Genomic DNA, 144179 nt, shown 5'->3' on the forward strand with positions numbered 1-144179 from the left:
AATTAAAAAAAAAAAAAAAAAAAAAATGGGGCAACTAAAAAATAAACCGGATTTTCACCATTATGTATTGCCCTACAACATAATTGAAATCATGGTTGATAAGATAAAAAGATTGAAAAGTAGGTTTTGTCTACATAATTTTTATGTGAACACATTAGTCAAAGTTATTCAGTCGAAAAAGATGAAAATTTATGGACATTACATTTCCAGAGACTGAAAATTATTACAGATGCATCACTTAAGCCAAAAGTAGGTCAATGCAGCTTTTGCTTGAATTGAGATAATACGAAAATTATATACCTGTCTACATAATATTTATTTGAACATATCCATCGACGTTATTGAAAGTTTAAGCACATAAATTAATTTTTTCAGAGCAACAGAATGGATATTTGACTTAAACATCTCATTTTATTAATCATGAAGTATGAGAATTCTTAATTTTAGAGTTGTAAGAGTTCGAATTCAGAACATATTTAAGAGTTATTTAAAAATTTGATCTTGTATCAAAACGGTGAATATATGTGAAAAGAGTTATTAATAAGAATTTCTTTAGAGATAAATAAATATTCATTATAGTTTATAAAACTATGGAGTAAATTTTAAATTTGTTTATTTTTTAATTTGCTATTATAATTGAAAAAGTTCATTTGAAGTCATCAAGATGGATTCCTTTCTTGTTACATTGAAACTCAAATACGAAAAGAAGAACATAAGAGGGGAGTAATTGAGTCAAATCCCATTTACGACAATTCTATCCTTCGAATCAGAACATTCAAAATACAATGAAGAATATATGGAGTTCTCAACACCAAACACAATCTTATCACTGAGGACCATGTAAGGGGCATAAATTTTCCTAAAAAAAAAAAAAATATGAAGAGCAGTATGCATTCTTTGAAAGACATCAATGATGACCAGAAATTCACTTCCGAGTTTCAGATATCGACTAGTTTGATTAATTTTCCCTATATTGAGAAGATTATGGACAAATATATAACGATATCAAACACACTTTTGTTCATTGTCCATTTTTGAAAAATTATATAAGATTTTATAATACTTAATTCTAAGGTACTGTAGATTTTGACATTGCTACTAAATCACAGAGGAGGACAACAAAACATCTTATCTCTGAGCAGAGCATGCTGAGGCGGTTGGAAAAAGCAAAGAAGATTCTAAGCTTTCTCAATGGCAACAAAAATTCTGACGAGTTTTGCTCTTTTCTGATAAAAAAAAATCACCGTTGACGCCATTGTGAATAAGCAGAGCAAACGCTACACGCGAACATCCGCAAAATGTCTGAACTTCTGTGAGACATGCCTTCAGAACAAAAAAATCAGCCGGAACCATTGTCTTGGCGTTGTGGAGTCTGTCCTTCCAATTTTGTGGAGATGAGGAATGGCTCAGAGATTAGGGTATGTGCTACTCCTCTAAGGAATGCCCAATTGCAAGAGTCTTCCATTGTGATGGAGTGTACCAAGCTCAAGTCTGACTACATAGTCAAGGTCCACAAGGGATTTAGGCCTCATATCGATGCAATTATTAGAGCTGAGGCTGGTCACATATAGAATAAAAGCTGTGCCAAGCACTATTTTCAGATGATTTGTAAAATAAATGTCATCGCAAAACCTCTTATTTAAATATTACTCTTGAAAAATTGAAAATAATAAAATGTGTACCACTAGGTAAGATCAACCCTATTTTTAATTAGCTAACATAGATTGCTAATATTTTTAAAAAAATCATTATTTTCATTTTTTATAATCTATATTACCAAAGCAAAGTTTTTATGTTTGTCTATTTGCTAGCAATCTTGATTGTCAGAAAATAATTCACTTTAACAACGAGCTCATATTAAAAAAGAAAAGAAGGGTAAAGTACATTCATGAAATTAAAAATATGCTGTCAGTGAAATTTAATGCAGTGTAACAACGAGCGTCTGTATGTAAAAGACACTTGGTGCGAGCTCTAGAAACTTAATGTACTCCCTGGCTCATCACATCATTTTTTTTCCTCTCAAAATCTTATAATTATTCTTTATTTTAAAGGAGATAGCTTATAAGTATTGAGTAATCATTAAGTTATCTACTTCATGAGTCCAGTTTTGTAAGACCTTTTATCTTTCACTAATTTTTTACATACAGTTTAGGTTTGTTACTGCTAAATATGATCTCCATTAGCCTTAATGATAGACTCCAACCTGGACCTAAAGACAGAATTGGACCATAACTTCCTAAGTAATTACTTCACCATATTGTCCCAAAAGTCATTTACATATGCTTTCAGGGCCTCGGTGTTGGGGTGCTGTTTTCACCCAGAAGACAAACTCCAACCGGTTTACGTCTGGTGAGTATGGTGGACACATTGTTTTGTCCAAAAAAAGCTATATTCTCCTGGAGAAAGGACTGGGTCACTTTGCCAGTATTTGTGGGTGCTCCATCCTGTTGGAGAACCACATTGTTGTTGGAGAAGCTGGCGTTTATTTATGGGCCAACTTGGATCTCCATTGGATGATATAGTCTGTGACTGCGAGCCTGTGCTCGTTTTGGGAACTAAATCAAGGGCATATTGAGGCCATTTGGTAAAACAATTTTATGGAACGATCACCTCCAGGCTTCCTTTCTAACAATTTTTCGGCTTCTAAACGTTTTTTGACGTTGTACACGGGCTTGGGGTCCACACTGTTCTGCTGGACAACGTCCTTTTTGTTCCTCCCACACAGAGCAAAGCGGCAATTATTACTTGATTCACTTGCTTCATAGCTGTGAAAGAACAAAATTAGAAAGATCAACACCCTAGACCTTTAGCTATAATCTCCAGTCTAAAGTTTTAAAATCAGTCAACACAACCTTGATATATTATAATTTAAAGTGATTAGGAAATAGTTTTGATACAACTGGTAAATTTATTCCCTTTCTATTAACTTTTGTAAGTACTGGTACTTTCTTATATCTTGCAACACTGAATAGGTGAATAGAAGTAAAAAATGACAGCTTACAAATGACATTTTTACAGATATGCATAGACATATGAAAAAAATAAAATAACAAAAAAAAATGCATTTGAAAAAACTCTCATTATATTCTAAATAAATCATTTTGTTAAAGGAGCCTTAGGTTGCCGAAGAATTAAATATTAAAATCAATTATACTTAATTGCCATACTAATTTATAATTGTTTTTCTCAATTATTTTTAAATCTTTAAATTCAATACAGTTTGCCATTATATTCCTGTTAATTATGCATCAAAGTAAAGAAGATCATTAGATAAAATATTATTTGAAAGTCAAAGATTCCATTCTATACACTATGGAAATTTTTTATATAAATAGGAACTATTTCTTTCTGAAGCATTAAGTATTAGTATAAGTATGTGTTCTTATTTGTTCGATCCAGTCTAGTCTTAGGACTGATTAAAAAAGTAATAAATACAGTTGAGTGACGTCATCATGGATCAAACTTTATAAGTTTTGAGGACTGATATGCAGGCCTGAACTGGACCGGACCGAGAGGGAAATAGATGGGATTGTAATCTTCAATCCTAAATAAGTGCCAACACAACAATAGCAGTCTAGCTCAGGTGTACAACATAAATAAATGAAAAATGGGTATTCCTCCTTAATTTTAAATTAAATAAAAATTCACAGAGCCCTCTATGTAAGTAATATATTATATATATATATCTACACATTGCACTCCAGGCACACGGAATTTGTGAATGATAACTGTGGGATCTCCAAACATGCTAAAAACCACTGCTGTCACTTCAAAGAACCCTTCATCAATGGGGTGTGCTGTGTAAGCTTGGTGCTTCACAAACCATACTTGAACCCTCTTCATTTCCTAATACTTTTTACAATTGCAACATCGACAGCTACTATCTATGCTCAACGGGGTTTCTGCAAATGGGAAAACTATCGACAGATCTTTAAATGTGTTTGTCCAAGAACATCGAAAAGGAGGATAGTTTAGTTCTTGCCTTGTTCTTTTCATTTCTACGAACTCAGGGCAAGAGTACATTAGCGTATATTATTGCTTTTGTTTTTTATAATGGGAATTACCTGCTTATCATTATTAATTATTCAAGAATTCCTCAAGAATGAAATAATAATGATAGAAGCTTTAGAAAACAGAAATACCTTGTTAGAATTAATAACTAAAAAAAGCCGCTTCCGCTTTGTAGGACATATTTTGAACACCTCTGGTAATACATTGATGTTAATTTTTAGATAATCAGTGCAGCTTCATATGATCAATTATAGGGGGAAAGGGGAAAAATAGACTAAAGGATGAACAGTTAAATATTGTTTCTGATTAAATATTTACTTTATTTTGTTTAGGCGCTCTAGCAGCTGAAAAACCACGAACGGTACTGATTGCTTATCAATCGCCATGCTCGATATACTCAAGGCTAATAGAAATAAAATGTTTGACCATCATGTAATCCGGCGTGCTATAATTCTTTTTTTTGATATACAGTACCGACTGCTAGACAATATATACAACTTTTGACGTCATAGAGTATAACAGCGGTATTCTAACAGTATCAGTCAAGGAGGGATATATATTGCTACTCTTAGTAACAGTTATACTCTATGACGTCACTATTAAAAAGCGTGTTGGAAATCAAACATCAGTCAAAAAAGCGATATTGTATTTCTATTAGTCCTAGGTATACTTTACTCAGCTGTAAATACCAAGTATTTTTTAACATAGAAGGATTTGTATAGAGGACAATAGGAACCATCTGATTATATGTGTTATTCTAGCATTTTCTAAACCTGTCATCATTATTATTTCATTCTTGAAAAAAAAGAAGAGTAAATATAAAATAATTATTAGTTCGTCAAAGAGGAAAAGTAGCTCTGAACATTTGTTGTGGAGATATAAGTGAAAGTTCCTGTTGGACTCGGAGTAACATTGAGGATCGACATTTCAGTAATTCCTACACACATATATCATTGCTAGGTACGGAGTGGGGTTTGTGCTTAGTTCCTTCATCTCATCACGCTAATTTTTGGGATTTTTTTTTTAACATACCGACGGATTATATCATTTCATCTATTTTCGTAACTCCCCAAGTAATCATTTGTATTACCTCTCATCTTGTTTCCCTAGCAGACGCACATTATACTTGCGTGTTTTCTCCTTAAGATTTTAATAGCATTGGAAATCAAAAATAATCATATATTCAGGGATGAATTACATAGAGCAGAGCCCTTGACAATTATAATATCATCATTGTAAATAGGAGTGATTCCTATCTATGTCCTTGCTATATATGAAGTAGGTGTTATGTTGTTGTCTTTCCTCCCTTATCATAACTGCATGAAGCTAATATATTAAAATGTAATCACATCTAAGATGTTCTTCACACGACGTTACCTCCCTAACACAAGAGTACCCATTGTATTTTGTTGTGAGCTCTCGATTCCCTCCTCTCCCTTGATACCTCATGGCTATTTCATAATTTATTCTTTTTGATATATAAACAAAGTGATTAGTTATAGAGTATATACCTAATCTCCGTTTCCGAAAGGACAGGAATACAATTTCTTGTTGAACCCTCGTCGTTTATATAATATACCATATATTGGTCATTTTATTATTTATATGAAGAAATTTTGGCTATCATACACAAATACAAATGTATAACTACCATTTTAATAAAATATTACTAAGCAATATTTTAATACAGTATCAAATAAAATACCATCTAGATTTTAATAATATGTAATTCATTTTAAAAATGGCGAAGAAATAGTATGACAGTGTTAGTCTGGAAGTATATGAGATAAATTACAATTGGTATGACTGGCTTATTTGGCTAACTACCAAATGATTTCAGACCTTTATTAGGTTTTTTTTCAGATGAAAGGCTGCATGATGCAATAAAAATAATGACGCGTTCTCATAACCATTTGTCTGTTTTCATTTTTGGTGTATTTTTTTTTATGTACTGAAAGGGCTAAGATTTAAGACTTTAATCATAAATGACATGGTTAAACTTTATGAGGATAATTATAATTACATCTTATGGACGTTTGTTGACAGGTGCCTGAAGTTTAATCGCTTTGATATCTTGTCTGAAGTGTATGAAAAATAAAATAAGAAACAACCCTCTTAATTGAATAAAAAAGTGAAGGTAGCCAGGAGAAGGTCTATTAAGACAATTTTATAAATTAAAAAAAAGTATGTAATTCTCTTTTATGAGATGAGAAAATAAATATTGGGCCTTATTTATTGTTCATTGTGCATAAATAATTTTTATTCTAAAGATCACTTACATTTGAGGTCCTTGAATGAAAATTAATTAAGGATTTCAATACAATAAATAATCTATTGGAATACAATCAAAATACATACATTGAATAAATTGAACATTGGTATTTTAATAACTAGCAATTTTTTCATGTTTCTTTACATAAATTTTTATTTAGAGGTTTCGAGAGTGATTGCTATTTTATACAAAAAAATGTAAAAACTAATAAAAAAAAAATATATCCAAATTTATAAATGTGGATAACTATTTGATAAAGTAATTAGTTATTGAGGATTTTGTAAAAGTCTTAAGAATTTAAAGAATAAATCCAATTTCAATTACTTGATTTCAACAAACTACAATAATTTAGAATTCCGTCAAGACACCAGATCTGATTAAACGAAGCTTAGTTCTCTATCATTAATATTCGTTGAGTCATTTGTGTTTAAAAAAATTTGTAACTTTACATTATGAAACTTAATTGGAAAAAAAAGTATATATATATATATATTAGAAATGGAAACATATTAATAAATTTAACAAAAAAAACACACAAAAAACAACAACTCAGAAGCTCAATTGCAAATATTTTAATTACAAAAAAAAATCATGTTCAACCATTTTTAGGAAATATGTATTTTCGGTTGCCAATGCATATTCCTCACTAATCCAGTTTATAAAAAAAATGTCAAAGAAAAATTTTAAAATCTCGCCTCTAGAATCAAACAACGCCCACACTCCTATGAATACACATGGTCTAAACATTTAAGAAAAGAACATAGGGGTTGAGAGTCAACTGGATTTTTATACATTTCGAGTTAAGGGACCAAAAGAAATAATCGGGATATTAAAATTACAAGGGGCTTTTTGGAAATATAAATTATGCCATTTGTGCAAAAACCCTTCCCTTAATGACATGGTAGGAACACATATTAAATCATCAACGTTTTAATTTTTCATCTTGTATGTCCATCAAGAAAATGCTTGACTTTGTTGGATAAATTTTTAATAACGAACTCAAGATGGGCCATGCTGAGGAAATGGAACGGAAAATAATTTTAAAATTGATTACGATGTGTAGAAGACAAATTTGCCCAAGGGATTTATAAGAGGAATGACCAACAAGTCGATTCGACTTATACAAATTGACGATAACTTCAAAATTCAATACGTAAGACAAATACATAGAAAGAGGGATTTGTTCAGAGAAACAGCTCACATTTACGAGATTTTTGGGGCTATGTCTAACAATTTGTTCGAGTTTCTAACATATTGGTTCCGATACAGGGTAATAACTAACACACTTACTATGGGGAATATTCATGGAAGTACTCCTGAAGATAGGGTTTGCTTTCTTTTGTAAATCTGTAAGGGAAACTGCAAATCATTTTTTGTCTGATTGCTGTGCCTCAGAAATATACAGAGATAGAATAGGGAAATACGAAAAATATAGAATAATTTTAACAACTAGCCATTTTGCTTTTCTTAATATTGGCCCCTACCAAAACAAATCAATTATTTTATTTCATAAGTTTCTATGGTTTTTGATAAATTTAAATGTACGAAAACCCCTTGCCGCTTGATATGCTCAAATATGTAGAAAATATCGGTTTGATTGGTTAATTTTGGAGGTGTTTTAAATTGTTTATTTTTTTGTATCAAGTGTTTATATTGTATTTACAAAAATTTAGTTAATTAGAATAAAGTTGTTGTACTTCTGTACAAAAAAAAAAAAAAATGGTTACAAAATATATACAAAAAAATATACATTCTGATCTAAGATATACCATTCCATATACTTTTGTTCCTCAAAAAGCCTTGATAAAAAACATGATTTAAAATAAATTTATAATAATTTTTTCATTTGATAAAAACAAATTTTTAATTTGGTATGTTATTAGTGGTGTTCAAAAAAGAAAGTCTATATCAAAATTATAGTAACGAAATTGAAAAAAACTAAAATTGTACGTAATTAGCTATTACAGTATCAAGAACATAAACAATATTCCCATTGTCAGCCCCTTGGCTTGCTTTTTTGCATTTATCGATGATAAACTGTCAAATATGGCGTGTTTTCTCTTTGCCTGTGTCAATCTTTTACGTGCTCAAACAATACTGAGTCACACTATTACAAAACTGCATTATAAGTTTTCTACTAAGAAATTTTATCTTTCGAATGTCATTTAGCGGAAATCGATCGCACTTATACACAAGAACCACATTACTAAATCCATCTATTGGAAAAATAATGAATGACTTTTTACTAAACCTAAGCAACACAATTTTTGAATTAGCAAAAGATAACTAGAAATTGTTATTTATTTACTTTATACTCCATACATATACACGTGTGTACAAAAATGAATATTTTTAATGTCATTTTTAATAATTTTTTGAAATTGTTTTTACTTTATTTCGCCCTTCTTGGAAATGTACCAATCGATTTCTAATTTCTTTTTTTCAAGGTTCCCTCTAAAACTGTTCTCTTAATCGAATTAAATATTAATCGATGATATTTTGATTCCAATCATCATTCTTCGAATTTAAAAATATTCTATATAAGGTAATATGTTTGCCATTTTATAATTAAATGCCCATGTATAATTCATTTTTAGACAATTATTGATTTTTTTTTAATGAAAGTTATAATTTTCTCAATCTGAACAATCATTATTTCAAATTCCGTAGATATTATAGTAAAATATAGATGTCCTGAAAATATTTCTAGTACATTTGCTTGAAACCCTTCAAATGGATGAATATTGACATCATGGAATATTAAACAGTTTTCTAAACAATATCAAAAAATGAATAATGTTATTTACAATCCTGAAAATGGTTACATGTAAGTAAAGGTATATATTCAGTGATGAAAATCCGGTGTATTTTTAGCTGACATGTTTTTTTTTTTGTAATTGGTAATCTGAAGAATGAATTTTCTTTTCCTTAGCAGTTGTCATTATTATTTAGAGTCACAGAGTATGTAGTGAACAGATTCAATTATATTCAAAACCTGATGGAACATTTGTGCGTGTACATAAAAGAAACCTGAATATTTGTGGCAGAGTTATAATTGTAAGTCCTTTTTGGACTCAACATAGAATTGGGCATCAACATATGAGTAGTTCTAGCACTTGCCCTTATTTGTATCCTTTTCTCCTTCCTCCCTTGCCATAGCTGAGTTTAGCTTATCTAATTAACCATCATGAGTATTACGTTATTCTTTCTCTCCCCCAAAACATTCCTTAAACTGTCAGGGTGACCATATTGAATTTCATTCTTTTTTTAACATTCCTATTCAACACTGGATTTTTATCATTATATATAATATATACTAGCAAAGGATGACCGACGTTACTCGGCCTCTGGAGGGAGCAGGAAATGGTATCCTGAATAAGTTGGCCCACACGTCATACTTTCTCTTTCTTTCCCCAAATTGGAGACAGCGACAGAGAATAGTTGAAATTCAACTCTTGCAACCTTTTAATAATAAGGAAATACATTTGATACGTCAAGCGTAGGAACGCGAAGTGAAGGGACGAATATAATTGGCTGAGGAAGAGGTGAGGCGCAAAGAATACATTGACGGACGAAAGGCATCTCGACTTTTCCGAGTTATTCGGTTAATTAGCACTTTGAAGGGTCGCAAAAATAGATGGAAGGTCTAATTGTGTGAGTACTTATAATATATGTATTATTATGATTTTTTTAAAAGTGTTATAAACTTATCATAATATACCAACGTATATACATAAAAAAATTGTCCTGATGAGAAGTCCATCTTTTATTTTTGACAAAAATTGCAAGATCGAAATTCGTAAAGAATTTCCAAACAAATATCCACATACTTTATTGTATTTACGAATACAATTTTCAACATTATGCTTATTGATTATAACTTTTTTCGATTTAAATTTAGAAAACGTAGTTATTCCTCTAGTTGTTTTTTGAGCAACCAGTCACTTTTTGATTTATAGGTCAACCCCCTATCTAGTTTCCTTGAGCTAAAAAAACCGGTTTTTGTGTTTTGGTTATAGAATAAGTCCCTCTTATATGACCCCCCCCCCCTACCTTAAAAAAATCTGAATAAGCATGATTAGGTTCAAGAGAGGCACCCATGCAAAATTTCAGCTTCCTAGGTTCAACTAAAGGACCCCCACACCCAGACAGACACATACTATATTTTATATATATATACGGAATACACCTGTTATTCAATTGTAAAACCTATTAAAGTAAGCTAATTCCTACTCTCGTTTTCACAAAAGACGAACCAAAAAGGTTTATTTCATTTCTTATACTATAAATTATTCTTTAAAATGTGATTTAAAGGCAGAATAATGGATGTATTTAATCATGATACCAAGTTAATAGGGTTTCTTCTTTTAAAAAGCTTTAAAAACATAGTATTTATCTATTGATCAAGTAAAAAAATTAATTAAAACCATTCATCATAGCATAACAAAGATTTCCGTTGTAATTAAATAAATAAAAAAGAATTTGGATTAGGCAAGGAAAGTAATTTATATTTTTGATAAATGCAACTTTTGTGTTGTAGTGAACTAAATGAACATGAACGAATAGTAAATACTATAGCTGTAATAAATATGGCTGCTTGTATTTTAATAAATAAAAAAATTAGGGAAAAATGAACGTGTTAAACCTGATAATTTGCAAAATGTTTGGGAAGGGAACAGCTTAGCTGTCATGACGTTTTATTAGAAGTAAACAACACATATTCAACTCAGTATATAGCAAGGACATATAGGCTTGAATTACTCCGATGTTCTCCTCCATTCTACTCTGGATTTATACTTATAACTACCGGGCAAACCTTCACTGTTAATCTCTGTTTTTCATGAGCAAACACTCTAGTTATTATTTTCTACTTAGATTATGCGTCTTTATGCACTAAATTATAATGGCAACCATTTTTGTTATTGGCGGGGGAAGAGGGCTGACTAGAGTGACTATGGATGACTCACTTTTAATTACTTCTATCCAAACAATTATTGGGGTCTGAGTAAAGAATAATATATAATTCCAAAGAACAAAATGATATGAAATACCGGTATGTAAAAATTAAAGAGAGCGAAACTATCTAGTGTTACCCTGATAGTTTAAGAAAATGCTTTAGAGGAGAACAGCTTAGATTTTGTGACGTTTAATTAGATTAGTAATGAGGATCTTGAGATGAGAGAAATCAACACAAACCCCACTCCTTATCATGCAATTTTATAAACATGAATTAAAGCGATATCCATCCCCAATTCTCCTCCAAGTCCAATAAAGACTAACACTTATAACTCCACAACAAATATGCCCTCTTCTCAAAACTAAAATAACAATGATAAATGGTTTGGAAAATAAAAGACACTGTTCAGGGTATAACAACAAAAAGACTTACACTCGTTCAATGTCATACTTTGTACAGCTTTAGTTAGGGATGTGAAAATTATCTAAATTGTAGTGAGTATAAATCAAAAAGAAAAATATAAGTAGACAACTTTGATACTACGTTAAAATTTTCAAAATAAGGAGAAATAATTAATAATTTGCACAAATATGTCGCAGATGACCAGCATGAAATGTATATTCATCTGGATTTCGACAATTTTCACATCCCTAACGATATTGAATATATCATATTAGAGGGGTAGAAGTTATGACGATCCATCAATCTAAAAAAACCAAAAATGTCATTGCACCCTGACAATTTGAATAGTTATTTTTTTCCATGTTCCTAAAATTGGTCAGATGGAGCCGCACTGATTAAAATAAGTAAACAGATAGAGCATTAAAGTTACTCCATCGGACCTACTAATTGTCTTTGAAGTCCATATATTAAGTATACTTCAGTCTCTAGGAGCGACCAAGACACCAACATATGCCCATTGAGTTGAAGAGAATAATTTCTCCCGAGCGCATTGTTCGTTGAGCTACGTCGTTCAATTTGAATAATATTTGAGAGAATAGCAGCTCAGCTGTCATGACGTTTTAAAAGATAAGCGGCGAGGAGCTATAAGAAAAAGAAACTTAACACAAATCCCACTCCATATCTATTAAGGAAATATACAGGAATGCCTAGGATGTCAATCCTCAATTCTATTCTGAGTTCAATAAGGACTTACATTTAAAACCCTCCAACTAATCCTCAGTGTTATTCTAATGGATGGTGTTATCCATGAATTTAATCTAAGTTATCATTTTATACCTACATTACACGCAACTTCCCCAAAATTGATGTGTAGGTATTTGATACCCAAAATTTGTTTAAAGCAACATTTATTGTTTTTATTTTAAATATTAAAATTTGATATATAAATAATAACAAATTATATTTTGTTGAGACCCCTAACTAACTTTCTTAATTTTACTTTTAAAAAATGATGTATTTTTTTTCATGTCTTGAACTCGTTCAAGTATTTTTTAGCATTTTAATTAATATATACAAGTGCAAAAAAGATGAAATAGTTGTGTAAGTATTATATATTTTAAGAATACTTTGACTTTTTATTATGCCATAAAATTCGTTTAATTTTTTAGTATAACGTTTCTCCTCAGTTCACTAACTATATTAAAAATAGGATGTTTCTAATTGAAGGTTAATATAGGTTGTTTTTTTTGTAGTTACTGACATAGGTAATTATAGTTGGTGACGGAATTTGAACTTACTTATTATGTTTTTTTTTTTCGTGGATTTGAGGTAGAGCAGAAATAAATCGACCCATTCCACAGCTGATATGTTTATCACATTCCTGATATAATATTTGTATTGCCTCGATAGAAATGAGTTTCCTAATAAGAAAATGAAGGAATGATCTTTTTTTGAGCTAAGAAGAAGGAATATTTTCAGTAAAATAAGACATGGAACTCCAGATATCTGAAATAAAGATACCAAATTTATTTTTCCCATATGAGAAAATTTTTCCTTTAATAAGGGTTGAATATAATATGTTTAACATTTCTACAATGTCAACCTACAAATTTCGCAAAAGAATTGTCTTCCTCAAATTTTTTATTAATAGTTTTAATATTAAAAATTAATTTGACAAACAATTTAATACTTAATTTTTAAAATTAAAAAAAAATTATAGACTAAAAATGCAAGTGACTATATATTACGTGTGTTGTTAAGATATTTCTTTGATTTTCTGTACAATTGTATTGCCTATTTTGATGACGTCGTCACAGAGGAGTCAATTGAGGATGAAATTCAAATTTATATAACTAATTGTATTTTAGAATTATCAGACAATTCTATTATTGTAAATTTTTACCCTCCTACGATTACGTTACTAAAATTAATTTTAAGAAAAATAATAAAGATTAAAAGTTGTTTTGAATATAAAAAAATGGTTTAGAACATACATTTTCAAATAAATATAGTAGAGCGAAGAAATTAATAATCTATTAAGAATAAATGGATATTATGCACTAAATATGAAATACTCATTTGAAAAACATAAACTAACAATAAGATCTTAATTTGTCATTTATTTTGAATATAATAAAAATAGAATTCAATTTAATTAACATAACCGAACATGATGCCTTGAATAAGATTCCTTTGCCTTTTGATTTTGACTCTTCTCTCAAGACATATATGTATATATATATATTAATACTAGGGAAATCAAGTTTTCTTAAGCATCGCCATTTTCATATACCATAAAATAGTGAGTAATACAGACCAATAACAAAATACAATATCTAATTTCTGTCGGGCAAGAATTTGAAATATTTCTTAACAAAAAAACAACAACAATATTTTATCCTACTTTTTAATAGAAAGATTGGATCATTAAATAATATACTCATAGTTAATAAGTTCCTAATTTAAATAATAACTTGTGCTCAACGATACACTATATTTAACCCATAACCCCCGATTACAACAATTTGGCTTTAAAATATTTTTATATCCCTAAATTGAATATAGATATAATTTAATATTAACTAATTTAATTATGACTCCTTGTGAAGATTATCTCAAAGAATCTAGACTTTTAATTTATATTTTTAAAATACCTTTTAACCTGGTACATGCAAATTATACAACACTCTCATTTTGCTTTTTTTATGTTTTTCTCGGGATTAACTAGGCATAGAATGAACTTGCCTTGGATTGAAAAGAGCGCGGTGAACTTCCTCGATGTCCCAAATTTGGGACATCGAGGAAAGGTTTCAAAATACAATGGAAATGGTTCTGAGAATATTAGTCTCCGTGATAGTTCTATCGAAAAATTGCCCACAATTATACATACTATAATTGATGTGATAGAGGGACTACACAAGGAGTACTAGAGAACAGGAGAGAGCACCTAAATAACCAGTATTTATAACTCGGGCCTATATTTTTTAAGGAGAGGAAGAATAAATAAAGAGGCGTACTACCTCACTAAAGATAAACCTTATATAATTTTTCAAACATACCTTTAAATTATAACAGTTTTGCAAATTTCAACTGAATTAATATTTGTATTACAACATGGAGGCAACAAAGAATTGACAGGGTGTAGGTAATTAATTTTTATATTAAATTATTAAGTCACGTTTTCCTCAGAAAAATCTGAATGAGATCCCATCCCCCATTTGGAGGAAGAATGAAATATGTTGACTCATGAGAAAAGACTTCTTGGTCTTCTTGCGTACAATCCCGATGTTGATCCTTAAAAATTAGTGAAATATTATGGATTCGAATTCTTCTTTGATATTGCAGAGTTGGTTTATTTCCTAATTTTGCAACACATATTATTGAATAATGATAACCACACAATTCTCAACGAACTTAATCAAACATTATAATAAATATAGAAAGAAAAACCAGAAATAGACAATGCTGTAATTTAGACCAGAGTTCGTAGATATGAAAAAAAAAAAAAAAAGGAAGAACTGCACTCTCTTCCTTTTAGATGTTCTTGGAAAAAACTCATTTAAAGGTATATCGATAGTTTTCCAATTTGAATATAGATAGCTGCTGTTGAAGCGCCAATGTAAAAAGTATTAGGAAATGAAGAGGGTTCAAGTATGGTTTGTGGTAAGTAGCAAGCTTATACAGCACAACCCCATTAATCTAGAGCATAGGGGATTCTATGAGGTTTTTTTGAAGTGGCAGCGGGGTTTTTAGTATGTTTTGGGATCCCACGGTTATCATACACAAATTCCATGTACCTGGAGTGCAATTTGGGAAATTGGGATTGTCATTTTATTTTTGTCCATCTTCAGATAGGAAAACTATTAATGGACAATTGGATGGGTTGGACCCATCTGGAGATGGGATAGATTAGTAGATGAATAACTATAAATGTAGCATAATTAGGGGCAATTTTCTGGAGTATATAAATAACGTTGTGTGATCAGCAAAGGTGTAATAAAGGTTGTCATGGAAAAATGGCGAGTGAAAAAATACTAAGGAAAAAAATGCCAAATTCTTTTAATAAATAATAACACTTCTTACATTCGAACCGCTTTCGTGTTTCTTTTATTTATCATTTATCTTAATATATATTATAAATCTAGATAATAGGTATTATATTAGCTTAAAATAATTTTGCCATTTTTTCACTTTGTCAATTTTCCTTTTTTTTTCTCATACGATTTTCCACTGCCCTTTTTTCCTTGACACTTGTTCCCTTGGCATTTTTTCCTCTGCTACTTTTTCTTAAAATTGTATAAAATATGTCATATAGATTAAGAGCGGCTTTTTCTAGTAGAGAATCTGAACAGGCTTTTTATTTTCCAAATCTGTTATAATTAGTATTCAATTCTTGAGGAGGAAAGATCTAATATCAAGTAATCACTAGTGCATGCATTCTTGGAAGACGGATAGTAACGATGAGTAGAATTGAGGATCGAGATAGGAGTGATTCCAGCCTATATGTCCTTAACTAACTACGGAGTGAGATTTGCAGCTAATATAATGCAAGGTCATGACAGCTAAGCTTCTCTCCTCCTAAACATTCTTCAAATTGTCAGGATTACCACGTTCATTTTCAGATACAAAAGAGAAAAAAAAGACAGCTGGCATGACATCTTTATTATGTACTAAAATGAAAATGACATGGGGGATGAACAATATCACGCAACCTCGATCCATTATTATTATTGCTCCCTTCCAATGTGCCTACAAGTATTTTATGTACAAGATATTATTATTCCATTTTAGTGCAAATAAATATATACCCATATGAAGTTATGTAGTATGGAAAGGGTTTATGTTTTATTTTAATAAATAATAAGCTGCACACATATATAATACATAAATCTAGTTCATATTACCTTAATCTCACCCTTTAAGGCACATTTTCATGATAAAATTACAGTATAAATATAATTTGTTATAATAACTAAGCCAGGGTATTTTAAATTTGAGAGTTTGAAATCCATTAGAAGTAATCAATCTTGAAAGTCTATCACTTCAAGTGCTCAAGAGTCATTCAAACATGCCCAATTACTACAATATATACAATAATTATGAATAGTTGTTTATTAATTAAGTAATAATTATACCTAATATTATTAAAAATCGTATATTTTTATTGAGTGTGTGCTTATTATATGATATAATTAAGTGTTTTTATCTTCTTCATTCTTTTTATTCGGCTCATAAAAAACAAACTTAATACTAGTAGTTATGTTATATAAAGCAAAGTGATGATAAAGACGTGAGCAACCAAATTCGTCATAATTCCTATTGGGCATAAAGGAATGATTTATATAATTGGGAACATGTTGATACAAATTATGTATATATTCGCTATTCCCTCCTTCTTCTCCTCAGAGCTCACGTGGTTACCTGTATTGTATCACAAAACCTTTCCTCCTAAAAGAAACAGAAAAAGACTCAAACTCATCTTGTACTTAGCCAATTAAGTCAATCATACCAACGGCTGTTGATCTCATATCCCAGACTATGTATGATATTAATATAATTTCTCCACAATTTTTAAAAATGAATTACATAATATTAAAATACTGCAGAGTGTTTTATTTGATAGTGTACAATAATATTGGTTAGTTATGTTTTATTAAAAGCGTAGCTGTACATTGGTATTTCTATATGATTGCCCAAATTTCTTAAAAAAACAAAATATAATAAGACCAATCAATACATATAAGAGTACATATATTGTATAAACAGGAGGTCCCGAATAACAATGTTTCAAAGACCGTGGATTTCGTATAACGCGGTGTTTTGATTTATTCTGACTTCCCCGTATAGTGATGTATTTTCCCCTCATTTCATGTTTTTTTTTTAATATTATGATAATATATTATAAAAAACTATATAATATTTTGGTAAACAATAATTTTTGTTGTTGTTGATGAGTTCTTTCAATATTATGTAATATATTGACATAATAAAAGTGTACAATTTTGCGTTGGGGGGAGTGTCTTGTAAGTATTTGATTTGATTCCTAGACTTATAAACTTTTGTTTATTACTTATCTTACAAACTTGCACTTACAAAAGGTTACTGATTTTTTCTTTTTTTGGATAAGCTCTGATTATTTAAATTTCTCAATAATGAAATGACCAGATTAAAAATCAAGTAAATATCCGATGAAGATTAGATTTTAAAATGTTTTTACAAGTACCTTGTCTGACATACATTATTATTTTAAATAATGAATATTACGTTTTATTGTCCTAACGTAATGACTACTATATGTATATACATGGACTTTTCAAACAGAAAAGTAAAGTGAACATCGTAGGGGACAATAGGAATGAAACATCTTCCTCAGTACTCATTAGTATTTTGAATTCTAAGGTGTGACATCAAAAAGATTGTTGCAGGAGAAACTATCGTGTTTTTCATAGGAAAAAAGAACAGACAATACAAGAATATACCGAATAATGTCTCCTTTCTTCTTGATGACTGTTTTGATTCTGTCAAGCATGCCTGCAACCGGATTCTCCAAGATTTTGGGATCTAGAGTTTGCCAGATAGTTTTGATTTGCTGTATGAGCTTCTCTTTGGATGTGCAAGTGGTTAGGCTTTTCCACTTCTCCTTCATAATTGCCCACATATTTTCAATCGGATTCAAGTCCAGACTGTTACCAGACCATTGATTTTCATCCAGAACATAGAAAGATACTCATAACACCATTTTTGAGTTGATTTGGAGGCATGTGATTGAACATTGTCTTGCATGAAATGGACTCCAACGGCAGGGCAAAATTTTTGCAGGTGCTAATTGTTCCGTCAGAGCTGTTGCGAGTGAGTGCGGGCCGAGCAAACTTTTCCAGAATCTCAGTTACTGTTGATCCTCTTGTTGGAGTCCACCACATGAAGCACACTGCCTCCCAGAGCCCCAAAATCCTCCCACACCATTATCTTCGGTGGATGCTTGACAACTGAGTCAGAGGGAATATCTTGCTTTTTCCTAGCCCAAACCCCATCATTTTGGGCTATTTTTTGTCCCAGTTATCTGGATGAAGCTCTCGTCCAACCAAACCACACGTTTCTAGTCCTCCACAGACAACAATTGTAAAGATCAACGTCTTTTTCTTCATCTGCTCTGGGAGCAAGGGGTTTGTATCCTTTTGATGTTAGTCGGTAGACTGAAATTTATTCCCAACACTTTTGGATAATACCTGTTTTGTAATTGACCAGATTGAAGAAAGACAATCGGGGATTGGTTTGTCTTCTTGACTTTCACCACGCTCATGAGTTTCCACCATCTCTCAACATACATCAAACTGACCCAAATTCCTCGGCAACCATCTTCTTGGAAATTTCACCGAGTAATATGGCCACGGCAGCCACCTTCATCTCGGATCTGGTAGACATTACTATTTCGGATGGGAAATTTTTCCCAATTTGTCACGTGCACTCAGGAATAATAAAATGCAACTTACTTTAATTTTTCAAATGATCTATTTATCAAAAAACATTCAAAACAAACAAGGAAAAGTATTCTATTAGGATCACTTTGTCTTAGTAGAATCACGCCAAGCAATATGGTAGAAAGAGTGAGAAATCGAAAATGACAATCTTTATGCGTAACACCTTATAATTTTAATACCCTCTTCACGGAAATAATATCAAGACTCGTTTCTTCTTGAGTTCTGATGCAGGTGAAATACAATGGCTAAAATATGTTGTGTGTCTGAATGTAGAACACGAGAATGAAGAGAAGGATCCAGGTGCTATTCTTGATGTATTCCCGATGTAGGAAGATCTTTGTCATGAATGGACTCAAGCCATCTCACGATCTAATTGAACACGAAGTCAATATGATAGAGTTCTCTTTATTCATTTCCATCCCTTTAATTATTAAATTACTTCTCAGGACACCAATACAAGGCGCAAACATTATTTCTACTCTCGACTCCAAGAAATCCTGAAACCCGATGAATTTAGAATATATATTCCCATCGGTCTATATCTAGGTAATTACACAACTTCTACATGGAACTTTAGAAACACTTATATTGCTTCATCTATTCAATTGAGGGGACGTACACATAAAATAAAGATATAAGTCAATTCATGCCTGCTTATATAACTCTATAGTCCTTTTTCAAATCTTAGCTCAAGAGTTCGGTTCTACCATTTCATATATTTTTTTCATCTCCTTAGGTTTACCAAAGTCTTCAAACGAAACTGCAAGAAAATTACGTTGGTCGAAATAAAGCACCTTCCAGGCAGTTTGTGGATACATTTGTGAAGCGTGTGCGCGAAAATGGTTTGTTAATGGATACAACAACGCGTTCCCGTGTTCGTCCAGTGCACTCAACCAAAAACATTGCTGCTGTTGCCGAAAGCGAAAAAATGAGAAAACGAGAAAGGAGCTGCCGTTACGGTTAATGGTGAGCGATATCGGGCCATGTTGGAAGATTTTTTGTTTCCCCAAATGGAAAAGGAAGACATCGACGACATTTGGTTCCAACAAGATGGTGCTACGTGCCACACAGCCAACGTTACAGTGGATGTTTTGTGCACTGTCTTCGACAGTCTCATCAAATGCCGAAACGACAACATCAAATAGCCACCTCGTAGCTGCGATTTGACTCCGTTGGAATTTTTTTTTGTGGGGAACCGTCAAGGATAAATGTTACACCAACCATCTGGAGACGATTTGAAACACAAAATTGGAGTTGCCATTGCAGCTATTGAAGCTCACACAATGGAAAATGTATTGAAAAATTGGGTCGACAGAATAGGCTACTGTAAGGCCACCCACGGCGGCCATATGAATGAAATGGTGTTTCATCATTAACCGGAATGTTGAGGTTTTCAAATGAAAAAAATTATTGAAAAATATCCATTTTCCTTTTTTTTATAGCAATATCAAAAAGAAAAAGTTTTGTGGGCCACTCTTTACAACCACTTCTCGGTAAAAAAGTGTTTGAAATGTCCTACGTTTGATGGTAAATAAATAATTGCAGAATTTATCCTTGTAAAAAAATTATATCATCTCGAGCAAACAAAACCAGTGAAGTATGTATACAAATTCAATGACGAAAGTTCTAAGCCCTCGTCCTATTGAAAAAAAAAAACACGTCAAGCTAGCAGATGCCTTGTTCCCTCAAAGTATCATTTATGGTCTGGAATTTTATGCAAAGAACGATTTCTCTGAATTCCAAACAATATTTCGGGTAAGGTAAAGAAGTTCAGATCTGAGAAGAAATAAGTTCTATGATATTAGTTTAGCTTTGAAATATATATTTAATAAATACTAACTGATTGTATTTTTTATCATTTATTAATAAGTGGTCCGTAGCTTTAGATCCATTTATAGAGTATTTTTCATAATTGCAACTAATTGAAATTTCAATTTATTAAAATGTAGATAAATGAGTGGTATTTGGAGGGGTTTATACTAATACGTAGCTTTATTAGTGGTCCCTCCAAATGTACAAGTTATATTTTGGTTGAAGTTCATGTATATATATTAGTCATTGTCTAACCCAAGGAGTACAAGAGAAAAGTAGAGCTCACCTAAATAGCAAGTATCCAAACTCAGGCCTAAATTTTCAACAAATGGATAGGGAGAATAAATAAAGAAGCCTAGTATTTGTAATTTAATAAAGATAAACCATGTAAATATAGCAGTTTTAATACCCTACTTTTAAATTAAAACAGTTATCCGGCTGGCCCACGTAATTATATATTTAAGTATTAAGTAAATAATAAGACAAATGAAAATGTAAAAAAAATAAATATTTATTCTATAATTTGGAGCCAAAAAATAATTTAGACATTGTATCACTGATTTTATATAACAAAGTACAATTTGATACTAAATTTTTGAATCACGTGTCTCCAAGAAAAGTGTACTAATTTCACTGAAATAACTAATAGATAATCGGGACTGTTATCGGATGCCCCTCTATTAAGAAATGTCTGACACCGGGATGAGGGAAATGCAAGGAGTAAGATTTAATATGCTCACTCTATCTTTCGAGTCACGACTCAGAATAGGTTTCCATTAGCTATTTGGAGGAGAAATGAAATATGTTGCTTCTGGTCTTCTTATCTACGTACACTCCTTAAAAATCGGTGAAATTTAAGGTATTCAATTTCTTCCTTGGTCTTCCAGAGTGGGATTATTTCCCCATTTTGCAACACATAATAATGATAATTATGTAACTCTCAATATATTCAATCGAAGGTGGGGCTTAATTTTTCAAATATGATAGTTGGGCCCATAACATTCTATCAAGTCGGGCTTTATTTTTTAATGGTTAGGCCCTGTCGGGTTTGATTTTTTTAACGATACCTCTGTTTGTTGATTTTTTTCAAAACGCTATAAATTCCTCCTGTAACTAATCTCCCACATACCCACAGTGGTTTTAGATGGTCTATAGTGTTAACCTATCTAGATAGTTGGGATCTGCAAGCCTTTCCGTTCAATTTGGACAATATCAATGATCATGTTATGACGACTGGGCTTAAAATACAAATTGTGTGGTTAGCCATTTCGAAGAAAGTAATCCATGTACAAAGTAATTGAAACTTGCACACACAAAATCAAATCTATAATTTCCCAATACATAAATAAAACTATATTTTAGCTTTTTTTTTCTGAAAAAAAGACGTAGTAATCTTCAGAAAAAGTAGTCAAAAAGTGACTCCTTATAGGCAATAAGAAAATGGACGCCGTTCATATTTGTTTATACGTTCATTGTTCATTTTTTTCTGTTCATCACTCAAATAATGAATTTATTATAAAATAGCCATGATGTATCAAGCGAGAGGAGGGAATCAAAAGCTGATAACAAAATACAATGAGTATTTTTGTGTTAGTGAGATAATACTCTGAGATGTCATCCTTCCATCTCTCAACCTTTCCTCCTCCTCAAAAAGAAGAGAATAAAAAAAGACTGGAAATCAGCTGCTGTCATTATTATTTAATTCTTGTTGGCAAACAATTTAAGCTTACATTAATAACCACCGCTCGTACTTAGAGGAAGAGTACCAGTGAGGATTTGCTTCTGAGTAAAGAAAGGATCTGTGTAACGAAAAAACTAAGTTTTATAATTATAAAGAGAAAAATGATTCTTGCGTTTGCTCTTTATTCTTTTTTGTTCATTATTTAAAGATTGTTGTTGTATTAAATGATTCTTAATTTATAGTCTGTTTTATATAGGATGATTTTGTATTGAGCAGCGAGGTGTTGTTTCGAAGGGAATTTCGTCCTAATACCAAACAACTATCTAAATCAACCTTTCAAATATAGTGACCCATTTCAATACAAGTCAAACAATCACAATTCATAAAATATTTTATATATACATTCATTTTTTGTAGAAGAAACTGCCATATATTCCGATTATTAATCATAGATTTTTTATTTGTGAAGTATCTAAATATTGAGTAAATTTTTAATCGTAGAAAAAAAAATCATCTGGTAGCTATGATGTTTAACGTCATTGATAAGACTTCTACAATGCTTCAAATGGAGTTGTTGATGCTTTTGATTCAATAATTTCCTCTCCTGAAACATATTTGACTTCCACCTAGAAGCTTTTAGCTTTTACCACCATTAACACGGTATTCCTACTATTTTTACTACTCTTACAAAAAGTCTAGCGAGTAGAGGAAAAATTGCCAAGATGCTGCCAATTTTGGCAAATCTAGTCTGCAATCGACTAATATGGCAATAGTGGTGAGATGAATAATAGTGGTGGTGCGACAAAAACCAATCATGTTCAATACTGGCTCAGACATTGCCTTGTGACTTAGGTAACTGTTACATATAGTGTCATAGTGAACTGCCTTAATATGTTTTTCACCGTGATATATATAATATTCACATTCATCTCAAAATCAATTAACGAGCCATGGAATTTTTGTAGGAACCATATTTGGGGTCGAGGCCTACAGGTTGGGAACCCTTGACCCAAGATAATATTCCTTTCAACACATGTCAAAAATTAAAAAGCAAATCTTATAATAGACGTAGTATTTATGTGAGGTAATTACAAGAAATCAACTTTTAAAAAATATATGAAAAGGAGAAAGAAGTTTTATATTTCTTGCTATTATTGTTTGATAAGAAAAGAAAAGGCTGTTCTTGCGAAACAAAATTGACCATTTTGAGATAGAAGTTCTATAAATCATATACAACCCCGTATTACTTAGAATCTGTAGTTTAATTTGAATGTATCTTTTTATGTATGTTTTTATATTTCAGAGGAGTTGCAGTTAGTCTCTTAAAGAAGACACAACATTAAATTAAATAATAAGTATAAACAAAGATTTTGTTGGATGAATTAGTTTCTTAGCCTGCTGATCTGAAATTATTATTATTATATTTTCAATCTTTCGACGACATTATTATATTAATATAGTATATTTTCACCATGAATTTCCCAATTTGTTCTTCATCTATTGACGATATATCTTATATGCGAACTTTGGAGCATGGAAACGTCAAACGTCCCTTGGATGTAGAAGAAGGGAGTAGAATTGAAAGGTATCTTGAAATATTTTTCATGTTCTCTAGGACCATTGGATCCATTAGGAAACAAAACTCATTGTTTTGATTGATTTGATTACAAATATGTTTCTTATCGCCGAATCGATTCCTTCTATTTCTCCATTGAGTCATGAAGCCTATGTATATGGACATTTTGGCGCTGGATAGAAGATGAAATAATGAAGTTCAAAATAATTGGATTAAGAGTTTGTCTCAAATTTTTTTTTCTTTGTCCATGGCAATGGGAAAATTCAGAGTTCTGGAACTTTACACTAATTATTTGAAAAATAGGTTAACACAAATACAACATAAGTTGATTGGAAATCCATCAAAGAACCCCTACAATCGAAAGACATTTTTATCTAATATTTTCAGTCTGTGTGATCTTCTAAAATTATTTTTGAAACTATTAAGAAAGGCTATTCAAAAATGGTGTGGAATCTCTCTTATATCATGAATTGCTACCTATAAGTGTTGTTCTACATCTTGAAATTCAATGTGATGATTGTGTGTAAGAGAGTTAGAATTAAATGGGAATTTTTCTACTTTTAACAATTAATTTTTTTACAAAGGCCAGAATAATACATTTTATAATCAAAACTCAGCATTCAATTTTGATTGTACAAATAACTTATCAACCTATTTTGATCTAGAACAAAGACTCTCACATGAATCTACAACTGATGTCTTTAGATCACGTGAAGAATGAAAGAATAATTTTTGTTCACGTGAAACATGTGATTTGCAAAGTAAGCATTGGAAGAAATTAATTTTAAGGAAATTGTAGCAATACGGAATGTTTTATTTTAGATGGAGGAATTAAAGTATATCTGACAAATTCTACAATTATTTTTTTCCTTGTTATGTTCGTTGTGATGTCAACAAAAAGGACGTCATTGTACATTTTAATGTTATTTAATATTTATCATATAAAATATTACATTTAGTTATTATTAATAATAAACCAAACATTAATTAATTTTTGTTTTGTTTTTTAAATTTATATGTAATCTTTGTTTTAATCGAAGAATATACCTATGCATAGATGTGAATCATATTTAATGAGTATTTAATCTAAGTCAGTTTATTTTTAAATCTAAAGGTGGTTAAACTTCAATTATGTTATCATACTAATTAAAATATGTAAATTGAGATAATCATTTCATAGATATATTTTCTAATAGTTCACGAGGTATAAATTTGTAAGTCTAAACCTAACGTGCAAACTATTTAATTAATATGATGACTCATGTTAAAGGTGTGTTTGATGGTCCGAAATACTTAACTAACTGATGTATCATTATCAGTAATAAACATCATCTTTTGCAAGCAAACATCAAGATTAAACAAAACTGGATTACAGTATAACTTAACTAAAAGTAGATCAGGATATATTGTATTATAATTTTTATTATGAAGTATAAAACCATTTATTCCAAAGTTTCAAATGAATAATTCTTGTTTCAGTAATAATGTGACATAGCAAGTCATTAAATTTTTATTTTAAAAACTAAAGCAATAGAACATAAAAAATAGATACTACACATCTCTATCTGTTAGTGTATAGGAGAGGGGGGGAGATAATTCACATACTGAACCTTCAAATTCTTCATTAGACAGATTCATATTGTTAACTCTATTAATAAGTTTTAAATATTCAATGAAAAGATAACACGAATAATATCAAGTAGTTGAACTCAGAGAGCAAAGTTTATATTTCTCTTGTAATATAATTTAGGATTGTTATAATATAAAAAGTTAAACATTTTAAATTCAATACGAATATTTACAAATGTTAAGTTGTATCCCTTTGATACATTATAGGAATTCTATTATTCTTATATGACAACTTTTTCTAAAAGTATAAATAGTGCACCATAATCTTGGGAGAGAAGACGCTCAGACGACGATTTACAGGATATCTTTGCAATTCGGAGTACAGATTATTTTTGTCGAAAGGATACAATCCTGGAAGAAACGGTAATACTGAGAAGCAAGAGTCCATATGAAATATCTTTGAACAACTTGGAAACAAAGGTCTATGGAATATGTCTTTGAAAGCGGAGCAGGGATTTTAATAGTTGGCTATTGAAAAGGGTTATTTTATTTTCCAAATCTGCTTTCATATTTATTTAATTATTGAGAAGGGAACAAAGTATAATGGAGAGTAATCAGAAGGGGTTGCTTGGGAGTTATAAGTGTGCTCCATGCTGAACTTGCAGTAGAATTGAGAATCTACATCGGATTAATTCCAGCATATAGGTATGTCTTGATATAAGGAATTCCTATCATATTTCTTAGCAGTTAATTTAATGAAACTCCATGAAAGCTAAGCTACTCTACAAATTGTCAGGGTTACCACGTTCATTTTCTTTTTCTTTTATTTTTACATACAGGCGGGCCATATATTTATGCATCACTTCTTTTATGTTTTATGTATGAATATGTAAAAAGAAATATATTAGCCGCTTAATTTTTTTTTACATATCATTAATGTGCATTCATATCAATAAACATCAGTGCCTATAAAAATTAATTGTATATAGTAATATATTGATGTGTTGACTGTGAGTAAACCTAATTAATACGATTTGAATAAATTACGCTATGTTTTAAGTTACTCAGTAGAATAAACTAGGAAACAAAAAAATAAATGAGAGGTTTTCAATATTTTTTTTAGAAATATGATTTTTTGTCAGTCGAGTTCCTTAGCGGGCAAAAAGTTTTAAGGTGAGTAATGAGTATTTAGGCGATTAACTAGTATATCTTGTAATTATTTTAATTTTTTAAACTCAAAAATAATGGAATAGCAAAATTAGGGTTGCGTCACTATACTAATTTGAACAGTAGCAAGTTGATATTAATAAACTAGCTTTTAAAAGCTCGGCTTACTTCGCTAGATATATGTTATTGTAGCATTTTAATATTAGTAGGGCTGCTATGAGAAAGCGGCATATCCACAGGATATTTGATGTTAGATAATAAAAAACAGATTTAAGGTTCACTCATATTAGAATACAAGTATTTCAAGAATTTTTTAATGTCCTTTCAAACAAAACAATCTCCAGTTATATTTATTTGTTGTATGAATGTAGAATTCTGCTTGCTTTGAAAATTATATTATTGAAAGGCTATTTTAAGTTTGTTTGTACACACATCTGTATGTAAAGACATTGAAATTTCCCAGAAAAATAATAAAATTCCTAGTATTTTAACAAAATAATACAAGAAACTACATCCTAGGAACCAAGGAAATAACTCTAAGACAGAAAAATCGTCGACAAAGAGACAAACGTTGCTTTAATAATATAGAAGATAACTACCCTAACACATCTTCACTTTTACTTTTCTTTTTCAATAGTGCACCCACTCGTAGTTACTTAATACCAGGATGCGAAGATGTATCCACAGGGGTCTTGGGGTTCAAGCGGTTCCGTTTCTTGAACCGCAAAAAAATATATATCATAAAAAATAAATTAGCTTTAATCAATAAGTCACTTTTCTGAGTTTTTTTTTGTGCATGGATGAAGTAGATCCGCAAGTGACAAAGTTTAAAGTGGGGGTCTGATAGGGAATTAGCCTAAAACTCCCCCACTACCCAATTACTGGTGAACACCATTAATACACAAGGCAGTTTTCAATGATTTTTTTACCTTGCCAATGGGATAGAGTTGTATCTGAGTTCCAAATAGCTAAAGGCTTCTTATGGATCTGGGAAAAGAGGTTTTAGGCACCAGACAGTGTAAATATTAGAGGGAAGGGGAGGGATAGGGAATGGATCCAGGTCCGCTACTAAGATTGTGAGGGCCCTATAATATATCTTATGCCAGGGGTTCTCAAGCTTTACTATGAAAAGCTCCCCCCCCCCTACACTAATACATTTCAAACTGAGGACTCCTTTTTACGAGTTTTCGGGGCCCCTTGGAACTTGGGGGTACTACGTACAGTGTGTATAAGGTAGCTGTAACCCTTTTTGTATGGAATATCATTTCTTGGGGCAGACTTTTCTAGTGACCCCCTTGTTTTAAGTCCTTGTTACCAAACTGATCATGTATTAAATAGAGCCGAGACCGATAAAGCTGCACCCAGACTAAGACAGATAAAACTGTTGAACCTGAACCGGGAACAAACTTCCTTGGATGTTTTCTCCTAAAGAATGAAAGAATAATGATAAAAGTTTGCGAAAATGAAAAAACAACAACACAACTCCCACCCTAAAAAGTGCTAAGAATTTACATCCGTAAATATATGTACTCACTTTTTATTTTATTTTTTTGATATAATGAACACATGTTAGTGTTAGGAATTACTTCCATGTTGATCTTATATACTACTCTGCGTCCAAAATTGACTTAGACTTTATAACTTCAGAAAAAATCCACCGAGTTACTTTTTTTCTTTCACACATTAGTGATTACTTTATACTTATTTGTTCAAGAATTTAAAAAAATAACAATTACAAATTTAGAATAAAAACCTAATTCAAGTAATAATTATAAAAAGCAACTCTTCCATCTTGCACTATCATATTATTTTAGTCTTGCACTTAGGAATAAATCTTCACTTCTTCACCTATTGAGTTACTTATTTTATTATATTATATACAAGATAATATATACGAAATGACTTTGTATAAAAGGTAACGCTACTTAATATACATAAATAAACGAGCAACTCCTCATGCCCTCTTAAGATTTTAAGGGAATATACATAAGGTTTTATATGACATTAAATCTTTTTCAAAAAAAAAACATATATATACGCAATTTAGAAATCAATATTAAATTTATTAGTTTTCTTTCTATTCCGGTCACTCCTCCTCAACATTTTATGTTCCATGTTTTCTTCTCCAGATTTGAGATTCTCGGACAATATCCCTGATTTGTTTAGCCTTAGGAACTTCGTTTTTCAAATCAATTAACGATTGTTCTTAATCAATATATATGATCTCCCATGATCTCGAATGTCTTTGGTCACGGTTTCAGTGTCCCATGTTTTGGAAATAGGGTTTTGTACCAATACATTGTTCCCAATCTTGAACTCTGGTGGATCACCGTTTGAATTCTCGGTAGATATTGTTTTCTTTCGTATCTCATAAACATTATTTGAATCAATTTTTTCATAAGCATGAGGTAGTGCTGGCAAATAACCACGTTGTCTTCTGTTGAACATGATTTGTGACTGACTAAATCCATCTCCTCTGGGTGTATTTCTCCAAGCAAATAATTCTGCTTCTATATTGGTCTTACCTGTTTTCTTGATGATTGACTTAACTGACTTGACTGCTTGTTCTTCTAAACCATTACTTTGAGGATTATGCGGTAAACTTGCCTCATGGATAATAATATATTTTTTTTACAGAATTTATCAAATTCATATCGATACTGTGATCTTCCATCACTACGAATATATTTTGGGAATTTAAACCAATGAAACCATGGCAATAGAGTTTTCGTAACAGCATCTGTAGACAACGAGTTTAATTTGGTTACAAAAGGAAAACCACTGAATCTATTAATCATTAGAAGATAGTGAACACCCCTATACTCAAAGAGATCGGAAGCTACATGTGACATTGCATATTCGGCCTCTGAATTAATGATTGGTTCATTTGGCTTACTTGGTAAAAACTTCTGACTGGAATCACATTTCTCTATCATGTTTTTGAAATCATGGTTGATATTTGGCTAAAAGTAGAGTTGTTGCACCGTCTTTCTTGTTTTCACAATGCCTGCATGAAGTATATGACCTGATTGTAAGATTCTTTCCCGCTCGGCTGAAGGAACAATAATACGATTGTTGTCATAAATGAGGAGTGTGTATTCATTATTATCAAATCTGGGATAACTGATCCCAGATTGACGATAGCTATTTTGCTGTGTGGTTGATGGGAAATTTCTTCATATCTGTTCCCGACATGAATGCCTGTAATATCATTTGATATTCACTGTCGTTTACTACTGCGTCAATCAATTGTTGCACACTAGGATATGTACAAATTTTGTTACATAACACTGTGTTATCCTCAAATTCTTCATCCGATTCCTCAGGTGGGTCAAATACCGGAGCTCTTGACTAAGCATCCGCTATCTCATGAAATTTACCTGGAATCCATTCCGATTCGAAGTTGTAATAAATTAATTCCTCCTTGAAACGTTGTAGGCGTTTATTTGGGATATCCATAACTGCTTTTTTGAACAAACCAACAAGTAGACGATGATCACTAAGAATAAAAAATGTAGGTGAACCGTATAAGTGATACTTACAACAAGCAACTGCCCATTGCACCGCCAAACACTCAAGTTCCACTGTAGAATATTTGGATTCCGTTGAAGTTAAGCTTGTTGATCCACATTGAATGTGTTTTAAGCAGTTGTCGTTATCTCGTTGTACTAGAGAAAATCATATTCCATTCAAACGTGAATCATTTGTTAACAATGGAGGATACAAGTAAGGATTAAAATAACCAGCAAATAGCCTTGAACTAAGCAAGGCTTTTTTTACTTGTTCAAAAGACTCTGCGTGGTCTTCTAGCCATAAAAATTTACCATCTTTCTTCAGCAATGATCTTAAATTAGTAGTTATGTGGGCCAAATCCGGTACAAAGTGTCCGAGTTGATTGATAAGCCCTATAAAAGATCTTAAACTTGATATATTTTTTGGTATTGGAAATTTACGTATAGCCTCGAGCCTGTCTTCGTTTGGTTTTACCCCTTCACCAGAAATGGAATAACCTACAAAGTTAACACATGGTCCATAAACAAATTTTTTTATAGAAATCTGTACATTTTTCTTTCTATATTCTATTAAAGTTTGACGTGTTCTTTGAAATAGAGTTTCTTCATAAGGTGCTTGAATAAGGATATGGTCAACTATCTTCTTAGCATCACATCCCTTTTCAATTATAGGATCAGAACAAGAATACCATTAATCCGAACTGGCATTTAAGCCCATAGGTGCGCGTATAAATCGAAATTTACCATCTGCTAAAAGAAACGTCGTGAGATTATTGCTTTCCTCCTCTAATGGGATTTGGAAATAGCCATGAACACAATCCATTTCAGCAAAAAATTTCGAATCAGGCTTGATACTCCCCATTATATCTTCACTTGTTGGAAATGGATGTATTGGACGTTTTACATATTTGTTAAGACGTGTGTAATCAACTACTAATCGGACTCCCTTGCTTCCTTTTTTGTTGACGAAAAATACAGGCATTATCCATTCAGTCGTGTTAGAAACTCTTTCAATAATATCATCTTGAATTAATTTATCGATAAGTGCCTTTGCTTGATCTTGTTGATGTATATTTATTGGACGTGCCGTCAAAATTTTGTGGGCTTTTATATGTTCAGAGTGATCCAATTCTCAATTTTCATAGTTGGTCCAGACATTGGTTTATCGTCTAGAGAGTCACTGAATATATCTTTGAATTCTTCCATGATTTTATCCATCTCTATATTTAAGCATTGCACTTTGTTCACTAAAACATTTGGAAACCCTTCCGTGATGACTGAGAATCTTTTCAAATCATCTATCCCTATGAGAAACTCTCTTTTCATAGACGATCTAGTTATAACATCAACCATAATACTTCTCCTACTTTAATGTGTAACTTCAAGTTGAGCAATTCCATCACCTCTCATAGCATAATTACTTGCATTGAACAACCGTTGATTTGTGGTAGTCGACCCTGTGTTGGCAATGCCATAATTTAAGGAAATTCATTTTCGCTTTTATAATCATAGGAAATTATACTCTTGCTCGACCCTGTGTCTGGCAATGCCATAATCTTCAAATGTTTCAAGCATCCTTTGAGACTAGATTGAACTTTCAATTCCATCCTTTTCAAAGACATCGATCCTTTGATCTGATTAATATAAATTTTTGCTGATGAATAACGTTCTGGACTGTTCACTCTTGAGGTATATCGATTTAGATTTGTCTTGGTAAGACAAAAGGAAGACAAATGTCCTGGTTTTCCACATTTGAAACATGTAGTTGATTCTCTACGAGGGCGATCTTTGATAGGACTAGTACTTCCATATCGCGTACATACCTTTCTTACATTTTATCCTTTTTCAAGAAGTTACTTTTCATCTTATTTAATGTATGAGATATAGGATTAATTGCCATTTTACATTTTGTCGCTGCCTTGTATACACGACCTGTGCGCTTGACTTCATTTCTTGTGGAATTCTCTAAACTTAGCAATTTTTTTCTTAGTTCCTTGTCTGTAGTCCCTGTAACGTAACAAAAACCTAGAGATCATCAACATTCATCTTAGATAGATTAGCCTGTGCTCCTTTTTATTCCAAGTTTACAAAAAAATCGGCCCATGATTGTTTAGATCCATGGGAATATTGAAAAAAATCTAATCTTCTTTGGAATGGACTGTACAGATGAAGAAATTCATCTTCGAAAACTTTTACTTTTGACCCATTCAGCTAATTCATTAGGACTTATTCTCGCTCTCAGACTAGCATCAATTTTCTTGTAGAAGTGAAAATGTTGAATATATGCAAAGGAAATTTATCAATTAAAATTTGAGTATAGTAACTCTTGAAACTTTTGACCCATTCTGGCTAATTCAAAGTTGGTTCCGCTAGTTGCTCATTCGAAGACCTAGTATCTAAAAGCTTCTCCAGCGTCTCTTGATATTTTTTATTATATTCCTCCAATGGGGTATTGTATTAATCTGTTTGATCTAGATCTATGTCCATCAATTCCACTTAATGATCCTTCAATGATTCATAGGCTTTTTGAAGACGAATCCTTGCTTCATCTAGGAATAATTTTCCTTCTGATGTTTTCCGTGATAATAGGGACTTACTTAAACTGTTTATGCTATTATCAGCTCTGGTTACTAGAGCTTTCTTACTAGGTGATTGCTCCCTTAAGTCATCACCTCGTCCAACTATTTTCACTGATCAATTTTTATAAATTAATATATACTTAATATTTTTTTATTAAAGTTTTTAAAGATTCTTAGCTGTAATTATCAGTAATTGCCGACTGCGCCATGATGTGTAATTAATTGCAGTGATTAGCTTCTTGCACTTAGGAATAATTCTTCACTTCTTCACCTATTAACTTACTTCTTTTATTACATTATATACAAGAATATATATACAAAATGACTTTGTGTAAAATGTAACGCAACTTAATATACATAAATAAACACGCTGAATACTACTTCTTCCCGATAATAAACACTGATATTATAGTAAAAATTTAAATAAGAAACACTGAAAACCCTTAAAAATGTCAAGATTTGTACAAATAATTTTATGTTTGTATCGATTAGGGACAACAAAAGTAGGATAATTAGAGAAAAATCATTCTTTTCAGTTTTATTTGATGGTCCACACTTTGAAACAAAGATTCAACAACGATGTACTAACATACTTTAATTACATACTAGCAAAAGGTTATCCGGCTTTGCTCATGCAAAGAAGGGAGTGACAATAACAATGTCAAAAATTTGACAAGAAAATTACAAAAACGGGTTAGGAATAATTTATACAGAAGTAGTTAATAGCAATTATTGGCTTTGTGAAGAGAAACCCAAACCTACGAAATTTTTCATTTCGGGACATTTCTTTTTAAAAATCGGTAATTGACGTTTGTTGAAAAAATAGATAAAAATATTTGAAAATATACTATTATGCCAGATATTTCACTTAAATTTTCATGTGTCAAATTTATATGCAAACCAATTTGCAGACTAATTTCTATAAACTTTTTTTATTCCACAAATCAAATAGTCCATTGATAATCTATTTTTTTTGTACCTGAAAAAAACAAAAACAAACAGTAATTTTCACCTTTTTTTTTTGTCCATGACTTTTTTTGATTTTGAATAAATTTAGAAAACTTTCTTATTCGTACAGTTATTTTTTGGGACGCCAGTCACTTTTTCAAGTATAACTCAACCCCCTCTCAACCGCCTAGTCTTCTTGAGTCATAAAAAGTAATTGTTATGTTTTGGGTATAGAATAAGCCCCCTTATATGCCTCCCCCGAAAATTGGCACCAGACAATATACCGAATGTATATTTTGCCAAAAGACAACTTTTGAACTAATATTTAGCCGAAAAACCATTAGGCATATTTGGCCGAAAAAGTAATTTTAATATAGTGATATATGCCATTGTATATTTCCATTCAATTTAAAATGTTAGTATGATAAATAGTATGAAACATGACACATATGTGTCGTATAGGGTAAATTAATTAGTTTCCTTTTGCAGCAATATATTTTTTTAGTAATTATACTCAGTAATGATCAACACAGTAGTATGTTGTTCGAATTTAGTTCGAATCTTTACAGTTATAGTACTTTAATGTATATTGGAAAATACTCATGGATTGACGTTCAAGAATAATATCAGGCAATGACAATGACTCTTCAATAGAGTTGGACCCAAGTATACGTAAAGGGAGCGGGGATCAAATTTTTGCCTACTTTAAACCTTGATAACTTGAAGACGACATTATCAAATAAAAAACCGGTTACCAAATAGGAAAGCTATTCTTGTCAGCTGACGATACGTAGTTCAGTTAGCATCATGCTGTCATCATATGAGGAGATAAAGAGCTATAAGTGGAACGAGTAGAGTTCGAGGTCCGCCGTAGTCATGGCATTGGTTAATAATGGAGGTGAAATCTCCAATTCAACGATTGCTTCAACCTTAGGAGTGAATTTACGGACTGTTCAGCTTATCCGTAAGAAGCTACAGGACACCTGAGATGTTGATGCCACCATAAAGAGGGTGCCCAAGGAGGAGGGCGCCGACAGGAAGGTCAGGGACACCGACTTTGTCGACAAGGTGAAGAAGATGGTTGAGGATGACCCTACCAGGTCCATGAAGGCCATGGCGAGGGATCTGGGCTGCCATGAGAAAACAATAAGGGACTGTGTATCTGAGGATTTAAGGTGCAGGAGCTACAAGATGCAGGTGGACCAGATCTTGACCCAGAAGGCAAATGACAACAGGCTGATGAAGTCAACAAAATTGTTCAACAAGCTCAAGCACCCAAAGCAGCCCGGAATGCTGTGGTTTTTCTCTGATGAAAATAATTTCTGTCAAGATCAGAAGGTCAACAAGCAGAACAACAGGTGGATAGCCACCTGCACCAGCCATGTGAGGAAGGTAATGAAGACCAAGTTCCCTGCAATGGTCATGGTGTTCGGGGTGGTCGGCAGTGAAGGTCATGTTATGCCTCCCATATGTCTGAAACGGGTCTAAAGGTCAATACAGAGGTCTACCTGGATGTTATGGAGAAGGTGGTTCTGCCCTGGATCCAAGGGGTGGCCGGAGATAGGCCCTGGGTGTGGCAACAGGACTCAGCACCCTGCCATGTGTCCAAAATCTCCATGCAGTGGTTTACCGAGAACTGTTATGGCGTCGTAACCAAGGATTTGTGGCCTCCTAACTCTCCCGACCTTAATCCTTTGGACTATTTTGTCTGGGGCTATGTCGAGAGACATACCAACAGACATCTCCATAGCACCAAGGCCAGCCTGATGGACTCCATCAAGGAGGTATTCGGCAACATGGACAATGAGATTGTCAGAAGAGCCTGCGGTCGGTTCAGAGGCCGTATTGAGGCCGTTATTGATGACACCGGTGATTATATCGAATGAATGGCTACTCTATACCTATATGATCGTCATAGTTTTAATTTCCAATAAAAAAGTTAAAAAATGTATATTTTGTGTTGTTTTTTGTAGGAAAATATTTTGGCGACAATTTGATCCCCACTCCCTGTATATATCGCTATTAACCACATTAGATTATTACATGAACTATCGAATACATTTTTTGGAGCTGTTTCTTCATCAATTAAATTTATATAGACTCGTCATCTATTTAATAAATAAATTAATTGATAGAATGAAACACAGACAAAAGAATTTACATTAATATTTATTTTACAAGTTAATGATGTTGGAGCCGAATTCTCCTTCTAAATTGGATTGAAATAATGTATAGAGTTGAAATATAAATTTCTTTGATAAATACCAATTAGACAAGTATTACAAACGAAGTTACATATTCAAATGTTATATTAGGTATCTAATTAGAAAAATAAAACTTGAAAGTTCGTTGAAGGAGTCTATAAGTCACTTTTTATGGTTCTCATAAATTGGCTTAAGATCTATTGGAGGTATGAATTCACAGTTCTAGATATACAACACTGAGGAGTCGAGTACCTTAAGCGACCACGTAATGCAGACTGTTTCTTTTTCTTTGTACAAAGCATAAAGTTTATGAAGAGACGAAGAGAATCGTTTCATCTTTCTTTTTCGATTCCAGATTGCTCCAACTGTGCTCAACCTTACAGTTTTCATCGCTTATTTCTCTCATTTCCTTGTACTCTTCTAAGACTCAATCTTTGAGGCCTTCCCGAATCTTCTCTAGGGTTTTACTCACTAAAGCCAACAGTCTCTTCTTCTAATAGATAATGGATCATAATGAAGTGAAAATCACTTCTCTTGCATGATATTATGGTTTTTGTGAGTCTATGAGTATATTCCAATATGAATAATCCCTCATTTCAAATGATATTTAATTGATAACGGAGAAGTGATTAGAACTGCTTCCATTCGAATTGATGTCATGTATGTATATTTAAAGTATGGAAACGGTAAAGATTCGTACTATATACGCACCACATACTACTGTGTTGTGCTTATATAAACAATCGTTAATGAATGTAATAATTAAAAATATTTTTTTTTTCTGCAAAAGAACAGTAATTATTTTAGTTATATTACATATATAGTATATGAACAATACCTATTTATAATACTATCATTTTAAATTGAATTAAAATATACACCATATTTATCAATAAATTAAATTCATTCTCCGGAAGATTTGTTTGGCAAATTGTCCTTTAACCAAATTTCATTGGCAAAAATGTTTTCGGTCAAAAGGTCGCTAGCGACATTTTTGATAGACAATGTAGTGGAAAAACTTTTATTTATGGGTTTCATTTTGAAATTCAATACTTCACTATAATTTCTTAACATAAATGAAATATGTTTTTAGTTTGTATTGTCATAAAATTTGGGTATTGAGGCCTTTAAATTGGCCAACATCATCACTAATGAGGCTATCCTTTTTATGAAACTTCCTTCTCTCACCCTTTTTTTGAATTGGTTTCAGAGCTCCTATTTTTTTAATGAGTTTTTAAGACAGATAATGACATAAAAAAACTATGAATGACTATTTGCGAATAAGTACTCTTACAAAATCTTATCCTTCAATATATCACAAATCTTGGGGGTAAAAACTACTGTTTAGTAATTAATATTACTTCTAATACTATATTTAAATTTAATTATACGACAAGCAATTACTAATGTGTGTAATATGCTGGTATTTTTATAATATTCCGAAGTATCGAACCTACTTGGACCCATCCCTAATTGAAAGCATGGTCAATGTTTAAAAGAGTAATATTCAATTATAATAATATTATTTAATACCAAGATACAATCTAGTATACCTAGCAATGAAACTATTACGTTCGTTCATTCCTGTTGGGTCCATGTATGCACAAAGAAATATTCTAGAAATAATAAATGTATTATAGTAATATCTCATTTAGAAACATGGTATAAGATAAATTATGTTTGGTCACAATTGTAAAGTTAAACTATTACAAAAAGTAAATATTAATTTGTCAAAGTAGGTGGTTTATTGTATATAACATATTACAACCGTAATATGTATGTTCTATGCTACATACAAACTCATTTCTCATGGGATATATGCACAATGTACATACACACAAATATACATATGTCATTCAGAATAGTTTTCCCCTGGTCACGTTTGAACCTCCTTCTTCAAAAGAGCCTCAAATCAATTGCTTACCAAAAAGGGGTTTGACCCATTTATGTAGATATATGTAAACATATATTCCCTCAAAAAATAAACAATGGTTCTATAGGAAAGTAAATGTTTACATTACACATATACATTTGTTAGAAAATATTTTGTTTGTCTCCAAAGGGCTCCTTCATATTAAATATGACAGATTAGAGTCATTTCCCCTTATTACCTAGCTATGAGTAGTGATGAAAATCGTGAGTACTTGGGGCATGTAAAAAAGATAGAAAATCAATATGGCCATGCTGGTAATTTGAAAAATGTTCTATGAGACATCAAGATGAGAAGTGAGGTAGATCGTGGGTCATTCTAAGCTCCCCCCATTGGTTTTGGAATTGGTATTCTGAAGAATGAATTTTATTTTGTATATCTATTGTCATTATTATTTAACTTCTGAGTAGTGAACTTCTTTTATTCTAGATTCAATTATGCTTAAAACCTGATTGAACATTCGTATGTACTCATAAAAGATTAAACATGCAGATTTGTTGAAGAGTTATAATTGTAAGTCCTTGTGGAACTCAGAGTAGGATTGACTAGGGGAGTTGCTAGCTTTCATCATTTGAGGAGAGGGACTTAGCCCCAAATATTATCAACACCTTTATATAATTATTCATATAAATAGGTTCATTTTATATATATATTAGCAATACAAGGTACATTGCCACCCTGCCAGTAATTTTAAAAGAAGAAATAATGAATTTATTAGAATTTTTTTCTTATGTTATTGTTCTATCTCAAAAATTGTGTTTTTTAGAAACTAAAGTTGCATTATTTCATTTCTTTAAATATTAGAAACTTACTTCTTTCATGGAATTTTTACCTGAGGAGGAGCTGTCTAATTTAATTTTTTACATTTATATCAATCATAGTAATTTCATTAAAAAAATTTACACTTTAATTCATATATATTATCAGCGGGAGCACAAACATCCAGAACTACGTGATGAAAATCATTTTTATTACGCGGTTAGTGAACTGAAAAAAAAAAAAAAATCTTCAAATACAACGTATTTAATTTCATTATTACGATATTGAACGGTTTTATTAATTACGTCAATTAAATTTTTTACATTTTTTATTGACTCTATCTATTTCCCATATGAAAATAACAATTAAAATACTAAAAATACTTGTATAAATATAAAACATTGAGAAAAAATAAACCCTTATTTTAAAGTAACCTTAACAATTGAGTTTGGTGTTTAAACAAGTTTTTATTTGTTATTCTTATAGTAAAAACATTAATTTTTTATTGTTGACAAATATTTTCTATGAAATTTTTATTTCTATATGCTAATTTTGGGAATAATATTAGCACCCATTTGTTTTTGATGAGGTTGCCTGTTGTATGTGATGTGATATCATGTATGAGTATCAACGTGTACATAAGAAGTACATGTAAAAATGTGATAAAATGTCAAATAAAGAGTTTACTCAGAGTACTGGAGGCGAATCTATTGATGTGATCGAAACATCACACTATACAAAATAATATCTACATCATTCATTTTTGTAGCTAACGTTGTACGCCTCAGTCCTCTCTTTGAAAAAAGAAGAATCCAAGGAATCGAAAGCAAAAGAGCTACTTTTATGCCAAATAGTTTATTAAGTTAACTATTGAACCTTGATTAAAAATGTCTAAAAATACGAATAAATCCTACCCAAGGCATTATTTAGATAAATAAAGAACGCCATATACCTTAATCAGTCCTATGTTTCAGGAGCATACTGAAAAGTAATGGCGATAAAATGGATATTAAAAAAATAAGAAACATTTTTATATATTTCAGGATGTATTATTTCCTAGTTAACTAAAGGAGAGTTTAAAAAGTCACATTATAGAATAATAAAATTTCAACATTGGTAAGTATATTACTGGTTTCTATACATTTTTGGACTTCAAATCAAACCTACACCTCGGTTTTCCAAGACCGTGTATGCACATACAATACATATACTTGAATATTTGTTGTACGTAATCCCAAGAAAGGCAATAAATTCGGTTATCAATAATATATTGGATTGGTTGGTTTAAAAAAAAAATATATATATAAACACTTTTGATATTATATTATGCATACTTTAATTCCTAAAGTACATTTTCATCCGCATATAGTTTATATTCACTTTACTTGCATAACCTTAATCAAACAAAAAGCTTTGTATTTAGAATAAGTTGAGAGCAAAAGTTCCAGAAAATTCCTTTGGAGGGAGCTATGTATGTAGTAATAGAAAAAATGACCTAAACGTCTGTTATATTTTTCTTATTGACATTTTGAGCAGTGTTTTATTTTCATTTTATTTTACAAAGCTGTTAAATTAACTGTTTAAGTTTTGATGAAAGAAATCTAAACATAAAGTAAGTTTGCTCAAGATAGACGGAGAGTAATATTGTGGATTTGTTGGGGATCCCTTCTTGAACTCAGAGTAGAATTGAAGAGCAACATTGGAGTAATTCTTGCCCTTGTCTTGTCCCTGTTTATTTCTTTCTTCCCCTCATACTACGTCACAGCTGATCTAATGAAATATTTACGCTCTTGTTCCTAGGTACGGAGTGTTATTTTTGATTATTTCCTTAATCTTACTTCGAACTTCATCAAAAGTGATGGCAACAGCAGTAGTAGAATTAAGAATTTAGATGGGAGTCATTCCTACCTAAATCATTCTTAAATACATAGTAGGATTTTGTTTTTTTCCTTAATCTAATCTAATAAAACTGCTCAGCTGCTCTTTTCTCAAACAGTTTTCAAATAGTCAGAGTTAAAATATCAACCAACTTTCAATGTCTTTTTTTACCATTTAGTAGGTCATATTATCTACTACTTTACGTTTGTACAGAATACAAACGTACGCAGGCTGAAGAGTTGTTTTGAAATTGCGTACTTCACAAGGAAACGAGGTTAGAAAATGCATATCAAATGCGAACATGGGGGAGGGTAGTAGGCAAAAAAAATCAAAACCTTCCGTACATTCTTTGTATATGGCCCCAAAGGAAATGCATGGAATACATATTCTACAAAGGGATTTTGAAATAAATACATTATTAATTAAAAAACTTAATTATGAACTATTTCTATTGTTCCTTAATTTTAATATCCAGTTACTTAAATAGTTATTTAGTTCTGAGGGAAAGAGGAACTTATAATATTCATATTAGGATAACGCTAGTAAACCCATGTCTTCACTATTTTTAATAATGATGAAAATCTGGTGTACAATGGACATGTTTGAAAAAAAAAAAAAAAACCGAAAATCAACATGGTAACCCTGGCATTTTGAAGAATGTTTTGGAGGAGAGTGGGAATAATTCTCTTGACGTTTCATTATATCAGATACAAACAGCTGTGACAAGAGAGGAAGGAGAAAAGGCCAAGGGCATTTTCTAGAATTACTCCGATGTCGACGACCAATTCTACTCTCACTCCAACAAGGACTTACAACTGGGCTCCACAACAAATCCTCAGCGTCAAGCTCCGTCTCTTATGAGCACGCACAAAAGTTCAATTAAGTTTTGAATATAGTGGAATCTGCTTTCGGAAAAGATGTTCACTACATACACACCAATAATGACAACTGTTAAGGAAGAAAATTCATTCCTCAGATTACCAATTACAAAAACAAGGGCCACCTATAAAATTGACAGGATTCACATCATTGATGATCAACATATCGTATCTGGGCTACCATAGAGAATTTTAGAGTGAAGGGGAAGATTTTTTTACGCCTTCTATTTATTTACCCAACCTATATATTCACGCAACATATTCATCCACATTATGCTGCCGCAACAATTTGAGAACGGGAAACATTACTTATTTTGAAGTAGGAAACTTCTGTAAGGGGGTTCTCCCCCACACAGTGGAGGGAAGGGAGTTTTAGATATGTACATTTGATATAAAAAATGGCTCTATAAATTAAACAATCTGACTTTTTCGTGCTTGAAAGTTTGGTCATTTCACAAATTTTCAAAAACAATAAATTTCAGTTATGAAGACAAATGTATTTTCCTTAAATATTAATTGATTTTTTAAACTTGTTTATGAATGAGTTCCTTTTGAATTGTACACAAAGTAAAATGTATGAAACACTGATAAATTAGCTCGTTTTCTTAAAAAGATTATAATTTTTTATTACTGAGGATTAGACTAGGGATTTTGGAGCAATTTTTTTGGCCAAACTGAGCTTTTTGAAATTAAAGAAAAATAAAGTTTTAAAAGAATAATTTAAAGTAACTTGCGTTTATATTTTTGATAATTTATTCATAAATTTAACAATATTATAAAGACATTAATATTTTGGGAAAAAATTCTTCTGTAAATTTTTGTCTTCGATCTGTATTTGTAGTTTTAAGCATAATAAAAGACTGTTCAACGTTCATATTAGTAATTTGAGCAAAATTTGAAGTTGCCGATATCTTCAGGAGGCATATTAGACGTATGTATCTCATTATCACGACCACTGATTATAAGTCCAAACTTTTTTATAAATTGAAAATCAGGACTTCTGTGATTGACGAAGGTTATTTTATTAACCTAATTTTTATTTTATCTGCTGCTAAGAATGTCTTAGTTAAATCTCCACAAATAATATCGAACTGTTCTTTTTTAAGGCTAATTCAATTAAGTTGAAGGTTGTTTTTGTGCTTGATGGTCAACAAATGTCTTTGTAGGTTGTATTTTTTGAGCTTCAATTCTTTTTTCACAAGAATTACACTATGTAGATTTCGAGTCTGCAGTGAGTGAAAAATAGAATCTTCATATTTTCATTAAAATCCCTAAACCAATTAATTCGTAGAGATTTGGACATTTTAAGTTAGAAGATTAAGTCATTTGAAAAATTAATACAAGTGCTATATAAAATTTATATAATTTTTTTAGGATACAAGTTAGGGAAAATTTGACGCAAAATTTTTCTCCTTTATTTTAAGTGGGAGTATTTTTGTGCAATGAATTTTGCACCAAATTTCCCCTTCTTCTCATTGGCTGTAATCGGAATCTTGCTTCTTCACATATTCATTTATGTATTTGTAAACTTGATTGCATCATACCACATTGTTTTCCCTCGAAAGTTAATAGAAATACATTCCTATTGCATTCTAATACATTTCCTTGGAGTTTTTTTTATTTATTGCTTTCCCGCTTAACGAAGGAAAGGTTTTGCATGTCCATTTTCCATCCAAAAATATCATCAAAGCTGTTGTGTAATCTAATTAGAATCCAATTTTTCTCTATTTATTTCTTACCAAAGAGCAATTTTCAAACAGTAAGCGTATAATGAGCAATTTTTCCAAAATAGTTTAAAATGATCAATTTTTTGTGTAATTGAGCGATCTCACACAAAATCTTAAGTCTACTGATGACATTCCAGTTAAAAAGTATATTTGAAAGTAACGAAATTTTAAATGGCTTTCCTTTATATACAGAAATAATTAATTATTACTATAAATAACACATATTTCTTTTTTATGACATATCAACTGACAAATAAAAAATATAATAAAAATAAAAAACAAATGAGTAAATTAAACTTATTTTTAAATATTACCTACAAATATACTTTTTTTCTATGAGTGATTTATTACATTTGCTTAGAAAAATAATGAAATAAAATATTATTTTTTGTAACAACATTATCAATAAATTGAAATTTAATCCAATTTTTATGATAAACAACAAATTGATAAAAGATCAAAGTTGAGCTTTTTTTCACACAAAAATTTGTTTTTTATTTTAAATTTTTAAGTAAAATTTTGTACGGGTAATTCTTTTTCAAATAATTTTGTTGTCCATAATTTTAGAAGAAATAGGTTAAAAACTGGATGCTTCAAGCATTCGCCTAAGTAAATTGTTATCTTTTTGACGGAGTTAAGTGGTAGAAGGTTAGTTGTCCTATTAATAACCCAGCGGTCAATAAGTCCTAGATAGGAAAACAACATTTTTTCTTGCGGAAATTCATTTTTATCCATCAATATAATCTCCTTTTAGGCTGACACAATCATTCAACATTTCTCTAGCTTTTCGATACCATGGGCGTAGAAAAATTTATCGAGACCTTCAAAATATGCTTAAGTTGTGGTCATCAGTAAAATTATAACTCCTCCACAAATCCTCAGGATTACTCTCCGTTTTTTATGAGCACACGCAAACCTTATTTCTAGTTTCAATTTTTGCTTCGATGCGTGCTGAACGTGGCTTCCCATTCCAAGGACGATTAGAAAAGTTGGATTACTTTATGTAGAGCGTAGTAGAGTCCAATATCTATGCAGCCTACCACCTCAATATTGATGCATTTAAGCCACCTGTGGTCAGGAAGTGGAACAATATGTGCAAGGCTAGAGTGAAATACGCGTGTGACAAGTTTAGGTAACGTATTGAGGCTTTTATTGCTGCCAAGGAAGGATTTTGTGAGAAAAATTGCAAAAGAAACAAGCAAAAAAATTATTTGTAGTAATTTAAAAAAAAAAATTAAATGCATAATTTTCTCTCAATACTTTTTTTTGTATGAAGATTTATTTTTGGCGCCGACATTTGGCCCACTCGTTATGTACAGACAGATTTTATAATTATAAAATGCCATATATTATACATATCCAAAGGTGCATAAAATATATCCCAGAAAGCAAGAGAGGCTTTTTCTAGTTGGGAATCTGAACAGGCTTTTCTATTTTCCAAAGCTTCTAAAACCATGATCTAATTCTTAAGAAGGGAATATTCAATTATAAAGTATTAACAAGTGCGTGTGTAGATGAAAGATGGAGTTGTGAGCGTAAGTGGAACGACTTAACTCTATGAACAAAGAGCTCGAGAGATATTATCAACTTGAAGTCAGTGTGCGTAGGTTCGATACTAGGTCGTTCTTAGAGAAGACAATATACTTAGTGTGTCACAGCTACTCTCCACCCAAACATTCCTCCAATTGTCAGAATTACCACTTTCATTTCGGATTATTTTATTTTTACTTACGGGAAGGACACAATTTATGCCTCACCTTACATATCCCAAAAATTTAGCTTTTTTTTTTTTTTCATGACCATTACTTTCCTTTAAATTTATTGAAAATTTGTTCATTTTTATTTAAGTCTATTTTTTTTGCAAGTTCTTGTTGGACTCAGGGTGGAATTGGGGATCGACATCGGAGTTATTCTTTCCAATCTTCTCGTATATTTCCTTCTCCCTTGTCACAGCTGATATTAGCTGGTCTCCTACAAAACATGTTTCCAATTGTCAGGGATACCATGCGGATTTTTCATTTCTATTTTTTTATCAAGGCCCTTATACACACGATTTTTTCACTATTAATAACTTTATTTCTTGATTTTGAAACATGATTTGATATTTTATGTACTACATATCTTCACGTAAATCTATTTATTAAAAAAATTATCCATTTTTCGTGTCTGTAATCCCTGAAATCCTATTTTTTTTCTATAGTTAGCTATAAATAAATTATTTACATAAATGGATATGAATATTAATTTTATTTTAATATACATTTTTATTTTAGGGTCGGAGTCACATAAAGGTATATATTTGCATAAATCAATTTTATTATAGATATAGAACAGTGAATAAATGATTCTGCAGAAAGGAGACCTGCAAATAATCTGGGTATCAAATTTGACAAAAATTTCATTTTGCTATTATATTAACTAAATCTCTATCAACTAGAAATAAAGTAATCTATAGATATGGCTTTCCCCAAATTACGTCTTCATCTTTATTCATTATTTTTAGTAAAAAATTGAGTTTTCTCTGTTTTAATGACTTGAAACTAGGTGATATAACTTATAAAAGAGAGTGAATAAAGAAAAACGTTATTAAAAGGCCTGAAAATTGAGTTGATAAACTTGAAAAAGTTGCACTAATTATAAAATAGAATATAGTTCTTCAAGAAATCCTCAGTGTTACTCTATGTTTTTCATAAAAACATTCAAACATAGTTACTCAATACATAGCTGTTCTCTCCTCAAGATTGAAATACTAATGGTAACAGCTTGAGGGATATTAAATAAATAGAAATGAGTCTACAAGTCAAACTTGATACAACATTACAATATCAAGTTAGATAAGTTCGTTTTTGTGGATGGGATTGATGTAGATAAATATTAGTTTTATTATTTTCACATTCTACAAAAATTCCATCCCTAGTATTTTTTTATTGAGGGTGTGTGAATGAGTGAACCTCCAATTTCCACTATTTTCTATATACTAATTTGCCTCACTACTGTATTTCCATGAGACTCCTCCATAATTTTTTCAGTTGACTTTAAAAACGAAGACTATATTCCGAATTAAACATAAAAAATATTTTCATTAACCTAGGGACAACATATACATTAAATTGATTCGAATTTTGTAAAGCTATTCTCATTCTTCTTTAATTCTTTAGGAGAGAACATCTAAGTAAAAAGTGTAACCACGAGTTTATGTGTTCATGACTGACATAGTGCAAAACAAAAGTCATTCTTTTGTGTCATTCCTAGTTAGACTCGAATCGATATTGGAGTAATTCCAGCTTATTTTATTGCTATGCACGGAGTGTCGTTTGTGTTTATACCCCTTATCTCATAGGTGATTGCAGGTAATTTAATTAAATTATAATGACAGCTATGTTGCTCTCCTCCAAAAAAAAAAATTATACAAGTCAGGGTGACCACCGTAATTTTTGGTTTCTTTTTTTAAAATATTATTTTCATCAATGTATATAAGAAGAATTTACTTTCGATGAAATTCTTAAAATATTTACCAGCTTTCTATTCCATCTTTTACTTAACTAATATACTTTCTCTATCTATATACTAATATAGTAAAGACGTGGTAACTCAAAATCATAAAACAAACAGTAAAAACGAATGCCCTTCAAGTTATACAACAAATCTCACTTCTAATATGTTCTTTCAAAATCAATAGAAACAGAAAACAAATATTTATGAATATTTGAGGAAAAATTGTTGCACTATGATCAAAGAATCTTATGAGCTGATTCTGAAAAAAAGTTAATAGAAGAAGTTTAAAGATCACAAACCTGCTAGCTTGATTTTTCCATGTCTCTATAAATCCATGTCCACATATCAAGATGTCATATTAACAGTTTATAATTCATTTGTCTCTAAAACAACAAGTTTTCATTCTTTAAGTTATTTGCGATGACTATCAAGATAATTTCTGTGAGAGTATTTTTTACTTTCATTCAAGCATATTGATCACTTTAATAGCTCTTTACAATCAAAATGGTATTTCTAAAACATCAACAACTTTTTAGTGAGCTGTTCATTAGTCACTTCTGATGCCTTACAATATCGATATTTAGAAAAAAAAAAATTAATTTCTGGTTACGTTGCAAATATTTTCGATTAGACAAATTAAAAAAAATTTACTTTTTTTTATTTTGATAGGTTTCCAGATTTTTCCCCATGCTTTAAGATATTAAAAATTCGAATATCATTTTTTTATGGATCTAAATATGTCTTATACCCTACCTCATTGGCCTCAAAGTTTTTCTAAAGATGTATTCTCTATGATTTTAGGTAGTTTTTGCACAGAAACTATAGATAAAACACACCATTGATTGCCAAAAAATAACCGTAAATTAAAATAAGATTTTTTTTGAATAATACTTTTATATATTTTATTATCAAGATTTCCCAGTACAATGAAGGCAAAGAGAAAAAGCTACGTACGCGCAATTCAGCACTAAAAATGTATACTACAATCTATCAATGTTATTTTCTCTTAAATTTACCCATTTTTAAGGGGGAAAAAGTATGTTCTAAAATTTATACACTTACTTTCAATGTCCTATTTTTCTAATAATAATTTTAAATCAGAATAATATACCTTTTATAATTACTTTCTTAAATATTTATAAATAAAAACGTAAGCTTTTCACAAAAAAGTGACAATTAATATGATATATTTATTTATTGAAGACATTTTTTTAAAACTTTAAAATTGTCACTTATTATATTCTACGGCTTGTAGGAGATACTCAATTGACTTGGGATCTTTATTAGTTATTAATAACACTTTGTCAGTCATCAATTTTATTCATCACTCTGCAAATGACATACCACTCGAATATTTTGTATATAATTTCTTGTTTTAATGTAGTTTTATTTCTTGAAAATGATAAAGCAGGAGCCAATCTGACCTTATATATATAATTCATAAAAAAGATGCAATTCTGTACCAATAACATTATTCGATTTAGTTTTTTCAGTTATAATCTAAAACATCTTCTAAAGCTGTCAAGTTTTTTTTTTTTTGTCAAATATAATTTCAGGGTTAACTTCCTCTTTTCATCATTATTTAAAACATTGCCGTATAGAGCGAACAGAACCACCTCCTGTGGCAAGTACCCCATGTGATTATGAAACTTCTACATGACGAATTTACTCTATTGTCAATTTTTCTAAATAATAACATGTCTTGTAAAATTTCGAGTAATTGACAGGAGCATCCACTACGAATATTGAAGTCATCCACAATGGCGTATAAAACAAAATAAGTAATGTGCTCACCTATCCAGCATTTTTTGAATTGTATCTTTATCATATTTCATTTCCTCACTAAATAAAAACATCTTTTTAGAGTATATATTTCTGCCCATCCATCTTGCTTGATAAATCACCCCTAGTTTCTTCCAGTGGAATCTCAAGGAGATTCCACTGAAATGTTAGTTAGTTCTGCCACTTCTTGGTTATTCACTCTTGGTCTGATTTCAAAAATTATATCTATCTTCGTTAAACGATTTGCTCTTTTTCCTTTCAGCCATATTCCTTAATTACTGAGACTTTTTGGATGTCCTTTATTCCAGTTACTCATTTGTCCTTGAAGTCTCTGAACCAAAAGTTTTTTACGTTAGTAAACAATTTTTTTTTTGCGCAGTTTTTGGAGAAAAAGTATATATAAAACACACCATCTGGGCTTTTGGTATGGCAAAATTCCTCTCTCCACATTTGTCTTAATTATGTACCTCTAAAATTTCTCTCATTTGTTCGATTATTTTGCAAAAAATTAATGCACTTCGATAGTTATATATAGATTTATAAGCAACGTGTCAAAAGACTAAAGACAAAAAAATAAAAAAAATCAAGAAATTCCCTTCAATATAAAATTTTTTATTAATGTAGAAGTTACTTTATTTTTTAATTTATTGTTTGTTTTGTAGCAGTGACAACTACTTCAAGTGTTGTATCCCATGATTCCTAAATTTTCTAACAATTCCTTGAGTTCAAAAGAATAAAAAATATGGACTGAAATTAATGTAAGAAACATTTTGGACCGTAGTACTAAAATTGTATACTCCTATTCATCGATATTTTTTCTCTTATATATTTAGCCTTTTTTTACTGAAAATATAATATTTCCGAAAGATTATACCCTTACTTCGATTCCTTATTTATGAGCAATTTTTCTAATGCCAATTTGAAAATCAGAAGGATATTCATTTTATAAATTTTCTGAGACTCTTAATAAAAACTTAAAAATCACAAAAGATTCATTATTTTTTATCCATCTATTGATGGAAGACATTTTTTTCAAACAATCAAATCATTGCTCATTATATTCTACGGCTTGAATGATAATTCAGTTGTAATTTAAAATAATGGTTTACCTTTTTCTAAAGCTGTCAGGTTTTTTTAGTCAGATATAATTTCAAGGCTATATTCCGCTTTGCTAATTTTAACAAACATCTTAATTATTTAGTTATCATACAGAAAAATCTCCATGGGGAGGGACCCCAAATCAATAAATTTTTGAAAAATTATGGGTATGAAAACAAAAACACTATTTTATTAATCCGAAATCATATAAAAAGCAGTCGACATTAATAAGGTTCTATAAAAACTAAAGTACTTCTTCTTTTCTAATATATTTAAATTTTAAAATAAGGAGAAATAATTAATAAAAATACGTATATCTCACTAATTACGGTCATATACTTTTTTTAAATCTATGTGTACGTGTATTTTAACATTTTTCACATCCCTATACATTTAACTTATTTATTTTCTTATCGTCAGAGCTGCCTGGTGCGGTTAAAAAAAAAGGATGCTTAATATAGTTTGTCTTTATGTATCTTGGGTCCTTTTAACCATAATTAAGTAGGCAATTTCTTTATACTATGCTGGAAATCCCTCAAATTCAACAACTCTGAATATAAACACTAATCCGAGACCTTCAATATGCTATTTTATAAAAAGAATGACCATAGATTCCTCTGCTGGAATTAACAACCAAGAACCTAACAATAACGATTACATAGATTAGTTTTCAATTACAAACAGTGTATTTATTTATTGAGTTCCTTCCCCATAAAACTTGTTTTATTTATATCCTCTCTTTCTTTCTTTATTTAATTCCAAAAGGAAATAAATGAGGTCCGAAAAAGTAAATAACTAAATGCATTTCAATTTATTATTGACACTGAATTATGTTAGCCCTTCTATAAGTATAAGAAATATTACAAAAGCAATAACCACAATAATTATTCTTATCTTACTGAGAGAGAAATAAAATCGATAAAATAGGAAGGAGTTTGTATTTTTATTTGATCTTTTGTCTTTTTTATACCTTCACTTAGGTATGTATTTTACAAACATACCCACGAGAGATAGATGACTTTATGGCACAAAGTCATTTTATTAATCATCCTCTGGAATTCATTTATGTACTCTTGATGCCATGAAATGAGGTTATGCTTTACTACACACGAGTATAATACATAGTAGAGATGAAGCGATCAACAAATTTTGACATCCCATCCTTAATGTTGAGGAAGAGTCCGAGCAGACGAAAAACCGTTCCATAGAACACTCTTTACTATATGATATCATCATAAGTATCTAATACTGACGTCATCATCAATCAATCTTCACCACTAGAGAACATATTTATATAGAACTAAAGGAGCTGAAATTCAGGCTAACAACTGAAAAAATATTATAATGAACGAATAATGAGAGCCGCTTTATAAAAGAAAAAAAAACCTTTATTCAGGTAGCCGGGACTCTTACGTTATAATATTATTTTCATCTATTAAAATTTGATACTTTACTCATTTGGTGTACTTAGATCCCAACGAGAGCTCTGTGGCACAAAGTATCTTTTATAACTTGTGTTATTTCACGTTAGTATGACATAATACTAATTATAAAGATTTTTTTTTGTTGTTATCGTTGACTTGTTGATTCTTATCAGTCCTCTACTATTTGGTCAATTGAGTAAAAATATTTTATTAAGCTGTGAACAATGAACACATCCCTACTATCAAATATAGAATAGTCCAGCTGTTGCTAATAATGGTATATCAAAATTGGCTAACTGCAAACATATTTAGGACCTCTTTTTTTTCATTTTTTGAAGTAAATGTTGAGAAATTCCATTAAAAATATGCATAGGAATTTCCAATATGCTATTTATATATAACTTTTAAATATTTTTCTTCGTATCTTTGACTGGTGATACAATAGTTTACAGACTGCAACCTCTATTCAACAATAAACACCATTTTTTTATATGGATTTTCTCCTAAACGGGAGCAGGTGTAATTATAGTTTCCTCTGTAAAATTCAGGAATTCATCCCGGATCCTGAACATCAGATCGGATTTAGTGTTGCTGGAGGATCTTTTGGCTTATATCACAACTGTAACCTACACAAAGTTGTCGATGGGGTTGAGCTCCAGTGAGCTTAGAGCCCAGACATTGAGTCCCACAAAGTAAGAAAATATTCTGGCAACCACGTAAACTTTTTCTTTCAGTGTGGCTTTGCTGTTGATTCATAATCAGTTTCTTTCTTACTCTCCAAATCAAGGACTTGACTAGGTTTCGCAAGTCTCCAATCTCAATATTGTCTTCTCGTTTGTTGGGGATCGTAAAAAGGAAACTCTGCCTTTTCCACGATTGTGGAATAATTGTTTCGTTTATCGATATCATTATTTTTTTTAACTGACACCGATCACTTCTAGCTAGCCACCAAAGCAACATACAACGTTCTTTCCGTGCATACGCGGCTGCCCGAGTAACTCAAAATTCGTTGTTAAAAAACTTGAATAATCTGAGATTCTTCTATTTTATTTTAATTTAATTCATTTGTAGCACCTACTTTTTGAAATAAATAAAATGTTTACGACTGAAGTTTTAATTTGATTTTTTCATATTCATATAATTGAAAGAGTATAAATTATATTAATAATATCTTGTAGCTTTATATTTGATTTAACTGAGCATTATATTCGATGCCTTTGTGATGATATAATGAAATGCATAAAATCATGGAAAATAAATACATTTATAGACTCAAACAAATATTTATATCGGATCCTTTGATTGAATTAAATACATTTATCTTATTTCCCATTATATTATTGAATGCATTTTCCTCCCAATTATACATACAAATAATTAATAAATGTAATTAATGAATTAAATATCCTTTAATTAATCCCTCGTTAAGCACTTTGGGTATGAATGAAATATTTAATGGGTCCAAACTTTATGACTTATGGGACCTAACATATTTTCAATTGCTTGGTTATGGTCATTGGCACTGGAACCACAGGGGCCATTGACCCCCACTTTTGAGGAATATTTATAATTATCACAATATAATAATGTAGTTTTGTCTAAAAACAAAAAAAAATGTCATAGTTTTTAACAAAAACAAATTTCAATTTGTCTAAAAAAAAAGAAGGCTATTTATTCAAATTGTATCTTTCCCCGAAATTATAAAATCAACAACCACTTTAAAAAGCTGGAGAGGCGTAGCTCAATGGATGACGCACTCGGAAACTCTATTGAACTTATCGTGCGTAGGTTCCATACTCACTCAATCTTAGAGTAGAAAATATCCATTATATATATTTAGGTATGTTAATTAAATAGAGGGTGCCACCACTCATTTTTCACTATGTAACTCTACCATATGATTAATTTTCAAACCGGAATGTTTGATTATTGAATAATAAAACTTATTTTATTTGAATACTGTATTTTGGCAAAGTTTCACAAAAGGTTATTATTATATTTATTGAGTTTTACGTTTACATGAAGATCGCAGCCACATCACTGACCGAAAAAATATTCAAATATGAAATTGTTCGAAAATAAATTCAAAATCCACCGCTGCTCTCAAAAAAAAAAACACTGCGGTTTGCTCAAAAAAGTTCAAAATCTACAGTCGTTCAAAAAAAATGAGTAATTAAATATCAAATATTAAATGTTTTGAAAAAAAAATTCAAATGTTGAATTTTCTCGTAAAAAGCATTCTTTATTTATTATTATTATTTTTTTCAGGGGGTATTTATCACCGGGAAGGCCTAATTTGCATCTCTACATATAGCATGTCGTACCTTTATTGTATCACACAGTCTTTAATACGAAAAGAAACAATAAAAATCAGTTTATAATTTAGCCCATTCTTCACATCTCTGGAATTTTACACTACTAAACAAAAGCTTACTTTTATTCAACCAATCAACGTTCAGAAAACTTACTAGGAGAAACGAAGCAGAAACTTCAAAAGCTAACTGATTCTAAATTTGTACACTAGAAATGGACACTTAGTCCAGTAACACCGAGTGAGAACATGTTTGTCTGATATTTTTTTATTTATTATGGAAAACTTTGAATTATGAAATTATATAACAAACTCCGCAGTTAATGGATTTAATGTCTTATAGTCGTATTGAAAATTCATTTTTACCATTACCACAGAAGCTTTTCAGAATACGAACGAATGCCACGGTCATAATGAGCAGACTTGAGAGAATATATTTATAATAAAACCCTTGTTATAATCATTTCCTTAAAAAAAATATCAGTTTTTAATTAGTCCATCGCCATTTCAATACATTAAGCGGCCATATCCAGTCATCAAATTTAAAATGTTTACATAATAGAAAACTTGATTAATACGGTCCCTGGCACTAAGCGATGGCTATTTCAGTTTCCCTGGCCTGACTGCCTACCACAAGTTTGACAGTATTTGCATGAAAGGGCACTTCCAAATAAAGCCCTGGTCATATTCAGCAAAACTTGTGAGTTTAAATTTTATATGATATGTTCCCTGAAATGGTACTAATCCCCCAGTTGAAAGAAAATTTCTGGAAATACAAATAATTATATTTACAGACAAAGAGTAACCAGGTCCAAGTCTCCATACATGTGAGTCCTTACAATATACGTTCTTAAATATAATAACAGCTTTTTGTGTTTAAGAGTGACTCAATCAGAACCATAAGAAAGTATATGATGAAGGTTGTACCAGGTTTTGATTCAGTGGTTCTATCGGTTCCGGTCTAGGTTCTTTTTTTATACCGTCTCAGTTTGGTAACAGGCACTTAAAACAAGAGGGGTCGATAGAAAATTTGGTAAGTATATTGCAGTGTCGGTTACGGTTATAGCGGTTCAAGAACCGGAACCGCTATAACCGTTCGAACAGCTAGATCGATAAATGCACAACCTTGTATATGATACAATCTCTGCAATAGTTAAAAAAAGAGTAATAAAATTAATATTCATTTCTCGTTGTGATGCATTCTTACATTTTTATTTGAATAAATTTTTACACAACCTATTAATTCTACTGCATTTATGTTGTTTTATACATTTATAAACATAATCAAATTTCGTAAGAAATTAAAATGACAAAGATTAATATTCATGTCAATGTATGATATAATTATATGAGTGAATATAATTCAGGAGACTTCTTATTAGCAGTCCTTAATAGGAACAATGTACCCATTACTAATGATGGGACGATTAATCGGAATTGACATCATAAATAGGAGAATCGGGTATTTTTTCTGGAATCGGGATTGGCACCGGGAAAATAATTTAATTTCCGATTCCAATTCATATTTATTACTTTTCTCAGTTGTGAAAAAAAATAGGACCCCCGATTAAGGAATTTTGTGCTTTTTATTAAAAAATTTAATGTTTGAAAAAATTTTCAAAAAATTTAATAAATAAATTTAATTTGATTTTTAAATTTCTGTTTTTTTATAACTTAATTTTATGTAAATAACTGTATTTTTGAAATGTTTCTTCAAAATTTAATACATCAATTTTTTTTAAACTTTATATTACATATATAATTTTAGAAAATTTTTTCGAGAAAAGGTAATAATTGAAATTAGATTTTTCAAAAAATCATTTTTGGATTTTTTTTTTAATCTAGATTTTTTTTTCGGGAATCGCCCATACCTGCTTAATAAGTTACATTCTAAGCTTGTTTAATTCACTCTAGACGTCAATTGACAAAAAAAGAAAGGAAAGTTTAAAAAAATAGGGTAGCTAGTAGTGATGGGACGATTAAAAAAAAAATCCGATGACAATGCAATTCTTATAAAAATTCCGGATGCCGATTCTTTAATATTTTAAATAATAGTTACAAAATACAATTTTGCTATCAGGGTGTTCACAGGATTATATTTTAAGGGGCTTGGTTTTTGGAAAAAATTCAAATATTAATTTCTTTTTTTCTTTAATTTAAAATATTAATTTTTTTGGAAAAAAATTTGAAAACTTCACAGCTGTTCTAAAAAAAATATTTTTTCTGAAAAAAAAATTTGAAAAATTAAATTTCTAATGTTAAATTTTTTTTCAGAAAAATTTCCCTAATACTTAGTTATTCACAGAAAATAAAAGTTTATGGAAAATAGTTTGAAAAATTAAATTAAATTGAAAAATATTAAATTTTTTAGAAAAAAGCAAAAATTCCTCTTTGTTTTATACTGAATTGTTAAGTATCGTTTTATTTATTGCAATTTTAAAACAAAAGCAATGGCTAAAAACACTAGATCTAAAACAAAGTTATGTTTACATGGCAATGCTATTATTGAATTGACTGGCAAGAAATTACCTTTGCTACAAATTGTTGTGACCGGTCTATCCCTACCGGTTTATATGTACAATGTACATACTCTTTGTGTTAAATTATATTCTTTGTAGTTACTTAGTTGCATATTAATAAAAAACCTTAATACATCTTTGCACTTACTAGGTACTACCCTTCCGTGGATTCCTGGTATTGAGAGAAATCTTTCTGTGAAGAAACATATAGTATCTGACAGAAATGACAAAGTAGTGGCCAGGCTATATAAATTGAGGCAAGATTTATCATCAAGTAGCCCCTTGAACAACTTGTAATAAGTCAACTATAAAGAGGATAATCATGTTGATGAAGAAAAAGAAAAACAGACAAAACAGAGAGGAAGAAAAACAATAATGACTCCTGAACTTGCAGTTACTCTCGATCGCACAAAAGTATCCGATAGAAAAGCTGTATTCATATTAAACAAAACAGCCTAACTGATGGGACAAAATATTAATGAACTTCCGAAAGGCCAAAGCTGAATCAATGAAGAATGACTTCCAAAGTAAATGCCCTCTCATTATTCATTGGGAAGGGGAAATGATTCCCAATCTCATAGGAAAGGAGAAGGTCGACCGACTGCCTATTTTGGTTCCAGGGAGAGGAATTTCGAAATTACTAGAAGTACATAAGCTTTCGTAAATATATATATTCGATGAGGATTAAAGAATGGAAAACACGTGTTCAAATTCAAGGCATGTGCTTTGACACAAGTTTGAATACGGCTAGGACTGCTGGAGCTTGTTTTCTTTTTAAAAAAATATATATATTTTGGAGTTAATAAACAGAACAGCCTTCCAGTCATCTTTTGTACCCACGTCTTCTCCTGATGTTCAAATTTTCAAACGATTTCAAGAAAAATGGTTATCCTTTAATACAGCAATGTATTCTACACGAATTGAAGATGGTGAAATTGCTAGTCTCGTAGAAGATGTGTGACAAAAGACGCTTGATTTTGCGAAGAAAAGTTTAGAAACAAATATTCCTGGAGACGATATATATATTCCTTAACTTAGTTATTATATTCTTACATTATGTGCAGAATCTAAAAGACAGGTAAAGGTAATGCAAAATTTGAGTAATGACACTCAAGAAATGCCGTTTTTTACCCTTGATAAATTAAAACACGAAAACTTGGAAGATTTTGGTACAAAGAGATCAAAGAAACTGTTTCGAAGTCTACACTTCCCAGATACATTTTTTGAGACTGATCCAAACTTATGGACTGATCAAGATGTTGTTAGTAATCTTGCTAAGTGTAAAATTGGTCTCATTAAAGAATATAGTTGTCCACTTACTTCTGATGAATTGCAGCTCCAATTCCTCCTCCAAGTACTCGAAAATCATTGAAGGTTATATCTGATACAGGGAAGAGACTCTATTAAATTATTAATTTAATAACAAATGTATTGTGGAATAGAAATTACAAGAACTGAATTACATTATATTAAAAAATTTGATTATATGAAATTAGAAAAATATTTGTTATGCTTATCTCATTTAATAAAACTATCCCATAATAGTTCATAACTACAACTACTACAAAGGTTGGGATAAATAAAATGAATTTAGCTTATGAAGTTTTTTAAAGAAAAAAGGTCGGGAAAAAGTCAAATTTATCCTAACAGAACTTGTTCTATCTACTTCAAGTAATAAATTCACCATATTTCATCATTTGGGACACATACATTGTAAATATGTATATCATTTCTTAAACAATCAGACAGATGTACATATAACAAAAAATGCAATTTATGGCAGTCTTCGCTCTTTTTGACCAATATTTTTAACTGCTAGTAAAAAGATAATAAACTATTTTTGATTCACGCTATATAATATTCTGTAGCAAACATCAAAACCTTATAGAAGGATGACTCAGCGACGAATCTCCTCCATTCCAACTGAGGTTTGGACGTGAGGTCTATAAAATCTTTATTTAAATGTTTGAGTGTAGTACATGTCCTCCTCCTAGTTAATATTGAGATCTCTTTAGGGCAAGGACGTATCTTTTATCAAATAGTATATTCTACCAACCTTCCTCACCCTTTAAGAGCCTTTACCCTACCGATGGTAGAGCTGTGGCTACATAAATCATTTGAGCAATGAATTTGTAGTTTTATAGGTCTACTCTCTTTTGCAAGTTAAATCCTTTCCATGCCTAACACCACTTATGGGGTTGAGAGTTTAGCTTTACATAGTTATATAAAGAAGATTGATTTATCTCCCATTCTATTCCCAAAATCTTTTAATTGAATCGAATATAGTCTAAATAATCTTCCAAATTCATCATTAATATTTATTGTTTTGAAAAGTTAAATAAAAATTATATATTTATAAAAAAATGAAATTTTTGTTAATATACTTCATAAAATAATCTGTATGTATCTATAATATTGCTAATGATTATTATTATCACAATTATGGATAACCATTTAGAAAAAAAAAAAAAAAAAAAGCGGCCTCTATGTTTTTAACATCGCTCATTATTACAAATAAAATGTTTTGTCAAATATTTCTTTTCTTTTTTGACGGTGGTAACTACTTTTTCAAATTATTTTATCTCTATTTCAACTATTGATTAAAAAGTATTTATTAATATTATAAAATATCTACTTTTAGTTGTATAATTTCTTCTTTTCTGCAAATGAAAATCCAATGAAAAATTGGATAGAAAAATACAATTCATGCGTGTGTCTTTGTTTATTTCAAAAACCTTGATTTTGTGTGTTGCAATGTCAAAAAAAAAAGTTCGAACCAGGGCAATAAAATTGATATTATAAACAATGTCAATATTTCCTTCATTGGGCCAAGATAACGATGACTATTGATGAAATCTCAAAACACTCAAGATGTCATAATGGTACAAATAGTTAAAAAAAAAACTATTGTTCAATATTTTACATATTTTCGTAACTTTTAAAATGGATTATTTGTCTTTTCAGCTTACCTAGTTTTAAGATATTTTTCTTTTTTTATAGAAGAGAAATAATGATATTAAAAGAAAATCACAAGCACTGATATATCGAGATGGCCAAATCTGTATTAACAAGGACTGCCAAACAGTATTCATTTCTTGGATCTACTAGTGTTCTCCTGAATATCTCCTCCTTCACAAGCAATAACAGCTTCGACACGCCGGCGAACCAATTTGCAGCTTTTGACGATGAAGGGTATGTCCATGGCATACCACACTATCATGATGAGAACTCGGTGCGAATCCAAATTTGGATGAGATTTTTTTTTAACTATTACACGCCTTAAAGGTATAGCCACCTCCCCCTAAATCAACGGAAACCCCAATTAAATGTGTCAACCCGTGTACCATATACCCCTAAGACTGGCATATATTTTCATATACTAAAATCACATCTTTTACAACAAAAATTTACAAGACCAAAACAATGCCTTAAAACTATTTATAAAAATAATAACACAGATTTAAACTTAATGGGTTCAATGTAGTGTATTTTTTTTTTTTTAGGCCGAGTCTTCCATATTTCCCTCCTTATATTCTCCTTATACACTCTACCCATAAATGAATTAGAGTTTCAATTGTATCTTCACACAATCTGCATGATGCATCTTCCACTATTGCCTTTAGATGCTTCCTTAAGGGAATATGGCCTGTAATTAAACCAACTATACTATTTATAGATGCTCTCCTGCTTATAAAAAGTTTCCATTCCGAAGTAGGCCCGTCCAAAAAGAATTTTGCTTGTCGGCACGTTGTGTCTTCTATGCATTCCTGTTCCCATGTTTTCCTTATGTAATTATTTATCTCGGACAAAACTGCACTTTTGGGAACTTCCACTTCCGATTTTTCTTGAATGGTTCTGCCATTCTTAGCAAGCGCATCTGCATATTAATTTCCTGTATAATCCCTATGACCTTTTATCCATGTTAATGTCACATCCCTTTTCAAACACTTTATTTCTTTTATCCCCCTAACCTATTGACCCATGAAGAAGCCTTTATTTTTAGCTATAGACCTAATAGCAGCTGAACTTTCCAGGAAAATTATGATAGGCATTTGAACGAACTTTTCCATACTATTGAGAGCACGTAATACCTCGTAAATGCACGTAAAGTACCCTCCTGTTCTACTTGAAAAACAGTATTGTAACATTTTAAGTTGCCACATCCTTCCATGACACAGGCATCTTAATAAGTTATACACCCGCCATATCCAACTTTGTCATCGATTTTTGAACCATTTGTATAACGTTGAGAAATTTTGAACTGATCGTTCCTCCTTGCTTTTCTATTTCAAATAAAAAATTTTCCTCAGTAACTTCCATTGGTGCTTTAAAGATATTTAAAATGGATTTCAACTCTTCTTGGATCGGCCAAGCACCTCCTTTGGTTTTATTTGTAGGGATCCAGGTTATACTAAAGTCTTTCTCTATTCTCCTACGGGTTGCTAGTGCTCGTCGTTTTATGCTTAGGTGTAAAGGTTCAACATTGAAACAAGCTTTCTATAGCTCTAGTTGGTGTAGATCTCATCACACTACAAAACAGTAGGCATGCTAATTTATTTATTCTTCTCAACCTTTCAATCTGGAACTCCTTCGTTATTCTACGCATTACCCATATTCTTGCTCCGTAAGTCAAAATCGATTCGACATAGGACTTACGTATTCATATAGCATATAGTGGTTTTAAACCCCACTACGTCCCAATCTTTTTACGGCACAGAATGAAGCTCTTTAAGCCTTTTTGATAATGGAATCCAAATGCACTTTCGAATTCAATTTTCTATCGATAACTTAACCGAGATACTTGTACTGGCTTACCCATTCAATAATTGTTCCGTTCATATGTAATATCGGTGTATTCACTTTAAAAGACCAAGTACATAACATTACTTTCGTTTTATTTTCACTAAACTTCAGACCAATTTCTTCCACAGTTTTTCTCATTTCATTCACCCTTTTTTGTATGATAGAACTCATAATTGAGATATCTATTCCAGTCATTGTCACTTCTTTATCATCCTGAAATCCAACTGTCAATATTAGAGTAGGCTAGGGTGGAATTATATACTGAATAGCACAGTTCCACACAAATGGGGAGTAAATGAGACTTTACATCCTTGCTGAGAACATTCAACTCTTTTTTTGTTTTTAAACATACATGTACCATTTGTTTGTACAATCATCAATGCCAAACTTAACAAGACAAAAGCTTCTTCTATAGCTTTAAAGGGAAGATTATCAAAAGCTCCTTCTATGTCAAAAACACTATTATGCCATGTTTTTACGAAGTACCGCGCTGTCAGCCTTATCTACTACTTTTCCTGTATCCAAATCTGTAGACTTTCCTTTTCGAAATCCGAATTGATATATCATAGAAACAATTAACTTCAAGTTACTCAATATGCCAATAAATTACTTTCTCAATTCCTTTTAATATGGTATTAGTTAGTGTGATTGGTCATTAGGTATAAAACTTACCCGAGCATTACTACAGATTTTTGGGACATACGAGAATCTAATTGATAATGTATACAACAAAACAATTCTCTCATAATAGTCATCTAGTAAATTTTGGAAAGTTCTATCTGGTCGAGCCTTTTTAAAACTTTTAAACGATTTGAAAACATCCCAAATCAAAGAAAAACTTATATCATTCGTCCATTTATCTTTGTCTCAATCTGGTTAGTTCTTCTGTCACCCATTGTGTAACTTGTTTATATTTTTTGGGCATTCATTTAGAGCTTCGACTAGTGAACTCGTTGTTTCAGTAGCTAGAAGTTATATTACCTTCACATATATCGTGTTTTCCAACCCAGTTGTAGCAACCTTTTTCAGTGGACGCAGCTTCATATTATATTCTTGCCATTTGATTGACCTTAGATTCCTGCATAATCTCTGTTTCAATTTGAAATGAGCGATGGCGATTCCATCGAGTGAAGAAAAATTAAGAGTAGTTGCGTAAAAAGATGGCGACGATTTTTACTAGATAACAATATGTCAAAAAGGATTCCCGATAGTAGAAATCCTATAAGAGGAATAAAAACCTCGTTTAAAAGGCCTCAAATAACACTATACACTACTTGTCAGTACTAGATGAATCAATTATAGATTCGGGATTCCAAATATTCACTTTTTCAATTATAAAAACAACTGTAACTTCACTTTTCAGATTTAATGAAGCACCATGAAAGACTACCACGTCTTCACTCCACAAAAAAAATACATATCCTATTTGGATGAGATATGCGGCACACATTCTCCTCCCAGACATCTCAAACTACAAGGTCCATGGGGTTGATATAAGATCAAGAGGAGGGTCACATGGACACAGGCCAAAATTTAGCCTTAATTGGTTCTTCTTGGCTGTGTTGGGCTTTAATGGATTTCTTAATGTAGTCCAGATGGAGATGTCAATGGTCTCTGTAGCCTTTTCAGTACTGACACTGGGGTAGAGGAGATCGCACAAGCGGCGCCTTTTTTGTTGTTGCTCCGACATTTTCATACTTAGCGACATGAGATAAAAACAAAGCTTGTTATTTTTGTTTCAGCTGTCTTGGGGTTGCGTAATTAAGCACCAAAGGATACAATCGTAATTTAATTATTCCACAAGTTTTAGGTACCCACCCTGTAATTCACTTTTTATATTTCCTGCGGTACAAGCAATCATGGGCACACCATATCAATCCGAAGGCAAAACAAATTTGAAATTTTGTAGAATAGTTGAATTAACGTTGAGTTTTTACTTATTACAAACATATGTAAGTTTCTCTAATGTAACTTAATTTAACTCATTCGTAGTTTCATTTTAGATATTATTGAGTAGTCTTGTAATTGAATTACTAAAGGAAATGGAATGGCCTGACATGATATGAGTAGGATGCAAAAAAAAAAAAAAAAAAAAAAAGAAGATAAATAACAAAATAAACGCAATATGAAATATTGGATAGGATAGCATTTGTATAAAAAATATTCCAAAAAATAGGGCAAATTGAATGACAAACCATTGAGTCCTTGGCCTATGATAATGGATTAATTTAAAAAAGTAACTAACAAAGCCATCACTATTTTCAGAAAATATCTCCATACTTTAAGTTTAAGGGGCAATTGGACAAGGTATATGTACAGGATGTCCACGATAAATTGGAACTATCTTAAAATTCAACCTGCTTGATAAAAATGGAATTTGGAGTGTATTTGTTAATATGAAAAAGTTAGACATGATATTAAACAATAAATTTATTCAACATGTCCTCCCTCAGCAGCCACCATCTTCTCCATCCTGCCCCTAAAGGATTTGCATGCCCTGAGGACTTCCATGGAATCGACAGCATTCCCTTCCCTCGTAATGGAGCCCGGGAACTTTGTGGTGAAGACCGCAGGGACCTCTTCTCTCTCCTTGGCAAGCCACCTGTCATTATGGACGTTGTACAGTCCAGTTCTTCTCGCCGGAGAAGAAGATTATTCTTCCTCCATGGCTCTTCAGGTCATTGAGGAGACACTTACCGTTGGTGAGCCTGGTGGCCTTCATGGATGCCGTGAGGATGAGTTGTTTGGCCATTCGGTATTACATGTACCCGAGGTCCTCATTCACTGCCTTGGAGACCAGCTGCTTGCTGACTCCACGGTTCTTAGCCAACCTGGACAAGGAAGTCCCCGACGAAACCTTGATGGACTTTCGGAGGCCTTCAACGAAGCAGAGGATGCGGATTCGGTCACTTCTCATGTTGTGGGCCGTGCAGGAGACCTTTCCCTCAACCTGCCAGGAATTGAAGACCCGGTACACCGTGTTTTTGGGGTAGTTAAGAAGCTTGTAGATAGCAGAGGGCTTGTGTCCCACGCGAGCCCATTCGAGGATAGCGTCTCTCCTTGCTTGTTTCATGATGACTATTGTTTGTTGTCAAAACAATTGTGGTGGAAGTTATAGTGTATTGTTCATAAAACCTTTTATATTAGTATGATTTAACCCCGAATATCCACATTATGGATCTGGATGAAGTTTAAAGTAGTTCCAATTTGTCGTGGACACCCTGTATAATGAATTCCATTAAAAAGATTACCGATGGTAGGAAATTCACAGCCCAAACTTAACTCTTAGTCTTACGCTGTAAAAACGTTGACCTTGAATGAACCAATAGATATCATGTAGTTGAGAGGAAAAATTATTGCAGTTGCGTCAAGATATATAGTCTTAGATTTGAAAATCACAAAGATTGTCCAATTGTCCTTTAAACTTAAATACATCGACGTTGGATATATCGGTGGATATTTTAAGGTATTTTTTAGAGAACGCTTTAAAGTAAATTGTCATTTTTAAATTGCATTATCAGGGTGTTTAATATGCTCAAAAATAGGTCAATCCTAGATATCCCTTTTATTTTGTGGGGGTATTTAATGTTTTTCTTTGTTGGAGGTATTTTTTATTAATTTTATAGAGATATAAACTTATAGAACGTTTTATTTTTAATTAATGAGTTATTCTTTTTACTGACTATTTTTTTAACGATTCTTAGAGTATTTTGTAACTAAAGAGGTTTTTGCTTTTGGGCACTAATTTTTAACTACAATGTTTATTCATATTTTTCATTTAAATGTGATGCCCCAATTTCTTATGATATATTTTTTTAAATTATATATTGTAAAATAAGGAGTGTAAATATATAGATTTGAATGAAACACTTTTTTTTAAACACCTTAACAATTTCATACTCTCGCAAATTGAGGTACAGTACCTAAGTATGTATTTACAATTTTTAGGGCCCTTATTTCAATCTATAAAAACCAATAACCAATAAATTGATACAATTGGATCAATTTGACATCTAAATCCTCTCTAGTACCTACAAATTATACCTATTATTGTTTATAACTAACTTAATAATTTATAGTATAAAATACATTTTTTCATGACATCATATTGTTCTAAAAAATGACCTTGACCTTAAGTGATCCATTTTTGTCACTACCTCTCTTTTTACAAATACATTATTAATAGAGTTGTTGGAAAACTTTGAAAGGAATTGTAGGTACTCTCAAGTCTTAACTGACTTCAAAAGTTTGTTATTATTCAATAACTCTTGTTCTTTATTTCAAAAATGTTGTTCTATTCAAAGATGCATTTGGTACACTATATAATTTTGCCCACACGTTATAATTTCTCTTTCAATCTCAAAATAATATGTAGTAATCAGGCTGAAGAAGTAGATGTGGGCTATGCGTGGTTTCACTCTAGAGACCAGATTCTAAAGTTTTCTTGGAAATACTGCCAGTGGCTATGATGCATTGAAGTAGTGAGGAACCTGCGTTTGCTGTCGAAATATATATTGCCAAAAAATGGTTTGACATAATATTTTATTAATTTTCAAGTTTTTATATGTGAGATTTATGAAAATCTGTTCATTGTTTCAATTTCTTAAATACAAAATACAAGATTTTTTCATTTCATTTTCATAATTTGAAACTTTCAAAATTCCACGGATAATAATGATACAGAGCTTATATTTAGTGATGAAAATCCAGTGTAGAATGAACATGTTTTAAAAAAAACAACCAAAAATCAACATGGTAACCCTTACAATTTGAAGAATGTTTTGGAGGAGAGAAAGAATGATGGTCATGCCATTTCATTAGATCAGCTACAGTTAACTGTGATAAGGGAAGAAGGAGAAAAGGATATACACAGGGACATTTACTAGAATTGTTCCGATGTCAATACCCAATTCCTTCTTTTATGATCACACACGAATGTTCGAACAGATTTTGAATATAACAGAATCTATTTAGGAAATGATGTTCACTACTAAGGAATTAAATAATAATGACAACTGCTGAGGAAAAGAAAATTTATTCTTAGACTACCAATTCCAAAAAAAGGGGAAACTAAAAAATATACTAGATTTGCATAACTGTTTATATTGGTTCCCTCAAAACTGGTAACATGCAAGAATTTTTAGTGAGTTTGATTTGTCCAAATTAGGGAATTGAAACCGGATTTATTCCCGAAAAATCAACATTTTTAAGAACATTGCAGAATTTCCAATGAACTAATCAACTAATTATCCACAACTATATATTAAATTCTGTATGAAATAACTATTCCTCTAAAGATTCTTTGTGAAAAGTTATTAAAAGAAAAACAAATAAAAAATTTAAAAAATCATCAGTTATGATTTTCTAAACTGCGTAAAAAAACAAAAACTTAAAACTTGTAATGTCACAATGAAACAAACAAAACCTTTTTGTTATAAAACTTTTTTATTGTATTTTGCAAAAAGTAAGTTATGTTGTTAGACTGAATGTGTATTGTATTATTTCATTCAGTCAATATATGTCCTTTTTTTTTTTTGAGCCGAACTTTGGATAATCAAGCATGTGTAAATTACTTTCATGAGAGGACTCCTTCTTCTTTCTTTTATAGAATATTCCATGAGTAATGGTATTAATGCCAATTTTATCACCAATGATAAGAATTACGTTTTTGATTTTACGTGAGATCGACTCTATGACAATAATAATATGGTTTTTTCATTCGATTCAAGTGGATCTTCCGTATTTTAGATCCATTGAAATACAGTCAAATCTGGATATAATAAAAATACACTTATCAAGGATGTCTGCAGTATTATATATACATTTGGGGGGGGGGTACATCCCCTTCAGCCCCATACCCTCCCACCATCTGGAAAGCCCTGCTTATAGTCAACTGTCTTTCATATATGTACGTGTTTTTACTAAATCAAATACTTTGCATAGAAGAAGCATGAAGTAAAAAATCCGTAGAATGTCAACTTTTTCTTCTCTGTTTTGGTATCAACCTCTTAGGAATGTATGAGAATGAAGAATTCCCATGAGTATATTTCCTTATTTATTATTCCTACAAATTGTAATCTGGAACCAACATTTTTTTTTTCTGTATACTTCTTTTTTAATTCAATCAATACAGATAAATATCATGGGTGCCACTCAAAAAAACATTTTCGCTCAAAGATAAGCTAAAAACCCTTTCTGATCTGACAAAAACAAAATCTGATCAAACACTGATTGCCTTGTAATGATGAGCTTCAAAATTATTTATCTACATAAGTATCCAAAAATGGTGGTTTTCCGGATTTAAGATAAATTTGGACACAGTCAACTTTTCATCTGAAAAATAGAATTTCCTTTATCCGGATTTATCTTTATGTTATGTATGTTTACGATTATGTGAGTAACAAAGTTAAGAATATGTAACAAGTTTCTTTTTTGTGGCCTACAATGCTTTGATAAAGCTTTGGGGTATCCCATTCTTTGTATATAAATGTTGAAGAGATAAACAAATCAATTTGAGCCAGGGAAGAAACTTTTGTTTTCATGACTCGTTCCCATTCTAATTTATGAGTCTGTATATTATATAATTTGTTTTTATGGAATAGATATGTTGAGAATACAAGGAAAAGTTAGAGATTTTTATTCAATTAGGGGATTCTAAAAAGCACGTTTCCTCTGGAAAAAGAATGAAAAAGATTCTGTATAATTGAATCTGATAATAAAATATAATAGAGTTATACAATCTATGAACATCCAAGAAATGACTCATGACTGTACTGGCCTTGATTTACATATAAAAATGACTGCATCATGTTTAATGAAAGTAACTGTTTCCTGTCAATTCACCTGAAAAAACGGAGTATTTTCTTAAATACTGTCCATTTACTTCAGATGAAAACTTTTTTTTTTTTTGTAAAAACATAAATTGAGTTTGTTAAAATTTGAAGAAAATTAAATTTATATTTATTTCAACAAAAATAATATTAAAATGTTCAAAATAACGTCAATTGAAGTAGATTGATATTTAGATCATGACCCTTTTTATAGTTCTTTAGGATATTGCAACCCAACTATTGGACTGATAAATATGAAAATTTATAATTACGTTCACATCACATTAAAGGGTGCAAAAAAGTTTAAATTTTTAATGACCATGGTCTGAGTAACCTTTTCACAGAAATTTACCTTTGTAATTCAATTTTAACACACAAAATCAGCAATAAATTCTAATTTCTCAATTCTAATTTCTTGATGATATATCAAGAAAATGAACAATTAGTTATTTTATTTATATTTACATATTTTAACATAAGATTTATTCAGTTACAATTATTAAATTGTATATGTAAATTTATTTTCAAACCAGTATATATTTATTGTTAATAATATTATACATAGAAATAATTTTTTATTGTAAGTTTTAGACAAATGTTTATTACTTTTGGTAATTATTTTCTTATTGGTATTAGGATAGATCCTTCGATGGTCTTCCACGACTTGTAGAAGTTGTGAATCGTTATTTGTTGGTAACCCGCTATATCCTGTGATGATAGGCACTCGTCTTTTAGCAAGATCATTACATAATTGGAGCGAATCAACTTTTTCCTATGCCTCTATTTAGTCTTCCCTATTCTTCCAAAGTCCTGGGTTAACTTCTGAAAACTATTAGGCAGCTCCAAAATTTCCTGAATTATTTGTTGACTTTTATTTTTAATCATTGCTAAAGTTTTTCGTTCTCCTGCACTTAACTTCGAGAGAGCTAATCAATTATCTTTTTGTAGCTAAACTTACTCTATCATCGAAGAAAGTGAGTCGAACAAGTTCTTCCGACAGATTCCATAAATATTTAGAAAATTTGCGAGAGGCGGATTTATAAATATGTCTATTAATTGAAGAATATTCGATTAACAACTTCATTAGATCGTTCAAAGGAGAATTGGAGGATTGAGATGCATTGACTCAAGTTTTGATTCATACTCTTACTGTGTTGAAAGCACAAGCATCACGTAATCCTCGTTCTTCTCTTCCAGTCAATTTGAATTATAATCTCAATATCCAAATCGTGACACTATATATCACTTTTGAAAGCCAACATACACGATGCATTTTTAAGCATTTTGTTCCTTATGTTCAAAAGTATGTCATTTTATAAGTGTTGAATTGAATCATTTTTTATTAAAAAAATACAATAGAATCATAGTTTATTAATCAAAACAACATTGAAATAACAGAATACGTGTTTACATGTCATATTATAGTGATATCTATGCTGTTTCTGTTATATGACCTTTTTTTAAAGTCCCTAGTGTTAGACTGTCCTTTAACAGTCATTATTTCAACTAATATTATAGTAAAGTACCTAAGTTTGAATTATTAGTTAAGTCAAACTTTAAGGAGGTATCTATTAGACAAAATAATTAGTCCGAGAGTATTATTACTATTTCTATATTTATGTACTTTCTTTTGACCTTATCCCATCTGATGGTTTTTTACAGTGGATGTTTATGATATTTATTTGAGGCTACCGTGACAGGCCTGTTGTCTTTCCATTTAACAAATGAAATATTTTCCATCAAAAAACTTCCTCCATATAGCCTCATTCCTTTTTCATCATGTTGACTTTTGACATCAATAGAGCTTTCTGTTACTTATCTTCTATTAGAGCGCCTGTAGCACCAAGCCCTATTTTTGTCAATTCTTTGAGAATGGAAATACTTGTAAATAGGTTATCAAAGACTAGATGTTGCCGAAGCCTGTAATTCTAACTGTTTGACCATTTTCATCACAACATTAGGACCACTGTCCGAGGTTCCTATCAACAATATTTGTAGGGATACTTGAAAATGGTTCAGCGTGTAATAGAGATCCGTCAGACCAGCAAGCAGCCCATACTTTAAATCCAAAACGTATTGCCTTCCCACAAATGAACTGCTTATATCCATGCTTTCCATAATAAGGTATCATAATTTCATCGATACTGCAATGTTCGGTTACTTTTTTTTGCTTACATACCTCGTTTAAATGTTGAAATAGAGGATGGACCTTATAAAATTGATCTTGACTTAGTTTCTTATTGTCTTCAAAATGCAAGACGCGCATAGTTTGCTCAAAACTGTTGCGCCTCATTGATTGAGCTATCAGATATTCACACAATCGTCTGATGTTTCCCAGTACATGCGTCTATATGGAAGTTTTTTATATCCTGAGGGGAGTAATATAATAAGAATTTTTTTTATATTTTCTTTTGTAATACATTCAGCTGAGAGACCCTTTTGAGCAGCATATATTTTACTCTGATAACAAATACTTTATATCCAGTCATCAATCCAAAATAATGAAAGGCATTGAACAGGACCTGTAATCACTGTATGTTCAAGGTGTCTTTCTTTATAATCAGGAATTTTGGGAGTAGATTTGTTTTTGAATTCCCTATTCTACGTTGGTATTTTGCCCCCTGACTAATGGCACATCACTTTTTCTTTGTTTCACTGTTGAGGTTGTTATTTTCAAAGTTTTCTTCCTTCTCATTTGTTAACAAAACTCGTAGAGGTAGGTGGTAAGGATTACATGTAACTTCATTATCCGACTCATCCGAGTCACAGTTTGTGAAAGCATATGGTTGTTCTTTTGGAGGTACAATTCTTATCATGTTGTGGGTTTCTGTGTGCACATCTTCTTCATTATCATTTCCGGATAAAATGTGTAAAATTTCTTCCTTAGGACACCTTTAGAGAAACAATAGAGAATATGTGCTATACTTAATAATTTTACCGATTTCGCGAGGGGAACTTATCAAAATAACTAAAGCTTAAGCTATGAAATTGAAATTTCATTTCGTGTATTTATAGACAAGTGGCAGGATGTTCTGCCACAAAAGTTTGATTTATCATCAGTCAAAAAATAAAAAAAATAAAAATTAAGCAATTTATTGATGTAGTCTCATTTTTATGGTATTCAAGAAAAGAAAAAACTATGTTATAAGATTTTTTTTTGTCTAAACAATGCTAATATATATTTATACCTATATTTACGACTCATATTAAATAAAAAATTAAAACTGCACTAGCTTGTGTGTTGAAATGAGGGGCAGAAAATCCTACCACTCGCCTTTAATGGGTTAAGGAGGTATCTATTAGACAAAATAATTAGTCTGAGAGCATGCCACAGAAGATTTCACCCCATAAGGTACAGAAGGTTTGAACCCCTGAAATTACTGATGTTACCTAAAACATTGATTTTTTTTTGTCGGCCAGACCCCCCTAAAAATAGCCTCTGGACGGATTTTTTTAACCATAAGCTACATGGAAAAAACTTGCACTAAGCTATAGTACTATGTCAGGACATCATAAAAAACCAAGACTTGCAAAAAAAGTCGGTCAGAAAATTATCGAAAAACTGTTAAATTTACATTTTTTTCAGCCCATAAATGTACATGGACACAACTTGTATCGATGTATAGTACTATGTCAAGCCATCATAAAAACCAAGACAAACAAAAAAATTCCCTCGGAAAAGGTTGGTCAGACCCCCATAATTTAAGATTATTTTGTCTTATTTTATATTTATTATCCTTATAAAAAAATTGGAGAAGATTGATTGAAGATTCAATAAATCTTTTTTATATAAGAAACTACGTCAAAATCAACGTCATCCCTACAATAAATTATAAATTTCACAAATTATTATTATAATTTAATTATCAATACAATAATATGGAACATAATTATATTTTGTAAATGTCTCAGTATTAAAAAGAGCCAACGAAACCGTGATTTTAAGCTTTTTTTAGGGATACCTCCCTCTAGTCAGAACACATTGTAATATAGTGGAAATGAATGTTTGGAAATAATATGACCGTATCCATATACACATCTTTAAAAAAATTTAGGGATAAGGAATTGTGAATTTCCACATCAACAGCAGAAGGCTTTCTTGTAAATATTTTTCTGGAAAGGTGGTGAAAGATAAAGATTATGGCTCTTTTGGATCAATTCCATGTTTTTTTCTGATTGCATTATAACTGAAAAAGTTAGGATGCTGGTGTCGAGGGTTTTGGATATATTGGAATTAAAAGAAAAAACATGGAGGTTCCTTTTAGGCCCACATTAGATGTGAAGAAAAGCGACCATCGGGGGGAACCTGCTCTGCAATTAAAAAAACTCGCTGAAATTGATGGGTGAGTCCGAGTCCCGAGTTAGACTTGAACTTCAAGACTGAGTCTCAAGTCGGATTTGAAATTCCAGATCAAGTCCAGAGTCTCAAGGGGATTTCAAATCTGACTACCGAATCTGGCAAGTCACATCTACAGGTACAGATAAAGTCCCCTCCGTCTAAAATGCAACATTATTTGAAATTGTTATATTAGAAAAAAAAAAAAAATCAAATTTAGCAAATTTGATTCATAAATACAATCAGGAGACATCTTATTTACTTTTCAAGTAATATATCCATCTTTTGCCTTAATGATCAGATCCAGCCTGCTGTGGAACTTTGTACTTTTTATAAACAACGGCTCTAGGTTGACTCAAGCAGTAAAGATGGCGCATAAAAAGAAGAATATAAAGTTTTGAACTTTACTTTTTTGAGAGAGTTCATAAAATATGGATTGAAGAAGTGGAAACGCCTCTAATATTTCAAGTTCATTTGTTTAAACGAGAAAGGGCCCACGGTCAGATTGACAGTAAGCCAATTCTTTGTAACTATAAAACTATTCTTCATTCAATAGTAGGTTATTGTTCACAGTTCAACAGTAGCAAAATTCGAACGTACTTAACAAACGTTCAGTACACTTATGTATAAGTTGGAAGAATAGTGGAAAAAGGGATTTAAAAATTTGGGGTGAATTTTGATACTGTGTGTTTTATATTGCTGCTCTGAATATTTCATAATGAGCTATTTTTTTACAAATTAAAATAGAAATGAGTTATGCTCATCGAATATTTATTTATAAACATATATAAATTCCCATTAGTAAATTCTTAAAGTAGATATTTAATTACAGTGAGAAATGCTGAAAGCTTAAAAGAAAAATAACAAAAAAATAAAACTTATTCCATATTTTCTTAGTTATAACTTTATCTTTATGAGCTCAGACACTTTATTTTATTTTGGTCTACATATATGACTTATATATTTTTTGTGTATATACATAATATATTTATAGAAGCATGATAATAATTTAAAGGATTAGGTTTCATCTGAAATATGAGAAGCAATTCATGGTTTTATATAAATATATCTATAATTTTTGAGACGAGAATTTATGTATACATGCTACATAGGTATATATCCAATTTTTAAAGCAACGTTTATTTGCTATTAAATTGCACAAAAAATGATTTGTTTTTTTTTAATTTCCTACAAAATTTTTGATTTAAGCTATTCCTTCCCATAAAAATGAGGACTTAAAATCACAAACTAGTAATGCCTAAGACTCCAAGGACTAGAAAAAACAAAATCATTCAAAGAGCATAAAATCCCATAACATTAAAATTTATGTCTGACGCATGTCATAGCAATATTTATTGCATCTTTCAACTAGTGCTGATTCTCGGTATTTATCTTGTTGATAGTTTCCTGTAATTCTAAAAAATTTGTGTTATCGATTCCAGGTAAATTTATTCCTATTTTATTCCTCTAATTTACTGAATGTAACATTAAGAGCGTGTTTAGCAAGGCATTAATGAAACTTAGGAAAGATTTTATTGCCTAACCAAATTATTTTAAATATATAGTGCAAACAAAAATTCATAAAAAAAATAAAACAATTCCTTCTTCAAACCGAGAATAACTGAGATGGATGGCAAAAAAAAATAGCTTCAGTGCTTCTTGACGCGGGAGTTCTTTCCTGATGATCCCGTTTGGCATCACAAAAACTTTTAGTATGAAGAAATGTTTAGAATCAAAATCTTTCATACATATAGATAATTAACTCGTTAAATGCCTAGATTAATACGTGACCATACTGTATCAGCTGAGTTATCGAAGTTAAATTATTTAGAATTTTAAAAATATCCTGCCTACATCAGTATTAAATGAATAGGTATATAATTTTGAAAAGACAAATAAATTCGGAGAGAAGGGGTTAATGACGAAATCTCCCACATTGTACCCTGCTCCAAGGATCTCATTACACAGATGAAAAAGCTGAAGGAAGACAAGATGAACCTTGAGAGTCATATGACGAACAAACTCAAAAGGGGTTTGAAGAAAACTTGGGAATTTATATGACTGGTCATTCTGGCCTCCTTCCTCTCTAGATTGCTGTCCTCTTGACTATGGGATCTGGGCACCATCGGGAAGAAGTAATTTGTCCCCTCCCATGTGAATGCTCTAAAAGTTGCCAAGGAGAAGGAGTAGACTGACATGTACAAGTAGACGTGCAAGGTTTTCAGGTCTAGGAACTAGTTCATGAATTAGGTATGAAGGGGTTACTTTGATAATTAATTATTTATATAAAGTCTCATTTTCTGACTATTTTTACTTTTTGAGAATCTTGATAAGTTCAGCATGGGATTTGCAAAGAGACACAGTATTTTTACATGTAAAGCCCATCTCCCAGACCAATAGTGTGTAGAAAAACAATTTAAAAGTTGATTCTTTTTTTCATCATCAATCATTCTGTTCAAGTTCAGTTTAATACATAATGTCTGACTTTTTGGATGTGAGTTAATCAATTAGTAGCAATGTTTGGGTGTATTTTACACAAAATAAAAAAACTCAACCAGGTAAATACAACTATTGTGGCAAAATTTTGAACTATTCCGACTAACTCAAATAATTGATCAAACAGGGGAATTGAATGAAGCTAAAGCCGTTGTGCATTTTAAAAGTTTTTTTGACAGTTATATCTACATCCCTCGAGTTGGAGCGTAGTTTTATATGTCTTTGAATCTAATTAACTAACAATTAGCTTTATAATTGATAAGAAGACGACCCTTTTCGTAATTTACTCTTGTTACAAACAAATTTTATAAATATATAATTGGCCAAGAATTTTTTAAATGTAATCTGAATGATCCATTCCCGTAAATCCTAAAAAGATAAATAATTTTGGAACCTTTTCTTCCAAAAGAGAATGAAAAAAAGTCTTGTTAGTTAGTCAAAGCCGATAATCAACCCAAGTGTTGATGCATCCTTTATTTAAAAGTAAGAATGTTCTTATTTTAGAAAAAGGAAAAATATAATTAATATGAAATAATAACACTTCATGATACCATTGCCACTAATGAGTAATACATTTGATAACAATATAAGTTTCCCATATATCTCACGTCAAATTCTTGTCCTTTGACGATTAATTATTAATTTCTTGGACCTTAATTTATGGAATTTGAATTTTCTTATCACCTTTATACTTTAAACTGTTTCATAAAAAGGAGAATCTATTTGCCAAACAGCACCTTACTTCTGTTGTTCAACCGAGCATAGTGTCTGTGAAGACTGAAGAGGTACTCCAAGACGTTTCTACGCCGTGAAAGAATTAATAAGATTATACAATGCATTCATCCTTACTTTCTTTGTCCTCCAATGGAACACTCGGTATATCCTAATTAATTAAGTACCTCAGATTCGATCTCTACATAGATCGTACGTGCCCATCATCATGATGTATTCAATAAACGATTTGGCTCTAGTCCAAATGCATTCCTTAGCCAAACAGTTTGTTATAACTTTTTCATGAAATGTTCAAACATTTATCAACATTTATAATATATATGTCAATTCTATTTTTTTTTTAACTTAAATATCTTTATAGATATTTTTAGATAGATATATGAATGTAAATATAATGGAAGATTTGAAAGTAAGTATATTCACAAATAAAATGATGGGTATTCATTGAAATTTATCATAGCAAGAGGAAGGGGAGGGGGGCTTATTTATGAATAAGAAGAAGTTTGAATTTTTCTTATTCTTTAACGAAAGGATTAGATTTTCTTCTTTTCCCTTTTTCATGAGAGCAAACTTTGCTTCCTCACTTTGCCTTTATATCATCTTTGATTGAGGTAAATAATAAATATATATAAATTTTTGGTTCCTCTATCAAAGTATTATTTATTACCAGTACGTTCAAACATTTTTGATAATATTATTAGAATTAAGGTTCTAGGTACATATATTCTGTATGGCATTTGACGTAAAAGGACGTATCCAGGGCTAATTTAAATTACATAGAAATGAGATGCAAGAACTATCAAAGTTATAAATATGAAGAATTACCTATGTGTTGTGGGTGGACACAAAAACATCAAACATAGAAATGTTTATCTAATTTTTTTATTTACAGTTTGCCACAACACAACTTGAATTTTTTATCATGTATGAGTGTCAAGATGTAGAAGTAGTAGTGGGATGGGTGTGGTGTCATCTAGAGGCAAGATTATAAAGTTTTCGTGGAAATAGAGTCAGTCGCTTTTATGCATTGGAGTAGTGAGGAATATGGGTTTGCTGTCGAAAATATATTTCCAAAAATTCTTTAGTATAATATTTCATAAAATAAAACTAATTGAAAATCAGGGGCGCCCACAGCATTATATACAGATACATATATTTGGGGAGGGGGGGGAGCATTAAATTAAATTTATAGGAAAAAAAATTAAAAAATCCAGAGTTATTTACACAAAAAATTCAAAAATTAAATTTCTAATATAACATTTTTTGAAACAAAAAAAAAATCGAATATAAAATTTTTTGGGAGAAAAATTAAAAGTTTCAAAAAAACATAGTTATTAACCGAAAATTAACTTTATATATAAACCTGTGAACTTAGGGCAAAAAGTTTTTTTTTAACTATAAAATATTAAAGAATTGGAATCGGGATTTTTTTTAAATGTTCCATCACTAGATTATAGCCTTTATTTAATATATACAACGTAATTTGGCCTACATAAATTCCTGAACTCCTTCATTGTGACGCTGAGTTTCTGCTGGTTGTAATTGTAATTTGAGTTGTTGTGAAAGATTCGTCCGAATTATTTGTTGTGGATGAAAAAATGTCAAAGAATACAATTATAATTCTTGTTCAATTTTAATAATAGTAATTATAGCCTACTTTGTTGTTAAACGCCCACATCTATACTAAAATATATAAATTAAAATCTTTTTATTAAATATTAAAACTATTTTAAATTTGTAAAAACATTCAAATAATAAAGTAAATATTGAATCTTTTAGCATCTGACTGCGAATTTCAACTGAGATCAAAATTGCAACTCTATTTTTTGTAAGCTGTTTATGTTTAAAATACTTATGTTCCGTATAAATTTTCAAAATGTTGACTGTTTGAAATCTAATTAGTTACAGGTGGACTATGAACAAACATATATTATTATCGAAGAATAATCCAATTGTAGAAAAAAATGCTTGACTATCAACAGATTTTGATTATTTTGTTCTTATTTTTTTTTAGAGGAACGTTAAAGAGATCAATAAAGATAATGTCATGATCCATTGTTTAAAATTATATTCAATTATATCAATACATTATCTTAACAAAAAAATAAAATCATAATGAATTATAATAAAATAGATTATCTTAGGAATCAAAATCTATACAACATATATTACATCCTTTCAAAACTATTTTAAGCGATAATAATTGAACTATTTTATAATCTAATAGGATTGGCACTAAAACGTGGAAGATTCAGTTAATTTTAAGTTTCTCATTAATAGAGGAAGGTTTAGTGATTACGTTTTGACATTCGGTTCAGAAAGTGGAAGGTCGATTTAAAAAGAGGATCCAGAGTTTCGGCCCTGCTTCAACAAAAAATTATTAACATCTTGATCCCATGCCATCATTAGTCAGAAAGCCCTTCCTCGCCAGATTGCAATGTGGGGCACATTGGCGAGGAAAACCAAATGTGTACTCACTGGAGGCCACCATAGTGCAGGCGTGGGATAACTTGTCCATGGAGTTTTTCATCAGCTCATGGGTGTCTTTTTGGCGATTTGTAAAGACTGTGATTGATGCGGAAGGTCCCAAATTGAGTAACCAAGTTTGCGAAGACCATATTTACAAGTTTTCCATTTTTTTTTTTTTTTTTTTTGTTAATTTTGAAAATAAAAAATATTTCAATATTTCCAAAGTAACCGCACGAGTCCACAATGTGCTATCCCATCCTGTACATAATTAGGAAACTATGGTATTTCTGTAACTATTTGTTAAACTATTCACAAAATTGGTTTACAATAAAAATTGACAGGAATGGCCTAAAATAAGCATGTTAAGTAATTAAGGAAATCTTTTATTAGTCTTTGTCTATTTCTCTGTAAATTAATTGCAAAAATGGTGTAAAGAGAAATTTGATTATTTTTTCCCTCCCCTTTCCTTGCCATTAACTTAAAATGTAAGGTACATAAAACATGGGCTGAAAAGTTCCTGGCTTAGCAATGAAAACCTTCTTTTTTTTTGTTAAAAAAATTGCATATCTTTATTTGATTTATGGAGCAGAGTCTGCATGACACTGTTCGATCCATTGCTCAGCTTGAACAGTAATTTTTCCCATCAAAAAGCAGTGTAAAATTAAAATACCAAATTGTTTTGATTTATTTTTTATTAAATAAAAAAAGTAGTACCCCACTTAACACAATTATTAACAAACTAAAGAAGATATTGTCACCAAATTTTGACCTTTGTTTTTTGAAGATTTGTTCTTACTGAAAATAAGGTGAATATAAAAATAGCACCATCTATATGTGAAGTCCGGAACTTTTCATCCAATGTGTTATAGTCGAGAGGAGGTTAATGCAGTTTCCAGACTCAACAAGGACTCCCTGATGCCAACTGAAAAGGCCAAGTGGGCAAAAATTCTAAGTACTTTGTGCGTATAGCTGCAAGTCAGTAAGTACTAAGTACGTGTCTCCCCTATGTTGTTAAAAAAAAGGCAATGATACTCAATGACATATAACTGGTCAATTGTAGGAGAATAGTAGACTTATAAAAAGGTTTTTCAGTTCATGTTCCAATACCAACAATAATTTGTTTGTACCTTTTTATGGGGCTCTAATTCAACATCAAATTGATATATTTCAAGTTGGATTAAAATAGGAACTAACTTGTTTGATTAGTTCTAGTATCATATTGGACTGTCATCTTAAGTACAAAAATATAAATCTACTTACTCTAATTCTAATATAATAGAAATATGATAAATATTTTGAGAAATTAGTTTACCTTTAGAATTTATTTTAAAGTTTCATTTTAATATGTACCCCATACGTCATATTTAAGTTAACACTTAAAGAAATGCTTGAGCTTTGATAGGAATTTTTATATGAAAGTGAGGCTGTGTTATATTCTAATAGTCATTAGCAATTTATAAATATTGACTGTATGATCAAAATGGATGCAAGAATAATTATGTTATGGGAATGCTCGTGCACCAGAAGACCCAACCAAGATTACCAATGAGCTTAGGATCAGCTGTAAGCCCGTATATGGCATTAAAAAGCGATTTGAAACCCAAGGAACAGTACTAAAAAGTCTGTAGAGGGTCAGAAACGAATAATAAGAACAAAGGCCATGATGATGCAATTCCAAAAATACCTTGTTTATTATCCAGTGAGGAAGATTAGGGATATGTCCAAGAAGATGAATGTTATAAAGTTTACGGAACGAAGTATCATTAAAAATTACTTGGTAGCAAAATCAAGAGCAAAAAGGAGAAAAACAACCCTCTCATTACGAGAGCCACAAAGGAAAAGAGGTTGTCAAGAATCAATCTTTTTTTTAATGTTTCTAAGAAAATCTCTCAACTAACCCCATTTTAATCCTTTGGACTATACCATATTGCCTAAGGTCAAAGGAGCTGCCTGTAACAAGCCTCATGGGTCTGTGAGCTATTTGGATCCGACATAAAGGCAGCATGGACTGAATTGTTAGAAGACTACATCTGTAAGGTTTCTGCTGCCTTCAGGAAGATAGTCGTTAAAAAATAAAAAACTGTTTTTTTATCTATTTTTTTACTTTATTTCTATAGTTTTTATCAACAAATGAAAAACTAGTACATTTATTGATACAAGCTCACAATACAGATGAAATTCTAGATAAATGGACGTTCATCGACGTCATTTTGTTTTATTTTTTCCCCATTTGTCTCATAAATCCTTCAAATTATATACTTGTGTGGATTTTAAATTCGAAACAAGTTTATACCTCAATATCTTAGCAACTCTGAGATGTATCTATGTTTATGAAAGTGTACTAATTAGATTCAACTAACAAAACGGTATAAGTAAGAATACAAAATCCTTGAGATGTGATCATTATTGTTTGCCTCAGTTATGTGATTATTGAGTTTACAAAGATGCCCAAATCTACTGTTTACAATGGTGCCAAGGCTTTCAAGGGGTCTGATGGGTTGGGAACACCTTTCAGGAAGACTCATGATTAGTCATGAAAGTCGTATGAATTTTTTAGCTGGCTTGTTTATTTGGAATTGGTAATTTGAAGAAGGAATTTTCTTTTCCTAAGCTGCTATCATTATAATTCAATACCTGAAGAGTGAGCTACCCTTCATAATACATTTAATTATATTGAAAACCTGACTGAATATTCGTGTGTGCTCATAAAAGACGGAAAGTAACCTTGAAAATTTATTGCAGCGTTATAATTGTGAGTTCTTGTTGGGATCAGAGTGGAATTGTGGATCGACATCGGAGTAATTCTTGCCAATGTCCATCTGCCCCTCCTCCTTTGTCACAGTTAATGCAGCTGATCTCCTTCAAAACTTTCAGGATTATCATTTTTACATGCATTATGCACATGATTTTCATCAATACTCAGGATTATGTGAGCAAAAAACACACTTCAGACATCCTGAAGGAAATGAAATGCGACCTCCTAGCTTGCCAGATCCGAACCCCCGTACTACTATGTGTGGGCTGGGCGTCTTGAGAGAGTCCAGTAAACGTGAACATAACACTATTGATTATTTAAGGGGTTTTATTCCCACGGCAGTAGCCAACATAGAAAAAAAAAAATGCCTCATCAAGACTTGTGCTAGGTTGGAGGCTGCGATTGAAGCACGAGACGGGTGATTTGAGTGATTGATTTCACTATGGAACCCGTCATGTAAGAGCAAGAAATATGTCAATTACTGAATTAATTTTGGGAAATGAATTGTATTATAGAATATTATTAATTTTTCCAGATTTAAAATTCCTACCCTCCATATTTTATACACTTACAATTTTTTAATACATAAATTTGTATTTTTGTTGGTAATTCTTTGGAAATAAACATGTTTAACGAAATTCATGGTAATTAATATGTTTATTTTATATTTAAAAAAAAAAAAAAATTCTCAAAAATAATTGTTAAGGTTAAAATTTGCATTATGAAAATGTGAGAAATAGTCATTTTTCTTGAATTTTCTAGTTAGATATCTTTAAAATATGAAACACAATGTGTTCGGGCCCATTTTTTACTCTGATGTACTGTTTTATATGGTAAACGGGGAAAAACCCGTTTTGTATTCCAGGTATCAAGAATTCCATGCATCACCTAACAAAAACATGGAAACATCTATCATAAAATATTTAATAAAAAAATTGATTATTGTATTTTTTTATGGAAACATTAAAAATAAATGATACTATCTCCTGAAAATGATCATTCCAACCGATAGCTATTTTGGGATGTGTCTGTGAATGATCCTAACTTAAAAAGAATATCACTAGAAACTAGAAGTGAGAATATTTGTACATATTTTTTCCTAACATAATATGTCTTCAATGCTCGATCTAAACTACAATTGGTCACAACAGATTTTCTCTATTTTAAACTAATGTTGATATAAACAGAAATAGCTTGTTATAAAAAAGTTTTACAATTGGAGCAGAAGCGTACTATTCAATATCTTATCATACAAAATAAAAATTTGCCCTACATAGCGTCTTGCATCATTGTTTATATGACAAGGAATGGCAGTAGAGCTCAAGTGCATCTTACTCCACTAATTTGTCTATTTACATTACTTCTATGTAGGTAAGCTATGGACAAAAAAAATAACATTATGTAATAACGTTTAACTTTTTTAGTCTGGGCCACAAATTGGTACAGTTATGTGCCACACGGAGGGAATGTTTTCATTATCTCTTCACAAATAGTACACATATGTTCCATTTCAATAAAGAGTAAATGAATTGGTTTGTTATATAATAAATTAGGCATATTAATGTTAAAAACATAATATTTTTTTAGATGTGCTAGAAAATAATTTGATCCTTCTAGGGTTAAGGATGAAAAATGCAATAAAATACGCTACGTGTGCAGAACTAATGGAAAATTACAACAGTAGACAAAAAAAAATCATATGCAATAATTTGGGATGTGGTTTAATTGAGAAATTTATAATTTAATTATATAAATATTTATGTTGCAACTTATGTTAAATGAATTTAATTTATTCAATTTTGAACACATTTCGATTTTATTTTAAATTATTGTTAAAAACAATGTATTTACAATAACGACTCAAACCCCCCTTAATTTTCATAAAATTGGCCTTTTTTCTATGACTTCGATGTAAAATCTCTTCGAATTAGGTGTATCTTCTAAGTTTATATGTTTGTTGCAAAAGTAGGTAATCCGAAGATGCATTATGTTTTAAGCCAAGTTAAAAATAATAACCTTGAGGTAAAGTTTCTTTCGCTTAATTTCAAAGTTTTATCTTTTGTTTTGTAAGTCATCTAAATTGCTGATAAAACATTATAAGTTTAAAAGATTCTCATCATAAGCTCCTTCAAAAATAACTTATTTTTTATAACTTGAAGGAAACTTTTTAAAAGGAAAAAATAGTGTAACGTTCGTGCAAAAATAGATAATATGTAGGTTTACAACCCATTATGACTTATTATGTAATATCACATATATAGGTATAATATCATTTTAAGTCAATAATGGCGTTATTGATATCACCACATATTTTAAAAAAATGGTGTAGTACTCGATATTGCTTGGAATCATGCAAGCACTACAAAATTCCTCCTCAGAACAATAGACAAACGACAAACTAGTCTATATTACTTTTATTATTATTTTTTATTACTTATTAATTAGTATTTCTGAAGACATGATGTAGGTTATTTAAAACATTCTGGAAAAAACATCTTTAGTGGAAATGAATCTAATAGAGGAGTCTTGTCTCTTATTTCAAAGAAAATCAAAAATGTTTCCTGTGTTAAAGAATTCTCCTACAAAAGCGATTGGCATAAAATTCGAATTTCTTTAAATGGGATGAGTATCAGTCTTATAAATGCCTATGGGCCGAATGAAAGGTCTACTTCTTTTTTTCAAGCAATTTTTAATAACCAAATAAAGGATTCAACTCCGTTCCTGCTAATTGGGGATTTAAATGCTGATATCAATAAATTTAATTCACACAATCCATACCTTACTGCTCTACAAAATATAATTCTTATGTTCAATCTTGTTGACATAACAAAAAAAATCAGTCCGGAAGAGGGCATTTCTTGGAGGAGAGGGAATCAGACTTCCAGAATTGACTTGACTTTGATTTCTCCCTTATTGACTCATATGGTTAAAAAACACTTTATAAAATTGAACCTCTGATCATAAATTTATCTGTATGTAATTACATAAACCTTATAAAATTTCTCAATTAAGTATACCAAAATGTTTGATTGAAGACGATGAATACAAAACGAAATTAAAAAAAGAATTGATAGGAGGTTTTAATGACAGCTTTTCATCCAACCAAGCAACTCAGAAGCTCACAAAAAATAACTCATGCTACGACTTCACGGTTTCTTTTGGAAAATAGGAAAGAAACAATGTTATACGCCAGTCAAGTGGATAATGTTCTCAATAATGGATCAACTTTTGCACGCACGTATTTTGTGGATTATCTTAATTTCTTTAGAACTGCAGAAATTGCTGAGGCCGAAATTACCGAAAAAATTGAGTTGGAAGGGTCTACTTATAGCAGAAGACTTAAGAAATTTTTTAAGAAAGACAGATTTTGTGCCCCGGTGTTAAAAAAATTATTCATGAAGGAAAAGTTATAAATAAACCTGTAGATGTGTTAGACTACTTTCATTCCCATTTCCAAAACATTGTTGGCACAAGAAGAGGCAACTTTCCAAAAAGAGATGTAATTTCCACTGTTCAAGGGAACTATATCCTCCCTGAAGATATTATATCTAACTTTATAGGAAAGTATTATAAGGATGATAAAGGCTGGGGTCCAGATGGAGTCTTGGGTAAAGTATATTCGAATTTTATCGATGAAGTTGTTCCGTATCTTTTAAAAATTGGACATTCTATGGAAAAGTTTGGACGGCTACCCAAATCACAAACAAAAGGAAGAATTGCATTTATTCCGAAAAAAGGAGATGTGACAAACTATAGCCATTGGAGACCAATTGCGGTTCTCAATTAATGATATAGGATTCTCTCTGGAGTATTGGCTAAATAGATGCAACCAATTCTCAGCAAAAAAAAAAATTGCAATTGAACAAAAAAAAAATTTTTTAAATAGGAAAATTTCCGATGTTTCACGCAATATTCAAGATGCAATTGACACAGTGGAAAGTAGGAAGAAGTTTGGAGCAATAATAGCAATAGACTTCTGCAAGGCTTTTGACTCTATTTCACATAGGCAAATTCTTAGATCTGTAAAAAAGTTACTTCCGAAACGTTTTTTTAATCCCGTTCGTACCCTACTATATAACGGCACTTCAACGATCTCATTGGATGGACTAGAAATCAAGCCAATCATCTTAGAAAAGAGCTGTCGTCAGGGATGTCCCTCGGCTCCATTTCTTTTCATAGCTGCAATCAAAGAGCTCGTTTTAGGTGTTACAAAGAGGTACAGAGGCCTTGGGATTAGGTTTGAGGGATCTCAGCATATTATTGATTTGTATGCAGATGATGTAACTTTAACTGTAGAAAAACAAGAAAAAAAAGGATTGGCTGTGAATATAAACAAGACCACTATTTTACCTTTGGTCTCCTGGAAGCCTGAAGAATATATTAATGTCGGAAGTTGCAAAGTTAGAAGAATGGTGGAAATTTTGGGTATCAAATGGAATAACAGTGGTATTCATGAAGATAACTGGAACGAAATTCGGACCTCCGTCAACAAAAGAATTTCTTTTTGGAAAAGATTCAACCTTCAAAAAAGAGTTGACTTTTATAAGAATTTGGTAATACCTTTAATTTTATATAAGACTATATCAAGACCGCAACTAGTTGAAAAAGCTATTTTAGAAGAGAGTTTATTTGTATGTTTTATAAGAATTATATCGAAGCCATGAAATACGTAAATTCCATATAGGTGTTGGAGTAGCCCAACTACCTCGTATTGTTCCGAAAATTACTCCAAAATGGATATTTCAAGAAATCCAGCAGTAGAATGGAGAAAAAATATAACAAACCGAGAACTGTACATTTGGCTTATGATGGGGACTAATCTGACCAACAATAGAACATGTTTGATCTCTCCAGTTTGAGACTCAGGTCAGACAATAATTTGGATGTTCATCCCTGATTTTAGAAATGACTCAACCATTGATATAATTCGGCAAAATATAAGTAAAAAGTTCTTTTTTAGGAATTTAAAGGACCCCTCAATTTTAGAAGGACGTGCAATCCCACGAGATATTTTAGCTGTTCATAATTTCAATTTGGAAGAATTACTCAACGATGGTAGAATAAGATTTCCACTTGTTAATTCTTCAAAATATTATTCAATGCCATGCCTGTGGCACATTAAGATGACCCCTAAATTATGATCCAGCTGTGAATGGACTCAGGGAGTCCATTCACAACATAGTAATCGTTTGGGATTATGGGTTGGAAAAGAAAAATTGTGTCTTCTCTGAGGGGAATAAATGATGATAAAAAAATTTACCGTGCAGTTACAAATCTCCACAGATTGTATTAAATATACTAAGGCCAGCAAGGACTGTGGAAAAATATATAATAACACACTTCATGCGTTTGTGGACTGCCCTGCCATCTATATCCTAAAATATTTGGGATCTATTAATCTAAAAGGGCTGACGAAGGGGGAAGAATAATATGCTAAAGGTCTTGTCCGTTTTGGAATTTCAAAGAAGAAGGGGGCAACTTCTGAGGTAACAAGGGCTCTGGGCTGTGCAATTCTTAATAGTAAAGCCCTCATCGCCAGCCGATTAACCAACTATCACCCTATTTGGGAGGATGAGTTGAGAGGTATCATCTTGGCAGCTTTAGCCCGCTATGTCTATCTCACAATGAAAATTCCTAAATCAGGATATGAGTCATGGAATTTTGCAGGAAGAAATCCGGTACCTTCCCTTCCATCACGGAATTATCGAAGTATTTTAAAAAGCGGTTAAAAATTTTTAGCAAATATTTATCATAATTTTTAGTTTGCATGATTACTGTTGTTTTTTTAAAGATTGATATTGAGTTGAAATTCTATCCCAGAGCATTAATTATAAACTATAATATTTGTTTATCTAATTTTTGACGCAATTGCTCCGGTTTATTTATATATATGTATGTTCTATATAATATATAAACCAAATAAAGAATGCTGAAAAAAAAAATGGTATTGTACATATATTATTTTTCAACGAATATTAGTTTTAATTGGTGTAAAATGTATCTTATTTGAAATTGTAGATTTTAATAGGGAAATGATTAAAAATATAGTCACGAAATTTAAAAAAGAAAATGAACTAAGGATGTACTTTAAAAAAAAATTCTCAAAATAATTTTATTAATCTATTTTCCCTCTTTAAGGATGACTATGTAAGAAATAAATGTTAGCCGTCTAAAAAAATTATATCTCTCCACCAATTATCATAAATATGTATCCATTTTAATAAGCACCAGTGCTACTAAAAATATATTGGTTATAAGTTATAACCAGACTATAGTAAAATATTGAGGTGTTGATTAAATAAACTGTTGAATTACACTTTTAACACGATTCAAATAAGTTAAACGAATTTTGTTGTTAATTTCTGCAATATAAATTATTAAAAAATTCTTACATAACAAGTTTAAATGATTCTTTAAAAAATAATATTTTTCGGAGTTACAAGTTTTTTAGTTAGGAAAAAGTATTAGATTGAGTAACAAGTATTCAAGCGATTAGCAAGTATTGAAGCAAGTAACAAGTGTTCAGGGGAGTAACGAGTATTCAAGACAGTAACAATTATAACTCGTAATTCCTCAAGTGATTTTTTTAGTAACTCGAAATTTTTTATACAGCAAAATTCAGCTTTCGGCACATCACTACAAGAATTACTTCGATATCGATCCTCAATTCTACTCTTAGTACAATAAAGACTTCGAAATTAATCTCCATCTTTTATTAGCACACACAGCTGATGTTTAATCAGGTTTTTAATATAATTGAATGTGGTAGGAAAGGATGTTTGTTACTTAAAATAATTAGATAATATTTTATAATAATAACTAGGGATAACAAAACTTCATTTTTCAGATTACCAATTCCAAAAAACAGGGCAGATACAAAAACCCAGACGATTTACAACACTCTACATTATTAACAATGAAAATCTGGAGGATTTTGACCATATTAAATAAAGAAACCGAAAATTAACCGGTAGATCTTTCAATTTGAAGAACATTTTAGAGAGCTTAGCTGTCGTGACGTTTCATTAGATCAGCTACAAACTGTAACAAGGGGGGTGATAGACGGGAATAAACAAGGATATTTGGCAAGAATTATTCTGATGTCGATCCTCAATTCTACTCCGAGTCCAACAGGGACTGACAATTATAACTCCACAACAAATCGTGTAGGTTACTCTCCGTCTTTTTTGAGCACACACAAATGTTCAATCAGGTTTGGAATATAATTGAATGTAGAAGGAAAGGAAGTTCCCTCTTCAAGAATAAAATAATAATTGTATAAACTTTGAAAAAGAAAATTCCCTTTTCCAGATTGCCAACTCCGAAAAAAAAATGGGTGATCTAAAAAATACATCCGATTTTCAATACTATCAAAAGCAATATCAGACACAGTCCCGCTTTTTCCTCACGCTCTCCAAAATCCCATCCCTAACAATGATTTAACTTGAGTGCAAAAGGAGTAACCATTTTAACATGGAACACACGTACGTCGTACGGATACATACATGCATATCTTCATATATTTTGAGTTATACAGCAGTATGGCTCAAGAAGACTATTGGAAAACTATATTATATACAACTTGACTCGTCTTAAGACTCATGTAGGTATACATATGTTTACCTATGTATGTACACATAATATACATATGTAAATACTTATGATGTATCAAAATACAAATAAATGGATACTGTAGAACATTTATGTCAAATGAAATAATATCTGAGTTCTGTCAGTATGTAAGAGATGTCAAACGTGACATGAAATGATAAAGTTGGTGGAACCCTGTCTAGTGCAAATTGAAAATAGAATGGGTACTCGGTAGAGCGTAATCCTCAGCCTAAAATCATTTTATCAAACATTTCTTCTGTATGTTATTACTAGAGTTGATTAGTTTATAGTACAAAACAACCTTTAAAAGTTAGAAAGGAAAAACAGTTGTTGCGCGCCTGCTCTTCCTTCTTTTTTGTACATAAATTAATTGGTCATTGTGATGTTAACTTCTCACTTTGAAGAGTACATTATTGCATATCTGGTATAAATTCTTTTTTGAATGTATAGATATATGTACATATATTCATTTAAATATAATTACAATATTTTCCCTGCGCTGATGGTATTCTGAATGTAGAAGGTTCTCCTCTTTAGATCAGTAGTTCTTACACCCCCTCAAAATCATTTTGTAGGCAGCTGATATTAACAAGTGTTTTAATTCAGGTGTACCATATGTTTTTTTCTCACCATCTCCTCCCACTCTTTTTCTTTTCTTTTTTTATTTCAAACTACTCAACTCTATTCATTTTTTAAAAGACTGGAATGTTGAACGTTTTTTAACCTGTCGTGTGACCTTTACATTTGAGCTTATACTTTATAAAAAATGCCTTTAATATACCTACAATATGACACTAATTGGAGTTATGGTCGATTATGCAATTTTGACGTTGTTGTGTGATTTGGACCACTCAAAATGTTAAAAATATTTCGAGTTTGAATATGAATTAAATTCTGGTCTGTAATCATCGATTATTTTTCTTTATGGGCAACCTCAAGTAAAATCAACCTCTTATTGATTATTTACAAAAAAATTAATAAATATTCAGATAAATACTGCTGAAATAGATCATTCAGAACCAAGTACTTTTTGTAATTAAAACCTTAATAATTATTCATATTAATTTCTTTTTTTTTTGTCGTAAAAATAATTGATAAATTAAACCATTATTCCTTTTCAAATAAAACCCTTAAACAATGGTGATTTTTTATTTTTAAATTACATTTTCTCAGGATTGAATAAATCACACATTATATATATAATAAATATTATAAGCCTAAATGAAATAAGTATAACATTTTGCAACGAATAAGCTAATTTGTATGTGAATTATTGATTTTTTTCATTTTCAAAAGTTGGATTATACCTGTAAAAAAAGTTGAAAATACTCAAAAAATTTTAATAGAAAATTAGCGCATCAACTACTACTAGACATTATTCAGAAATTCTAAATATATTTTGGTTGTTGACTTCTGAAGGTTAGGTAACGCTGTGAACATGATTCAAATATATACAGTCACATCTGGATGAAGGAGACTATTATTTTTAAGATGAAAAGACTATTTTCTTATGTCCCAAGTATATATATTAAAAAAATACTATTTTTGTAAATATGTAATTTTGAATTAATGTTTGATTAAATCCTTTTTTTGACTGGTCATGGTAAATTTCTAGTTTTAGCTTTCAGTAAAAGTGTTTTTTATTTAAGGAACACTCATGAAATGTATCCCTATTGATTGAAAAACAATGTTAAATGGTTTTAAAATGAAGGCTACAGAAAGAAAATGCTGGCGTCAGCTTACAACTTGTACGAATAAAAAAATTATCATGATAATTCTTCAATCTTTCGAATTTCTATGAATTTGATACTAAAAAAAACAAGAAATTTTTTACTTTAATTGTATTTTTACTTCCTCTATGCAAAGTATTTTTATGACTTAAACAATTGGTATCTGAGGGAACTTTTACACCTATCATATTTTTCTTATATCCTCACTTAACTGTATTTTATATTTATTATTTCAAAATATTACACCCTCCCCTTTCATTAGAACAAGTGACGTATTTGTTGGAAATCCAGATATGGGACCCCTAGTCTACACATATATTCATGATACATATTCAGTGTATCGTGTTGTATCGGTCCTAGAACCGCAGTCTGTTTTCTTAATCGGTAGGGTATTTTTAACCATTCATCAGCTTAGAGGACAGTTATTATTAGTTTAATCTTACAGTCCTAATTGTCCTTTTTTTTCTTCACTCCTAGCTAGGAATGAAGAAAATAAAAATGAATTAATGATAGCTAAAACTGTAGAGAAAATAAATCTATAGCTTCACATTGTCGACAATTGGCCTTCCAGACCCTGGTGCATCTTTGACATCAAAATTAATGGAGCAGAATCCACAAAACCAAAAGTGCACTGATTGTCAATTATAATATCAGCACCATAAACGCTATTCACATTTTTAGCCGAATGGATTATGTTTTTGCCTTGTTTAAAGAAAAACTTTAAAATATGGTGTGATTTTTCTTTGCTGATATCCATCTTTGACACGCACTCAAACAATCACATCACCGTCTAAAACATTTTAATAATACAACACTTTATGCAACAGCATTCAGCGCAAACTAATCCAATTTATACAATCCAAGATACAATTTACTTACTTAGAATTGATTTATTTTTATTCCACCTTTAATAATACTTAGGTTCTAGCGACACATTTCCTAATTTAAACTGTAGTGATCTCGTCCCTTTGAAAGAAGTTATGATAAAACTTAAACACCTGAAATGATAAGTAACAACGTCATTTCAGGTGTTGTAGTTACCTTAAAAAGAATAAGGATCGGTGCTAAGGCTCACAAAATTAATCAGAATGAAATGAGATGGAACTGATAGGATTGCAGTCCTTTTATTTTTTTAGACCCATCCAACACTATCAGCGTACATGTACAAAACTAAGGGACCTCTTTGTTGGAAACAAAATATGGCCACCCTAGTCTACAAATATATTCCTACTACCCTTAGTTACTAATATACATTGTATATCATATATAAATATAATGTGCACAAATACATACTATAAAAATTGTTTGATATTTAAACTATTTATATCACGTAGAAGGATATAATTGAGTCCTGCGCCATTGTAGGTACACAATATGCAACACCATTAAACACTTATCCCCTCTCGTTTATTTATGTCTCAGACTTTCATGTCTCAAAGTGCTTAAATATCTACGATCATAAAAGTAAATTAACTTAACAAGGCTTATGCAAAAAGCCGGAGTAGCTGAATTGTGTCTACATAGCATACACAATATTTACAAAGTCAGTGCTGAAAATTCGGATATTATTCACTCACTGCATACTACACACATTAAAAGGTTATATTTAGTTCATAATAATGAATGTAATTAAAATATTAAACTTCTGATTTATTGATCATGTAATGGAGAGGAGAAAAGGGTACTTGCATGTTTCTAGGAATAATATGTATATTTTTCATTATTCTCATTATTTACCTACATAATATTTGCTACATGCAATAAGTGGTTTAAATGAACTTAATCTTAGCTAGACATTAAATGTATATCAGAAAAAGAATCGATGACTCAATCGGGGAAAAAAGTAAAACAAAATGACGTCAATGGACTTGCTTGTATCTAGAATTCGATGAATGAATTAATTATTGACTCTCGATTGACCCACTTCTTGGTGATTGCGGATTTCAGAGACTCAACGCTGGGGGAAGATGTTCTATTGGACTCCAAAATACCTAAGCAGTTCCATGGATCAAGATGGGCCTGTTACTGGGCTAGAAGTTAGAAGGCCAAAATCGGACATATTCCAGGCACAAAACTCTTTGACTTTTATTTAGTCCACAGCATCCTGATTGTCTTTGCACACCTTTACCTTCATCCAGGACTGACCTGATGTTGTGAACTGTAGCCAAGGATACGCCAAAAATGTTTGCCGCCATTTTTAGACTCACTTGTGAAGAGCAGATGAAACACACGCTTTATTTTCTGTTCTTGCTCAGACATTTTCCTGTTCACATAAACTTCATGGGCATAGACAAAAAAATGAATATCGGAATTTTAAAATTATTTTATAATCCACCTCCTCAGATAAATATTAATTGATATATATTACTTCTAATTTTATTCTATGTTTTAGTTCTGCATCCTCTATTTGGTTAAAATTTAAGACAATTTATGATTTAAGATTTACAAAACTACTTTTAAATTAGGCTTAGAAAACGTGGAAGGTATGTATATAATAAGATGGCGATGATACATTTTTTTAATTTCTTCTTACGAAAGATGGGAAAAGGATTGAAGATCATTTTTTTTTTTTAGATTGGTCATGTAACTTTACAGCGGAAGAAATATGTAATTTGATTACCCATGTTAAAATCAATTATATGATTTAGTAAAAAAAAATAAAAACCGAGGGGACATACAAACGGTAAATGAAAAGATTAAATTCTTTATTTAAGTATATTTTTATGGATGCGAGGTTTTTAAACAACTTTACTTCTTTATAAAAAATATTTTGGCTATTCTTCAGTCTTTCAAAATATTTTGAGAAGAAAAAAAAAAGAAGTATACATAGAGGTACAGAGATAAAAGAAAATACGAGGAAATAAAAAAGTTTTACTTCATCATATTTTTGCAATTTAAAAAAGAAGAAGAGTTAGTAAAGTATTAAAAGGGCATATATTAGGACAAGGACAAACCGGTAAACCCACAGATTGGTACGAACTGCGGTACATCCTTTACGGTATGTGGTTTGGTACAGTATGATAGTAATTTTTTTTTTTTTTTTTTTTTTTTTAATAGAATGCCTGTAGTGTCTTATGTTTTTTTATATGTTATTCTAGAATAATTTATTTTCTGTACTAATATATTATTCTTAAGTATACTTAACTTATGAAAATTTTGCGATCATCATTATCATGTTCTAGTGTAACAACTAATCCCAAGACTTGTAACAATCGAAAAATATTTTTTTTCAAAGAAGATTATCAATCCATGATGAAGATGTATTCAAATTTGAGCCCAACAATTAGTAGAAAATACATTATAGTATAATTGATTTAAATTTCACGTCAAAAAGAAGAACTAATTCGAACCCTGAATTGAATCCTTGTCCTGTCTTCCTTATGCAGGAATTCTTTGGAATATCTGGGATCCAATTTTTTTTAATCCAAATATGTAGAGACATTAACATTTTCAGTCACTAAAATGAAGACTCTCACCAAAAAAAATTACGGCTATTAAGTATAACCTATATTTATAAAGGAAAATTTTTCATCTTTTTTAAAGTGAAAAATAGGTGCTTTTTATTCAGAGGATCATAGCTTCAAAACGAATAAATACATAAAGTTTAAAAGTATTGCATTGGATACCCCAGCTAGAAGAGATAGAAACAAAGAGAGAGAAAAAGGAAATATATATTATACTAATTTTCCTATTGGACAGTGTAATTATTCTTTCCTTCTAGAGGACAGAACACGTCATATGAATTGACATAAGTATTGATTAGTTACGAGTGAGTGTGCACATGAAAAATAGAGAGTGACACCGAAAATGTCTTGGTGAAATCTCTCTTGTCACAGCTGATTGTTGCTTATATAATGAAACGTCATGCGCATTATTGTTTCTCTTCTCAAAAACATTCTTCAAATTATTGATTTTTGGTTTTTTTTTTTAACATACCCATTCCACACTGGATTTTCACCTTTGTCTATATTTTTAAATATACTTTTATATTATTTTATTTATACCTCAAATAGAAGTCTGTGTCAAGCTATGATTTTTATCTATAATTAAAAAGTCAACAAACAAAAAATTTAACCATACAAGCCCCCCCCCCATATCTCTCTCGTAGATATCCAAATCAAATCGTGTACCGAGCACAAAATAATGCTATTTAGACAAAAACTTGATCTTAGATATTTAACTTGGGTGACTTTACCCTCTCCAATAAGGAAGCTTGGAGATTCAAATGTTGCTATCATCATTAGCATAATCTTGTAATTCTAGCTTGTACGTTTTCCAATTATGAATGTGTTGTGTCTTGACGAGGGAGAGGAGACACATACTTATTTATAGGTGGAGAGATCCAGGATGACCGAGAGACAAATGAAAAGAAGGAATGGCATAGAGGAAATAATACAATATTTATTAAAAAAACATCTATATTCTTTATAATACAAAAACCTACTCTAGTTAATACATAAAATACAAGACTATTTATGCAACGTAAAAGACAGTACTTTAATACATATATATATATATATACAAGGAATTAAGACGAGAAGAAGAAGAACAAGGGGAAGGAAATACATAACACCACACCCCCAAGCACCAAAATCCATGACGGTGTTTACACAGGTTCCGCTCTATGAATAGTAGCTTATTGATCCGCTCCATCCATATCCAGGCGCGGACAAACCATTCGATCTTGTATATAAAAATTTTATCTCCATAGACGTGCCGTGCTCTCAGCATGCGCACCGGAGAAAGGAGAACACTACTCCTCATAAAGGTTTTAGGGACAAGAGCACCCTGCTCGTCCCTGGAAGACATATTGATCACCCTTATAGAGGTTTTAGGGATACGAGCACCCTGCTCATCCCTGGGAGACGTATCGATCTTGCTCGATGTACCCTCATCCAACTTGGGATGATCCAGTGGAGATACCATTGCACATTCATTATCCAATTATGTGAACGGGAGAGTAGGAACAACAGAGAACCAAACCTTCATAGGATTAAATCCACTTTTAATTATGTGGTCCCTGACACGGACACACACTTCACTCCTTGTAAGTGACCACGGTTCTCTTCCTTCCTCCACGAGGCACAAACTGAGGCACAGTCCGTATTGCTCCGCCTTCCACAGACGAACGAGCGTTCTCCCTGTCGACGAAAAAGGGCTACCCAACTCCAGCAGGGCTAGCTTCGCCGACGATCCCACAGCAGGGAGGTCACGTGATCCTGATCCCATCCTCGTCGCCAATGTTGCGTCTTGACCGAGAGAAATGAGGTGAAGAAATCACGTGGAGGAATAAGACTACACTTATTTAAAGGAATCTCTGTATTCTTTATAATACAAAAACCTACTCTAATTAATACATAAAATACAAGATTATTTATACAAGGTAAAAGACAGTACTTTAATATATATATATATATACGGAATTAAGACGAGAAGAAGAAGAACAAGGAGGAAGGAAATACATTACAGTATCATATAAGTTACTAGATTTATAAAATTCATTTAGCAGATATATCTTAAATTCGGTGCTAAACTGTGCTATTTGGTTCGGATTTTATAATAAAGTTTACATTTCAAGGATATATAATTATTTATTGTACTAAAAGATGGCACCCCTTACTATTAATATTGTTGTATACTAGTAAATATAACTATTGAAGTAAACATTGCTAAAAATATATTTGTTAAAAGCTAATAAATATGGATTACACATCACAGTAGCTAATAGTCAGTATAAAATAATTAAAATAATATATTCTTTTGAAAGTCCTTGTTGACTCGGGGTAGAATTATAAATTGACATCGGAGTAATTCTAGCTGTATAAGAATAAGTCCATCTACGTAACGGCAGCTAAGCACCTCTCCTCTCAAATGTTCTTCAAATTTTTAGGATTAATTACTTTAATTTTCTTTTTTTTTTACATACTCAAGGTCTGACATACTTTATGCACCACTATACAACAGCATTTTTAACCCACCGTCTAAAATCCACATTTATTATTATTATTTAATTGATCAATTTTGATATTTTAGGTCTTTTTTAAAAAAAATTTAGGGCTCTTTTTTTATCTCAATTCGTCCAAAAAAAATCCTTCTAACATCATATTTCTACTCGTAACCTTTCTTAGGAGTAAAATAAGAAATATATATGAATTTCAATAAACCTTTGACAGTAACAGAGGGTTAAAAAATCATTTTTACGACATTTTGTCCAACATGCATATATTACATATTTGTTGTTAATTGTACCAACATACAAGGATTTAAAAAATGTTAATTTCTTATTCAAACAAAATTACGAGACAGTTTTAAGGTTTTTGCTCGTAAATTTGAGGATTTTGTATTTAACAGAAAAAAAAAGTAAATGCTTAAAAAAGAAATTGTGCATCTATTTGGGAGATTAAATACTGTTTACTTTTAACATCATATTTACATAAAAATAATATAAATTTAATTTATAAATGCCATAAAGTAGTATATGTACATCGATATATTTAAGACATTAAATATTGACATGGATTCTATCCGTGCTTAATATATAATAATGTTAATGGTATAGAATGATGCTATTTTGATGAGGTACACATACATACATGCATATAGATAAAATGTTTTAAAATATGCATACAGGCATTCTGCCTCTATCACTCTATGCATTGCACATAACTAGATCATGAACAGTTAATATATGTATATCTATTGTACACTGTACATTGTGCGAGGTAAAATCGTAGACTTGATTTTAAATCCATCTGGATTACTTTAAAGTGAATATTTTTAAATACTAGGTTGCGTTATTAAATCTAGGGACTATTCCAGTATATAAACAATTTAAAACTTTTCAAAAATGAGCAGTTGTCAGCTTCGAGGCGAAAATGCAAATGGTGTCTGATTTGCTCAAGGCCCAAGTGAGTGTCGGGGAGATCATGAAGGTCGTAAGTAGTTTTAGAGTATTGTTTCCAAGATTAAAAGTATTGTGGCTTTAGATCAAAACCTTGAGCGGGCCCCGTCAGCAGGAGACTGATGAAAATCGGGAAGTCTAGCAGCCTACAAAAGCTCTCGAGGTCAGGGATCGGACTGTAAGGATGTATTTTAAGGATTAACACACGATGACTTTAGCTACTAATTTCAAAAGCAACCAAGGCCAAATGGTTCAAGAGGGGCCCTAAATTGTTGACTTGGTTAAAGCATAACTGGTATCCTCCCCAGACTGGTCCCCCTAGACTATTCCATTTATGGCGTAGTCCAGAATAAAGTATATGCTACCTCTCATCTAAAGTTTGATGTTCTCAAGCCTTCATCAAGAAGTACTGAGGCGCCTTCAGGCCAGCTTGGGGGCCATGGTAGTAGCCAAAGGAAATAATTTTGAACAATAGAAACATATATCAATGACGAAGACTGTTGTACTCCTTATCATTCTTTCAAAAGTATAGCCTATTTGTTCCTTATCAAAAAGTCCACAATTTATATCGCACACTGTATATACAGGGTTGTGTATGCTGGCGATTATGTTATAAGGCAGATGTCTGATGGTGTCTCTTTTTTTGCGGCAGAAATGTTGTCGTATCATCAAACATTAGTGAAGTTTCTGGCATCAAGATTTAATTTACAAAGGAGGAACGGCGTTTCACCGTGACGATATTTTTTGTCCATAACATAGAAAATGTAAATCAGGAGGTCTCTAATTTGACTGTCTTCCCAATCCGGACCGTGCAAAATATTTATAAAGCTCTTGTGGAGACTGATGATCCCAGATCTATCATCAGCCACAAAAAAAATGAGTACTGCTATGCCTTCATTGGGAAGGAAATACAGCCCCCAAAGCAGTCTGAAGCATATTCTCTTAATTGAGGCTACATTGAATCTAAAAAAAATTGAAAATCTTATTGCATCATAGAATCTCTTATTGCATCCATCAAGGATACAATGCCCAACATACCAAGAAACTAACTTATCGACGCCTACTCCCCCTCCCGAGTCCGGATCCGGGCTATGATTGATGATAGAGGCAAATACTTTAAAGGTACAACTAAAACCATTTTTTAAGTATATCTGCCGAACAATGTAGCCTCTGTAAGAGTTTAAAGATTTTTGAATAATGCGTCTTTTTGATATTAACAACATAGGAAGCAATATTAATAAAGCAAAATTAGTCCGTCTCTCAATATGTATGTATGAATATATTTTCGTAGTACAGTCATTTTTTATTCATGAAATAACAATATACATTCTTATATAGTCAAATTAAGGAAATTTTGCAAGGGGTTTGTACATAGCCTTAATTGTATATACAGGGTGCACAGTATATAGTGCTCCCCTAAGTATATCATATATACGTTTTTGATCTAAGAAATAACATTGTAGTCCTGTGAATGAATACTGTAGGGATTTTTGCATGTATCATTGAACGTGTACTTAATATTAAAAAGAAAAAAACTGTATATTTTTATAGAGTTGTAGAAGAACAGTTTGTAAAAATAAGTGAAATCTCGCATGTGTTTTGGTCGACTCATATTTAATAAAAATCTATAAACCATTAAATGTGAGTTAAATACTCTTTTTTTAGTAACGAGCGTCTGTACCAAAGGCTCAACCAGGTAGCCTTATACACACTAAAGTACTCCCTAGCTAATCACATGATATTAATGTGTTATTTTTCTTTAACTTTTATTATTATTTGTCTGTCATTCTTGAGGAGAGATCATCCATGTATTGAGTAACTATGCGGGAGTGTGCTCATCAAAAACGATGAGAAACACTGAGGATATATTATGTAGTTATTTTCTATATTTTTAATGTAAGGTTTGTTGGTTCAATGATCCCTAATGACAGTTCCTACTGCCAATATTCCATATTTACAAAAGTAATTTATTATAATACTACTTTGCTTCCACTTATAATGATAACTAAATTGTTTTTCTCAACCTTTTTACTAAATAGAGACAAAATAAACTCCAAAATTAAGTAGATCTAACTACATCACTATTAGTCTATTATGTATAGTGAGGCTAATTGTTAGCAGCTTTTAGCTTCTTTTTTTGAGTTGGCAAATGGAAGAGCAGAGATGTATCATATATATTTTCAGAGGGTTATTTTTTATTTATTTTTACATAGCAGCGCAGCGAGTAAATTTATGCCTCACTTTCACTTTTTATTATATTTAGTAGAAAAGGAAGTTCACCCCTCAGCAATTAAATAATAATGATATTAACTCAGTCAAAGAGAATTCCCACTTCAGTTTGCCAACTCCAAAAAACAATAATCAGAATAGCTTTCGAAAATAAAAATAACATTCTTCAAATTACTAACTAACTAACTTATACACCTCTAATACTTGATATGTTTTTTGAAAATCGATTGAATATTTGTTTGTGCTCATAAAATCATAGAATAATCCTGTGGATTTATTGCACAGTTCTCATTGTAAATCCTTGTAAATTGGAATTGAGGATCGACATCGGAGTAAATGTTGCCTATGTACTTGTTTATTTCCTTCTTCCCCTCTTACCTCATTACAGCTGCTTGAAACTGAGCTAATTGAACGCCATGACAGCTAAGAACATTTTTCAAATTGTCAGGGGTTCCATGCTGATTTTTAGTTTCTTTTGTTTTATAAATGGATTATAAAATTATTTTTTAACATTTACTCATAAATACATAAATTCACCAATATTTGTCTCTAACGTGTAGGGCTCCATAGTGAAGTCAATCACTCTTACTATGCACCTGTAGCTTCAACCACATCCTAGCTCTTATCCTTTACCTAGCTCTGAACCTGGCACAGGCCTTGATTAGGAAGCCTTGTCCATATGGACACGGCCTTGAAGAATGGAAACCAACCCTCTTAAGAGTCGAAAGTATTATGTACACGTCTTTTTTACTATCTCTCCCAAGACCCCCCTCGACAAATACACATAGTAGTCCAAGGGGTTCAGATCCGGCGAGCTAGGATGCTACTTTTCCTTTGCGTTTCCTTTAGGAAGTCTAGAGTGGGTGTTTTGCTCTCAAAACGATCGTGAGTCTTTACTTTTAGGCGTTTTTGAACTATCAAACTCCTTGTAAGCATTGAGATCATCGTAAACCGTTGATTTGGGCAGTTTTGTAAACTCAATAATCTCCTTGGGCGTACTTCCGACTCAGAGACACTCAACAAAGGTGCCAGTGTTCGTATTCGGAGGACATCTAAGGATTTTGTATATTTTCTTATGGAATTTTGTAAATCAAATCTGATGAGTACGCTTTCATAAACTCAGATTTGAGGGTTGCCAAGATATTGTGGTTTAAACTTGTTCTGGATTTAAAATTCCCATCCTGTAGTAACTTTATTAGATATTTTATTTTTGATCTCACTTGTGAACCAAGCAATTGAGCAAATAGCTTTGTCATTGTACTCAGTTTCATTAGATGCCACTTTGTACTATCACAACTCCTCTTTACTATTTATTGAAAAAGCAATCTGTTTTTCTTTATTTTCATTCTGTCCTGCATTATCATTTCATAAAAAAATACCACACCATTATTCTTAAATGAACAAATACATTATATGAATATGATTAATCTCATTGCTCAAATAAAGAAAAACTAGGTCATGCCATAAAAGTTTATTTCTAAATCTTTGGCATATTTATACAATTTTTTTCATACATATTGTATAAACTATTGTCATAAAAGGATATATTATTTGTTTATAAAAAAGTTTTAGATAATACTTTAAGTGTTATAGGTTTACTTACTTGCTCATTAAAAAAACAATCACTAAGTAATTGATAGAGGATAAACAAAAAGCGCACACGTAATTAATTTAAATCCAGAAACATCAGTGAAAGAATTAATGCAATAGCTATACCTAATGTCTATATGCAGAAAGAATTAATCATTTAATTGAGTCTCATCTATGATTAAAATTCTTTTGGTAATTAAAAATCACTTTGATTTAATTAAAAGTCTATGATATATTAATGGCATTTATTTGTAAGTCTAATTTATTTTAAAGCCTATAATAAGACAATTGGCAGATTATTATGTGACAAAATAGAACAAAAATAAATCTATAAAACATACTTCTGGATGTCTCATCAACTTTCACTCTAAGAGGAAAAACGTTATAGCTTTTACAGCAAGGTGCAAGGTCTTTTCCTTGAGGATTCCCCGTTACAAAGACGTTAACCCCATCCCCCCGTCTTGAACACACACAATTTATGTAACTACTTCTAACAAATATGGTTGAACTGGCAATTTTCAACCGTTATGTCAATTTGAAAATAATGTTAAAGTGTGCTCCCACATCGGTCCGTTGTGTACACGGATAAGTGCATAGTATAGATACATATTATATATATATAATATAAATATACCAGTCCTAATATATCTATTAGGACTGGTACGGTAGCACAGTTCGGATCGGTACAGCCCTTACGATTCGTTACGTTGTTACCATCCATATAAATAAACACATATTAAGTATTTTGATAATATAAAATTTTGTTTATGATTTTTAACCGAAACCTGTAGAGCTCAATACGACAACACACCATGCTCCGGGTGAAAAAAAAAATAGATCGTCGCCTAGTATATAAAACCTTCAATAGGAGAAATATTCAGTGATACCTATGAATCTGAGTTAAAATAAATAGAAAAATAGACAATGACTTTCAACATAAAAAATAAATCCAAGTTGACAAAACCCAGTAGCATGGTAGAGGGGTAATTTAGATAAATTTCCCAAGGTTTCCATCTTAAAGAAAATCGTCTATAGAAAAGAAATTATTTAAGAGTAAAATATCGACAAAACTTTAAAAACTACAATAATTATATTTGGTTCTAGATAATTTTGTCCCTAACATTTTTGCCCCGTACATTTTTTCCGTTGGTAACTTTTCCTCGAGGACATTTTGTCGCATGAAAACTTCCTCATCTTTTTATATTTTTCTATTGTCAGTTCGAACTTTACAATTGTACTTCAATCAGGTTAATTTTATAACTAAGGGAGAAGAAGGAGAAAAGGAAAATAGTGAAGAAATAATTAATAATAAAAAAGTAATCTGTAATCTTGTACTGTTTATACTTTATTATTTATAAGGAAAAGGAGTAAGGAATCACGGATCTGAAATGATGAGTGGATTTCGAAAGTACTCATTGACTTGTGGCATGTTAATTCTTGTGATTGAGCTTTGTAATACCCCATTTTTAAGGGATTACATAAATAATATTTATGGGAGATTATGTTTATTTGTACAAAAGTTAAGTAGAATACAACCCACTTTTCCTATTAGATTATGGAACGTTTATGAGCGAACGATAAGTGGAAAGAACATAACAAACAATAGCATTGATGGGTTTGACAATGTATTACAAAGCTCAATAACAAGCATGCACTCAAATTTATGGAACGTAATAAATTGTTTAAAAAAAGAAGAGGCAATTGCCAAAAAGAAAAAAAGGAAATATTGAAAGAGGGGATGTCACCTTTAGAAAAAAAAATTACGAAGATATAAGTGAAAGACTCCAACAACAAGTATTAAATTACAATGCAATCGAAAAATTAAAATATGTGAGAAGCATTACCTGGAATCTCCATACATTTACCTTCAGCTATGTATTATGTATTTTATGTGTCTTTTTATTTTAATAATTAATTAAAACAATGTATATTATCTTTATTATTGAAAATGATTGATACATAATCATCTTATTAAAATATTTAATTTATACGAATTATAAGTAATGACTTAAGAATATATATATATGAAAAAATAGACATAAGACAAACTATTGGCTTCTCCAGTTCACCATTATATTTAATTGTTTCAATGACCATTATACTGTACCGAACCCCGTACTATAAAGGATGTTAGGCGGCTTGTAGGTAACTCTGGGCTGAGTGTACGTTCCCAGCCCTAATAACTATATATATACTTAGAGGTGTACACTGTACACGCACGATATACATATGTGGTAACCTTCTTAACAAAGATACAATACATTTTTTCTGATTTTTTGATTTATTTTTAACATGGTCTCCCTGTAACTCCAGACAGTTTTGCTAAGGAAAACTGCTATCTCTGTAGCCCGTCCAAATACAACTTGGCGCTTTTAGCTGCAAGTCAAAAGACACTGTTTCTTTTTGGCTCAACTACTCCCAGCTGGATTGGATTAGAGGCGTCATATTTTAACGCAACAAATCTGTATGTTTCTGATATTGTTTTAATCTACGTAAAGATTACACTTTCAAACACTTATATTTAATGACAGCTGGATACTTGATTTTGTCCATTTTCACTCAACACTCACATCATCTCACTCAAACAACTGCTACATAACAACTGCGCGTCTAAAATGCCTGAAATTTTTGTGAGGAATTGTCCACAGATACTGGATAGATGTGACTAGTTTTTATTTACGAGTGCAGCTATCTTCATGTTGACATTAGTAACTTTTCCGAGCACCCTCATTTATATATATACATTAGACGTGTACACTGTACATTCTACACAACCGATGGATGTGTTAACCCTCCCTTTAGGGAAAATGTTTTGAAAATTGAATCCATAGGTTTAAAGTTTGTGAAAAGGTGATTTTTTCATTTTATTTGATGATTCCAGACACCATTGGATCTGGATGGAAATATGATACTGATGTGGTTAGGTGATAGCCCTTGATGTCAACAAAAAGTGGATTCTAAGTTATTACAAAACTTGTAATAAGAATTTTTCTTATTTTAGGTAAATTTTGTATGTTAACAGATTTTATATAGTTTTTTTTTTGCTTTGTGGTATATTTATTATTACTGGACATGTTTTTGAGAGAGGGATAATTATGAAGTAAAATAATTTACTTATGATATATTTTTTACATGATCCTTCCTCCTTCAATTGTTTTTTATTTGTCAAGTTGTGCCTTGTATTGCATCACGCAACCATTCCTTCGAAGAAACAGAAATAAATTTCCAAAATCAGTTCGTAGTTAACCAATTTCTCCCAAGTATGGAATTATTAATTATTCAATAAATGTGGAGAATTGTAAAAAGCTAAACATCCAAGTTCAACTTTTCAACAATCAGAGAGAGCACTGAGTAGGAGAAAAGAAGTAGACACGTCGACAAAATAATATCTAAGTTTTAGTGTAAGTGAAGTTGTGTTGAACATATGATTTGATAACCTCTATAAAATAAAATAAATATTATGTGAGTTTTGAAAAGTGACGTACTCTGTTCATAATATTAATTAATTACACGGATCACAACATACTTGATTCAATGTTATGTTTTGAATTCAAAGCATAAATAACTTTGCTCTCTGCAGGTAAAGACATAATTTTTATACAATCATTTTAATCCCATAAATTAGCCATACAAGTATTATGTGCCGTATAAAAAAATGGAATTGAATAAATTATATTTTTTGTACTTGGATTTAAATTATAATTAAAATTGTCACAGCAAATGGATTTAATTTATTTAATGTATTACATAATCACATTGTAGTCCTGCAGATACTATGGATAAAATTATAATGCTCATTATTCAATAATAATACCTATAGACATTGTATTATGAACTACATAATATTATAAAAAGCACAAAAATAGTTATGAATGCATTGTTTGTGATTGATCCTGTTGCTTGCTTGCTTTATGAAACAATAAATAGCATGCAGACAAGAGTTGTTCAAATAAAAGTATGTAAACCAAATTGGCCTGACATGTGATAATTTATGTATGTGCAAGTGTTTCATTTGAAGCTAATTACACCTTAAAAAATAAATACGTACATATAAAATAGAGAGTGTTTGAAAGGACACACTCCAATTAGTTTGTTAATAAATCACACACTATGTTTATAAAGTTTTAAAAGTTCATGACTGATTGTAAAGGATTATAAATATATATAGAGTGAGGACCCAAAACATATTTTTAATTATAAGGTTTCATTAAGCACCCAAATGACGACAACTGAAACAAAAAAATAAACAAGTTTTGTTTGTTTATCGCGTCTCGATATGTATCTGTCTATATAAAAAAAATCGTTTATGTCGGAGCAACAACAAAAAAGGCAACTATTTTGTAGTTTCCTCCGTACTGGTGTCAGTGCTGAGGAGGCTGCAGAGACTGTTGCCATCTCCATCCAGACTGTCAACAAAAAAAAAGTCAATTACAGTTCCATAAAGTCAAAAAGAACCAACACTTCTGCAGCGCCAAAATTGATGACTTTTGGCCTAACTCCATGTTGCCCTCCTAAGCCCTTACTTCTGCCCCCTTGACTTTTTTATCTGGTGTGTCTTTGAGAGAAATGTCTGCCATACCCCTTATCCAAATTTGAATTTCCTGCAAGCTCCCACCATCATTGAGTAGTACGCCATGGATAACTTATTCATGCTATTGTAAGTTATGGGTTCCCAGTATGTATACTCGTATATAATTAAATTTTTGAGTTATTTTACTTTGTGCTAGCTTCAAATTCTTTTACTTATTTTCCTCTTATCAGTTTTCTGAACGTTGATTGGTTGAAATTGAATTAACTCTTGTTCAGCCATGAACAATTTTAGTCAATATTTAAATAGTATTTATATAGTTGGACAGTGATAACTTTCTGATACAAAAATATACCGTGTATTTGGTTGTTAACAGTCGATGTGTGTGCTTGTTTTCCCATTATCAATGTTTTAAGCGTTTACAAAATAAGTTTTAATTTGATCTCGTTAATTACTTAATGATTTAATAGTTGGAAAAAATTGGCTATCTACTAATTGATTTTGGATATTTTTCTGTTTCTGTTAGTAGAATCAATTAACGGCGTCATGGATGAGAGACCATATTATAGAAAAATAAAATTAAGGCTATAGTTATCAATGTATATCCAACATGGGTGGATTTCTCAACCCATTTCATAATAATAAAATTAAAGTCTATAGATATATCAAATAAATATGGTAAATCTTATATTCATGTAATTAAATTCGGAATTTCTCCACTTCTTTATTTTTATTCAATATTGTTTTTGTCCTGACACACGACGTGCAATATTTTTGTTGTATCTTTCATGGACTACCTCTTTTCCATCAGATTTAATACTTCCTGTAGTACCCCCCTCCATTTTTTGGAGTAATTAGGTGTCGACAAACAAATAATTATTTTCTGAATAATATGAAAATGATAACTCCTTAATTTCCGATTTCCATGGATACACTCAAATATAGCTACTCAATACGTAGATGTGTCTCCTCAAGAATAAAGGAATAATAATACCTACATAATAACATTAGATATATATTTTTTTTTAATGTGATGTGATGAGTAAAGATGGAAATCCTGGAGTTGATGTATTTTTAAGCATAGATACCATGACAGAAGAGGCCAGAAGTAACTATCCCAGACCTTGATGTGAAAGAAGATATTCACAATAAAGGATTGTCAAAAATGATTTTCTCAATTGACACAAAAATATACCAGGTCGTTAGAAAGTCTTGGAACGAAATGAACGTTGAACAATTGATTATACTTAGCGGCTTTCACTGAAATTCTTGAGAATTTTTATTTATTAAAACTTGTTTATTACTCAATAGAGATCATTATTTTTGAATTTCAACGTCTTTGCCCTCGACTACACACTCACTGCGACCCTGCAACGCATTACACACGTTGACAACGTAGTGCTTCGACATTGATTGCCACTCTTTCTCAACCGATTACTTTAGGAACTCAATACTGGTGTGATGTTGTCTACAATCCTTGCTTTCAATTCGCCACAAGATGCTCTAATACAGGTTAGGGGTCTGCGTTGGCCAGAATTCCTTCGGTTAGAACTTCATTTTTTTGGCCATCCAATCCTGTACGATTTTTTACGTATGTGGGGGAGCCCCATCCTGTTGAAAGCAATAATTGGCTTTCTTTGATCTCTTTGTGACGTTGCATACCTCGGAAACATTTTTGTTTGCTAAATCAACAAGTAATCCTTGGTAGTCAAACTGTATCCAACAGGGAACCAAATTGGCTTCATTTTGTCACATTCCGATGAAACAATGCCAACCATCATTACTGAGACCGGATGTTTGGTGATGGGCACTTCTCGGAGGTTATAGTTGACCGTGCCGAAGCATACGACCCAACCATTTTTGCCAATTGTACAGGCTTGTAAATGTCTTATCGTCCGAGAAGAACAAAATTCGGTTTCTGTGGATACCTAAAGTCATTGTAAAGCTTTTTGTACCGATAAAATTGTAATTGTTCTTGTAGTGTAAGCAATGGTCGTTCAGTATGTCCGAAAGACTTGCTACCAGCTTTTTTTACGGGATTGAACACCGTGGAACAGCTCACCGATAGCTTCTTTGCCAAGTCCGTCATTAGTATCTTCGGATTTTTCAAAAAAACTTTTTTTTACCGTTTCAGGCTTTTATTTGATCGGCCTTCCACTTATATGACAATTACTGATGTCTTAACCATTGCTTAGCTTAACCCTGACCCTCTAGATGGTGGGTTTGCAGACATTAAGGGTCTTTACAATATCAGAATTGCTAAATCTGGCGCGGACTAAACGAGCCACTTCTTGCCTTTTTTAAATTATTTTCGTTAGTATTTATGTTAGAGGCTTGGTAAGTACTTCGTTCAAAGGGTAAAAAATCAGTTGTTCTTTTTTGTTCACACAATTTTTGCATAAAATTAACCAAAACATCTCAAAATGCAATTAATGTTATGTTCCAAAACTTTTTGACGGCCAGTTAATATGTACTTCCCTCTTCTTTTCTTTTTTAATGTAATCATTCATAAAAATTACTCCTTTTCTGATATACAAATAAATAGAAAGTCAGACTATCTTTTACTTATATATATATATATATATATATTAATTATAACTAGCTAATAATAAATTTTTTTAGTATTAAAAATGGCAACATGGAAATGAAATCGTCTTCTATTCTATGATTAAATTATGTTTCCATATTTTTAAATAAGGGGACATTCCGTATAAAAAAGAAAATCCTACGCTAAAATTGATTTACAGGGTGTAAAATTATAAATCTGGAACAACTTTAGATCTCAATACCTTGGCAATTGAGATATCTATATTTATGAAAGTGGGGTCATCAGATTCAACTGACAGACTGTATAAAAATAATACAAAATCCAAGTGAACACTATGCTGCCATTATTGTTTGTCTCCGTGCTGGGCACATGCCAAAGGAGATTAGTGAATTTATTAAGCTGCCCAAATTAACTATTTACGCTCTTGCCAAGGTTTTCAAGGTGTCTGATAGGTCGGGAAAACTTGCAAGGAAGGGACATGATCGTTTTATGTGCAAAAAACGCACTCAGACTTCTTGATGGCTCCACAGGACACGATTGAAGACGACCCCAGCATCTACATTGAGCCTGGATGACAAGATGAACTTGGATCCACACAGCTCCAGGCCTACCGTTTACTCTGGCATGAGGTGCCAGAGAGACGTTTTGAAGTTTAGGCAGATACTGTCAGTGGCTATGAAGGTCAAAATAGTTGAGGCAAGTTCAAAGGTCTTGATCTCTCTGAAGCATGGATCAGATGGTAGGATTCGGTACTTCTCCAACAAGAAGATTTTTTCTGTGAATGCCAAAGTCAACAGAAGGAATGAAAGCTAGACTGCTTTTACCTTGAGATAAATTTTTATATAAATTATCCTTAAATTTGTAGGATTTAAAATACCCACTCTGTATTTACTAGACTAATGAATAATTACTTATAAGTTCCTCAATCATTATTATTTTCTTCAAAGAATGACTGAACGTTGAATGAATTGTATCTTCATAACCCATGATGAGTTGTTTATTTTAAATTAAAGTAATATCCACTTAAATGTGAACTATATTTTTGCATTATCTTTTTGTACAATATTTCATTAATTTACTTTTAATATACAGGCTGTTTTTTACCCATAAAATAGTTTATTTTTGGCGCTAAAATCAAAAACCTTGCACGAAGATTTACACCAAGAACTTTGTTTTATTGAATGAGAATGAACTCATTTCTTCTAATATATCAATATCTACTAATATCAGATAAAGTGAGGGAACTAAGAAAGAATGTCGTGAAGTGTTAATCCAAAGATTATTGAAAATACTTTTGGAACAGCTTTATCCCTAGGATTAATCTATAAAGCAATTGGAGGGTTCAATGACACTGCATCTAATGAGGATCGTCCAAAAAAACTGAAACCTTGACATGGAACTCTTGAAAAAAATTAAAAACGATATTTGTCGGAATTTCTAGGAACCCAAAACAATCCGCTTCTAAAGTTGTATCTGAAAATTGAATATATGGTAGAAAAGTTCGCCAAATCATCCAAGAGGACGTTAAATGAAGTTTTTGAAGTTACACTATCGTTATTTCTAAAATGCTATTACTCTTTTTGCCTAGAACGATGCAATATTTTGTTTAAAAATATCACATAAGTCACAGGTATTCTCTTCTCAGATGAGAAGAATTTGATTTTGACGCTAAATTTAACAGCTAAAATGATAGAATGATTGGCAGGAAAGTCCCATTTGAAGATAAAACTAATTTTGTGAAATAAATAACAATTTCGATAAAATTATTACCTTTTTTCAATTTGTTACTCTTTCGTCTTTCATGTATCGTTGATTGTTTTGAAAAAGTAAGTAAAGTTAATGTTTGATGGAAATTAAATATACAACAATAGTACAGGAAATTGAATTGTTTACGTCCGGAATCCTCAAAGACTTTGAAGCAATGTTAAAGTTTATTGAAATATTAGCAAACTTTCTTGTAAACAGAGGGTTTTCCTGTTCAAAACATATTCAAAAGTCAAAGGAACACTCGTGCTTAGAAAACTTCATTATTTTTATTACTTTTCATTGATATTTAAAATAAAATATAAATATCAAGTTCAGGATATTATGCAAATCCAAATATATTTCTTACTGTCGCGAATCCATAGTTTGTCAGTGCTTATGAAGGCTTCTATTTGGTACTAGATTGGTCTTAAAATGAAAAACTATAGAAAATTGATCGAATTCAAACTATAGAAAATTGATCAAATTCAAACTATAGAAAATTGATCGAATTCAAACTATAGAAAATTGATCGAATTCAAACTATAGAAAATTGATCGAATTCAAACTATAGAAAATTGATCGAATTCAAACTATAGAAAATTGATCGAATTCAAACTAAATAATATATTCTCTGTACCAAAATATAAACAATTTATACGAGAGCAAGCTGAAAAGTTCTTGGCCTGACAATGAAATACTTCAGCTTTCATCTAAAAAAAAATGATTAAATTTTTCTTCATAATTTCCCTTGACTTCCACACCATGTTTCCAGTGCCTCTATAACATCAGTAGTCGTTCCCAGAAGTGAGAGTCTGGAAGGTTGTGCAAATATCGATGTACCTCTTCATTTGATACAAAACAGTTCCTAGATACTCCTTTTTAGGTTTGTGAACAGATAATAGGGGTGATGCCCGAGCAAATCATACCAAAAATCCCCTAGTTTTCCGATTGCTATAACACTCTTGTGTACAGGGGCGTTGTCCTGGTGAAAGATGTGTTTGTTTGTTTTTTCATTTTCTTTAAACAAGGCATCTAATAGTTCTGCATTTTTCGAGATAATCAATCAGCAGGATTCCTTTTGCATCACAAAACACGCTCACTATGACCCTTCCAGCAGATGATCACGTTGAAATTCACCTGCTTACTTTTTAATGGAAGGAGCAGAGTTCCTATCAATTTTTGACAGCTTCGGATCCGTTTCGGTAGGGGTTAATCCATTCAAAACGAAGAATTTTATAACTGCACGATATTTAACTTTATCTACATATTTTAACATGAAATACGAGAGATGTTTAGTGGAACAGTTTGTGTAAGCAAATAACTTGAAACTTGTCATAAAAAGGTATGTACCTCGCACCCAACAGGAAATATAATTTTTGCCCGATTGCACCTGTGTTAGACTGATGATTTTTTACCTTACCAGTGTATACTTATTACAGAAGCACAAAGTTTTAAAACTTCAGGAGGATGAAGGTGGGAACTCAATCACCTCTCCATAAGGTACATTAGTTTATAACCAGGATCTGGAGTTACATTTTGATAATACAATGCCTTTTTAAAGGTATATACCATTAGTTCTAAATTCTCAAGTCGAATATCACTTAGTTCTATATAAAACTGTCAAAACTAAAAAGTAAAGAAAGTTTCACTTTCTAACAATAAAAATGATATTGAAAAAAAAAAATGAAAGAAAAAAAAGGACACTAATTCGTTGCTTATATTATTTTGCATGATTTTTCCTCCCTCTGTACACTTCATCAAAGTTTGATCAATAATACAATTATATTTTTGGTCACGAGGGAATGTCCAAAGTAGTTTCTTCAAATACAAACATTTTCTGGAAACAACTGCAGAAAAAATTGGCTGAAAGAAGAAAGAAACTACAATTTTTGTGGTCTTTTAAAATTGATTCTTTGAATTGTAGTTCTTTGAGTGTATAATTAACCGAAAAGTTTATCTAAAGATAATTATTAATGGACCTTTCATGCCTCATTAAACAAAATATCACGAAACTGATCATAAAATCAATTAACCAAAAAACAATAAAGTTTTTTATTTATGTGAAGCATACTTAAGACTATTTTTGTTAAATGAGGTGCTTAGATTTATAATAATAAGTAATTATTTATAAAAAAAAAGTAATGTGTAACATTTTATGAGATATACTCAAATTAGAAACGCAAACGCGGTTATGACATACCAATAAAAAGTAAAACTTTAAATAGGTTCAGAAAACAACTTCGAAAAGGTTTCTACTGTCAAGACGGCGGTATAATTGGAACTAATCATTCGAACTAAAATATTTTATCTCCTTTTGTTTAGGAGAGGGACAATATGCAGGGTTTGATCAGTCCTGGATTGAAAAAAAGTACATTTTTCATTTTAAGACTAATTCGGTAATAAACCCAGCATTTATATACTAGTACAACTTATCACATTCCAAATTTTAAAAGTCTGATATACCCAACTAATTAATCCATTGCCAGTTTGGGAAGGGAGATAGGGGACACTTGTCCCAGGTTCCACGCTTTAATATAAAGAATAGAAGCCTCGTACAAAATTATTTTCTCTAAAGAAATGAGATTTGAAATTAAATTTAAATTTAAAGAAAAAAAAATCATTAATCTATGAGATAGGTTAACCGTAAAATCGGGTTTGAATATATTTTTTTTATGAAATCCATAGTCAATAGTCTTACGCATACCTTATGCACTCTCAATGTTTTTCATTCTCAAGGGCGAGTAACCTCTAATTAAACCATTAAAACAATATAACCAAACACAAATCTTAGCTTAAGGAGATACATGGTCGGTTAATTCACTTAGACGTAGTGATGAAACGGCTCAAAAAAAAATCTTATGCAGATTCTTGTAAAAATTCCCAATGCCGATTCTGATTCTTTAATATTTTACATAGTAGTTAAAAATACCAGTCCACAGGATTATACTTTAGGAGGGGGGAAGGGGGTACTTGGTTTTTGGAATTTTTATCCCAAAAAATTTGAAAAATTAAATCCCAAATACAATTTGAAATATTTTTTTTTAATCCTCAACTATTCACGAACAATTAATTTTTTTATAAAACAAATTGCTATTCTCAAAAAATTACATTTTTCTCTAATTCCGATTAATCGTCTCATCACTAGTTAAAAGGGTGAACTTTTGGAGGTAACATAGTTAGTTATGGAGTAATATTCAACACTCCAAGTGGACAAAAAGTTGTCCCGTCAATCACAACCTTGGACAAATATCAATCACTTGATCACTGTTTCGTACCTTTACTCTCCAAATTTAAATTGTACCTCTTCGATAACTTTTTCAATTCATGAATTAGACCAATGAAAATATTTATTAGACAACTTTCTTTTTACGGAGAGTATCTGATTTCCAAAGGTTCTATAATATTTATTGCATACATGGTATTATCCACCCATGTGTGTCAGTAAAAGATAAGATAAACCATAAAATCCTCAAATGGCCTACGCATTTGAGGAATGAATCAGCAATAAATAATTTGATTTCCTCCCTTTGTTAAGTTTTTGAGAGCTCTTTGTTTCATATGGATATTTCTCCATCCTCTCTTCGAATCCATTAACTGTTTGATGAATACAAATGTATACACGATACATCCCTAATAGATGTAATGGAATAAATTACATATTACACACAATCTCCATCCCCATTAGCAGATAACGGATTTTAGTATGACCGTAAATAATTTAATACATCTACACCATGATGTAGATACCATTGATAAAAGAAAATAAAACTTGTATATCTATATTTTGTTTTTGCCCCAGTCCTTCTACTTAATGGTTAATGACTAATGGTAATACCTCAAACTAGGTCATGTCTGACCATAGATACCTATGTACTGTATATATTAATAACTAGTAGTAGTACATCTCACTGTCTGGAGTAATTAGGCGTCGACGAACAGACGAACTTTGCTGTAATAATATAACTCCCCAAGAAATATCTCCGTTCTTCATGAGCAAATCCATTACTCATTCCTTAGATGTTCTCTCTTCAAGCATGAAAAAATTATAATAGCAGCTTGAAATTTTTTACTTGACATGATGTGATAAGGATAGAAGTGTTCATTGTCTCTAGAACGATCACTGGCTGCACTTTACCTATTTTCTTAACTCGATTTGATTTGATTTTTTTTCTAAAGTTATGTGCTATCAAACTTCTAATTTGGAATAAAGCAGATATTTCTATTTGTATTTCGGCGAATGAAGATTTGTTTATATAGCAAAAATAAATTTGATTTCAGACCGTTTCTTTTACAATCCATGTGATTTTCTTACAAAAAAAATTCAAATGTGAACATGAATTCGGATGGGAGGTGCGGCTGAAATGTTTCTTCAGGACGCCTCAAACTGCTAAGTTGAGATCAGGGCTTGAGGAGGCCATTTAGAGTTAGGCCAGAAGTAATCGGATGGTAAAAAGATGTTACAGGCAGTCTCTGGAACCTTCTCCACAACGACACCAGTGCTGTTGGGAACGCAATTGCGTTGCCTTTTTTATTGTTACTCGGACCTTATTTTTATACTCAGAGTCATGGAATAAAACAGAACTTGTTTATTTTTATTTTAGCTCTCCTTTGTTACGTAATCAAACCTTTTTGTTATAATTATTAATAATAACTTTTATTATTTGACGTTAAATAACGGGGATAAAAGTGTAATTAAATACTATTGTATGTTTTGGGACCCCAGTCTATAGATGAAAATCAAAGCCTTTAACAATTGATAAAAAAATTGCAATATTTGAAAGGATCATTAATATACGTAAAGTATGCCGATTTCCAAAAAAAGAAAATGTATGAAATGTGCCGTGTCAATAAAAACCATTACGAGAATGTGGCTGGATCTTAAGAGCCTCTAAAGAAAGAGGAGACAGACGATAGAAAAGAAACAACATATATCTTAATTATGCTCACTAATTGACACACCCTCAAAAAAATTACATCCCTAAAAATGACTCAAGTTAAATGATGAACATAGTTCACTTAGACAATTTTAAGTATTGAAGGTGATCGATCATCTATGTTTTTGATTGATATTTTCGTGGCTTTATGCTTTACGGTCTCTTTAGTTGAATATACCAACGAGGCGAAAAAAACAATTTGAAAGTTGTTAAAAGTTGTGTTTTATTACTATTATTTTGCTTATTGTTGAATAAATTTAATACTTATAAATTTGTGTGCTTTTGCTTATTAAATTTTGCATTATTTTTCTACGTAATGCTACTCAGGAATAAAGCATTCTATTCATGTAAAATATAGAATACATACTCTGGAAGCTTGGGGACCCAAATAACATCAAAATAATTTATCTTTACTTTGGTAGTATCTAAAAATATTATTTTGTGAATAAAGTGAACTATAATAAGATGTATCCTTTTCTACAAGTTACAAGTTGTACATAACATACCTATTTCTATCTTCATCTACTTTCCATTCCTTCCTATTATCTAAAAAGTTTGGGTTTAATCCAGATGAATAATAGAGGCATTACGGCGAATTAACAGACGTATATGAGAAGTTGAAATAATGAAAACTATCAACCCTCTGATGATCACCCCTTACATCAAAATTTGTAAAAAGTGAGGAAGTTATTCTGTGAAATCTCTATTAAAAAAAACGTGCTTCACAATTTTTCATCTAAATAATATCTCAAGAATGACTAAAGTCTTTTGAATGAATATTAGCATTCTAGGTAATGCTACTGAAAAACACTTACAAATTTATTTTCATAAGTATTCAGAGGCAATTTCTTAAGGTTTCTCATAAGGCAGAAAAGATCACTGGATTTTTGTAGTGAGGATGATGTAACTCGGGTATAAGCAGACTTCAAGATAGAGAAGTGGTTGTTTCATACTCCCATCTACGTCAGCTCCGAGATATTTGTCCATTGTATCAACCAAAGTAAATAGACCAACCTTCTCTTCAGTTATGATAGGTTTTTATTTGTTCCACCAGCCATTATAATATTGGCAATTTCTTTATCTAGTATTCTTTATTTTTTAAGTTTGTTTTGTTTCAAATCCCATACTAGCATAATTTTGGGTATTCTCCCGCCTTTTTTAGTTAGCTTTCCGTAGTTCCTAAAAGACCAAAACGATATTTTCTCAATTAAATCTGTTGATCTGACCTTCACTTTGGATGAGGATGCACAGCTCAGTTGCTTAGTTTCTTAAATGAACACCATGATGCGTTCTGTACTCAAGCTATGTATATATATAGGAACTTCTACCAAGCGCTCTTTCTACTTCAGACCATTACTTTGTGATAACAAAATTGAGGTTAAGAGTATAATGAAAATTGCAGCAAAGGTGGACAGGGTTGTGTTTAGAGTTTCAACAATTGCTACCATTTCATCCACATTGAAGTTGTGAGCAGTCTGATCTGTGAAGACAAATTCAAGTTTCTCAGATAGTAATTTGACTAATCTCATATAATAGCTAAATATACATAATACGTTGCAAATGCGTCCTGATAGAAGAGGACACGCGGGGTTGTAACTCCCCCCTATAAAAATTTAATCCTGAAGACACCCTTGGGTTGAGAGATGAAAATATATCAAAAGGAAAGTTTAAACCCAGAAATCAAATGTAATTAATAGAGGATTGGGGAGATTTAAAACTTTGGTGGGTATGTAAAGAGGTTTAATGTAGATCGATAACAAAATAAACTTTTGAAATCCCAAGACCTCATGACATATTTTAAGGCGAGACCCGGATTTCAAAATATATATTTTTTTTTTAGTAATAATCCCACTCTCCTACTCTGAGCAACCATTTTGTTCCCATTTTGTGACAAAAATATCAACAAAATCCATGGAAGAGATTCATAGAGTGACTATTGATGAATTAGCTTTAGCAAAAAACGGCACCAGGGTTATTGTCAACTCAACAGGGTACCCCGAAACAATTCTTCGATGTTGATATGACAGAACGAGTCGGAAAACGTCACCAGGAGGCCCCAAAAGGCCTAAAGTGGCAAGAAGAGGATTTTTGGCCTGCCTGCCGTGGTCAATTTGGGGTGAATCAAACCAGCTCATGTCGAAACTGGCAAGGATCCTTAATATAGTTACTTATAAAATACAAATGCTTTTTGGTAATGAGGTACCACTAGAGTTGGACAACCTTCCAAAGTGGTAAAAATACGAAAAAAATCCCTTCTTATGATAAAAGTAATCTAGGTTATTAAAAAAAAAAATCAAATATTTCATAGTATCATTTAACTTTTGTAAATACCAAAAGTATTGGACACTTGTTCCAGTGTTTTTTTCTTACAAGTCCTTAAAGACCGAATGAGATCAAAATCATTATGGTTAAGGCATGCCTTATTACACAAAGAAATTCATAAGAAGTTCATAAAGCCATTTGTCAACTATTTGTCATATTTTTATTGAAACACAAATATTCATTATGTTTAAATAGTTAAATGTATGTCTATATCTAAAAAAGAGGCCTGTGATAGGGCTTCATATTGTAGTTAAATATTTTAATGAAAACTATGATTTATAAATTTCACATGTCTGATTTTTCTATATAGGTATATATTTGACTATTTAAATCTAATAAATACTCCTTCTTTTTCATAAAAATATGATAAATGGTCAACAAATAACATTTTAAAATTATGTTATGGCATTGTGATAATTTCTCAGTTCTTCTACTCCAATTGAACCTTTGGTAACAGGTTTCAAGTGTTATATGGTATAACTATTGAATAGGAAAACAATAAAATGCTAGATAAATTAGTTTAGTCAGAAATCAGAAATGTGTTAAGGCGAAAAACTGTCGTAATTATAAATGTAATCTAAGCTATTAAAAAAGTTCAAATTTTGATTTTAAAGCCAAAAAATATTATTTTTTATCTTTTGAAGAGATCAAAAATGATTGAACATGTGTTTCGGTGTTTTAGCATTAAAAACCGATAAGATTACCAGCATTATTTTATTAAAATGAGTGCTCGTACAACCACCTACCAAGTAGTTTTGTTCGAAAGGGAGGGTGTAAAAAATAAAATAATTTGTTACAAAATAACTGTCTGAATGCACAAAAAAGATAATTGTAGTCAATTTTAATCGATAAAATGTAATCAAAAATATTACATAATATTTTGAAGGACAAACATGAAATTTAAGAAATTGAGTTTTGATGTAACATCGTGTTAATAACTTGGTTCTCATAAGAGAGTAGAATGAAGAAGGGTAGATAAGATGATACAGTTTTATAGTACAAAGCTTGATATATAACATATACATATAATGTAGCCTGAGTACCATAACAAAAAACTTATCCTTTTATTAAGCTCTATTCATAAGTTCGTCCTTAATGTCTTGATGAATAATTTAGCAGATAAAATGCTCAATAAATCGACATGTCAATTGTCAAATGTCGATATTAAAGATCTGACTTATAACAAGCAAATGACTATGTTGACTGTCAATTTTACCCTCTGCCTTTGATAAGATACAAAATACGGGACCAATAAACGAGAATGATTTAAAAAAATCATTATTACTTAAAATTATTGATAATATTATTTTGTTAGATGTATAAAAAAATAATTTAAAACAATTATAATCATGACTAAAGATGTGATTTGTATACAAGTGCTGGGAGAAGGTTGGAACGAGACATATGAAATTAATAAATTAAGACTTTTGTTAATATCAGCTGCCTGTTATATGATTTTGAGGGGAGGAAATGAATTACTTATATAAAAAGGAGAACCTGTTGCATTTAAAATAACATTAGTAATGGGAAAATGTAATAATTATATTTAATTTATATAATTTTTTTTTATCATACATTTTAAAAACAATATACACCTAAAAAAAAGCGAGAATTCTTCTTTTAGAAAGAAGTTGTTAACACGACTTATAAAATATTGAAAAAAAAGAAAAAAAGAGAAGAAAGAGCTCACACAACAACTATTTTTTTTTTTTTTTAATCTCTCTACTTAGTTTTTTCTTGAAACAGATCCTTCTTTTTCCTTAGCATACGCTCAAACATTTATGTATTGACTCACTTTAAGCTCAAGTTGATATTTGCAAAACCTATGCGATAGTAATAATAGTCCGGTGCTTGATTGATTAAAAAAAAGACTACTGTAAAAAAAAAAAATATACATATATACTAAAAGGACCTGAATTGTCCCGTACCCCATTCACGATAAAACTGACTCTGGTCTCAGTTATATTTCTTACCCTTATCTAAACTGGGAAATGTAAAGGATCCTACAATAGTTAAGGCTAGTCCTGCTCAAAACAGTATAACTATAAAATGTGAATAAGTGACAAATAATATACAATGCAGCGTAGTTGGATTAGAATAGACTAACATAATGGAAAATAATAAAGAATGACTGGTTTTTGAGAAATAAGTACCTAAGAAGTTGGGCAACCTTCCAAAGCGCTGAGGGTACGAAAAAAACCTATCATCATAAAAGAAATCTAGACTAGTAAAAAAATCATTTTTTTAACGTTAAAGCAAAATAAATGATAATCAGTAATTGTTGATTATATTGTAAGAATTCATTTTTGTTTGCAATAAAACATTTTATTATATTTCTTAACGTTTGTAGAGAGCAAAAAAATATGAACACCGGTCTTTATACCCTCAATCTTTATACTTGGATATTCTCTCTACAAGAATTAAAAAATAATTATAACAGCTTTGGAAAATAAAAATAAACTTATTCAGATTGCCAACTAGAAAAATTCTCTCCCGCGTTCTAGGGTATATTTAATATATACATATATATTCTCTCTAATGACTAATTAATTGCAATGTTATTCTTCCTTCGAAATATGAAGTAAGATCTACTACTTAAATGATTGACTGATAATTGACAGAGAACCACGTTGTCAGTCAATTTTTCCCCTGCTTCTGCTCGAATATAACATAATTAAGTTAAGTATATATTTATCCTAACACATATAGTTAATTTAAATATCTTAAAATTATTAATATTCGTTTTTTATATCAAATAAATTCATGTACAACTTTTTTTTATGTGAAGGGCTTCTTTAATATTTCAAATTATTTTATTTTTTTCTCACCTGTTAGAATGTCTAAGAGAAAATGTAAAACGAATATAGCCTCTTAATTATTTAGACAAGAAAAATTAAAGAATTATTCGGTTGTTTTTTCTTAGTTACTTTGAAGTAATCTGTATTTATTTATTTTTTTAATTTCATTGAAGCATCATCGACCAACAAATAGTTATGGATTGCAAATTAGATATGGAGTTTAATCCTACTGAACCATGGATTTAGCGTACCGTCCTAGTCCTAATGAATACTAAATCTTACAAATATTGCCTGCAAGCACTGTGGAGCAAAGAAAATCAAAATGTTGCAAATCCAGAAATAAAAAATCCCACCTTTAAACAACCTAAAATTAAATATCTCTATGGTACCCAGTATAGAAGTGTCTTAAAGAAGAATCGGGAATATAACAACGGACGTGATTTAGCCAAATTCAGAATAGTGATAAAAATAAAAAGTCCGGATAACGATGACTTGATACCCATTTTCAACTTTACGAGAAAAAGTGGATCACTTCATAGGCTCAATTAAGTCAAAGCTTGGAAACAATCATGCGTACAGTCTGAAATAATATTAAAGAGTAAAACTCATGAGCCTTCCTCTATCGTGGTCTATTTAAAAGTATGCAGAGTTTATAATCCCCCCCCCCCCCACCCCACTCACACAATGAGTCCTGAATCGTACATATATACAAGTAATAGTAATATTTATTTACATGTATGTATGAAATACATCAATCCTTTTCTCTCGAAAGATGATGCCATATATGGTATAGGAAACATGATTCCTTTCTTGGGGTTCTTTCTCAATTCCATTTTATTAATAACATTTTCCGATTCTTCGTCAATATTTTTATCCCTCTCTTCGTTACAAAATAAACGTCAAACTTCCTGTTTCTTCCATAGATTCTTCCATTATCTTTCCAATATTATTGCACTTTTTTGGAAAGGAACTTTGAGTTTGTAGATTTTCCCAACTTTTGTATTGGTACATTATTTGAGTGTCTATCATAGTCATAAATGAAAAATAAATATGGTATGTTTTTTGTATTTGCTACCTGAATATATACCAATAGTAGGGGTTTGCGTTTATTTCCTTCCTCTCAAGGCTACTTGCATATGATTTCATTCAACGTCATGACAGTGAATATACTCTCTTTCCGAATACTCTTCAAATTTGTCATAGTTACTACGTTAGTTTTGGTTATTTTTTTTTTTTTTAAATACCGTCGGATAATATCGTTTTCATCTAGGATAATAATATTCTTTTTATTTAATTAATTTCGCGTGTAATGATTGTATTGTATTGTTTTAACAGTTTTTCCATAGCATAATGGAGTGTTATGATATGGGTTCTTAAATTTTCCCCTTAAATAACTTGATTTGGTGAATATCCACACTGACATGGCTTATTCTGGTTTTCTAAAAAACTGTTACGAAATTCGTCGGAGTTGATTGTTTGAGTGCCGCACTTATCAAGTAAACTCTTTATATTTATCACAGCTTATTTTGCCAACCACGGATTTGATGATAGTATGAACTCCACGGTGACCAAAAAAATCCATTTTTTGTAAAAATCCTTGAAATTTCTTACAAGTATAAACCCTCCTCTGATACGATCTTCAATATTAATTATATTTCTTCTGAGCACTCGTTAATCTCCAGTTATATTTTCCAAAATTATAACAAGGTAACAGAAACCTTGATTCTAATAATTAACAAATAATTTTGGGAGCACTTTATGACAGTATTTGACAACGAAAGCAATTTTTTTTTTTTGCATCGAAGTGCTTGCATGTTGAAACTGTAACAACACATTTGGGTTTAGCTAGTCTAGTACGAAGACGGTACCAGAAGCAACTGGCCTTACTAAGAGATTGCAGTGGTTGTCTTAAGAAATCACTGTATTGATAATTAGACAATCTATAAGGCCTATGTCTTAAGTTTGAAGGGCCAAATTGCTTAATATTTGTGTGGTAACCATCAAGAGTGAACATTATCAGTGACTTTGTAGAAATAAAGAAAAAGGGTGATCGTTATGCGATAAAATATTTTTATTTAAACGGCCTTAGTCCAACTTATATAAAAGCTGAGCTGGATTCTACTCTGTGTAAGTCCGTTTCTTTGATTAGGAAAGTAAAATTTGGGTAACTGAGTTTGAACGAGGTCCTTCGACCTGCCATGACGAACATCACAGTGACAGAACAAATAAAATAACGACTCCAGAGATTGTGAAGAAAATCCACAAAGTGGCACAGGTGGATCGTCGCTGAGCAGGCTAGCAGACTTTGTAAGCATTTCCAAAAGTGCGGTAAATTGAATTTCATCTGAAAATTTGAGCATGAAAAAGCGTCGTTTGCTTCAACTCAAGAAAAAACAGTGTTGTGAGGAAGTTACAATAGAGTGCTTTGCAAAGTTTCACAGCAACAAATCAGAATTTTATTAAAACATAATGTTTTTTTTAAATAACTTTATAGAGCTTAAAAGAGATTATGTTAAGAAAAATCTTTTTTTCTTTCAATGTTTTATGTTTTCTTTGTCGGTTCGGGTACTTCTGGGACTGGCGCTGCAATATTCAAAAAAAGATGACATTTTTTTGGTACAAACAAAAATTCATCATCCTCGAGAAATTAATCTCAATTATTAAAAAAATTTTTTTTTTTTTTTTTTTTTTTAAAGTCAAGGTAAAGATCAAAATGGAGTTTATTTTATAATATTTTCTCGTATCTTTTTACCTATGTAGAAAGCAAAACATTATTGGATACTCTTTTCAGCGTTTTGACATTAAAGACAAATAAGTTTATTGACCATAATTTCCGTGTGTTCAACTAGAATATGCTTTCGTGAGGAGGGGAGAAGAAAAATATATTGATTACATTCATTCATTTATTCATTTTATTTAGCTGATAAGTAGTCAATTAATTTACTCATTAATACAAACTGAGAAGTTATTATCCTTATCCCCACTCAAATTTGACCAGTTTGTAAAGGACCCTGCAATAGTTAAGGTCGGCCATGTTCAAAACAGTATAACTATAAAACTATAAATGTGATTCAATGTTTTTATTTGATCGAACTCTGCCCGACCATTATAAAAGATGAATTGTGTGAGTCTGCTCCTTCGTTTACGAACGTAAAATTTTAACTAGCTGAGTTTAAACGAGGCTCTAGGAGCTGTTTAGAAAAACATCGCAGGGGTTGACGAATTGAGGTGAAGACTTTAGAAGTTATGATACAAATCTGCAAAGCGAAGCTGGTGAATTGTGGATTAAAACTGCGAAAAATGGATAATGCGAATGAATCAATTGTTTGGATCACAAATATAAATAATAATTCATATTTTTTTAGAAAACAAATAAGATGCACGGTATTGCAATTGGGTTAAGCTAGGATGCACAATGGATAAAATAAGTCCCTTACTTATTTTCTAAGTTTTTCCAATGAAGAAGAAAAGAACACTCTTTAATTTTAATGATAAGTTTACTCTAATAGTGGGAGACATAATATGAACTAAAAAAAAGTGTTTGGAGGAAGAAAGATGTTGAGTATAACCCCAAGAAAACCCTTCCCAGCAACAATCACGGGAGGTGGTTGAAAACTTATGTTTTGAGGGTGTGTCTAAGGAGAAAGGACGACTTCACTACATCGAAGGGAGCATGGAACGATTCATGTACTCTGGAAATCTTGGGTGACAACCTCCCTCAGGACAATGTACTTCCAGCACGATAATAGCACAAAACATGCGGCTAAAGTAACAAAGGAGTTGCTCAAGAAGGAACACAATAAGATAAAGAGTGGCCTACTCACTCTCCTGACCTCAATCTCATATCAAATCTTTCTCAGTGGGAAAACTTACATACTTAAATACTTATTTCCTTCGCTGTACATTTACATAAGTTTATCTGAGTAAATGATGCATTTCGCCATATTATTGAGCACTACTTTGGAACAACAATCAATCAAAGGTGCAAATTTCTCTCTCTTTTTTTAATCTATATTTATGCTTATTCATTCTTCAAGTTCTTTTTCAACTTTACAATATACCTACTCTATTTTTATCAATTATTGTGAAATAAAGTAAAACGCTTATTGAAAAAGATAAATTGCTCTAGATATTTTAAAATGTCAATAAATATTGATAATTGAGTTGTATATATTTTTTTTAATTAGTTTACGAACGAAAAAAAGTAATGATTCCATCGATATCGGAAGAAATGGCATTGTTTTCATAATGATGACTAAAAAATGTCATCATAAGTAGTGTTCTCTGAGGTGCTTTTCAATGTGAATCTTCTTCCTTTTTTTATACCTTTATTGTAACACCTAACCTTTCCATTAATAAGGGAAAAAACCCTCCAAATTAACAAATATTTATCCAAATAAATCAATCATACCAATTACTATTTATATCTTAAGTAATTCCATACTGCCATTGTCATATTATTTATCCACAATTTTTAAAATGAATTATATATACTAGCTAAGGATTACCCGACGTTGCTCAAAGTAAGGCGGAAGAGAAAAGTCACATTGAAAATGATCATATTAATTAAGAAAGTTAAAAAAATATTCAGAAAATGATTCTATATACATACCAATAAGTATAATATGAATGTTTCGTTGTTGTCGAAAAAGATCCTGATATTTCTAATTCTCTTGGATTCTTCCCACTATATCAATCCGGTTAAGTAAGGTAACCTACAAACTCTTATCATCGCAACTCCCCCCGAAAAAAACCCAACTCATTATTAACTCAAAAATTATTCCCTCTTGTAACACCTTAGTATTATTATTATGAATATTAAAAAATAATGTGTTATAAACTTCAAATAACATACCAACATATATGCATTTAAAAAATTGTCTAAATGAGAAGTACATTTTTTATTTACTTTTAAAATGTTAAAATTCAAATTCGCGAAAAAAATTACAAAAAACTTTTTGGCACTTATTTTTGCAAAAAAAATAGCATTTATTGGAATTGTAAAAGAAACACAAACCGACCAATATTTTTTGGGTACATGCAGAAACAAAAAAAGTTATGAAGAATAATGTTGTTGAAGAAATAACCCTCGATAACTGGTTCATTTTTGTAAATATTGCAAAAATGATACAGAAATTGAAAATAATGCCATCAGTTGATAATTATAATTTTATATCCAAAATGTAACGTATTGGGGCATTTCTTTAAAAAAAATGAAAATTGATGTAAATGGAAAAAAAAGGGGAAAAAATGAAAAATTATCCAGAAAAGGAGAGATATTTCAGTTGATAATTATAATTTTATATTTTATATTTCTTTAAAAAAATGAAAATTGATGTAAATGAAAAAAGGGGAAAAATGAAAAATTAGTTAAACATCAATTTTTATATGGCAAATTTATATGCAAACCAATCTCCAGACAAATTTCTACAATCTTTATTTTATTTACCAATCCCATATTCCATTGGAAGTTTATTTGTTGCGCCTGAAATAAACGAAATTGTAATTTTCACAGATTTCTTTTTTTGTCCATAACTTTTTTAATTTTGAATAAATTTAGAGAACGTAATTATTCTTATAATTTTTGTTTGTAACACCATCTCTTTTTGATAAATAACTCAAAGCCCTATTTATTCTACTTGAGTTCCAAAAAATTAGTTTTTATGTTTTGAGTATAGCATAAGCCCTCTTATGTATATGACTCCTTCAAAAATCGACACCCACGTCTTAGCTTGTTCAAGCTCAAAAGAGGGACCCATGCAAAATTTAAGGCTCTTAGGTTAAACGGGTTGGGAACATGTAAAAGATATGTACACACACACACTTTTATATAAATACAGATACGAGTATATATAGGTATTTGATAATATTAAAACCCTTCAAAGTATTTTATTCGATGCTGTATTAGAATATTGCCTAGTAATATTTTGTTAAAAGCGTAGCTATACATTTCTATATGATAGGCAAAATTTATTCATAGAAATAACAAGATGGTCAATATATATATACGAGGAAGGATGAACAAGACTTTGGATTTCTGTATTTTAATAAATAAGCAGATTTTATTTGTATGAATGTTTCTATGTACTGCGAACAGTCATTTTTGAGTGTATCCAAGGACTTTATAGATACTTGATATAAAAAATAACAATACAATCGAGGGTGCACGTCATATTAAGAAAAAAAAGATGGGAGTATATATATAGAATTTCAAAAAAAAAAGCTAGAGATGGGTACATTTTGTATCTAGACTTGCTAATCGACTTGAACTTGGAACCAGTTACTTTTAAAGACCCTATACTAAAATTAAAATTATGGGCTTGAAATGAGCTCAATAGAAATCTACAGAATAGATCTGAACTCCATAAAAATATTCAAAGAAATATTTCTGACTTGTCTTGAACTTGGAATATGAGCACAGTAGGGACGGAGAATAAAAGTTAATTCTTCTTCATTTGAAAAAGAATCAAATTAAAGTGAAGGGGTGCAACCTATAATCTCAATGTGACTTGAAAATGTAGACATTAATAATTTAGACACTACTTGTGAAGTAAGTTCATCTTATCCTTTTATGTAAGGTCTTTATTGTCTTTCTGCATTTTGTAGACACAAATATAGGTATTATGCCCTTTAAAATCCGTAATTGGTATTTTATATGCTTAGGTACAAATATCTAAATCTACAATAATCAATAGAGTATAATTAAGGAATGACTTTATAAAAGTGCTACAATTTTAATTTAAAGAAGGAGTCTACAAAAGTAATTTTTCAAAATTGAATCAATACTATAACATGTAAGCCATAATTACTCATCCAAATATATCATGTGTTGCTTTTTAACGATTAAACTATTGATAAATTAAATGATTAATATAATATTGAAAATGAATTTTAGAAGGGTATAACATACATGTGTTTATACATATAAATGTATTGTAATACTCATTAAGGTTTAACCAAAAGAAGTACAAGATATCGACTGATCAAATTGCTTATAAAATTATTGGGGTTTTTTAAATTATAACTGATGCTTCTTTCACGTCGAACTTTTTAATTCATTCACTGATATTGGAATGGTTAACGATGTTTGCCACCACTATCAACTCTTGACTATTAAGGTTAGAGAGAAGAGAGGGGGGGGGAGAAAGGGAAACTTCTTTGAAAAAAAGTGCCCTACTTTATCACCCAACCTTTCACACCTCGACTATTTGTCGACACCTCACAAAAATGTAGGAAATTTCAAATTTTTATTTTATTTTAGATTTTCCATGCATTAATGCTACTTTATCCTTTTCGTAGTAATAGTTCATTATAACCCCACAAAATCATTAACTGGGAGCTGATGTAAACAAATGTCTTAATTAATTTCAAATATTTTTCGAAAAAAAAATAAAAAAGTATAATAATTTTCTACGATATTTCTTATCACCTTATCTTTTGATGAATTTACTAAAAAATTAACCAATAAAAGTACAATTAATAATGTTTATGTTCAAGTATATTTTGTTTATTAACAAAGGGGTTTCATTGATCCTGTATCGCTTTTTGAACTCGAGATATTTGCCTTTTTTAGAGGGGGAGGGGGTGAAAAATGATTAAAAAACGACACTCTTTTCATTAGACGTTTATAAGTTATTCATCCTTTATAGTGATAAGGAATATCATAGAAAATTATTCTATATTTTATTTTTTTAAAGTTCTATTAAAAAATGTATCTTTAAAGATTTTTGTTTGATTTTTTATTTCTTGAGTTATCTTATATTTTATGGGTATGTATAAGCAAACAGACAACAAAATTATAGTATCGTATAAGATTTCAATATTTTATAATTACCCCATAATACATAAATAATCCTATATCTGAAGTATTTAAACTCCAAGCTCTCCTTGAACGGATCCCTTCATAGTTTCAATTCTTGAATCTATTCAATTGTTATATATGGATTGATAAGATTCTCCACCCAAGGAAGGATCGACTCTACTCTTTGGAGGCTGAGCTAGGTTTGGTTTTCTTCTTCGAATAAAGTTTCAATCTGCCATAATTCCCGTAGATATTGTCATTCGATCAACTCTTCTTGAGTACAAAATATCTTGGATCCCTTCTTTTGTCCTAATTCTTAGAGAACATGGAAGTATTTCTGTCTTTAACCAATTCAGATAGATCCAAGCATATGAAAAGCACATCTAAATTAAAAATGTGTTGCTCCATTTATCCAATTGTTTCTATGTATTAATTTTGATATGGTTCAACATTAAAATAATAACTAATATATCATATTCATGCTGTGATAATCCTGAGTAAACATATTTATTTTATCAGAAATTGATAGATGTAACTTGTATGATTATTTAAATCCTCTTTAGCGACTTTTTTTAATTTTTGAATTTTGATGTAAGTATATTTGATCTAAATTAGTTGAAAATTATGCATTTTTTAAACATCCATACGCCAAAAATAACGATCGAAATTTCTTATTTAATGATATATATTTTATTCATAAAACAAATTTTTACGGCCCTTTAAAATTTTTATTGTATTTAAGATCATCAAAACACACCATGATAAAAAATACAAGATTGTATTTCTCTGTAATTGAAAGGTAAAGTTAGAGTTAAATAAACGAAACAGTTTTATAAATACCAAACTTTTAAAATACAATACAGTTAAGGGAAATCTTTGAGGACCTAAAACCTTCCCATACAGTTAGCCTCAGCCATAAGTAACTAAATTAACCAAATTAGATAATTACATAAGTTTTGAATAACTTTTTTTAGAGCCGTTTCTGTCGTCATTAAGTACATATGTATTTATATTTTTTCAATAAATAAATTAATTGATGGAATTCAACATTGACAAAAAAGTTTACATTAAAATTTGTTTTACAAGTTAATGAAGTTGGAGCCAAACTCTCATTCTAAATTGAAATAAATGAATATATAGAGTTGTAATATTCATATTCTTTGATACATATCCCTGAAGACCATTATTATTTATTACAAACGTATTCAAATGTAATATTATCATAATAGAAAATAATTCGCCTAAAAATTCGTTGAAAGATAGTCACTTATTATGGTTCTCATAACTTGGCTTGATACATTTGATCCATTGGAAGTATGAATTCACAGTTCTAAATAAACAACTTCAAGAATTTGAGTCCTTTAGTAACTACGTAATGCAGTATGTATCGTTCTCTTTAGACAAGAAAGAAGGTTTATGATTCTATTGCAATTTCAGATTGCTCCGACTGTACTGAGCTTTACAGTTTTTTTCGCACTCTCCAAAGACTCGACCTTTGACTACCTGCCCGAATCCTCTTAGTGGTTTGTCGCTCCACATCCAACCACCTCTTCTTCTGACACTTCCTGGATCATAAAAAGTGGAAATCGCTGCTCTTGCCTAGTATTATCCAAATGCTTGTCCGTGAATCCAAGAGTCTTGTCGAATATGAATAATGTATCATGTCTAATGATATTAAAATTATTGACGGATGATTAAGTGATTAGCACTTCAGTCATTGGAACCACTTTTGTGTTTGTTATTTTTCTTTTTTCTTAAGATGTATTATTATATTGGTGATAGGTATTATTATATCAGTTTTAAAGAATCTGACCATTTTTCCCGCTTAGACTCTTTTCCTTTTTTTTCTCTAACCATTTTCCCACTGTCATTTTTTCCTAAAATCGCAAAATCAGTTATCTGACACATTTTTCTAGAATAATTGTATAGAATAGCTTTTCAAGACCACCCAAAAAAATTATATTTTTCTTTAATAAATATAATTAATAAGACAAAAATAATATCTATACACATTTTCAAAGGATTGTTTTATGGTTATTATAATAGCCCATAATTATAATCTTCATTATAGTCTTAATATTGGAAAATAAAACTATAGCGATATATAGTTAATTTGGACAGAAATAATTTTAATGATCAATTATTTATAAATGAAGTTACATGATATATTTCAATCCATAGTTCGTTACGAACCGCAGTAGACCCTTCAGGGCACAAGGTTCAGTACCTTCTATTAGTAAAATGTTTTATTGTAATAGAATTAATGTAGTTTTTCAAGTTTTTTTTTTTTTGATATTTTATTCTTTAACAATTTATGTACTATACAAATAAGCCAGTAGTATTTTTGATGGCGCTGACAATATTTTTGCTATTGTCCGTTGTCATTGTTATTGTGAAATTTGGTCTCTTTAATTTCTATTCTTCTATGACTTCTTTAAAAAACGAAGAAATATTTTCATTAGAATGGCTTTCACGTAGAGGTCTTGTCTGCAAAAATGAGGATTTTAACTGCCAACTCGGAGTAATATAATGTGCAGTGAGAGTAAATAGCTCTTACTTACTCTAGAGGCCCATCCATTGAGGGGCATAACACATTATTGAGAGCTTCTGTGGCTTCGTCATTTAGGAATCTTGGTATTAATAAAAAGTTTTTTGACGGTATATTTTATATTATGGCTCTAGCTCTTTTTTGGTTCCATTATTACTCAACCCCTCTAATAGGTTTCATACCTTTGTAAATAAAATACATTATCTCTGCCATTATTCTTTATAACCTTTGAGAATCATTGGTAGGATGTTGTATAAATGCTCTGTATGTTGGCAATTGCCTTGTTGGGTCATTTTGACCTTTTGTTTCCTTACAGATTTGTTTACTCATTGTTTTCACATATGAGTTGATATGTTTGATGTACTTCCACTGGCATAAATGATTTTTGTGTGGAACAATACTTACAGATGGTTATACTTTTGTGTACAACTTTTCAAGTAGTCCTGAACTGCAGACATGTAAGTACCAGATATTCAACTCCATGTGTAATTTGCTATCAATAACTTTTTTTTTTTTTTGGATGCTACTTATATAAAATCTTTAAAAAATACAGATTACTACGAAGTAACTGTGAAAAAAGAGCCAAATTAATAGTTTATAAGTGGTTTCCTAAATATTTAATGTCCAGTAAATATTTATGACGCAAAATATAGGGGTTCATTTTTTTTTTTTTAATAATAACCAACCACCTTGCCCTAGTTTATTTATTTATATATATTATATAAACCGAATAAAGAATGATTAAAAAAAATAACCAAATTTTATAATAAGAAAATATTTAATATCTGATTAAATATATATATACGTACCGCAACGAGGGTAAAAATAAACCAAACCATAAGGGTCATACCGAACAGAACTGCGGTAAAACCTTGTACCCTACAAGCCCTAATTAATAGATTCAATATTTAAAAAAAATATATATATACTTTGAACCTCTTTTACTATGAAAGAGTCAATTGCTTTAAAATTCATTGAATAAGATAAAAAATTACAAAAAAAAAAATATGTTTCAGAAGAAGCATAATATGAAATAAAATTGATGATCATTCCATTTTGATTCCTAATAAAAGCATAATATGAAACTCCGTATGGTCCGAATTCGATAAGTTAACTATAGAAAGGTTCTTTTTTCATATCTCTTTTATTAAAGAAAAACTTTAAATTTGTATGCAAAAAAAGAATATAAATTTAGTTACTATCACGGCCTCCTTCCATCCAAAGTGAATCTGGTTTTACTCTATGCAAGCTCAGGATAAAGATAAGATGGATCCACATTTTATCGGATCCAGGTCGGGTTGGATCTTTATACTTAAATATTCCAATAAATATTGACTATCTAAACATTCGCATCTGAAACCGAAATTAGACGGATACTAAGGATTTTTCCCACCTAAATAAAATAGGATCCGGATTAAGGTTACACTTTTACTGATGCTGCAACAATGAATAACATAATGTTATTAAAACATAATTATTATATGACATTCGAATACGCTATTTGGATGTGGCTCTAAGTATAATGAAAATATAAATAAAGATGATACTGTGGATATATATTGTTTTAAAAATATAGGTTTAAGTATTATTTAATATTATTTCTAAGATGCGAAAAATCCTTTACATATTTTTTAAGCTAAGTCTTGGTTCGAGTACCCAAAGCTGGTTGTGGTCTCGCATCTCGCCTAATATAATTTACTTTTACCTTAATGGAGTACTTAGAATCTGGATCTAAGAGTTCGATATTTATTAAGCAATATTATGGTATAAGCTTTTTAAGATGTGCAACATCTTTTGAATCTTTTTTAAGATCCGTAAAGTGTCGAGTAACAGAAGTGGTTTTGGATCTCATATTTTTTTTGGATAATTCAAGTTTACTGATACTGTACACGGGTCCTTCAGATCTTTGTTCTAGACGCTTCCTTTCTCTAATTGTAAGGCCTGTGGCAAAGATACAATAAATAAAACCTCAATTATTTTGTAAAGATGGAGATATAATTTTTAAACTACGAGTAGGGAAAAATATGAGCCTATACAAGTGTAAAGTTTCATAAATGTAAAAAAAAAAAATGGACAGGGATTCCCTGTTTCAAACTGCTCCCATGGTTTGTCAGTTATTTCTTCTCAAATGTTGACCTTTGTATTATGGTTACTATATTAGGTTATTTATAAAATATGTGATACAAATTTAGGGGGACTTAAGGAACTTCCGCCCCCCCCCCTGCCCAAGAGGCTAGCGATACTATTGGTCATAAAACTTATGAACATATATTTTCTAAATGGTTCCTTCCATATACATATATATTAGTTATGCAAAGGTCGGTTTTTTCAGAGCTTGTGGCAAATGCATCACTTGAATTTGGTTCCCAAAATTTAGTTTAATTTGACGATAATTGAAAATTGATTTGATTAAAACATGAAATACTCAATTATTTCTTCCCCAAAGTGGCAAAACCCACTACCCTCATCTGTTATGTACTTCTTTTCTTTAATAACCCCTATTGATGTTTTTATATAACTAATTAAGAAAGGTTGGTCTAAAGTATTACTCAAACCTTGTAAATATTACTACAAGGTCTGCAAAAAGCTCAAAACAAGATAATACATTTACATCTTATGTTTCCAAACGATCCCAACACTTTGGTTAGAATCTGGAAAATGAGGGGATTAATGACATCTTACTACATCTTCCTAGATGTTGACGGACAATGTATATACAATGTATATTTTCTAAAATGCCGTGCAGACTTGACGTAAGATAAATATATTTAATTTATCTTCATTGTATTTATACTTATTAAGTCACAAATTAGGGTGTCCAATCCCATCCTTTTTCAATGATGTAGTTTCGCTGATTTACATTGTCTCTAAGTACCTTGCCGGTTCATCTGCATTCTATTCGTTGCAGAAAATGTGCTGGAATCATTGATACAGGATACACATTTCATGATTTATATATTTTATTCCTATTTATTGACGTATGAAGATTTTTCCCCTATTTTATTTACAAATTGTTTATTGCTCTCTTTCAGAAAAGGTGTACCTTTTTAAGGTCACAGAAAAAATCCCCACACTCTTTTTACCACCACAAAGATCATCTCCCACTTTTCACCCCTTAGGCAAGTCCAATCCAAAAGAAGTTCATGACGAGGACAGACATACTTTTATATAATATAATATAATTATTGGAGAAGGTAAAATGAGGGTGTTCTATAATTTACTTGTATACATATATATGTATTCTAGAAAGGTAAAATAAAAGTGTAGATAAGTTGAAACAATCATCTAAAGGAGTGATAATTAAATTAATCATATATTTATATTCAATTCAGGTAAAAATATCTTAAAGCTATCTAGCAATCGATGGTGAATTATAGAACATTTTTAATGTAATTTCTAATGATGACGGAATGAGGTAGGGAGGGGCGGGAGGGAACAAGTAAGAAACTAGAAAATGTATTGCTTATTAGTTTGTTTTTTATAAATCACATATTTGATTTTGATTCTAAGTCTTTAATGTAAATTCGACCAAACATTACCTGGAAATGCATTTTTATATAATGTAATTTACTATACATATATGTTGAATATTTACCTTCAAACTCATTCCCTTATTGTTAAAAATAAATACATTTTCTTTTATGAAATACAATTTTGAATAAATGATAGATATACAATACAATATATTTATAGTACATGTGTTAGTATACAATTGAAGATAGACCATTGTAGATTATGTTTGTTTGAAAGCTCATTCTTTGATGTTTCATTTTCGAAAACCCCGCACTCTTTGGATCCATACAAATATCTCAACCTAGAAATCCTAGTTTTCAAAAAATGCTCTTCACTTTGAAAGTAGATATGTTTGCTTTCTCTCAAATTTTCAGGTTAAATTTCCAAACTTCACATAGACACTGCTTGCTTTGCAGAATTCCCTTATACAGTGGTACTGGAATAAAGATTATTAGAAAATAGTTACAATAAAAACTTGCAGGATAATTTTTTGAAAAAAAATTAAATAACTTCTTTTTTTTTTTTTAATGATGATGAAAAAAAAGGAATATCAATAAGGATTTCATTTGTAATAATGGATTTTAGGATCTCTGGGTTCACAAGAAATCGTTATGACATCTGATATGATACATACTACGATATGAGGTAATAACCCAAATCTTCTCTCCATTGTGAGAGCTAATTTTTCTGTGAACATTTCCACTACCCGTAATCTTGCTTGATACATTTTAACATCTGATAATTATGCAACTTTGCTATTTGCCAAATGATATCTTCACCGACTATTTATATTTTTATTACTGGCGTCGCTAGCCTCTTAAGAGGGGGGTTAGTCGTGAATTATAGAGCATCGAGTGTGGAGGTATCTAAGTAAGAAATTCGATATTAAGTTCTATTAAGTAAGATTACTTTTTACTACCTGAAAGGGAAAACCCCGTTGAAATCGACCAAGAATATTTGTGATGTATACGGGACCGATACTCCTTTGGTTTTGTTCCACAACAGTGATGATTCAAACGATTACCTCCCCCGCTCAATTCTTCCCTCTACTGTGACCGTTTGAAGCTGGTAATTGAACAGCAGCGGCCAGCATTGGTGAACAGGAGAGAACATGGCACCATCAAAACAACACCTGGCAGCATACATATTTGATGCCGCGCCTGAAACGAGCTCGGATGGGAAGTTATTATGCATCCCCCATATAGTCCGGACCTGGCACCAAGTCACTATCACCTGTTCTTTTCTACGGCATACACACTTGGGGATATAATTCAGGCCTCAGTAGAAACATATTTTTTACCAATAAGGACAAGGACCTGTACAACAAGGGCATTATGAAGCTGGATTCTCTTTGGCAACAGGCCATTAAATAGAACAGGGCATACTGTGGTTAAATTGGATGATTGTAACGCTTCTTATAAGGCATTGAAATAAAGCAAAAAAAAAAAAAAAAATTACTATTTCCCCAACATAATAAATAAATTTATATAAGTAATTATATATACATAGATGTTATATCACTTTTATAACTTTTGAGGCTAAGCCCCCTTGTAAATGGTGATGCTAACAACACCCTGGTTTCTATATTATGATTTGAATTTTAGAATAATGAACTATTGTATCTCAGCTGAAGAAGAAAAAATGAAAATATGTAATAAGGAAATAATTAAAGTATAGTGTTCATCAGGACAAAGGAGTCACGGATTAGAAAGTAATATTTCTTTTTCTTTTTGAAAAGTCAGGTTTATTTTTTCAAGAGACCTTTTTATTTTTTCTCATAATGTAGCCAACAAATTATACAAATTATTTTGGGGTATAAAGATCATTTTAAAGTTTTTCAAGGGAAAGACAATCAGGAACCAAGGGCAAGAAATATATTGAAATTTTGCTTACATTTTATTTTTATTTTGCCGGTAGCGACGATCCTTAATTTTATACCGAAAATATATATTGTATGTTCTTGCAGAATATCTATATAAATAAATAAAAGTTTATATGATATTACTTATAAAGTCATTGCTGCATATGAGAGACTATTTTCTTTATTTTACTAACTTTATTAAGCTCTATAATGATTCGTTGACTCATTAATTATACGCACAGTTGACATGATACTGCAATTTATAAGGATATTTGTCAGATAGCACAACATAATATATTATAGATACAAAATGTAAGCAGATATGTATTAAATATAGATTGATAAAAATGAAATATTTGATCAAAGAGTTCCCAGGATTAAAGAAAACATATGTTTGCATGATTACACGAAAAAAGGGATTATAGTTAATCCAAATAACATTTCTTTGTTATTTTCTTTAAATACTATGTGTGTATATACTTACTAAGTACATACACATAGTTTTATTTGTCCCTTTGGTCTGGGCTAACAAGTAAACATACATTCATTTATAGAGATGGGCTTAACGTAGAGAAAAACATCAGTTTTGAGATTTTAAAAAGATAAATAATTGGTACTTTCGTTTATCATTATTATTTCTTTCCTCGATTGTCGTGGTGTGAACATCTCACTCTGAATGATGAATTCCCACATACTTTTCCCTTAATTTAAAAAAAAATTATTATATTTTGACAATATTTTCCCTAAATTAAATCAAGTATAAATGTTGAAATTTCCCTCCAAATGCATATCCCTATTATAGAGCGTTTTCACGTAAAGTCAGCATTGTTGATGTATGCCGTTTTGGAGCATTAATTACCAAGTTTTATAGAAAATAAAACCTCTTTGTTCATTAATATTATGGAAGATAGTGAACTATGTAATGTCAAAACGGGACACACAAATAAAAAGACTTAAACCTTATTATCTATCAAAAAAATATCCCCTGATTGTCTAGTTTTATTATATATCAGACGCTAAAATGCAATAATATTTCCATATTGTAGATAAAATTAACTATTACTATGTAATGATATTTTTTCTTATTATCCTACTTTTCTCGTCCCTAATCGATCAAAAAATAATACCTTAATTTATCAAATCTTGCCATTTTTAGTACTATATATAATATGTCCACGGACACCCCTACAAAGAGGTAATATCCGGAAACTTTTCATATAAATTCATAGAATGTTCTATTTTATGAAGGGCAAATGCTATATACGTATACAAAGCATTATACTTGGTTAAATTCAAACATCATTGCTTATCAATGCAGCAAGTACAATGCAAAAAAATGCAGATTTAAGTATTTTTATGAATTTGTTTAAACCCATTTGATCAAGTTTTATGTAGATTAATTGAAAATTTGTCAATTTTATAACATAAAAATATCCACTTTGAGGCCCCAAAATGGCATCTACTTCAATTGTGGTTTAATTTACGACGTCAGTAAAAGCCAATTTTATAAGCACAATATACTTATAATAATGTATTTATAAAATATTTCATTAAGATTGTCTTGGAGAAAATTACCGTTGAAAATTGAAACTTAGGAAAATTGAATAATCTTTGCCCTAGGATTAGCCATTTTCCCAGGGGGGTAGTGTGAGATTTAAAAATAAAATAAAAAACTACTGCTAATTCCTCTAATGCAACCAAGGAATCTCTATAACACCACAAACTAGTTCAAGGCATTCGGGTTGGCCAAGGTACCAGGGGTATTGTGGGATAGTTAAAAACCGCTGCCAAAGCATCACCTATGATCCCAAACACATCACATTTAAAAATAGTTCAAGCCCTCTAGATACGCAGGGTACTTGAGGGTACAACTGTATCTTTAAAAAAAACCGCTTTTCATCCAATACATCCAAGGAACCCTTTCAATACCAAAAAATAGTTTAAGCCTTCGGTTTAAAAATTAGACAACCCCATTTTTTCTGTGTTTTTACGTCATTTAACTATTTTCTTATGGATGCTACATTACATGCAAATAACTATTTGTATTTCAATAGTCATTACAATAATTGTTTTTTCTTAAATTTTGAAACGGGCAATTATCTCCTAGCAGTTTTCCGTGCACGATATGGACTTTTATTAATAAATAATTCATTTTAATATAAGAGGTGTGAAGGACAAAATCCCTCTGACCTAATTAAATGACTATATTGATGATTTTATCAACATTAATTGCCACTGTTAAATAATATCGTTACTAATTTCTCATTTCTTTACCGCGGTTAATCTAGGCATGAAGGGCTTTCTTTTTCTTCTTTAAAACACTTTCTTATAGCTAAGGAGTGAAATCGTTCTCTTCCTGTACCTTAACCGAGTGAATTTTTATTAATACTCACACTTTGTAAATGTCATGACGTCATTAGTATGAGTGACGCATCTATTACATTACATATGATATAAGTGTAAGTATAATACAAATATCAAACATCTCCCTTCATGGGATAGGATAATGATTCAATATAACTTAATACTTATACTGCAATAAAACTAATAAATAATAATTAATATTAATATCTTTAGTACCATTCTTAAATGTCGTCAATTTCGAACTAGAACTCTTCCATTCGACATTTTAAATATTTTTTTTCTGTATGGTTTCTTGTCTATAATCAATCCAATTCTTTCCCATGTTTTCGTAACATGGTTCTGAACTATGACTTCATTTCCAACTTCAAATAATGGAAATATGTGTCTTTTCATTGACTTTTAATCTCTTCTCCTCTACCTCGAAAGAATCAGCCATCTTGTTCAAACATTTTCTTGTATAGACTCTCGACTTTGACAAGGCAATCTTTTCTGATATTGCTCACATTTTTCAGTTAAATTTTTTATACCCAAATTTATTCCAGGCCAATAAACTGCTATTCGATATCGTACCTTTGTTGCATCAATTCTCTGATGAGTATAGTGAGACGCATCTAAAATTTCCTTTCTTGATTTCATAGGTAAAATCATTCTGTCTTCATATATTGAAAACTTACCTCTGTCCATATTCCGTTTCATGGGTTCCAAGCAAATTGCGTTAATGTGTTCGATTTTGATGACAGTTGTTAATTATCCTTAGCATTTTACATGAGCACCCTCATTCGTTGTTATTTTATACATGGATGATAAATGTTCCCTCCTCAAGAATGAAAGAAAAAAATTTATAGCTTGAGAAAAAAATATTACGTTATAAATAATGATCCAGGAGGTACTTACGTCTATAGAGTGTTTCCTGGCTAAGCTTTAGCTGAGCACACTCGATACTAGATCCAAAATGCCTGCGATACGTCAACGACTAACTAAGTATGACTACTAACTTTTTTTTTTAGATCAAAAATTTAATATATGTACATCAGGGTGCACAGTATACAATACACCCTATAAACACGCTCGTAATACATGTAAAACACCATGTAGATTTCATTAATACGACTACATTGTTATTTTGTAGATCAAAAATATGTTTTTGATAGATTTTCATTCATACATAAATATATTATTTTTTATTCACTAGATGGCTCTTAAGTGGAATCAATGTTACTTTTTAAAGACATCACAATAAGACAAAAAAAAAAATGTTTTGCAAAAAAAAACAACAAATGTTTCCCTCAATTCAGTCAAATTTATTATTTCACTTACTACTCAAATTTTATTTCCTTGTCATATATTGAAATATCTATGTATAAAGTAAGAAATTGTGTATGTGCTCATGAAAGACGAAGAGTAACAATGAAGGTTTATTTGAGAGTTAGAAGTGCAAGTTTTTGTCGGACTCAGAGTAGAATTGAGGATCGACATTGAAATAATCCAACCTATATATCCTTGCAATAAACGGGGTGGAGTTTGTGTTTCTTTTATTCCTCTCAGGGATGATTACAACTGATCTGGTACAGCATAATGACAACTAAGCTGCTCTTCTGTTCATCGAATTGCAGGATTACCATGTTAATTTTCGGTTTCTTTTATTTTTACATATCGACGGAACATATGTACATATATTACGCATTACTGAAACCTCTCTTTTGGATTATAGAAAATGGGGACATGATACTGTTGTTGCTCCTAATGACCCCAAGGGTATTGATGCTGCCCAGAAACTTGTTTTTAAAGACGTGGGGACATTATCTCTCTTTGTGGTAAACCCTCTGTCGTTCTGGATGTTGAAGGATCTGTTGACAGTCCATTGTTTCTCATCCGCATAAAAGATGATTCGGTTACAATGGACTTCCGACCATTCAGCAATTTTCTTCCGTGGGTAGCCTGGGTGGCCTTCATTTTGCTTGTAAGGATATGTCTTTTGTAGACTCGGTATGTCTCCACGGTCCGTTTCAGGCCTATGATAATTCTAGGAGTGCGTTTTTTATCTCCCCGGGACTTCTCCTTCCAACGATTGTTTACGTCGTAGACTGTGCTCTTTGAATACCCGAGCATCTTCTTGGTTTACACTTGGCTGTATTCCGTGCAAGTAAATTCCATGTGTTGATAGTGTTCCTCCGGATCTCCTCCATCGTAAATACTTGTCTTGAATTAAAAGTTGCGCAAACCAACTTAAAGCTAAGGCTCAACCTCTCACTTTAAAATTGAAATAAACGAGATAAATACTTTCCTTACTGTTCAGGATGTAGTTAAAGATGGTCCAAATGCACCAAAACAACCATGTACTGGTAATCAAATCAACACTTTATTGTCCACTAATGCCATTTAGTATACGTGAATTTTAACTGTGCAGCCTCCGTGTTCTAGCCCGATAATTAAAAAGTTTTATTTGTTAGGGAAGAAATAGTTGTAATTCTATGTGGGAAAATGACAGAAAATGCGATAAAGATATTTCATATATGGTGTCATAAAAAGTTTTATATTTGAATAAAGATATGAGTATGGCCAGGAATACACGCCAATTTGTTTTAAAGCTTTAGTGCTGTACAATTTCTGAAAGGATCTAAAAGAAAAACCGAGTAAACTAGAATGGGCCCTCGGTAGAACGACAAACCTCCACCTAAAATCAAATTGAGTTATGTTTCTCAATTTGTTTAAAAGTTAAGGTCGATTTTGCCGTTTTTAACATTTTGTGTTACCTTGCTCATGACCTTTCAAAATTTTACGGCCTCTTAATGTGACCATCTATAATCTTTATACAAAGAATGATAAAAATCGAACTGTAACTTTTGCTGTAATCCTCTTGACTAACAAACAAACAGAGGAAAAAACATAACCTCTGTTTAACTTCGTTGGCGGAGGTAAAAAGGTTAGGAAGACATGCTCTAGTAAGTACAGAATGAAAAAAATACCTACTAAAAAGTAGAAGAGTTAATTTTGTTTCCAATACATATTTTTAAATTTAATCCATAGATAATTATGATGAAAAATGAAGCACTTTATTTTATTTGTAACAATTTATATAGTAGATATGTACATAATTCTTTGACTATTAATTGTCAAGTCATATAATATCAACAAAATTGTGCCTTGTTTCAATCTTATTTTCGAAAAAAAGGCGCAAATTAGGATTTAAAAAAAAATTATTATATTTATAATAAAATAATTTTTAGATACTGCTATGTTTTTTGCAAAAAACAAAAACAAAAAAACTATTTTGTAGCTTGCTAATAATAAAGGACAATTATAATAATGTACTGGAGCTGTAACACTGTTTAAATGAAAATGTGAAAGAATATTGCTAATATTAGCTTTTCGTCATTATGTTTACAAACCTACACAAATAAACAATGGACAATCCCGTTGGAGGAGGGGCTCAACTTAAAACCACGTTATAGACCTATATAATATGCCGATATGGGATAAATGACGTCATAGCGAAAAAAGGACAAAAGTTTGATAGACAGGATCAGCCTTTTTTTCTTTCTTTTTTGGGGGAAAAAAGTAACTTCATCTAAAAACAAAGCCGTTCTAGAAAAATAGAAAGAAATATTTGTTTTTTCTAACAAAGACGTCACTTTTTTCAAAAAGGCCAAACAAGAAGGCCTTTAAAAAAATTATGGGTTTTTTTGGGGGAGGGGGTAGAGGTTTAACAATAAACACGTAATTCTATGAAGGGGTGGATAAAGAAAAAAAATATCTGGAAGGTAGATCATCACATCTATCATGTGTGTATATGAGAAATCTGTATGAGGAAATGGTTTTGACTAAAATTTACACTGTAGTATTGTTAACATTAGAACAACTCAGACTTGACATTTTGAATCAGTAACTCAATCAAATCCTGAATTTTGAGGCTTTGAAATTTAAGAAATTATTATTTTGATGAATAATTGATTAGTTGAAGTTGAGATAGCAAGGATTATGGACATTGCAAAGTGCTCCAGGAGCACGTCCCCACCACCTAGCCGTAACTCCCCATTTTTTACAGGGTGACCAAGATCAAGAATAATGGAGAAGACCTTTCCAGGAAAGTAGGAAGTAGGGCCAAGTTTATTGGGGAGTTACCTTTCATTAAAACAAAATTTGTCTTTTAGACATGGCTTAATTACTCCAGGCAATCTCAGATACTACCAATAGTAAAATTATAAGACTAAAGCAATAAATTTACATGATCGTTTTGTTCATTTTATGAAAATAATTCAATTTATTTTTATACCTTAGAAAAGTCATAAATATTTACATACCAGTAATAAATAATTTTACTTAAGAACCGGAAAATACACCATATTTTTCCGGTGCTGATTCCATAAAAAACACTCTATTCTCTTAATGATTAATTGTTCCATCACTTATATAGATATAATGTTTGTTTTGGAATGTAACTAGTTAATATGATCTATTATGAAATAACAAATCTAAGGTACGAATTTTGCATACAAAGTTCAAATCGATTCACAAAAAAATCTAACCCTGTATTTAATTTCAATATGACAGTTATTGGCACAATTTTATCCCCACAATCCCAATGATATCCTCAAAATATTAAACATTCCCTTGACACATATGTATGAATGTACAGAGACACTTTTCAAACTTTTTAAAATAGTTACTGGATATTTGATTTTATGTAAATGTTTGGTATTTCAGTGTATTGACGTGCCTCAATGGATAACGTATACAAAGAAGAATACAGTGGGTGCAGTAGCAATTCCAAACATTGTTTTGGTGAAAGAGCACCTTTTTCTTCTTCAAATGAGGTATTTTCTGGATAATTTCGGACTTGAAAGGATACAACAAACATATATAATAGTCGCTGTTGATTGTTTTTCCATGTTCCAAGTAGTCAATGAATAAAATTCTATCCGAATCCCAAAATACAGAGACCATGACATTCCCAGCCGATGTTTCAGTCTTTGGACGGCTTTCTCCGTCTGCCCGCCACTCAGCAGACTGTCGTTTTGATTCTGGAGTGAAGTGGTGAATACATGTTTCATCCATTGTGATGTACCGACGCAAAAACTCCTTCTTATTTCGTGTGAACATCTCCAAACAGCTCTTTGAATCATCTTCTCGTTGGTTCTTTTGCTCTACATAGTGTGAGCAAACGCGGCACCCATTTGGAAAACAGCTTTTTATACCCAAATTTTCGTGTATGATGGTGTAAACACTACCTTTTGATTACTTCAGAGTGTCAGCTATTTCTTGCAACTTCACTTTTGCAATTGTTTATAGTGATTTTGAGGGTTTTTTCAATGTTTTCCAGAATAACCGCCTCATTTGGCCGACCAGGGTGTTCAGCATCATCAGCGTCCGTGGGACCACGTTTGAAATCAGCAAACCATTGTTTGATGGTTGTTTTCGATGGGGAAGAGTCCGGATAGCATTTTTTAACCCAACATTAGGGTTGAACAGTGTTTTTTCCCATCAAAAAGCAATTATAAATCAACACACGAAATTGTTTTGAATCCATACTTTTTAAGAATTACAAAAGTAGCATCACTTAAACCACTGTATTTAGATAAATAATACACCAAACTTCAAGAAATTTGTACAGTAACCTTTAGAATGCTATGACTTCCGTAAAATATATTGTTAGTGGCACCATCTGGGCCCCGAACTTATTGACCGATGTGTTAACAAGTGTTTTTTTATCCATCCTCTTCTTCCTAACTTTGATGGCCAAGAGCTGACAAAGGTGGAAGACATGTTGACTATCCCAAAATCCTCCACAGCCAATCACATCGTCTTAGGATCGACTGGAGCTCTTCTACGACAATTTGCATACTTTTCGTTGGCTTCCCCCTTTTTTTTCGCCGATAATCCAGTCAACAACTCATCATTGCGTATTTTTTTTGTCCCCAAACTACATGACTTACTGTAATATTCTTCTCCACTCTCCTTAAGCTTCTTGACAGTAGCCCCCCCCCCTAAGCTTCTGTTTTGCTTTCCCACATTGTATTTATAAATGAGTTTCGTTTGTTGGTCAATAAAAGGATTACAATTGCATCCCTCACTTCCAATATTTTTTTTCTATTATTGCTGTTGTTTCAAAGTTCAATTACATTGATTGAGACTCAAGTAGGATATCGAAATACAACAATATTTAAATATACTATTTGTTTGTAGATGAAGAAGAGGGGAGAGAAGAGGAGGAAAAGAAGCATTACATTGACATCTGATCTTTCTTTACTAAAGATTCAATCAAGAAGTCAACTAACAAGTAAGGCAACAAAATATTAGAAGTTTAAATTAATTGTTTGAACTAATAGGCTAGAATAAGATTGGTTTTCGTTTTCATGTATGATGCTGAAGGTAATGCTCATTTTGAGTTAAAAGAAAAACCCAATTATCTACAAATAAGTACGTCTTTCATTTAGATATCATATTAAACACTAATTAATGAACTTCCTAATAGTTGTTGATTAGGGTACTAGTTATTTTCTTCTTTAACTACCTATTTTGCATGAGGACATCTTGCTTTAAACTATTTCGCCTAAGGACACTTCACCTCAAATTTATTTTGTCTCTGGGATATTCTGCCAAAAAATAAATGCATAATGATACAGTTATGCCACAAAATTTGAATACACAGATACAATGTACATTTCACCATGTAATGAGTTAGAACCATAGCCAAATTAGTATAATAAGAAAAATAAAAGTATACAAACAGGACAACCCTCCCAACAGACAAAGTACTAATCCCTA

This window comes from Lepeophtheirus salmonis, chromosome 13 (assembly GCF_016086655.4).
Source record: "Lepeophtheirus salmonis chromosome 13, UVic_Lsal_1.4, whole genome shotgun sequence".
Taxonomy (NCBI): domain Eukaryota; kingdom Metazoa; phylum Arthropoda; class Copepoda; order Siphonostomatoida; family Caligidae; genus Lepeophtheirus; species Lepeophtheirus salmonis.